A 144,179-nucleotide genomic window follows, 5' to 3' on the forward strand; every position below is an offset into this window, starting at 1 on the left:
TCAAGTACCTCCCCAACAGGAAGAACCCTGTAGCTGATGCCCTCTTGAGGATCGAGCTCAACGCGGTACAGCTCGGGATCGACTATGAGGACCTCGCCCGGGAGCAGACCACCGACCCAGAGGTTCCAGCCTACCGCACCGCCATCACGTTGCTCAGGTGGAAGGACGTGCCCCTCGCTCCTGGAGGGCCATCACTGCTCTGTGACATAAGCACCGGCCACCCCCGCCCTCTGGTACCCGCCTCCCGCCGCCGTCTGGTGTTCGACGTCATCCACGGGCTGTCCCACCCCTCCGGCAGGATGACGGCCAAGCTGCTGGCAGAGAAGTTCGTCTGGCATGGTATGCAGAAGGACACGACAGCCTGGGTGAGACAGTGCATTTGGTGCCAGACCAGCAAACTAGGATGATACACCGAGTCGGGGGTGGGCGAGTTTCCCCAGCCGGGGAGGCGATTCGGACACATCCATGTCGACGTGGTAGGCCCCCTTCCCCCATCAGGCGGGGCCAGGTATCTCCTGACAATTGTCGACCACTCCACCAGGTGGCCCGAAGCGACGCCCATGCAAGAGGCTACCACCAGCGCATGCGCCGAGGCCCTTCTCTCCAGCTGGATCAGCCGGTTCGGTGTCCCAGACCACACAACAACCGACAGAGGTCCAGCCTTCCTGTCCGAGATGTGGACTACCCTAGCACGCCTGCTGGGGACCTCTCACCACAGCACCACCGCCTACAACCCTGCGGCCAACGGATTGGTAGAAAGATTCCACAGGTCCCTGAAGGCATCCCTCATGGCCCGCTGCACCGCCGAGGATTGGAAGTACCAGCTGCCTTGGGTCCTCCTCAGGTTGAGGACTGCCCCCAGAGCCAACAGCGACCCGTCTGCAGCAGAGAAAATCTACAGGGAGCCTCTCGTAGTCCTGGGCGAGCTCATCACGGGGGATCGCCACAACCTGACAGTCCAGAGGCTCCGTGACACAGTCAGAAAGTTCGCCCCTTGCCAGCGGACGTATACCGACAGGACGTTGCCTTTCACGCCTCCTGGCCTGTCCTCCACCACCCAAGTCTTCGTCAGGAACGATGCAGTCCGCCCGCCCTTAACCAGGCCCTACAGGGGACCCTTCCACGTGCTGGAGAGGAACAGTAAAGCATTCCAGTTGGCCATACATGGGAAAGACGACTGGGTGTCTATCGACTGACTCAAGCCCGCCTTGTTGGAGGAGGACGTCGATGATACCACGCAGCGCCCTCTGCAAGACCCGTCGCCCCAGCAGCCAGCCCAGCCCAAAAGGAAGTCACACAGCCGCCCCCGGAAGGCTCCGAACCCGGATAGCGCCACAGCCAACCGCTCCCGCTCACAACGCACCCCCCAGTTGACATCGTGGAGCCACGGCACTCTCCAGCGCCCCAGCAGATACCTACTTTAATCAGACGTTACTTACGTCTTGGGGGGGAGTATTGTAAAGTCCCTGCTCAACAGGTTTTCTATAGTGAACCTCCCATTTTCTACGGTGCCTTTCCCGTGAACTTAGGTCACTCCGGGGTCACCACTGTGAGAGGTGCTAAAGAAGAGAGCAGTACATGCCCTCCTGCTCTCTTCTTTAGCACCTCTCACAACTTGAGTGTCCCAAACCACTGCCATTTCTTGAGGAAGGAGTGCACAGGTTGTACTAGTTGATGCCTTAACACTGACTTGCAATGTTCCCATCATTTTACTATTCTCATAAAGGAAAACTGATGAATGGCTCTATTCTCTGAACTGCTTTCTTTGTAAAATAAGGAAAAGTTGGGAATCTTTGTATTAAAGGCCTGGCATACTTAAGAGACAATTTATTTTCTTACCTATTTCACCGTATGTATGCAGACATGGGCCCATAAAAATTGGAAGGCTACACATTTCTGTTGTTTCTTCAGCCCTGTACACCAGTACATGTGGAAAAAGTGAGTAAAGGAAATATTTGTTTCAGGTGGGGAATAATGATTGTAGTAGTAGATAGATGGTAATTATTGATGGTCCTGTAATGAAAAAAGTCAAGATTCCATTTTATTTTTTTTTACTCATCTGGCATATATTGGGGCTGTTTGCTAGGCTGGCTCACCAAATCTTTTACTTTTGAATATATCTGAGGATAATATTGTCCATAAAATCTAACTTCCAGTGGCCACCAGATGTTTTGGCTGGAATGATGATGGTTCATTTCAGAATCTTCCTTTTGTATGAGCAGGAGCTCTAGAAAAACAACACCACTTCAATCACAAAATCCCAGAAGTGATTTTATTATTTACAAAACATCAAAGTGGCTTGCAAACATGCTAGTACTGTATTTAAGAACCTTCTCATCCCTATCACAAGAAACATGCAGATATTATTAAAAAATACCCCAGCACAATAATAGAAAACTAAAATGGAACACTGTTGCAACTGCAATTGTATTTAAAAACATTACCCCAACAGAAGAGCTCTTTCCAAAGAGATAAATCTCAGACTACAGTAATTATTGCCTTAGGGAGGAATCATATAATTTACTACTCTCCATGAGAAAACTTGAATCAACATTAGTGAATTCTAAAGAACCTGCTCCTGGCCCTGGTGACAGTCCTTACACATAATACCATGACTAGATATGCTCCAAAAACTGCATTTTGTAGTTTCCAGGAGTCATGTTAAGTATACTAGGGACACTACCCTTCTATGTCACAACCATTCTCTTTTACATTGTTTTTTTTTTTTTTCAGAATAAATCTTAGCAAAAAAGAGAGATCAAAAACCTCCATAAAGAATGAGAAATTCATCTCCCAAAATGTTTCTTCTCCTCAAGAGTTACAGTATCTTAAGTATCTACTCACATGTTTTCAGTCCTGGTGGCCACCTTTGGTAATTTTTTTTTAAATTCTATATATCTTGACATAATCTTTCTACCAATGGACAAACGAATGGAAAAGCAAACCAAAAATGTAATCTTGTTGGAGGTACCAAACAAAATCAAAGTCATAACCTCCTTGTTTAAGGTAACAGACAAACTAGGCCAAAGCCCAAACCAAATACTTAACCTCGTTGTCGATAAAAAAAAAAAAAACCAACAAACCAAAACAAAAGCATAACCTCCTCTTCAGAGGTAACAATATATTGTTTTATGAGAACCCCATAGTAGTCTCATCTTCCTATTTACCAGTAGTTGTGTACTATACTGTAAATGTAATACAGAGGAGAGATAATTTAGTGAAAGATTTTTGCAACAGTTTTAGAACATGCTTCTGTTCAAGAGAATTTTGTGCATACCAGTATAAAGACAAGTGACTCCTTATCTGATGTTGGCATTGGATTTAAAACGATTTTTTCCTAATTTTGAACAGATGCTCTTTAAGCATTTTGTCCTTTATATTTTTTGCAGAACTACATTCCATCATATTGGCAATGAAAGAAATTTCAAATTGGCATGAAAAAGGATAATTTTATTGTAATTCTCAAAAGCATTACAGTCCTGGGGAATCTCAGTACCCATAATTCATTGTAATTCAAAAGATATTTTATTCAACCCATCATGATAGTGAAATAACTTTTTAATGGATATCTGCACACACCAATGTGCAAGCAAATGAAAGAGCAAGCTGCTTGGCAAAGAACATGGCAACAATCAACCTGTTATGAAAGATTTATTTGCCATTCAAGTACACCTTCCCAAGCGAAATTATGTTCAATCGAATAACTTTCATTGTCTAAGAATTGGATGCACATGCTTGATTTGTACACTTTAATGACTGGGAAGCCCCAGCCTTTCAGTGATGACTGCTTGGTACTGTTGCTAGTCCAGTGTTCCAGCCTTTGGGACTTGAAATCACACTTCATACTCTGAATTGTTTAGATAATAACTAACCTTTTTCTCCTAGGTTGTAAGGGAAGGTTGTGAGAGATGTGTATACAAATACCATGGCATAAATAGGTTTCATGAAGAAGCTGGCTTACTTGAAACTGTTAAATTCATGTCCAGTGTTTATATTTTACATATACAGTTATCTAATCTATGTATATGATGTCAGAAAATATTTATAAAACATGCATGGACTGAGCAAATGTTTTTCAATTTTGTCAAGATTGTAATCCTGTCTCTTTTGAATCCAAAAATTGTTGCAAAAGTAAGAGTTCTTTCAAGTTTCAGTATCTTTATACAAAGCCTAGACTAGACTTCTTTCTCTCTTGTCTTATTCATTGCTAAGCCGTACAAATCAGTCTGTATATCTTTGTCAAAAGTGAAAATGTTTTAGTTCTCCAGCTAATTTTTCAGTTAATTTTAGTTCCTCAGTTCAATTTCCATGGTGTAGAGCAAATTAAAACAGACAGTTATATAACTTTTTTTTTATAATTTTAGATTTATTTATTTATGGTTACTAAAACTGGCGTGGCAACATCTAGGTTATTGACTATAATTTTACAATGTACAAATCAATGTTACCCAATTAACAACTATGCCAGACTAAAAAAAATATTAAGGATATAATTTTTTTATCATTCAGAATGAATGTTTGTTTGCAAAGCCAAATAATTGATGTTTCTGATTAATTTCATCCTTACAGGATCGTCGAGGTCTCTTACTACCTTACTTATGTCAAGAGGCATTCAATATAATAGTCTTCTTTACCTTGTTCATCTGGATTCTTGTGATCTTTGGTACAGACATCAGGGTAGTTGGTACTGCACTAAGCATTTTAGGAGCAGTATTGCTTCATATTTACTTTGCTCTGGTGGTATTTTCTCAATATCAGGCACTTGGTTTGATCAGAATGCATGAAGAGCATAGCATGAAGTAGAAAACTAAATTGAGAGCCAAAGATGAAAGGCCCTCACATACAGCTTCCTGATAAGATTCATTTCTCATTTTCTTGTAAGTGAGGAAGATGGGGGTCTCCTTGTGTGAGGTTGATCACCCATGAAAATCAAACTGTGGCCATGGTAGTCATTGCTATCAATGGCTTCTTGTGCATAAAGTACTATATTTGTAACTTTCTCATTCATCTGTCAGACACTCAATAGAACAAATATCGTTACTTAGTTTGTGTTACTTGGTACACCAGCACTACAGTATGGAGAGAGTAGAATTTTCAGTTAATGGGTGAAATATCAAGTATATTACAAAGAAAGATTACAAGGGGATGTAAGAGACTATGATTATCAATGAATCGTTGATCTAATATTTGATGTTTTTGGAATCATGATCTGAGCTCTGGACTACTTCAACCTAAATGGAGAATGACTGAACTTTGTCATGTTTTTTACATAATTGTTGATAACCATGCTCTCACTCTATTTTGAAGGAACTCCATAGCATTTAATGTGCCTTGAAACTATTTTTCTGCAACAAGACAGGCATTTCAAAACATCATACTATAAAAAAACTGCATTTAAGTTTTTTTCTCTTAACAGTACCAGATATGTTAGTGTACTAAGTTATATTAGTAAAGTGAATAGTCCTTAGTAATATTTTTCATGAAAAAGTGTACTTTATTCTCGGTAAAATGCACATAAAAACATGTTCCATACATAACATAAAAAGTAATTTTCATTATTTCAGAAACACTTTTACATGTGAAAAGTTTAATAAAGTAAAATTTGCTAATTGAATATTAAGTGAAATTTGCTAATTGAATAAGTTGACTAATTTAAGTAAAACTACTGTTTATGTAAGCTTTACATGTGGTGCATGATTTTCTTAAAGTATCTCTTAGTTTCTTAACCATTTAATGTTTTTGATTTATGTACTGAATTTTCAAATAAATGTATGGTGTTTGGTGAATTTTATTCATGAAAACCTATATTTCTGGTGATTTCATTACATTTGATATTAATAATAATGTCAAGAGAAAAATGCACATTACAATGATTATGAAAAAATTTACATTATAAATTTCCACTAACAAGGTTAATGTACAAGCCATTTGGCAAGTGCACAATGCGGTAAACAAATATTCTTTATCTTTAATAAGCAAAAATAACTTTTGGGTTTCCAAGTACAGTACATATTAAAAATCATCTTGCCTGGACAGATTGAGATGCTTTAAAATTACAAGTACAGGAGTTGTTTAAAGGTTTCCTCCTAATGTAAATACAAACTACAGTAATTTCTAGTTAAAGGGCAAGACACCATACCATGCAAATTTTAGGCTATGTAGGGGAAAATTTTATGGAGAGAGATGAAGATTACACAATTTTCCTTCAATATTTTTTGCTTATGCATGCAATCCATGCTACACAAAAACCCTTCCTTTCCTTTCCTTGGATATCCCCTTAATAACAAATGAACTGTTGCCTGAAAACATGCATCATACAATATGCCTGATAAATGCATCACAACTGCAAAGGGAGTCTACAAAACAAAGTACTCAATTATACTCCTGCAACCTACAACTGACTTTGGGACTATGAAGAGCATATGCAGAACCCTAGCAAAAACCTCTTGACTAAAAGAATGTAGCTGTACAAACCAAGAGAAGCTCACAAGTCTTCCTTGACCACCTGCTTCTCCAACATGCTGGGTCACCTCACTGAGAGCATAGTACTTCATATCAATTAGTATGAATTCCAATTAAAAATACTGAAAAAGGTGGACAGAAAAGTAACTTGTACTCTCTGAGACTTTAAGCTGCCACAAATGACACCTGATACTACCAAATGTTCTTCTGGCCTATATTCAGAATGATAAACTGAAGGGAAATAAAAAAAACATAGTGGAGAAGGAGGGTTACCTCTAATATGGAAGGCTGCAGTTTATACATCTAAGAAAATATATTTGGCATTTGTTTCTATTGGGGTACAAACGCTACACCTTTCCAATGTGGAGACTTGCTACTTAGGTAGGAGGTAGAACCTGCAGTTAGGGCGGATTTCTTTGTGGATGGAGCAGAATGCCACTATGCAAAAAAAAAAAAGGGGGGGGGGCTCTGGTAATGCTCTGCTAACACCACCCTGAGGACAGGGCAGTGTTGCTCTGCTGACTGTTATTGCTCCAGAGAGTGGAGCAGTGCTTTGCTTCATCCCTGCCCCACATGTAATGGACCAGAATCATGTTAGATTAATCCTGATGGGAACCATCATCAGACAACAGCCTTTGTATAGATTATGCAATCAGTGGGTTTGGATAAAAAACTCTACTTTGCCTTTCCCCCTATTATAGAAAGGGGAGACAAGGGCTTGCAGTCTAGATTAGTAACACAAGCTCGCGGTGCCCACTTATCCACTCCCTCAGGGGTCCCACACTCACAAGCCAAAGTACTTGAATGAGCCATAGGACACCCATATGGTCTCCAATAGTTACTTGTTGAGCTACTACCACAGGTCCCAACAGAAAGGTTGAGGGACTTGTGGGCAACATCCCTCAAGTAGAATGAGGTGAAGAGTGTCTAATGAATTGAATACATTTTAAGCCAAAGGCCAAGCACTGGGACCTATGAGGTCACTCAGCGCTGAAACAGAAATTGACAGTTAAAAGGACTGAAAGGTGTAACAGAAGGAAAACCTAGTAGTTTCAATATAAATCAATTGTTAGGAGAGGGTGAAAAGGAAGATGGAAGAAAGAGAATACCGAAGGAGGCACAGTAAAAGGAATGAAAGGGGTTGCAGCTTGGGGCTGAAGGGATGCTGTGAAGAACCTTAACGTAATGCCTACAGTGCACCTCACTGACAGCTCTAGCCCCCCACAGGGAGTTGCACTATGAATCAATTGTTAGGAGAGGGTGGAAAGCAAGATGGAAGATAATATGAAAACAGGTACAGTAAAAGGAAAAAAAAAGGGGTTGCAGCTAGGGGTATAAGGCACGCTGCAAATAACCTTAAGCAATGCCTACAGTGCACCTAACTGACAGCACTAATCCCCCCAAGGGAAAAGTCTAATGTGCCACCCTCATTACCTTTGGACCGGGAAGTTCTTCTGGAAGGTGAGAGAGGGCCAAATGGCCCTAATGTCATGATCTTGTGGATTGGTCAAAAGGTCATCCTCACTATCGCAGAACTTGTAAGCCTTGAAGGTTACCTCTAATAGTCAGAAGATGGTGTTCTTGGGTGACTCCTTGCTATATCCCATACTCATGAAAAGGTGTTTGCACTCTTGTCTGAGGTTCTTTGTCCTTCTCAAGAAAACATTTTAGGGTGTGAACCAACACCATCATCTCCATCAACGAAGTCTAGGAAGGAGGGAGTCAAGAACTTCTCAACCCTTGGACCGAGGGATTTTGCATCTAAGCTGTGAATTCCAGAACAAAAGAGAATGAGAGAGGCTGCCAACCCTCCAAGAATACCCGTTATGTATGATAATCCATGCAACTCTCCCACTCTCTTGGCCAAGGCAAAGGCTAGACGTAAGATCCCTGTCTGATAACTGAGATGGATTTCTATGGGGCTATCCTAAGGCTTCAAAGTACCAGTGTCAGGTCCACTCAGGGATATTCCTACTCAAACCCCATCTCCACCTGTTAACCATCTGATTAAAACTACCTTGTTACCAAGTTTTCCACCAGTTTCCAGCTCCCACTAAAAGATACTCATTTATAAAAGGCAATGGTTTTTATGCCTGTATGAACAGATTGTCGTTTTACATCTGTAGTGTTTTTCCATGATATCCAAAAATTTTTAATATCTGGAAGGGCTTTAGACGAATTAATCCAGATAAGCAAAGGAGTACTGTACATACATCGATTACTCTCCATTCTGACATGCCTAACATGTTGTAACCACATCCACACACTTTTTCTCTAGGTACATTGTCAGCTTACACTTACCCATATGCCTGCATCTATCATGCACAATTTTGCAATCCCCAATCATTTCAAAAAGAAAAAATACAGTTACCTACAAAATGACCATCACCTTGACACAAAACACACTCAGCAAATCTTTGTAAATCTCTCAACATAATCATTAGTCATAGATAGACCCAAATTGCATGTTTGCAATTCACTTATCATCTGACAGGGTAATTATATACAGTAATACCCGGAACTTATGCGATTCGAGTTGTGCAAATTCACAGAAATGCGAACTTTTCGCTGGAACCTAACTAATTGTCATACACGAGTTTTTCACAGACACATGAAAATTTGTGAATACTGAGAAACCCTGCAAAAGTGTTAATGTTTAACTTTTTATGTAATTTATAAGTTTTCAAGCTTCTATGTGTAAATTAAATAACATTAAATAATAGAGGTTATAAATTTCTCTCTCTCTCGCTTTCACTGAGATGAGAGAATTTTTAAGGTACATGTATATGTTTGTTTTGTATGATAAATTTTTTACCTAACAATAAGTACTGTACTAATTTTCAAATAATAATAATAATAATAATATAACTGTAATTACAAAATTCATGTGATACGTATTTTAAACAAACAAATGTCTTTCTCTCATCTTTTGTTCAAAGCTTGAAGGCAAAGCTGTCAGATATGTCGATTTAACATGACAAGAAGGGAGTGTGTTGCTGATTAGCAGTAATAATTCATAAAAAATTTCACTCTCTTAAGTAAGGACAACTGTTCTCTCTCCTTCTCGTTCATAGTTAGCGCAACCTATGTATTACTGTTTCTCTGTAAGTCTTTAACTGTACAGTAGATAATTTTAAATTGATCTAATTTTACCTGTACCATCTACAAACTGTAAATGTGCCATTTTAAAACAGAGACATAGAGCATTTCAGAACAAAGAGAAAGAGACAGAATAAAGAAGTTTTTAAAAATGAGGTTGAGAAACTTCTAAAAACAGATCAGTGGAATGGGGGGAGAGAGAAATAGTACACTAATCTTCACACACTCCTGTATTTTTACGTCAACCATTTATTTCTTTTTTTTTTAATGGTAATGTATTAAGCTAACTTTTAAATGAAATTACAGTAACTTTAATTTCATTTAAAAGTTAGGTTAATACTGAATTTCCTTCTTTTGATATCTTATGTAAGAATAACTTTCTCTCTCTCTCTCTCTCTCGTTATTCTCTCTGTCCCCGTAATAATTCATAAATAATTTCACTCTCTCAAGTAAGGATGACCCTTATCTCTATCTCTCTCTCTCTCTCATAGTTAGCGCTCACACATTTTTACAACTTATTATTTCTCTGTACGTCTTTACTTATTATACAGTAGATAGTTTAAATTGATCTAATTTTACCTGTACCATCTACCAAGTGTAAATGCGCTAGTGTGGCAAATATGTTCTAAAACACAGACACATAATAACTAAGAGTTGTATTAGTCCAAATAAAAAACACTGCCTGTTCATGAAAAAGCATTTCAGAACAAAGAGAAAGAGATGTAGAATAAAGAATTTATTAAAAAGAGGTTGAGAAGACTTCTATAAATAGATCGGTCGGAAGGGGAGAGAGACAGAAATTCTCTTCCAACTCCCTATTTTTATGCCACCCATTTATTTCTTTTTTTAAGGGTAATGTGTTACGCCAACTTTTAAATGAAATTACAGTAACTTTTTTTTCATTTAAAAGTTAGCTTAATAATTTGGGAGCATGGTTAGGGTCATATTTAGTGTTTAAACTTTTAGAAATAAGCATTTATTAGCATATTTAGAGACCGTGCCAAACTTACATGAAAATTCACTTTGTGTGAGGGGTTCTGGAACCAAACCTCGTGTAAGTTCGAGGTATGACTGTATCATGCAAACCCACAGACCAGGCAAACTTTAAGGTTGGCCAATTTAAGAAAAGACATATCAATGGAAAGCAAAAGGTATGTGAATGCACATGGTGTACAAAAAAAAAAAATTCTAAAAAATTCTCCTTACCTTCCATGAGAAATTGACAGTGCCTATCTACAACCATGTGTGGGGCCTCTTTTACAAAACACTCGTAAATTTTACCAAGTTATATATGTTTTTTCTAATAAATTTATTATATTTTGTAAAATTATAATTACAGCTCACACAATATCATAACATAAGAACTAAAATCAGTAACAAATTCTGAGTATTTGTTGTAAAATGTTTACATAAATTTACTGAGATCAGGAGATGCAGTAACTTTTTTGGAGGTATACAGGTTTTTCTAATATTCTTTGCATTTTTATTTGCAAAACTACAATTATAACTTACATCATATCATAAAAGATAAGAACTAAAACCAACAGCAATCCCTGGGTATATTTATGAGTGAATAAATAAAAAAGACGTCATGGGAGAGAGAGGAGCAAGACATCTCCTCATCAAGTCCAGAACAATACTGATCTCCCTGAGATGCCCATTGACTGAGCTGAGCTGTCTCAAGTTGTCACCAGTTGTTTACGGGCCACTGAAGTGATGGAAACTCTTTCCCACTCAATAAAACCAAATCGTATGGCGTGTAATATTAATACTCACGTGAGGATTCCTGTCCATCACCCAAAACCTCTTATAGATACTCATATGAGGATTCCCGTCCATTAAGATTAGGAGGCTCACCTCTCTGAACCCTGTTCACAAAGTTTCCCTGCTCTCTTCTATCATTCATTACACTTATACCATTCACTATGTTCCTCATCCGCTCTAATTTTCTACACACCTCAGCAACATAGCCCAACATGCCACACAACACACTGGGCCCAGGGTACCCTATACATTAGTGCATAAGGGCCCTTATGAGTGCAGTTACCACATACCCCTACAACTCTGCCACACAGATCTTTGCCATGTGCCCTACATTTACACATTTAAAATACGTGATTGGGCTGGCCTTCTTATATTCTCTTATTCTTTGACCAAATTCACCACACGCACAAGTTCCCAAGGCTCATCTACATTCACTTTTCCAGTGACCTTCTCTTCCACCTGTAAAAATTCACATCTCTTTCACTAACAATATTTGTATTCCTAGTTTTCCCTTGAGTGCTTGCAGTCCTTTCCCTTCTGTTACTACTTACTCTTTTGGATGCCCACCTTTTATCCATTCCTATGCTATAATAATCTCCTAAAAATATTTCTTATCACACAACTGTATTATTCATTAGTGCATCTCGTTATGATTTTACATTCTTTCCTGCATATATTCAGCTTTCATTCTCATTCTTTCCATGTAGTACATCCGAAGACTCATAACCTTCAATTACCTCCAACACTTCATCCTATTTTACTTCCACCTATTTACTTCATTTTCTCTCTCTCCTTTTCAAGTTTAAAACCTCTACCATCCAATCTGGAACTATAGTGAGGAATTTCCTTACAAACAGTATCTTCATTGATCAATCTATCATCAAATTTCTTCCTTGCTTAGGTCTCTAACTGATATGCATACATTCGAAAACTTTCGCTTGTTCCCATTCATGCATCCTTGAATTCATTCTTCTTCCAACACCTTACACTCTCTTTTACTCTTTACTTGTTCAATAATAATCTCTTTCACCATTTCATACCTTTGATTCCCCTCTCTCACGATCATCTTGTAAAACTCAGCCAGTCGTCCTTCAAAGTAGTCTCCTAACTCTCTCGCCCAAAAACTTTTATTCTCACCAAACTTTTCCCTACAAAACCTCTCGTATCCCTTGAAAAAGTTTTGATATCTCTTTCTGGCTAGACTAAATTTTGCTAACCTAGGGATTTCTCCTTACTTTGTTTATTCATCGTCACTCATGCTACTGTTCAATCTTTTCTTCACTCACAACTTGGTCCTCTTTACTCATTGTAAACAGAGAATCCCCTCTTCTTTTCAATCTGTACAATTTGTAAGACACTCCTCTTCTTTTCCTTATATCCTAAATCTCATTCACTGAACTTACCACTGTTTGTTCCTTTTATTCCTCTAATTGCACCTTTCGTTCCCCAAAAAGCTGCCTTTACATCCATTGTAAAGGCGTCAAGTGCCTCTTCATTTCTGCTTTAATCACATCATGTATATTACCTGTTATTATTTCATATTTTTATATATCTCTCCATACGTATTATTGTCCATCCTTTCTGCCGGTGTATGTAACCACCTTTGTACATTTATTGTAACACGAATTATTCTCATTATGTTATCTAACAAACACAAATTCTTGCCTGAATGCGTGATATGGGATCTGCAGGTCGGTGACCACCTTTCCGTAAGCATTCCTCGATGTACACCTGCTTCCAAGAAAACAAATCAGTCAAACCCAGACCTGTCGTCTTGAATATCACAACTGGTGACCCCAGAGTGACAGGTAAACATGCGGTTTTGGCCCAGCCATTAATGGACTAAATACAGCCACATTTACCTTCAGAGAGCCTTTAGCGGACTCAAAATGGCGTCCCCGCAAGGGCACGTTTTGGCATTTTGAACGGTTTTGGCCCTCGCCATTCACGACTCACGTCGACCGCTCGAATTCTAACACCATTAGCGGACTAAATATGGCGCGTACTCGCGTTTTGGCGTGTGACAGTAAATATGGCAGAGTCTGAATTACAATGCGAATCCGGAAACATGGAAATCGTCTGTGTGCCCCTTTCACTCACAAAGCCAGGTGCGGTGAAGCTCCCCCCATTTTCGCGCCAGAACACAGTATCTTGGTTTCTGCATGCGGATGCTCGCTTCCGCGTGGCACGCACCACAGATGAGAAGACCAAGGCAGACGTTACCATGACAACACTACCTGAAGAGGTCTTCAACAAAATCTCCCCATGGCTTGACTCACAGCCAGACAAGGTCACGTACTTGGCCTTGCAAGACAAGCTGATACAAACATATTCCAAGCCTGTCCCTGAAAGAGCACAGCGTGCACTAGACCTATTGACCCAGCCCCTAGGGGGAGCATCACCCAGGGAAGCCTGGGACGAACTGTGAGGTCTGGTAACACTACCAGGCGTTCATGCAGATGGGGGCAGGAAGGAAATCAGCCTGACAAAAGCAATATTCCTGCGGTGCCTTCCGCAGGAGGTAAGGGGTCAAATTAAAGACGCAGATGCCCTTCCTATGGATGAGCTGGTCGATGTCACACAGAAAATCCATGAGACCACTAAAGCCTCCAAACACGCTGCCGCCTTCGCAGACTGTAGCCTGACAACGGAGGACGACGACCCAGAAAACATAAATGCAATCTACAGGAGGAAGGCACCGCTGAGGGAGCAGAAGGCTCGGATGTACCCAGTGTGGTGCTACTTCCACAGGAGATTCGGCCCCAGCGCCAAGAACTGCAGATCCCCCTGTTCCTTCAGAAAAAAACCAGAAGGGCGGCCACAAGTAACAGCAGTGGCTGCGAAAGACAACGTCTCCGGCCAGCAGGATTCTTCATCAGGGACAAAATATCAAAGCGGCGCCTGCTGGCTGACACCGGGGCTATGCAGTTAGTGTTCCCACCATCGGAGGAGGACTACACCTGGACAGCTGCCTCCACGCCCTCCCTGTTAGCCACAAACGGGACTGCCATCCGCTGTTATGGAACCACGATCCGCACAATTTCCATCTTGGGCCGCAGGTACCACTGGCCTTTCGCCATCGCGGAGGTCAAGTTCCTCCTCCTGGGCGCCAATTTCCTGGGACACCACAGACTCCTGGTCGACGTCAGCAGGCAATGCCTCCTAGACACTGGAACCTGCCATTCCCGGCCACTCTCCACCGGACCGGGGATGCCCGCTGTCTGCTTCACAGCCTCCAACAATTACGCTGCCCTCCTCCAAGAGTTCCCGGAAGTTTTTAAACCAGAGCTCTGCCAGTTGCTAGGGGCCTGGGCCAAGCACGGTATTTCCACCACATAACTACAACGGGCCCCCCAACTCATGCCAAGTTCCATCGCCTGCCCCCCCAAAAACTACAAGGCGCCAAACGGGCTTTCGCCAAGATGGAACAAATGGGCATCTGTACCAAGGCATCGAGCCTGCGGGCATCTCCCCTACATATGGTAAAGAAATCAGATGGCTCCTGGAGGCCCTGCGGAGACTACTGTTGTCTGAATTTAGTTACCACACCAGACCACTACCCCCTGCCGAACATGCAAGACCTGACGAGCGCCTTACACGGGGCCAAGGTCTTCACTAAGATGGACTTGCTTAAATCATACTTTCAGGTTCCTGTGCATCCTGACAATGTTCCAAAGACAGCCATCATCATGCCGTTCGAGACGTACACCTTCTCCTACTCCATCTTTGGCCTCAGGAACGCGGGGGCTACAGTCCAACGCCTGATGGACACCATCCTGGGGACAGCACTCAAGTGGGAGGACGTGCCCTTGGGAGGTACGGGCGCAATGCCTCTCTGCGACACAAGCACTGACCGCCCCCGCCCCCTGGTCACCGCCTCGGGGAGGAAGAAGACATTCGGCATCATTCACGGCCTCTTCCATCCATCAGGCATACAACGGCGTGCCTGATGACAGAAAAATTTGTGTGGCACAGCATCAGGAAGGATGCCTGCCAGTGGGCGAGGAGCTATATCCAGTGCCAAACCTGCAAGATCACAAGGTACACAGAATCAGGCATTGGTGATTTCCCCCAATCTTGTCGGAACTTCGGCCACATCCACATAGACATCGTTGGGCCTCTACTGCAGTCTGGGGCGCCAGGTGCCTCCTGACGGTCATAGATCGCTTCACTCACTGGCCAGAGGTGACACCTATGGAGGAGGTGTCACCAGCATCCTGTGCAGAAGCCCTCCTCTCCAGTTGGATCAGCCGCTTCGGGGTGCCAGACAGCATTACTACAGACAGGGGCTTAGCATTCCTGTCAGAACTCTGGGCCTCCCTGGCACGCCCGATGGGTATGACACTTCACAGCATGACGGCCTTTAACCCGCAGCAAATGGCATGGTTGAGAGGGCACACTGCTCACTGAAGGCAGCTCTAATGGCACGTTGCACTGACGAAAACTGAAAGGCCCAGCTCCCCTGGGTACTGCTGGGTCTCTGCACCGCACCGAGGGCAGGTGGCAACCTGTTCCCCGCAGAAAAACTCTACGGAGAAACACTACCTGTTCCAGGGGAATTCTTCCCGCCGTCAGCCGACAGCACAGACAACCCCCTCCCAAGGTTGAGGGACCTAGCACAGAAGTTTGCGCATTGCCATAAGACCTTCACAGACAAAACCAATTCAGTACCTACAGCCTGGCCGGCATGGATTCCTGCACTTACGTCTTCATCAGGATAGACGCCTGTTGCCCGCCCTTGACCAGGCCCTACAGGGGCCCTTATCGAGTCATCGAAAGGACCCACAAGGCGTATCTCATCGACATCCACGGCCGGGAGGATTTGGTTTCCATCAACAGGCTGAAACCAGCATTCCTGTTAAACAGCGAAATCCGAGAGGAAACAGGTAGACATCCCAGGATTCCCCCTCAAAACGCGCCAGCAGACATACCTGCAGCCCCACCCAAGGAGGGGCCGTGGGCGCCCCAGAAGCCACACTGTGGAAGATCCAGCAGTCGACGTTGCCCCCCACCCACAGTTCTCGAAGAGAAGGGGTCGCCTCCTGCTCCCCCACCGCCTCTGTGATTATTTTTCATGTCATCCAATAATTATCTCTGTAATCATTGTCTTGTGGGGGGGGGAATACTTGTAAAGGCATCAAGTGCCTCTTCATTTCTGCTTTAATCACGTCTGTATATTACCTGTTATTATTTCATGTTTTTATATATCCCTCCATACATATTATTGTCCGGCCTCTCCACTGGTGTATGTAACCACCTTTGTACGTTTATTGTAACACAAATTATTCTCATTTATATGTCATCTAACAAACACAAATTCTTGCCCAAATGCGTGACATGGGATCCGCAGGTCAGTGACCACCTTTCCATCCGCATTCCTCGATGTATACCTGCTTCCGAGAAAATAAATCAGTCATACCCAGACCTGTCGTCTTGATTCTCACACCATCATTTTCATCATATGCATATCATTTTCTTCATCATATCCATCTTCCATTCTTGTTTTCTTGACCCTTTCACTCACTTTTCCACTCTTTTCCATCCACTTTTAATAAAATTCTCAAATCTCCATCCTTCTTCCTCAACCTTTCACTCCCATTTTCCCTTCTTGCTAACTCTTCATGCAAAGCCTTGGTGCCCTCATGCACCCTGTCCATTTGTCTACTTTTACTCACTCCAGCACTTGACTCCCAACTGATCCATATTCCACATTCCCTTCACTCAAATCTCCAGGAATGCCCCATATTGGGCACCAAAATACATATCTTGTGGGTGGACTGTGGAGATGTTAGAGGTTTACAAATCAAATTACATTCTTAAACCCTATATTTATTAATATATACACACATACAACCACACGCAATCATACAACTATTACTCATACTAGAATTTATACTAAGATTTATTTACATATAACATTCTTTTACAATACTTCCTAATAAATGCCCTAAGTAAGGGTAACATTTGGAAAACCACAGACATTGGAAAATATTAATAGTAAACATGCTTATGACAGTTTTTTAAGTATACTGACTCCACACTCTTCCAGTGAAAACTACATTTGGTTGAGATGACCAACTCAGCTACCCTACAGCAATGTCCTTCAAGTTTAAGTCCCAAAACACTAAACAAGGAATTGAAGTTGATGAATGTTACTGCAGATTGTGGACAAGTTAGCATCCTCCCAAGCTACAGTTTATAAAATGAAACTTGTGATTACAAGAGTGAAATGGGAATCCTAGAACATATGATTTAAAATAAAAATGAACAAAAAGTTTCATTTAAACAAACTACTCCACCATACCCTCTCTGATTTAATCTAACATAGAATGTGCTGATTCCATTCTGAACTGAGCCTGTAACACTAACTTGTTCATAGGAGAGAGATCAATGACAGGTCTTTATCCACCTCCTCCAACAGGAAGAGACCACTATAAAAGGATAGATTATGTCTGTTTACAACTTCTAGCCCATTCATCCCAAAGAACACAGGCTACCCAGGGATCTGAAAAGCTGCCAATGAAGTGTGTTCATGTCATCCCATGAACATGTGCCACTGTCTCACCTGGATAGAGCTCACCACTGTCAAGAGAGCAAAAGCTGGTTGCCTATCTTCACTAACATACTCTGTGAGCATGAGAGAGAGAGAGAGAGAGAGAGAGAGAGAGAGAGAGAGAGAGAGAGAGAGAGAGAGAGAGAGAGAGAGATGAGCCGAAAAGATGTGGCAGTATCAAAGACAGAGTAATCCCCTTAGAAATAACCAGCAAACATCATCAGGCCTTCCTCTGCAGATATGAACCTCTCCACTGTGAAAGAAACTAGCCAGCACACATCTAGCACCCATGGAAAACAAACTAGTTACACTATCACCACAAACATAAAAGGGCCATACACCTAACCAAGGCCTTTGCATTTTTTTTATTATAACAGGAGAGGGGGTGGTTACCCCTCCTCACCCATCTATTCCTAGTTAACTGCCCTGCTACTAAGTTGCAATAACCAATTCCAGCTCAAGCTGAGAAATACTCTGACACAAAAGGCAATAGTTTGCATTCCCTTGGGAACAACTCCCATTTACTTATTACGATGACAGGTTTTAGAGATGCTAGATAGTCATTGCCACAAATGGTTGTTTTTTTATCTGGTCAAAATACAGTAATAGTTGCCTTATCAATATCAAAGTCAAAATATCTAAAAAAAAAAAAAAAAAAATTAAAGCAATTATATTAATTTTTTTATGTAAAGAGTTGCTAGTTCTGTTCCTAATAATCTTTAAAAACAGTCCGCAAATGAAAAATAGCAAAAAAACTTGCGCATCACACAATAAAGTACGGAAGCTTAAATAAGATTCAAAACAGGAGTTAAAAGTCTGCTTTATTTGCACATGGTACCAAATAAGTATCATCACATAAAATGAACAATAATTCTTGTCAATTTTTTTTGCTGTTATTACTTAGTATTGCTTGATAACTTTTTTGAAATACTTTTGTCAAGAATTTTACATGATACCAAACACCTGAAAGTATGACCTGCCAACACTAGCAAAACTATCATAAACTACAAAGTTTTCACTGGAACCTACACTTCAACATTACAGGATCCAAAATGTAAAGAACATTTGTTCGTGCAATTAGTGCAAACCTTCCATTCATTCTTGATAAAACTTTATTCAAAATGTAAAAAAAAAAAAAAGCCTATATTTTACTTTCCTTACGGTATGCTTGAAATAAGGGAGAGGAAGAAATTATGAACACCACCAGAATCAAGGAAACTTTAGCATTCTAATAAAATAAAGAACACAGTTCTGTATACTAAATTTTTTTAATTAAAGTTTCCCATTATTACTAAACACAGAACACTCCCTTATGAATACAACATCGTTTCTTTAACACTCACACAATGGAATGAAGATCTGAGCACATTATTGATCACTAAAATATTATATTTTCTTGAAATTCTTTCTTCTTGTTAAATGATAAAAATAATCAAACCTTGCCAGTTGACTAGATGCTCTACTGTGATGAAAATGATGGGTCACATCTAAAGCTAAGAATGTCCAAGATGAATACTGAAGGATTATCTCATAAGTTCCTTAACATATGCTTTCATTAGGAAAAAATAGAGTTTAGGCAGGTGAAAATGAGGGATGTAAGCCTATCAACTAACATATATATATATACATAAAATATGAAAAGTAAACCAAAACTTACAATATTTCAATTGCTTCTCAATTCTTAATACATCTTTAAATGTTTAAAGTCAGTGTACATAAATATATACTTCTCGTCTATCTAAATAAAGAAAGCTATCGCTTAGTTCATCAATCTCTTCATCTTTCTAAGGCAGTGGTAAAAGCCAAAGATATATGAAACATTCACTTTAAGAAATAGATTACAACCTTTTAGGCTTCCAATTTTGAATTTCAACACCTCAGAAATCCCTACCCTTTTGTTCCCATTAGACAGTTACTCACAGTTGCTTACTAACTCTTAATTCAATTGCAAGCAAACCTCAACTTTTGTCAGAACTGGTCTAACAACAGCTCAATAAACAGCTTAGCAATATTGCAATACAGTACTAGTACACAAGACTAACAATGGATGTCACATAAAATTGATCAAATTTCAACTTTTTCCGAGTAATACATCATACACAGCACTTCAAATAGCTGACTTGAAAAGTATACTGAACAACACTGATGAGCATCTGGCATTACTTATCTATCATAAACATACTAGAGTGACAATTACTGGTACATGTAGTCTATTTTTCTTTGATCTAAACAGCACTTACAGTTCTGTAATTTTAAGTTGTGATTATGTACCTCAAAATATATTCTGTCCTGACAAAAATAAAATGAATATGTAAAGCTCAGTTATATCACAAAATATTTATGGGTAAAAGAAAACAAATGAAAGATGAGTACTACAATAAAACAACTGTTTCATATAAATGAAAGCAAGTGGACAAGAATCTCTCTCTCTCTCTCTCTCTCTCTCTCTCTCTCTCTCTCTCTCTCTCTCCATTTACATTTTAAAATGTACTTGGTTACTCTCATGGTTCAAAACTCAATTTGGCAATAAAAAATCAAATCCAAAATAAACTGTCAGTAACACTCACGCTGTCATTTCTACACTCGCACATGGTTGGCCTATACAGTAAGTAAGGACCGAAAATTAACAAGACAAAGATGAAGTTTAATATCTAGATCAGAAGGGACTTGAGGAAATAGATGAAGGTAAATGAATGAGAGATATGCAACAAATGCTATAAAGAACCTTTCGTACTGCTTAAAGAAAAGATCTATTTAGGAGGAAGAAAAAAAGTTTCCATTTCCACTAAATATGATGAATTACATAACATCTGTAACTCAGATGGCAAATTATGTGTCAACTGATTATTTAAATGATTTTGGTAAAAGATGACATACAACATACACACACATACAGAGAGAGAGAAAATTTTTTCTAAGTACTATGAAAATCTAAAAACTCATCATGAGCTCTAAAAGAGACTTCAAAAATTAAAATAAATTTAAAAAGGACCTACAGGAATTAGAAAAGTTTTAGCAGTACAACCTGTGTGCCCCAAGCTTCTTTATTTCTCTGCCTATCAGTAATTTCCCTGATTGAAAAATGACTATATACAATACAACCACCATCCCATTAACCTTTAAATACTGTCAAAAAATATTATGCAGAACATGTTAATGCGCTCTAAATCCACCTATCAATATTTGTCCATGTTATCAGCAACAAAACCTATGATCCAAAGGGCCATGCAATCTCAGTTAATGAAAGGAAAATGTAAGGCTACCATATTTCACATAAAATCAATATTGTTCTTTAGTTGAGAGTTTATGTAAAGCCTGAGGTAGCACCAACAATAGGCTGTCTGAAATCACAAAATAAATTAGCCTTTTTCTGCAACTAGATACTTAAACCTTGAATGAATATTTACATGAAATCTGAGGAACCTGCAAAATAAATCCCCCAAATCTCATTTTTCTTCTAACTAGGGTGACTGTGCTTTGTGTTGGTTGAAAACATTATCCAAGTGATGGTAAATAACGAAAGGTTAACAGTTTTGGCCACAAGCTTTGATGATGATATTTTGCTCACCTACTCACCATCTAAAATCATTTCAGTACTTTGTCCACATACTTTACACTTTATGTTGTCCCCCTCTAAATGCAGACCCAATACTAAAAGTTTATCTGTACTGCATCCAGATTTTTTCATCAAAATGACAACCCAGTACTTTTTTAAAAATTCAAACATCTTGCAAAGTTCTACATGCTGTTGATCAAAATTTAATCAAACAGCTTTGTATCATGCAAGACAGCATTTCCCCAAAAACAATAAGCATTAAGATAAACAAAACAAGCTGATGTCTACCTTATTATAAAGATTATTTTGATAGGAAAGTTTGCAAATAAACATCTTTAAAACAGTCCTCCTGAATACTGTATAACAACAAAACATGATGAGCTATATTAAAAAAGAATGTCCACTTACTTTTATACTTTGATTGCTTACTTCAATACAGTGATCAGTTCATAAAAACTTTATTAGTGGCTATGTTTACCTTTACAAATTACTGTACTTGGAGATGAAAGACAAAACCCTATTATGACAAAATAGGATTGAAAACACAAAAGGTCCCTTCCTGGTCAGTGAAGTGATCATACACAATAAAATAATTTACTCTTGTTACTTTCTCAGAGTTTTAGTTACCTTTAATTTAAATGACAAAGCAGCGAAGACATTCCTGTAAAATGAAGATTATACGGATGGAAGTGAGCCCCTTCTAGTTTACGTAAAAAAAAAAATCTTCACTTCTCAACAATTTTTGTTAAAATATCAGTTCAAAAACAATTCAACACTAAGAAAATGGAAATTCTATGTAAGGTTTGTGCTTTTCTTAGATCTGATTATAAATCAACCCAGAAAATACCTTCTTAAAATCCTGACAAATCAAATATCAAAGAACATTTACTATTATATCTACACTTCTTCATATATTTAATCAGCTACATACTAAATTTGAATGATCTCATGAAGCTCATCTCTATTTGTATATGTCTTAGCTTCACTGCCAGTGGAAGTAAATGGTTTTTGTATTACAATTGTACAATACTTGTACTCAAGCTACACTTTCAACAGCATTAAACACGTAACTAGTACACAGTACATTAGAAAAGCATAGATATTTTGCATAATGATTTCTATCACTTTTCTCAAATCCTTTTGCCACTTTTTATTAAAGAATCTCATGAATTTGGATGCATATCAAAACTCGCAAAAACACACGTTTGACTGACAACATTTCAACTTAATCAATACAGATAATGCCTACATTGCACCCTGTACCCAGAAAGCAAATGAGAATCAACCATTAATCATTCCAGCTAACAATCCAAATGAAACAGTTGCCTCTTGCAAGTAGTGAACTTAAAAAAACTTCAAATCTATATGCACTGTGACAGCTAATTCTCCTACATTTAAGAGTAAACACATCTCATAACTTGCCCTAAACACATGGCTCTTAAAACCCCATAAAGATAAAAAACTAGTTTAATTTTGCAACTGCTTTACTGCTAAAATTCAACCTTAACAAAAAAATAATAAGCTTTAACATGAAATAAGTGCAAAAGAAGAATGTGGCAAGAACTGTGATGAGCAGGTAACAAAATACAGGTGTCCTAAAACATGTGGCTTTTACCCAACACACCAACAGCTATGAACATTTTATAGGTATATTGTATATATAATATATGTAAGCTTTCCACTACAATTCAACATGCTACAAAATACATAAAGATGGTTTCCTTTAATGAGAAATTTTCAACTGTGCACTGCAATAAATATTCATGTTCAATAATAAACATGACCTAATACAAATATAATACCAATGATTTAAGTCATTCATAGGCTTATCAAAAAATGAATATCAGCCTACAAACTTTTTGTATAGCCTTTATTACTGTACTCTAGTTACCAGACTTATAAGGCCCTACTACAATATTGAAAAGCTCCAATTTCATATGAATGATTGCCAAAGAGCTTGGGTATATGCATAAAAGAAGTATAGCAATGCCATCCATTTCTACTTAACTTACCTCCAAGTATACTTCAACATTCATATGATGATCCAATGTCACCACATTTCATGGAAACATTCTTGGTAACAAGTTAACAGCTGTCTAAAAAGAATATATGGGTGATGATTGACATAAACTCAAATGCTTCAGATGAAGAGGCAAACCCCCAACTTGTTTTTCCATTAACAGACTCAATAAAAGAGGAAAAATCTATGGCGAGAATTATGGGGGACTTGGTGCCACTCTCGCTTAGCATGTACATACTGAAGGATGGCACGCATGCAAATCAGCATACCTGTAAAAGAAAAATAATCATGATAAAACTGATGCAGCACACTGTGCAGAAATTTGCGCAAATGATGCACAATCTTTTGTGAACAAAAGTATTTCATAAGGTTCCAAAAAACTGAAAGGCTGAAAATTTCAAAACAATTTGTCTCACTGCAAACAAATATTACTTCTGCAAAAGCCTTGTCTGAAACACAAGACTATAACAGACTAGTAAAATTACTAGACCTACTAGAAGGATGCCTGTTCTGCTGTCAGTATAACAATCAGCTTATTTTTCTCAACTATGAGATACTGAACATAAAGAAAATGAAGATTTTGAAAAAGAAATGGTTATGGGTAGAGTGGACACATATAAATGGGGAGGTAGAGGAGAGATGATGTTTTTAGCAACTGGAAAACAGACATCTCAAAATACATACTGGGACAGTTTGGACATGTGATGCAAAGTCATGAGGAACAGTTATAAAAGTAGTCAATTTACAAGCATCAAGAAAAAACTTATTGGAAGACCCAGGGAATACTGGAAAAAGGGCACAAACAAAGACCTCAAGCAGTTGGAAAGTATACACAAGACAGACAAAAATGTGAAGAACACATTTCCCATCAAATACCACATCATGTTCATGAAACGCTGAAATAATTTTGGCAATCACATGTGTACTTTCATAAACTTTGTTTCACCACAAACCCCATCAGTGATAAAGAGTATATGCCTTACTTTGTGTCCAAAAATCCAAGGTTCATTAGACTAGTGTCAGCAGACAAACAAAAACTTGTTCTAAAAGCATCCTCTAATCTTGAAAAATACCAGTTTCGAGCCACACTAGCCTCCTTCAGCTGAACATAAAAACAAGAATGAAGATACAAAAGACAAAGAGAGTACGAAGAAAAATAAAAGTAAATATAATAAACAAAAATAAGTATCAACATACTAGCCATTTAATCTTTTAACAACATTAAAGAGGTTGGCTTCCTTCAAACCATGTGAAGTTTCAAGACTGTCAAGTTTGTAACAACCATCGTTCAAATTCATACTGGGGATTACAGCAGATTCAACAATTTTTCATTTCTTCTAAGACTTTTCCTTGTACAGTACAACATTTCAAATTTATTCCCATTAATAGTATGATTATTTTCAGACACATGAATGAATACAGCATTGTTTGCATCACCCTTTCTACCTGATCTCCTATGTTCCGTTTGATGTTGTTATAGAAACATTAGAACAATCTTTGTAAGGAACACAGTAAGCCCCTTAAGTACAGCCAACTCTCTCAGAATTTTTAACTAAAAATTTTCCTACTGTACTTGGAAGTTACATATATTCTTGACTCTTAACCATCCTAATTCTTTCATTTTGTTTATCATCCTTAGCATATGGAATCACTAAAGATGGCTTAGCAAATCCATAGCAGTCTGATGACAAACAGTAAAAGGTCTTAATTGCTTTAAAATGACATTTTTGGATTAACCAAGAGGGTTACCCCAGTCTCATAATATAATCAGTCAGAAAAGAAATTTCTCTCTCAAAAAGATCAGGATTGCAATTTTTGTACACATACAAGAACAAAGAGGAAAGAACAGAGATCTTAATTTTTGGTTATGATACATATTGCCATGTGTAGGTTTTCTGAAAACATTCAATAAAATATCTGTTATCATGGATGAGTAATACATCCAAAAAGGCCATTTCATTATTGGATACCCATTTGTATGTGAAATCAATAGATAATCACAGTTGATTAAGTTGTTGAAAAAATGTATGGAAACTATCTTCTTTTATATTACAATTCAGCCAAAAGTCATCAACATACCTGAACAACTGGGTATCAGTGAAAAGAATACTGCATAATAATTCATTTTCAAAATATTCCATAAACAAATTATTTAAAACTGGGGAAAGACGAGAGCCTATGGCACAACCAAAAGTCTATGGATAAAACTTCCCATGAAAAGTAAAAACATATTGTTAACACACAGCTTAACGAGGTCTCCTAAGACACTGGAGACACATGGCAATAGGTACTGATTCACATCTTCTAATTTTTGCAATGAAAAGTGTAAGGTATAATCACCATCAACTTTTGTAAACAAAAAAACTACATCCTAGTTTATCATCTTTCCTGGGCTGAAACATATTCTTTTAACTTTTTCAATAAAATGCAAATTATTTTTGATATGAGCAATCAAAAACTTACCAAGCAACAGAGAAAAGGGATATGAAGAGGTGTCCCCTGTCTGAAATAACTGCATGTAGTGGAATCTTTGGTTTATGGATTTTAGGAAATTCATACAAATTAGGTAAACACAGAAGACATTTGATGAATCTGTTATAATCAAAATTCAAATTCCCTGTTATTTCCTCAAGTTTTCTGTTAAATTGAGCCCAAACCCTAACTAAGGGATTGCAGCAAAAGTTAATTCTCTGAACATACCTCATCACTCAACAATTCTTGAATCTTGTCATTATAATTAGATCTGTCAATTATCACAATTTTCCCACCTTTATCTACTTTGTTGGTGATAAGATCACTATCCCTTCTAAAGGAATTTAGAGTATTTCTATACCTAGGTGGAATACTATCTCCATCCTTCATACTTTTCATAAAAGCATCATACAAAAGACCAATCAAACTAAGACATCTAATTGATACTGGAAGATAAAATCAAGATTAAAGGATGTTTAAAACAAGTTTTTAATTTATAAACATTAAAGGATATTTAGAACGAGTTTTTTATTTGTAAATGCTTACACATACAGAGCATAATTGATCCATGTTATGCAGATCACTTTTTTGTGAACCTCTAACTGCTGACAGCACTATTTGTCCAGGATTAATCCTGACCAGTAATGCTATCTGTGCCTTTAGTATCTTTTTTGTACTTATTTCATAACCAAGAGCTTGACCAGTTATATTGCTTGCCCAGAAGAGATGTACAGTTGGCTTACACTTAAGGAGAGTTCACTCAAGCATAAGTGAAAACAATGGTCTGAAAGGTATTTTCTTAAAATTTCCAGAAGTTCAAAATACAAAACATTAATTTTCTGCAAGGCAAACTCACCAAGAATGTAACACATACATGATAATTCAGCTTAATAACAAAAGTATCATAATTATACGAGTCACTTTCACCAAGTACTTTCAACATATACAATCTTAAAAATATAACAGTTCTATGAATGCTGAAAAAATGGAAAAAAAAGGCTAAGAAGAGCTTCCTCAACACTAACATCATTCTTATTTATCATGCGTTTAAAGTTCCCTCACAAAAAAAATTTTTTAATAAAATAAAATATTGCAATTTTAGGTTGAGAAGTAAGAAAAGTTTAAAACCCAGGTTTTAAAATAGGAAAAACTTTTTTTGGTAGCTGCTGTTCATCTTGAAAGGAGTTACTTTTATGGTTCCACTGGAGGTTCCATAAAACAGACTAGCCAATATCAAGAATTCTGTCATTGCTGGTCCTGGCCAGAATACAGTAGTGCCTGTTAACATGGTGAAGAGTAGGCCTTTTTCCCATGCAATGACCCAGTATTTCTTATTCAACCTTCTCATATAGATGTAACAACTGTGCATGGTTAAGCCATCACTCTCCTCTACAAGACGGTGAGAGAAAACTCCACCAAAAATTCCTATGCCTTTTTGGTCAGGGAAAGCGGGTGGGTTTGAGGAGTCACAGAGGCCAAAGAAACAGCATTTCCTATGTCAAAACCAATTTTTTTTTTATGTTGGCTAATTTTCAGCCTCAAAGATGCATATAAAAGAAACTGACAGGTGATGAAATGGCCTGGCTCCTGAGTAAGGAGTCCCAACGACCCACGCTAAAAAGTAGTCCATGGTACAAGTAACTTGAGTGATTACCAACCTTCTTTTATTCATAATTTCCATTAGGAATTAATAAATAAGAAGGATGTGGAGAGAGCAAAAACCTACATGTGCCTGTTACATGTATGGCTCTAGGATGACTTACCTATTATAGGTCAGGATGGGCTGCAGAAATATCACTCCTTCACATAATTGTCTCAGAAGTACCAAAGCATCAAGGAGGCCCTTTGCTTTCTGCTAAAGAGCCTATGGGGCAGGGACTTACCATATCATCTATTGACTCACAGTACGATAACACTTATTCAATCTACTGGCAGTAGTGTTTCAAGAATACATTCCCTGACGACCATCGTGTAATCTCGGAGACTTAAAAGGAAATGTTTCTGAGGAAAGCCAGCAATGTACTCACCTTCTGGACAGTAAGTGATTCAAGAAAGAGGAGAGTGTTTGCCTTTTTAATTAGGGAGATTAAGATAATTTTATGTCCTTGCAGGGAGAGTGGCATTTTTGTGATAGGATGCAAAGATCTAGGTAAACCTGGAGTGATCAGGCACCATATGTCTTATGTGAAGTACTAGATTCCCATAGAAGAATAAAGGAATTCCTCTTCAAAGGTTTCTCATTTTTAGCCAGGAATAACAGGTCGGGGACAACAGCAAGTGACAAGACATTGGTGATGAAGCACTGTCCTGGTCAGATAGTCAAAGGCAGTCAAGAAGATTGCCTTTTGGAGCAGACGAGTTATTTTGCTCAGTATTTTCAAAAGAGGAAATGCTCAGAGATTCATCTCCAGAGAATTTACAGTATGAAAAGCATTCCAATTGCAAGATTATATGTAACTTCATCCCATCAGATTAGCATGTGAAACACTAAATTAAAATTCAAGTACTGTATATAATTACACGAGTTCTAGAGTGTTCGATAACTGGCATTTAACTCTTTAAATGTATATGTAAGCATGCACTTTAACTAAAAACTCACATCAGCACTTCTGCTTCTCGTAGCTGTCTTTGGTTAGACAGTTTGGTACTGTTAAATATCCTCCCCCCTGCCCCCCTTTTGTTAGTTGCCTTAACTGGGTGGGAACCATACAACTTGTATTCATAAACACTGAGCTGTGCTCCAGCCTCTCCACTCATGGCTTTCTCTGTAGTGAGTGACCTTGTGCAAGGGTTTACTCAGGTATACTCTAACTTTTTAGTGCTTATTTTACAGTTATTTACCCAAGTACTTATGTATGTTTTAGTCAAGAGTTAACTGCATTAATATTACTAAAGTTTTATCCTTCTATTTTCACGTACTTCCTATTTCTTACTTCCTAATGAACACCATATTCTTTGAAAGGTTGAATTTCAAGTCAATGGCCCCTGTGGACTTGTTCAAATGAAATGGGTTCATCTTCTGAAAAATAATAATAATATAATACTGAACTGAAGAGATTGCATAAGCTGAAGAACCTTACTCAAGGACCAGGTAAAGGCAGCCCTTGCCCCGGCCAATCTTTGCAATGCATAAGGCCTGAGGCGGGAGCTAAAATCTTCTGTATCTGAGTCAACGCCAAACCCACAGAGCAAGGGCTCTCAAAACACAACCTCATATGTCACAACTGTGGTAGAAGCAAGGGGCTTATCCTCAAACAGGTGGATCACAAAATTTAGAAAAGTTTCTACATAAATTTTAACCCGGCTCTAAGTGAGGGGGGAAATCCAACCACACTTTCCATACAGACTGGTACTGAATAGATGAGGTCCAGTTTCTGCACCAGGTACCTAGCAACGTTGGATAAATAATCTTCATGGCAGACTAGAATTTGAATTAGAATGTGAAGGTCACGGCTCAGAAAGAATTCATAAACAACTTTCCATCTTACTGTCTGGCAATGGGATTGAATTTTTCACCCACTGTTGCAAAAGAATAAAACAATGACTGTTTACTCAATTTGGGGCCCACTGAGTAGGCAGTTCTGTTTAAGGCCAACAGTTTGAGTAAATCCTTTGAAATCTGGGACAAAGGAGGAAAGAGGCATATTGTCCTTCAACTGTTTCAGTCCTGTGAGAATGCACATGTTGCACCTGTTGCTATTGCCCGAGTGTTCAGGTTAAGAGAGCTACACACTGGAAGCTCAGTTCTCTTATGTAGCAGAGAAGGTCTACTTCCAGGTGAGGAAGCAGGTTAGCAGTCACTTAAAAGGAGGGTTTGTCCAATATCTGCTCGGTTTAAGCTGCCACTTGCCTCAACAGGGAGTCTGTTATTGCATCAAGCAACCCAGCATGATGGATTGTAGACAAGTGCCACTGCCTTGCCTGAGCCATCTATAACACAGGCAGCATGACTGCACTGAGCAGGGCTGAGCATGAGCCAAACCTCTTGATACACAACACTGCTTTCGTATTGTCAAGGACCAACAAAATGTGGGTTTTCTATGAAGGCTAAAATTTTCTGAAAGAGAGCCCTCAGTTCCAGGAAACTGATGTGGCATTTCCATGTATATAACTACTTGCACAACTGGGGAGTTAGGTTGACATCTTTGGCGACAGCACCATTCCAAGCTCACAGCTGGATTATCTTCCTGACCACTTGTTATCGCAGGTGAAGATTGCAAAGCCTTTTCCAGGCCTATAAGAGCCAGATTCTATTCATGCCCCTGAACTGCAGTTTGAGGACTGGATCTACCAAAGGCTCAAACTATAACAGGCACAGAATCCATTCTTTCATCAGGAACCTGTCCATGTCTTTCCTTATTATGGTTTGAGTCCAGCTTGGAAAAGACAACTGACCACTCAGGGTACCCCAGCAGAGTCCCAGCCATACAAAAAGACCTGTTGAGTGCAAAACAAGACTTGTTCCAGTTTGTCAGGAAACCATTTGACTGCAGTCTGTTGACTAGCACTCTCAGGTTTCATAGGCACTCTCCACTGGTGGTTCCCAGATTAACCAACTGAGTTCCCAAACAACTACTGTTGTCTATTTTGTGAAGTTTCTAAAGCAATGTTTAAGCCAAATGGCTCTTTCTCTCTCTCTCAGTTCAAAACCTAAGAAGAGGCAGAAGGGAACTCTGATAAAGATGTGCCAGTGTCTCTCTTTGGGTAGTATGCAGAGTAGGGAGACAGTGTTACCGGGGAGTCCAGGAGGAGCAAAGCCCCCATACCCAGGTCAGAGTACAGCACTCTAAGTTAGGTTGGGAAGGTAAGGTCTGGTTAGGCAAGGGCACTGAAGGTGGCGAAAGCTTCGACAAGAGAGATTGTACTTTTCCGCAAGTTGTGGTATGGTCTTGTGTGTCTTTCTTATTTACGTAAAGTGGAAATGCACTTTATGTGGCAGAAAGTTATGTTTTGTTGTACATGTTTAGTTGTGAAAAGCGTTGTTTGGTTATTTCATGTATTAGACTCTTGGAAGAAAGATGTTATGTTTTGTTGTATATGTTTAGTTGTGAAAAGCATTGTTTGGTTATTTCATCTATTAGATTGTAAGTATACGTGTAATAGTGCTTAAGTATCGGTCGTCATTTGTTTGTCGAGTCGGTGAAAGTCAGTCTTGTTACAGCTCTGATAGTGTATTTGTAACTAGGAATGATTAGGGAGATTCAGTCATAGTTGTTGGTGCCTTCAAATTCACTTAAGTATTCCCTTTCATTGAGAGACCTTTTAAGGAAACTTCCTTTAGTAAGATATGCATACCGTAGGATAAGGAGAATATATAAGGAGAATTTCTTGGAGTGTTCTTGAAATGAGGGTGACAAAGTTGAGATTGTGCTCATGCCAATCTCAATAACAATTCAGGCTATGGATATTGACTACGTCAACTGACATAATAGTAAGTCTGTACCATTTATGTCTTGGAGAATATACGCAATACAATATGGTTTTGATTACGAGTTAGAATAATGTGGTTCAAGTAACCTGGGAGTCATAGCATAAAACTTAGGTCATGATTAGGTTAGTACATTTCAAACTATTTAGGCTATATGATCACTCACGATTTGAAATGCTATACTTATTCTACAAGCATTGGAACAAATTGGTGCCATGACCAGGATCGTTGTGACTGGTTGTTATAGCACTGATCTGTATAGTTAAGTGTTTGTGAAATTTTAAGAATTGTTGTGTTCCTTGGCGATAAAGATAAAAATGTGACTTGCTGATGGTGGCAACCATTTTAGAATTAGTCACATGTTAGCCTAACCTGGAATGGATAAGTGGTAGGATTAACTTGGACAATCATCGCCTGGCCTAACTGCCTGATCTTTGGATAGTAACTTGGTGGGAATTTTAAAACTTCCTTTCTATTTTGAGATACTTATGTGAAATTTAATTTGAAATAAAACCCTGTATTGTACATTGTACATGTATGTATGTAGTCAAGGGCACATAAATATAATATAATTGGTAGTGACCTACCATTGATTGATCTGAAGAGGTGTGGTCAACTTCTAAATATTACATTTGCCAGTGCAGTATATATATTTGTATGGGGCTGGCAGTCTGCACACTTTTTTAGTATTAAGAACATACCATAAATATTTTGGTGTTGGTAAATTACAGGCTGAGATGTCTGACATGGATGAATAAAAAGAGGAAACAGGGGGGTTGAAGTCTGTGATAACTAACTGGTCAAAAAAGGTTGAAACCACCATTGATACTCTTGATATCAATATTATTTCTTCAATGAGAGACTCCTTGAAGGAATATTTGCAGAAAATCCAGGAACTGGATAGTGAATATTGGATCTATTGGATCCTGGAGGAAAATCTGACCAATTATGAATCAAGCGGAATATAGCCTAAACGTCAGCACTGAAATTCATAGACTTAACTCCTCCATTATGAGTCTTCTAGCTGTAAGGGGTGAACCTAGTGCACCAATATTGCCTGTTAAAGCAAGTGTAAAGGTACCTAAATTAGACCTCAAACATTTCAGTAGTGATGTATTGGAATGGATTTCATTTTGGGCACTTTATGAAGTATCAGTACACCAAAGTACTGATTTTGAGAAAATACAGAAATTTTCCTATCTAAAGGGCCTATTTGAAGGTGAGGCTCTGGAACTGATATCTGGCTTTAAATTAGAAGTTGATAAATATTTGCAAGCAGTAAACTTGTTAAAAGAAATCTACGGCAGAAAAGATGAAATCAAGTTGTGTTTAGTTAGAAAACTCTTTCAAACTGAGACTCCTAACGCAGATGCAGAATCGCTACAAGGTTTCAGAGCGCAATTTGAATGCTGCATAAGATCACTGGAAAGTGAACAGCTGGAATTGAGTGAATTGTACACCATCTTGCTCTACACCAATCTACCTAGTAGTGTAGGTGAAATAATAATGTGGAGAAGATTGGTTTAAATTTGACACCTTTAAAAAATATCTTGAAGAAGAAATACACAATTTGAGGGCTTTTCCACAGACCGAACCAGTGAAAGCTAATATATTAACAGCAGTATCTGCTTTCGCAGTAGAACACTGTCAATCTGTGAGGCCAAAAAAACATCAGTAAGGCCTAAAGAAATACAAACAAAGCCAAGGTAAACCAGGTTAGAGGATGTGCACTTTGAGGAGGCAATCATATATGCACACATTGTAAATCTTATGTAACCAGAGGAGGAAATATAAAACGACTTGAACTCTGGGCCTGTGTTTCATATGTGCATCCAATAAACATTTCAGTTCTGACTGTGACAGGCAAGGTTGTAACAATGGCTGCACTGTTGGGCATCATAGTGCTATATGTAATCGAAACCAACCAAATAAGTCTAAGGTAGGTGGGGTACAAGTTGGAATGCTCTCTCTGACAAATACAGGACAGGAAATAAGAGGACTAAGAAGTCGACCTTACCTACAGCCACAATAACCCTAAAAGGTAAAAGAGACGGTATTATATGAAAGACATGGTTGTTGGATACCTATGTTGAGAGATCATTTATAAAGAAATCTGCTCAAGAGGGACTCCACTATAAGAGCAAGGCAGTTGAAAATATATCACTGAGAGGTTACTTAACCTCTAAACTAGTTAAGGAGTATGAAATGGTGAACATCACTGTACCTCACCAGGGAAGATATATAAATATGGATTGCATAGTGGTAGATGAGCTACCAGAATATGCGAAGAAATTCGACATTAAGACGACCATAAGGTCATTGTGTAGAACAAAAATCAGCTTGGCTGATAAAGATTTTGATCTACCTGTATAGAATTGTTAATAGGGGTTGACATTCTGGGTTTAGGAAATTTGAAAATTTAATATTGCTACCAACCTTATTTGGTTAAGTAATAACTGGAATGGCGCCCCCCCCACCAAGGAGATTCATATTTCCATTTTAAAACTAGCATTGGAAACCGACGACAAACTATGACTCAAGGGGCTACTCATTTAAAGGATCCAAGGGAAGATCTTGACTTTATGGAGTTCACATCATTTTGGCACTGACTGAAGTGAGATAACAGAACAGGAATGGAAAGTATAGGAGAACTTTGAGAGTACTGTAACCTATTCTGAAATAGACAAACAATATGTTGTGGCATTGCCTTGGAAAGGCAATAAAAGGGGTTGGCTTTGAACAGATTAAAACAACAGTGTGTCACGCTTTGGAAGGATATTCAGTTCTAGAACACTACCAGAAAACCCTGAAGGATCAGGAGGATAGAAGATTCATAGAGAGAGTGGAATATTTTAAAACTGAGGAAGACTGTCATTTCTTAGCACATCGTAGTCTTAAAAAAGACAGTGCAACAACCCCTATTAGGATAGTATTTGACTGCTCGGTCAGACAGGGGAAACATGGGTTGAACTTGAACAACTGTTTGTGGATGGGACCACATATAACAACAGCTGACCTACTCAAAGTTCTACTGCAGTTTAAAACAAAATCGTTTGCCTGTATTAGTGACATAGAGAAGGCATTTTTAATGGTGCAACTTAGGGAAGAAGATAGAGAATGTACAGTACTAGAATTTTATGGTTGGAATATCCAACAGACCCTAACCGTAAATTGTTGCCGTAGAGTTGTTTTATTTGGAGCTACATGTTCTCCCTTTCTGCTGAGTGCAACGATTAAGAAACACCTATCTATGATAGAAGGTGACACTAAAAGGATGAAAAGAGGGCTATATGCAGATAACTTACAGTTCACCAGCAATGATGATGATGGACTGGTAAATTTTTTCTTCAACGCATATAAGATACTTGAGCAGACACATTTATATCTGAAGGAATGGACATATGGGATTAGTGCCAGAGAACAAGCAACTCATACGGTCTTGAACAAACAACTCAAAAGGTCTTACGTCTGAATTTGGGACAAAGAGAAAGATACCTTGGCAATACATCCTACTAAGATAAATAAGCCCAGTCAGACTAAGAGAGAAGTGTTAAGAACTGCTGCACAGATTTACAATCCATTAGGAGTAATTCTACCTGTTACTATTAAGGCCAGCATATACCTGCAGAATTTGTGGAAGCAACAAATGGATTGGGATGAACAACTCCCATACCCATTACAGAAACAATGGGCTGAGTAATCCAAAGACTTGGAAAAATGCCTTGATATTCCCTTCCATAGGAATACTAGCCAAGGAGAGGGGGACTCCTTACACATATTCTGTGATATCAGTGAGTTAGCATATGGTTGTGTAGCCTATAGGGTTAAGAACAAAAAAAACCCTTATTTAATGGTGGCAAAGGCAAGAGTAGTGCCCATTAAAGAATTAACTGTTCCAAAACTAGAGTTGATGGCATTGTTGCTAGCAGCAAGAATGGCCAAATTTATTAACCCTTAAACACTGAGTGTCTATTTACAAAAGTGTCTCCCGTATGCTGGCGGGGTTTGAGAGTTAGCGCCGAAGCGGAAAGAAAGTTTTTAAAAAAATCACAGCACGCTTAGTTTTTAAGATTAAGAGTTCACTTTTGGCTCCTTTTTTTGTCACTGCCTGAAGTTTAGTATGTAACCATCAGAAATGAAAAAAAATATCGTTATCATATATAAATATTGGAATATATGACAGCGCGAAAAAAAATTCATATACAGGTAGTGCTCGAGTTACTATAATTCAACTTACGATAATTCGCTTTTATGATGGGGTTAGCAATTACTGTTGATACGACAATATTTTGAAAATAAGTATTTTTAAATTTCACGGGCGACTGGCACAGGCAACAACGTACAATCTGGCAGCGTTCGGTGTACGATATGTTGGCCCGAGAGGCTGGAATAGGTACATTAATTCAATGAGCTGACCTCACTTTCTCTCGTTGTGTCGGAAGTTAATATAGGTCAGTGTTCGTTTGCAATTTTTGTGCGTTTGTAAATACAGGTAGTCTACGAGTCACGATAATTCGGCTTACGATAATTTGAGTTTACGATGGAGTTAGCAATTAATACCAGTACAACAATATTTAGAAAATATTTTTAAATTTCGAGCGGGCACAGGCAACAGCGTACACTACACTTGCGGTAGAATCAGGCAGCAAGACAGACCAACTTACAATAGACCAACTTCTTTTTCTCCATCTCTTTATTCCATCTTCTAGTTAAAAAAGTAAGAGAATGATAAAAGTATTGTTAGTAACCTTATACTCTTGCGAAAATGCGTACAGCCATAAACAACCGAACGAGACTCTGTTGTTTTGCTAATAACCGAATCGGATAACAACTGCTTTGCTTATATTTCAACCATCATACGGTTAAACAATTATCGTAGTTATGTTAAAAATGACGTTAAGTACTGGTATGTTTTTACGCTATAACCTTATCCACTTTGGAGAAAAGATCGGCAAGGAAATATACTGCTACAGTAAATTTAAGCTGCAAGTTGTAGTTGAAGCTGAGAAATGAATGTTCAAGCTGCTAATGACTATAAATTATCGTGCATTGGCAACATGGATAAAACTCAACAGCAAATAAAACTGGAAAGTATTTCAATCAAAACTACTGGGCATGAAAGAACACATATTACTGCTGTTCTCACGCCGATAAAAGATAAATACGAAAAGCTCATAGTATGATGATGAAATCAAGAGAAAATAGCGAACGGAATCTTGATTTTTTTTTTACATAAAACAAACGGCCAGCCGCCAACGTCATCTATTAACGAAAAAAATGGCTAAATTAATTTCACAACGAGACATATTTAAGTTATATTTCGACTTAAAAACACTTCGTATAACGAAAAATATATATATGTCCCTTATAAACAAAGTATCTAGAGATTCATTTACGCTAACTAGAAGCAAGAAATGCCCTCTGAACCGAGTTAAATGCGGAAAAATAAAGACCGCGTGATCGATTCCCAAACCAAAATATTTGATTGCTATGATCGGAATTTATAATGCAAAAGCAATATAAGAATGTTTACGATTGGATACAGTGTAGCAAAGCATAACTTTTTAAAAGATCCATGGAAAAGATGCACATTCGTTATTTTGAGGTTTGTATAATACGGTGTTATGTGAAAATAGAATACAGTATAATGTAGGCTAGGCTACCATATATGATATACGAAAGTGCAGGCTAGGCCTTGTTTGTTATTCAATTTCTCTTTATATGGACTTATCATGTCAATCTGCATTGAACCTGCAGAATTAGCTGACACTAATAATTACTATACCATATATGTATAAAGTATACTGTGTAGTGTAAGCTAGGCTACCATATATGTATAGATGGTACTGATTACCCTAGTGTAGGCTAGGCCATATTCGAGTTACGATTTCTTCAACAAACGATGGGTTTTTTGGAACCTAACCCCATCGTAAGTAGGGGAATACCTGTATAATTCTATACAAATCGCACTGTGAGCAAAACGGTTAGAGCTAATGAGTTAGTTTTTTTTCGTTGTATTGTACACTAAATTGCGATAATTTTGGTATATAACAAATTGTAAATCGATCACAGCAACACAGAAAATATTATCACAAAATGATGCACGAATTCATAACGCGCGGACGTAAAAAAAATTTTTTCAATAATTCACCATAAATCGAAATATTGTGCTAGAGACTTCTCATTTGTTGCAAAATGAAGGTAAATGATTGAATATTACTAGAATATAAGAGCTTTAGCTTAAAATTACAGTTTTCGACCATTTCGGTCGAGTTCAAGTTGACAGAAGGTAGGATTTTTTCTATTTATCGAGATTTATATGAAAATATTTCAAAACTGATAAAATCTACAACCATGAGTTATTTTTTGTTGTATTCTACATGAAATTGCGCACATTTTCATGTATAAAACTTTATGTAACAGCTAATATAAAATGGTGCAAAAATTACGACAAAGTGACTAAAGAATTTCTGAGATTTTCAGCAGAGTTAGTGCGCGCGGACATAAGGAATATTGTGGTAGAGACTTCCCGTTTGTTGCAAAATGAAGGTAAATGATTGAATATTACTAGAATGTAAGAGTTTTAGCTTACAATTGCAGTTTTCGACCATTTCGGTCGAGTCAAAGTTCACCAAAGGTCAAATTTTTTCTATTTATTGTGATTTATATGAAAATATTTCAAAACTGATAAAAGCTACAACCAAGTTATTTTTTGTTGTATTCTACATGAAATTACGCACATTTTCATGTATAATACTTTATGTAACGGTGCAAAAACTACAACAAGGTGACTAAAGAATTTCTGAGATTTTCAGCACAGTCAGCACGCACGGACGTAAGGAAAAAGTTTTATTAAAAAATTCACCATAAATCGAAATATTGTGCTAGACATTTCCAGTTTGTTGCAAAATGAAGTTAATGGTTGAATATTACTAGAATGTAAGAGTTTTAGCTTACAATTGCGTTTTTCGACCATTACAGTCGAGTCAAAGTAGACCGAAGGTGGAAATTTTGGTACTTATCGTGATTTATATGAAAATATTTCAAAACTGATGAAAGCTACAACCATGAGTTATTTTTTGTTGTATTCTACATGAAATTGTGCACATTTTCATATATAAAACTTTATGTAACGGCTGATAGAAAACGGTGCAAAAATTACGACATAGTGACTAAAGAATTTCTGAGATTTTCAGCAGAGTTAGCGCGCGTGAACATAAGGAAAAAGTTTTTTCAAAATTCACCATAAATCGAAATATTATGCTAGACACTTCCCGTTTGTTGCAAAATGAAGGTAAATGATTGTATATTACTAGAATGTAAGAGTTTTAGCTTACAATTGCAGTTTTCGACCATTTCGGTCGAGTTAAAGTTGACCGAAAGTCGAATTTTTTCTATTTATCGTGATTTATATGAAAATATTTCAAAACTGATAAAAGCTACAACCATGAGTCATTTTTTGTTGTATTCTACATGAAATTGTGCACATGTTTTGGCTAACAGAAAACAGTGCAAAAATTACGACAAAGTGACTAAAGAATTTCTGAGATTTTCAGCAGAGTTAGCACGCGCGGATGTAAGGAAAAAGTTTTTTTTTCAAAAATTCACCATAAATCAAAATATTGTGCTAGAGACTTCTCGTTTATTGCAATATGAAGGTAAATGATTGAATATTACTAGAATGTAAGAGTCTTAGCTTACAATTGCATTTTTCGACCATTTCGGTCACGTCAAAGTTGACTGAAGGTTGAAATTTTGGCGGCATCATCAAGGGCGGCGTTGGCAGGAGCAGGACGACCGAGGTTGGCCCTCCTAGCGACATCTGCCCTATCCTCTCGGGGCAGATCTGGAGCTCAGGGCAGGGGGTGGCGTTAGGAGGCCACTCCTCAGGATTGAAGTTTATGAGGGCATTCCCGGCCACCTCTAGAAACTGGATGTGGGACAACCTCCGGGTGTCCGAATTGTACCCACAGTAGAGGATGTAGGCATTCTGGAGGGTCAACTGAAGGAGGTATTTGAGGAGCTTCTGTCTCCACCTCCTGGTTCTCCTGGCAAAGGAATAATACTGAATGAGTTGATCAAAGAGATCAACTCCTCCCATGTGCCTATTGTAGTGCCCGATGACAGTAGGCCGTTGGACACGAAACTCCTCATACGTAACTCAGCCCTGCCGAAGTGTCTTCTTCCCCTAAACGACCTCTTCTTGGATGGGCTCATGACTGGTCGTAATCATGGGCACGAGTCGGACCCCCTTCCAACAGATGACAAAGACATCTCCCTTCCTCTGCCACTCTGTCTCTCCTCTTGCCAGATGTTGCGGGTGGCTAGCGAACCTCTTGAGGACCTTCGGGGCCCCACGCACCAACCGAAGGGTACCACTGACATGCACACCTGCTTCCTACAGTTCCTAGGCCAGGGATACCAAGTTATAATAATTATCCATAAACAGGTGGTATCCCTGGTTACGGAAACGATCCACAAGACCGAAGACAGTGTCTCGCAGCGTGGAGAAGACCCCGGGATACACAGAGAAGTCAACGACATATCCAGCGTTGGATTCCGTAATAAAAAAGAACTTCACACCATATTTCTTTGGCTTCTTGGGGTTGTACACTTTCATGCTTAGACGTCCTTTGTATGGCATCATCCCCTCATCCAAAGAAAGGTTCTTGGAAGGAACCACAAGAAACTGGCACCGTTCACGAATGTACTCCAACACTGGGCGGACTAATATGAGGTGATCTGTGTTATTCTGGGGTATGGCCCTTCGGTTGAAGGCGTTGAAATACCTGTCCAACGCCAGGAAACTATCATGGGGCATAATGCCGGGCACATTGGGCGTACTAAAAAAAAAAAATTCCGCCTCCAATATTGCCTGACGTCGGCAGCAGGCATCATTCCAAAAAAAATGTGGAGCCCCAAAAAATGCGCCATGTCCATGAGGTTGCAGCCCCGCCATCGATACGACAAAGTCATCTGCAGTTCCTCACGGCCGTACCGAGCGTAATCCGCCGTCTCTGCAACGAGGTATTCCAGCAATTCCCATGTAAGAAAGAGTTGAATGAACCCCAGTGCAGTGAGAGGCACAGGGACGGTCAGTCCAGGTACTGCCGTGAATGGGTGCATGTTAGGTGGGGTGGGGTCATCCAACCACCCCTCATCACTTTCGGACGAACGGCCTTCACCTAGGCTGCTGCAACGTTGCAACCTTCTACGGGTACGTGCGCAGGCACGACTTCGCACTCCCCCCACCCTGGCCCATCTCCCTCACTTTCACCATCACTTTCTGTCTCATCCCCACCAGCCACAATCGGTGCCTCCTCCTCCTCAGACTCTCCCTCATAAGCACTGAAACCACTGAACTCAAGTTCACTTTCATGCTCTGGCTCTCGTACGGACATTGGGGGAAAATATTCGTCATCACTGACATTGGGCTGATGTCCTCGTCACTAGATGACCAACTGCCATCAAAATGAGGACTTTCCACCTGCTCTCGATCGAGTTCCAACAAGTATTCATCAATGTCCTTTTGTTGGAGGCCTCCCAAATGTTTACGAATGCCTCTTAGGACACCCAGCTGTTTCCTAGGGGTCGTAAAAGGCACGGGGTACGGCCCTTGGGGCTCACAGTCACTTTCGGCCACACGTGGCCATACAACACGGCGCACATAAGATGGATCACCTTGGGTGCTGGGTCCCTCTCCAGCATCCAAGTCTAAAACACGTCTCACACGCTCACTACCGACAGGCAATACGCGCCTTTCAGAGTCCTGACAACGTTGGGACATCTCTGCGTACGTCCTATTGCGTCACAAACACGCTAACACTTGCACAAGTTCGGCTAAACATGAACGCGTCAAGAAATCGCTCTCTGACGATGCGTCGCTGATGCTTTCTAGTAGGAGGAGAAAGAAACTCGTGCATGCACAGCTGGGTCACGCTTGTAAACAAAACAACAGTGTGATCCGTGAACTCCCAGCATCCCTCAAGGCGCGTGATTTAAAATTTTTCACAAACTAGGCCTATAAGTATTTTTACGCGAATATTTAAAAAAACTTTTTGTAGTCAACGTATTTTACGTTCACTCGGCACCCAACAGACAATTTTTGTCAACGTAAAATACATCCAGTCGGCGTTAAAGGGTTAAAGAATCTTTTGAGAAGGATGAGTTTGTTGAACTGTTCGTTTGGTTGGACAGTAAAGTCACCCTGTTGGCTAGTATCAAAAAGTGTTCTCCCTGTATTTGTGATAAACAGAGTACAGGAAATAAACACTTTAATTCCAGAGGTGGTCTTGTTACATGTGCCAAAGAATGATAATCCCTGTGACTGGCTGACATGTGGGAAAAGGACAAAAATGATCTTGGATAGTTCTTTCTGGTGGGAGGGACCCCCTTGGTTAAAAAATTCCTCTTGGCCAATACATAGGTCATGGGTTGGTGGATCACTTGTGCAGGGTAGGGAAGAGAACATTTTGGTCACTATTGTAGGGGACAACCTGAATGGTGATACTCACTTGCTGAATTGGGAAAGATTCAGCAAGTTTAAAACAGTCTATAAGACCACATCATGGATCCTACGATTTTTGAATAATTGTAGTTCAACCAATATGAAGAGAAATGGTGAACTGACCTTGGAAGAACTCCAAGAGGCAAGGAATAAGACTATTGCCCTCATGCAAAGGGAATTTTTCCAAGAGGAATACTAGAGTTTGATGAAGGGGGTAAGAAAACCAAAACTAGCTCTCATACACCAGTTGAATCTTTACCTGGACAACAGGGCAATAAGGTGTAAGGGTAGACTAGAACACACACAGTTACCCAAACCTGCTAAGTTCTAATACTGCTGCCAAAGAGTTGCTATGTTACTCGGGTAATTATAAAAGAACATCATGATGCTAATGCTTATTTGAGTGTACATGCAACTGTGGTATCAGGCAAGGGTTCTGGATCCCACAGATAAGGCAACCAACTAAGAGTATATTACACCATTGTGTTATTTGTAGGAGAATGCAGGAGAGGCCGTATAGGACCAATAGTTCCTCCATTACCTGAGTTCAGGTTGCAATGTAAGCAACCTTTTAATACCATGGGCATGGACTACGCCAGCGCATTATGGGTTAAAGGAAATGGACAGAGCCCTGAGAAGGGTTATATCATCTTATTTACATGCCCAATAACCAGAGGCATACATGTTGAACTAGTTGATAACCAGTCTGTGACTCGTTCCTCATGAGTTTTAGAAAGTTCATGCTGAGTGACAATGCCACCACATTTGTAGTGGCATCAGAATATCTTAAGACCATGCTGGAGAATCCCAGGGTAAAGGAAAATCTGTTAGATATAAAGCGTAACTGGAAGTTCATTATAGCGAGAACACCGTGGTTTGGTGCTATATGGGAAAGGCTGATAGGACTTCTTAAGTCCTCCCTAAAAAAGATCGTACTCCAAGCCTTACTTAGTTTTGAAGAACTGACCTGTATACTAGCAGAACTAGAAGGAATCATCTATGATAAACAGCTAAGTTACATGCCTGGGGATTTGAATCAATTGGAAATTTTAACTCCTAACCATTTGATTCTTGGAAGAAAGCTTAAGTCCTTCCCAAGAGAGGTAGTAAACTAGGAAGAGATCTCTGGTGCCCTACCTATGGAAGGAGAGAGTTCACTGAGAAAAGATTCCTGTATGTATCCAGGTTGTGCGACAACCTGTGGAAAAGATGGGAGAGGGAGTATTTAACAACGTTAAGAGACCCATCGAGTAGGAACAATGCATGGCTCTTGGCCCAGGATAGGGGAAGTAGTCCTCATTCATGCCGAGGGGCCAAGGAGCAAGTGGAAGTTGGACCAAGTGATCGAGTTACAGATAGGGTGAGACAAGGTCCCAAGAGTGGCTACTCTAAGAACAGCCCATAGCCAACTCATGAGACCTGTAATTAAGTTATACCCTCTACAGCTGTGGCAGGAGAAGGCTGCTCAAATAGCTGCATAAGCCAGAAAGGCATTGCAGAGAACATGACTATTGTAAATAATAATATATGTATACTATTGTAAATGATATATTATTATAACTAACAAGAAGTTGGCGCGTAGCCGACCCTTACTTTGCCCTTAGTTTATCGAGAGTAGAATCGTCGCTGTGTAGCCGACCCCAGTTGACCTAGATACCAACACATAAAAATTATCAACATTCCGATCTGTCCCCTTCCTTTACCTGGGACAGACATTTAGATGGCAAGGTCGAAAGGGGCAAGGATAAGAGGCTGAGTGTCACTCCCATGATCAGCTTAGCCCAACTAAGCTGCTTAAAACAACCATTCTAAAGGCAGATTGAGCTGGCTGAACTGTCTTTCCATAGGATACCGGGGAAGATACAAGCAGATGGTCGGAACACCTGGAAAATGACACATCTTCAGCCCGGTCACCACATAGGCCCGACATTGGGGGCCCTACCCTTGGCTGTTGCCTTAAAAGGAGCTTGGACAGGAAGATCTTTGCAGTTAGCCATACATGCGCAGGAGGATGCTATGAGTTGCTGAGAGGCGCCCCTCCATCCCCTACCCCCCTGTTCACACCAGACTCCAGACTTGAATCCAGTTCTACAGTCATCCTTGAACGGACAGTCCATGTGATTAATGTACAGTGCCACGCATGTGATTGCCCCTCATCATTCTTCGCCAGAGACCTGCTTCCCCTACGGGAAAGTACGAGTAAAGACCTTTCAGTCATGACAGTTTGCCATAAGAAGTGTTTATTGAGTGCCAGTATTACTCTTTATCCTTTGTGCCATTTTATCCAGTGCCATTTCCAGTGTTTTGTGCTCCAGTGTAAAGTGTTCATTCATTCCTCGAGTCCTTGGCACCAACAGTGCAGCCTCGGGTAATTGTATGTGTTATATCTTCCTTTACTGGCGTGTAATGTTTAACTCTCTTGCAGAGGGACCAATTTGCTGTGGACTAATCTTGGACTGCACCTTGCCACCATTCAAGACTCCAGTAGGAAGATCTTCAGGCTTTGCAAGACTCTTAATAATTCATTTAACCATTTTCTTTTGATTCTTTTCTTGTAAATATAATTACTTAATTTAACCAAAGTGTTTACGTAACATTCCCTCATGAAGTAGAGCCCTAAGCTCAGGTGAATCATCCCCTTTTTCTTTTCTTTTTATGATTTCCCTTAACGTAAACTCAGATTTCCAAGGCCAAATAAATAAAGTTCCGTTGCCGGCCTGTAAAAGTATTCTACAAATCTAGAAATCCAGGGAAATACATAAAAATATGTATAAGTTTTTCTTGCAGGGGAGTATGTCAAAACTTCGACACGAGAGATTGTACTTTTCTGCAAGTTGTGGTATGGCTTTGTATGTCTTCCTTATTTACATCTGGAAATGCATATTATGTGGAAGAAAGATATTATGTTTGTTGCATGAGTTTAGTTGTGAAAAGTGTTGTTTGGTTATTTCATGTATTAGATTGTAAGTATAAGTGTAATAGTGTTTAAGTATAGGTCATCGGTTGTTTGTTGGTTCAGTTGTTAGTTGAATGTTTGGTGTTGGTCAACAAAGGTCGTGAAAGTCAGTCTTCTTACAGCTCTGATAGTGTAGTTGTACCTAAGAATGATTCAAGAGATTCAGCCGTTGTTGTTGTTGCCTTCAAATTCACTTAAGTTTTCCCTTTCATTTAAAGACCTTTTAAGGAGATTTCCTTTGGTAAGGTATGCATACTGTAGGATAAGGAGAATTTCTTGGAGTTTTCTTGAAATGAGGGTTAAAAAGTAGAGATTTTGCTCACACCAATCTCAATAATAATTCAGCCTATGGATATTGACTACGTCAACTGAAATAATAGTAAGTTTGTACCATTTGTGTCTTGGAAAATATACACAACACGATATGGTTTTGATTGTGAGTTAGAATAATATAGTTGAAGTAACCTGGGTGTCGTAGTATAAAACTTAAGCTATAATTAGGTTAGTATATTTCAAACCGTTTAGGCTATACAATCACTTATGATTTGAATGGCTATACTTATTCTGAACAAGTTGGAATAGAAGGTTAGTATTTCTCAAGCCTACCCTAGCCTTCCAACTCGGCATCCAATCCATGTCATTCATATCAACAAAGACAGTTCATCTCATGCAGAATGAGAAAACATACTTTGGCAACATTTGTCATCTGGCACACATTGTGCTTGTTCAGTTTTGACAGGTTGAGAATCACTCTTCACTCTCAGGAGTCCTCCTTGAAGATGCTAAAGAGAATTGCTTGGTGATGAATGAACATGTCTTTTTCAATGGCTTCCTTCAGGAAAGCCTTTTATAAATAATTCTCTATGGCGGGGTATGGTTTTTGGGATTGCCACCCCAGCTTAGTGACAACTGAACATGTCTTTCCTCTATGGTTCCTTTTCTGACATCTTTTTGTCAACACTTCTCTACGGATGAGTCTGGTTTTTAGGATTCCCACCCCAGCTAGTTGGAGATGCTGCTGCATCCCCAAGGGGACGACTTCTACTGCAAGCAGTGCTGTAGAATGCAACCCCCAAAACTGGCATTCTTACTGAGCTCCAACTGTTCCTATGCCCTTGATGGGCATTCTGGGAGTTGCCTTTCCTTCCCCTCAAATGGCATGTCTGCATCCTTCTCAAAATTGTTGTTGCTACTGTTGTGGGCAATGCAGCTACTTCTGTTGCCTCTCTTCTGTTGCTGAGGGGATACTCTTAACATTAAGCAAGCAAAGTTAACTGCATTAACTGCTAAGTATTTCAAGCTGTAGTGAACCAACAAAAGTATGCCAATTTACAAGGTCAGCTACCATCTAGAGCTGGAATATGCAAAATTCAATAAGGTACAAAATACTTTAGAATACTTACAAGAAGCTGATAAGACTCTAGATGTAAGTAATAGTTCATTAATTACTCACATGAATGAAAAATCAATGAGAAGGGCTAATGGAAAAGATGTAATAACATTCCCTTACAGCACTCTACTATTTACTATAAGTTCATTTGACAAGACCCCATCACTACTAACTTTGCATTTGCCCAAACAATATTAATTGTGCATCTATTCTGTTCATGAATAATTTCAATTAGCTTTATATATCTCATGGAAATGCCATAGAAATGCAAGACCTTCCATAATGTTTGTTTGATGATGTCAAATGCCTACTCACCAACAGAAAGGGGAGCTTTAAATTTCATACATTGCTGATCTGCAAAACTTTCTTAAACAGCTGGTTCATTTCCATGTACATTAATTCCTTTTTCCAACCTACAGGGAATTAACATGCTGAATATTTTCATAACAGCTAATGCAAGTCCAATGCTTCTATAGTTACCACATTGTCAGGACCTTTGCTATAACTTACAATGCCCAATCATCAGGCTTTGTTTTCTCATTCTATATTCTGCAAAACAGCTCAGTTAGTGTATAAGGTGGCATTTCAGTTTCATTAAAAATCGTCTCTACAGTAATTCCATCCAAATAAAATGTTTTCTATCTTTAAAGTTTCTCCATTATTGATTCCACAGCAAAAACTGAATTCATTCATAATAAAATGAAGTTTCCTTCAGCTTTTGGTGCATCAGTCAAATTATCCCCCTCATATAATTTATTCATGATGTCACAAAAATATTCTACCAAGTGTTGTCATTCTTTTTTCCATGTTATTACTGACCTCTATCATTTTCTGACATATTTTCCTCTTTCTTCCCCCCCCCCCCATGGATATTTCATTGACAATTCTGTTTGCTACTGTCACACCTCTGCCACTTTCTAAATGCATGGCTTTGTCAACATCATCAGCTTGTTTGTCAAAGCATTCTCTCTTATCTCCTCTTGCTCTTCATTTAACTTCACTATCTATACTTGATTACAGTACTTTGCACTCTCCATCTACTCACTGCAATTTGTCTACATATAACTTCTAAATAAAATGCAAAATATCATATAATTGTTTAGTGAAAAGAGAACTCATCTGAACAAGTTGTAAATACAAATTCTGATGTCAGGTAACTTAATGAAGTAAGACATCATGCAGGTCATAAAAGGTTTTTCCATCACTACAGATAGCATACATATACTTGTCTCCCTAATGGGAAACCATGACTTTTTACATGTTCCCTTCTATACTTGGAAGAATACAAAAACCTTAATACATTAAGCACTCGACTTTTGCTGGAGACTTTAAGCAAACCTATAAACCACTTACACCCAAGTAACACTTGAAACAAGATATTGATTTTGCCTTTGTAAAGAAATAGAACTAGGTAATAACATAAACAAAAACACGCAAATTCACATGTTATGTCAGAGATTAAAGCTGTCTCTGAAGAAATGTAGCACAAGCTATCACAAACAAGACAAGGAATATCATATCAATCATATCAAACTTTACAGAAAAAAGGTGAAAAAAGGAATAATGTCTCTAAAGTAAAACAGTAGTTAACTTATCAAAGCCAAAAAAAAGTAAATGTAATAGAACTAGAAAAATCCAGTACTGTATCACCATTAAGATCCCAGAACAGGTACACACTGAAAAGTGAATGGAAAGCATTTGCTACTACTTGCCACAACCAAAAGCATGTGGTAAGAGTGGGCAACCTATCAAGGGCATCTCACATCACTACTTAACTTGTCACTTGTCTATAATGTAATCTGAATATCAGAAATCTCTTCTACCATACACATAAGGCATTACGTGATTGGTAAAATAAAATATTTGTTGTATGGATACAAATGTCTTCATTTCGTTAGTCAATTAACATGGCTTTAATGTCCAAGGATGTAGAAATAATAGTGCAATTTATCACTTTTATGAATACATGAATTTCCAAGGAAAATATGTCTCCAAAATATTTGCTGATTTCATTGTTTAAATAACATATTATCCACTGTCAATTATAACACACCTTTCATTATGGGTTTTATTTTATTATCCTGTTTCTTATCTCCTTCTAACTTTATTCATATTTTGATACCTACTGCAGAGGGATATGTTTCAAATATAAAACTTTTACATGTTATACAAAAAAAAAACTTACCAAGAGCCATAATGAGCCACAGAAGCCAAGTGTTGGAGTCAGCTACCAGGTCTGTGGAATGGCGAACAATAACAGCCCACTTTGCCAAGGAAAGACCAAACCCTGCTAGGGCTCCTGTGCGGCCAGCTACTGTGTGACAGAAACAAAGAAGCAACACGAACCCTACCCAGTTGAAGATAAAAGCAGCTGAAAAAAAAAACAATAATTGAACTATATATTTCAAAACAAACAACAGCTTATCAAACACACAACACGGAATAAATTCCACAAAACAGGAACCTTTAAAGACCAACAATTTAGTACTCTAAATATAAGGGAAATTTTTGATAAAATTAATTATTTGAATACTTACCTACTGTTAAAGGCAATTGCCATTCAAAAAAGAAAAAAAAAAAAACTTGGCTGCTCCACTAGGACTATCTCTGTAATCACAGTTTCCCACTAGGCGTTTACATTCATCAGAATTCTTCATGACCACCCACTAAGATGTGAGGAGGCTGGGTGGGTTTCCACTTTAACAGTGGTTAAGTATCCAAATAATTCATTTTATGTATTATTAAAAATTTTCATTATTTGGAATAAATCTCACCTACTGTTAAAGTTAGCTGACTACCACAATGAATGAGGATGGTGGGTTAGTGCAGCCAAGCAAACTAAAAAACTTTTTTAATGAGGGGGGAAAAAGCTTCTAAACATTCCTGCCTGTTGTGTGATCCTTCCTGTTAAGGATTGTTGCCAGACTATGGAACCACAGCAGGGTGAAAAGCCCTTATATCAAGACTTGTCAGAGGATCCTTACAGGGAAAAAGGACTCTTCATCTTGTAGAGTCTTAGTGACTCCTTTGCCTCAGTTGAAAGCCAATAACCAACTGTCCAAAACTAAAGAAAACTACCTTCAGACATGAGGGTGCACTTCTATACACCAATGTGTACCTTCATGCTACCAAATTTCAATACCAAGATCTCCTAACAACTAATGATAAGAGAGAAAGCAAAGTTACTCTTATATTTGGTTCAGGAGAAAGCATCCCCCTAAGCTAAAGGCTTTACATGTCTCAATATGAAATGAACATCCGCAAATAATGTGAGGCAAAAAACAATTTTATCTCCATTGAGCTGCTTTGACAACCTGCTCTAGCAATTAGTTTTAAAGGAAACAAAAAGACGTGCTTAAGACACGAACTCCACGAGACTTTAGCTTTAAAAATGGTAAAAGCTCAGGAATCAATTCTATGTGCACTGACTTGGTCAAGCATTCTTGGACATAAGAGTATTTTGTCTCCTAACACCACACTATAAATTTTTAACTCCTCCTCTTAAAGATTCAAGTCTATTCACGTATATCCTTTAAGTTTTAACTGGACATAAAACAAAGCCACTTCATTGCCTACCAAAGTTAAATTAGGCACTGACACAGATCTGGGAAGAGCTTACATTTTTGTCTTTTCTCTGAGCAATGACAGAAAAGAGAGTTTTCCACTAGAACAAAGCCCATAAACAAGAAAGGGCTTGAAGTTTGCTAATACTTGCTGTAGCAAGAGCTAAAATAAAAGTGCCTTCAAAATTCTTAACAGATGCCTTATCCAAAGGCCCAAACTGACAAAGATTTGAAATTTCTAGCATAAAAGATTGAAAACCTCTCAAAATTTAAATCTTGAGTGATACTCCAGTTAGCATGAAACAGAACTGAAGGCAAAGTAAACTGACATACTTTGATCACTGGGAGAAAAAACTGCTGTGTAACTGAGATACCAGAAGAACTTTACCTATAGTAGTACATGTGCTGGGTATCTCTCTGGACAAGCACAAAGATCTATAAACTGACCAATGTTATTTTTAGTCTAACAGTGGAGGGAGGCAGGCCTTCCAGACATAGGAATTGCTCCCCTGGCCAATCTAGAAAAGTCTCTAGTTCATTAACAGACAGCTGACAACCTACACGCAGTCAGGAATGTGTGGTTTGATGGGATCTCCTCCAATAAAACTGTAAGAAAAGATCTCTCCTTAACCCTTAAACGCCTACTGGACGTATCATAGGTCGACTAAAATTGTCTGTTGGGTGTCAAGTGGACGTACCATACGTCGACTACAAAAAATTTCAACCTTTGGTCAACTTTGACTCGACCGAAATGGTCGAAAAATGCAATTGTAAGCTAAAACTCTTACATTCTAGTAATATTCAATCATGTACCTTTATTTTGCAACAAATTGGAAGTCTCTAGCACAATATTTCGATTTATGGTGAATTTTTGAAAAAAAACTTTTTCCTTACGCCCGCGCGGTAACTCTGCCGAAAATTTCAGAAATTCTTTTGTCATTTTGTTTTAATTTTTGCACTGTTTTATATTAGCCGTTACATAAAGTTTTATATATGAAAATGTGTGCAATTTCATGTAGAATACAGCAAAATACAACACATGGTTGTAGCTTTTATCAGTTTGGAAATATTTTCATATAAACCACAATAACTGCCAAAATTTCAACCTTCGGTCAACTTTGACTCAGCCGAAATGGTAAAAAAACGCAATTGTAAGCTAAAACCCTTACATTCTAGTAATATTCAATCATTTACCTTCATTTTGCAACAAATTGGAAGTCTCTAGCACAATATTTCAATTTATGGTGAATTTTTGAAAAAAACTTTTTCCTTACGTCCGCGCCAGAAATTCTTTCGTCACGTTGTCGTAATGTTTGCACCGTTTTATATTAGTTGTTACATAAAGTTTTATATATGGAAATGTGCGCAATTTTATGTACAATACAACAGAATATAACTCATGGTTGTAGCTTTTATCAGTTTTGAAATATTTTCATATAAATCACGATAACTGCCAAAATTTCAACCTTCAGTCAACTTTAACTTGACCGAAATGGTCAAAAACGCAATTATAAGCTAAAACTCTTACATTCTAGTAATATTCAATCATGTACCTTCATTTTGCAACAAACTGGAAGTCTCTAGCACAATATTTCGATTTATGGTGAATTTCTGAAAAAAAAACTTTTTCCTTACGTCTGCGCGGTAACTCGGCCGAACATCTCAGAAATTCTTTTGTCACGTTGTCGTAATGTTTGCATCATTTTACATTAGTCGTTACATAAACTTTTATATATGAAAATGTGCACAATTTCATGTAGAATACAACAGAAAATAGCTCATGGTTGTAGCTTTTATCAGTTTTGAAATATTTTCACATAAATCACGATAACTGCCAAAATTTCAACCTTCGGTCAACTTTAATTCGACCGAAATGGTCGAAAAAACGCAATTGTAAGCTAAAACTCTTACATTCTAGTAATATTCAATCATGTACCTTCATTTTGCAATAAATTGGAAGTCTCTAGCACAATATTTCGATTTATGGTGAATTTTTGAAAAAACATTTTCCTTACGTCCGCTCGTAACTTTCGGCCGAACATCTCAGAAATTCTTTTCACACGTTGTCATAATATTTGCACCGTTTTATATTAGTCGTTACATAAAGTTTTATATATAAAAATGTGCGCAGTTTCATGTACAATACAACAGAAAATAACTCATGGTTGTAGCTTTTATCAGTTTTGAAATAATTTCATATAAATCACGATAAATAGAAAAAATTCGACTTTCGGTCAACTTTAACTCGACCGAAATGGTCGAAAACTGCAATTGTAAGCTAAAACACTTACAGTCTAGTAATATTCAATCAATTACCTTCATTTTTCAACAAACGGGAGTCTCTAGAACAATATTTCGATTTATGGTGAATTTCTGAAAAAAACATTTTTTTACGTCCATGCGTTACGAATTCATGCATCACTTTGTGATAATATTTTCTCTGTGTTGCTTTGATCGTTTTACAATTTGTTATATACCAAAATCATCGCAATTTAGTGTACAACACAAAAAACAAAATAACCCGTTAGCTTTAACCGTTTTGCTCACAGCGCGATTTGTATAAAATTATATATGAAAAATTTTTTTGCACTGTCATATATTTCAATATTTATATATGATAATGATATTTTTTCATTTCTGATGGTTGCATACTAAACTTCAGGCAATGACAAAAAGAAGGAGCCAAAAATGAACTCTTAATCTTAAAAACTAAGCGTGCTGTGATTTTTTGAAAAAACTTTTTTTCCGCTTCAGCGCTAACTCCCGAACGCCGCCGGCATACGGGAGGCGTTTTTGTAAATAGAGGCTCGGTGTTTAAGGGTTAACAGCATGCAGAGAGAAACATCTACCACCAAGATAGGAAGTTTGGGAAACCATTCACTTTGCAGCCACCAAGGAGCCAAAATCATCCTTGTGTTCTGCAAAGATTCCAACTTGATGAGCATTTTCCTCCAAGCAGCAAACAGAGGAAAAACAACAAGGTCTAGATTCTAGGACTCTTGAAGAAAGGCAATGATTGCCCATGCCTGAGGATCCTGGTCTGGAGGGCAGTAAACTGGGACTGTTGTGGTTTGGACAGTTGCAAACAGATTGATGTTTGGGTCTCCCCAAATGTTTCACAACTTCTGGCAGGCCTATGGAAGAAGATTCTTTGAGTTTATTTTTTCTTTTTTTACTGGCAGTTTGCTCGAGTGTGTTAGGGTAGACTGAAAGGCTTCCCTTCACCTAAACTGTGGGACAAGAAATCAAAGAAGTGCAAATGTAAGAACAGAGATTTTCCTTCTGAGGACAGTGGAGCAGAACATTATGAAAGGGGTGATGAAACGATAGTGTAAACATTAATCCAAAGAAAGAGACAATTAGAAGAGCAGTTGAAAATAGAGGAAGAGATAAGGCAGAGGTCAGAAAAAACAGGGAGAGAACACGAAGCTGCCAGATTGCAGAAGCAAAAACACTTGGTCAGGCCATCCTTCTCCCGGTTCCTCCATACACGATGATAAATCCTAAAAGGTGCCAATCTCAACACACTTATAGCAAAGAAAGTTCAACAGCAGTTGAAAAGGAACAAAAACTAGGTGTTGATCTCTCCTGTAGGAAGAAAGATATTGACAAAATAATACTGGCTGATGTTGAGCAAGCCAACTCCCAATCTGAAGAAGTCATCTCAGAGACCATAGTTGGGGGAAAAATGGAAAAATGACATTTTCATATTAAAATAAAATTTTAAGTATACTTTGCTGATAATCCGTTATATGGAGGTTTTAATGTATCAATTTTTAATAATAATATATCGTAGTTAGTTTTTGTAAATTTTCTTCTAATATCGGTAATGTTTTCTTTATTTTACTGAGCTTTCTATTCAAATAATCTAATCGTCTTCCAATTTGGTGTTTCATTCTTATTAATTCTGTTAGCTTTTCAGACCACCAAGGGACTTTGTGTTTTGTTGGATGAGATTTCAATTTTGGTATTGCTTTATCGCCAGCATTTTGAATGAAATCAACAAGAAATTTATTACAGTAAACCCCCCATATTCGCAGTCTCACGATTCGTGGACTTGCCTATTCACAGAATTCTCTATGGAACATTTTTACATATTACAGTATTTTTTGAAAATCCGCCCATTCACAGTATTTTTCACTGAGAAATATTCACTAATTACTGTATTTTCATCTAATTTTCATGACTAAATGCACTTTTTGTGATAAAATTATTAAAATACTCAGGTAGTGCTCAAGTTACAACAATTTGCTTTACAATAATTTGATTTTGCAATGGGGTAAGCAATTAATACCCATACAAAAACATTTATCAATGGGGTAAGCAATTAACACCCATACAACAACATTTATAAGATATTTTTAATTTCACACAGGAGCAGGCAGCAGCGTACAATCAGGCAGCGAGAAAGACCAAATTACAATAGACCAACTTCTTTTCATCTCTTTATCCCATCTTCTAGTTCAAAAAGTAAAAGAGAATGACAAATGTATTGTTATACTCTTGCGTAAATGCATACAGCCATAAACAACCGACCGAAAAACTGTTGTTTTGCTTGTCACCGAGTTGAATAACAACAGCCATTTTGCTTATATTTCAACCATCGTATGGTAATACACAATTATTGTAGTTATAGTACAAATGAAGTTAAGTAGAATAGGACTGATATATTTTTACGTTATATAGTAAACCCCCCGTATTCACGGGGATGCATACCACACACCCCGCGAATAGCTAAAACCTGCAAATACTTAGAACCCTTCTAAAAACACTTAGAACTGCCTGTTTTGATAGTTCAAACACAATAAAAAAACTAAAAATGCTTATACAGGTATTACACTACTCACAAGGTTATTTTTCATTATACTGTACGAAGTGTTTTTAAGTCGAAATATAACTTTGATACGCCTCGTTGTGAAATTAATTTGGCTATTTTTTCGTTAACCCTTAAACGCCGAGCCTCTATTTACAAAAGTGTCTACCGTATGCCAGCGGCGTTCGGGAGTTAGCGCTGAAGTGGAAAAAAAGTTTTTTTCAAAAAATCACAGCACGCTTAGTTTTTAAGATTAAGAGTTCATTTTTGGCTCCTTTTTTCGTCATTGCCTGAAGTTTAGTATGCAACCATCGGAAATGAAAAAAAATATCATTATCATATATAAATATTGGAATATACGACAGCGCAAAAAAAAAATTTCATAAATAATTGTACACAAATTGCGCTGTGAGCAAAACGGTTAAAGTTAATGAGTTATTTTTTGTTGTTGTATTGTACACTAAATTGCGATGATTTTGGTATATAACAAATTGTAAAACGATCAAAGCAACACAGAGAAAATATTATCACAAAATGATGCATGAATTTGTAACGTGCGGACTTAAAAAATTTTTTTTTCAAAAATTCACCATAAATCGGAATATTGTGCTAGAGACTTCCCGTTTGTCACAAAATGAAGGTAATTGATTGAATATTACTAGACTGTAAGTGTTTTAGCTTACAATTGCAGTTTTCGACCATTTCGGTAGAGTTAAAGTTGACTGAAGGTTGAATTTTTTCTATTTATTGTGATTTATATGAAAATATTTCAAACCTGATAAAAGCAATAACCATGAGTTATTTTTTGTTGTATTCTACATGAAATTGTGTAAATTTTCATGTATAACACTTTATGTAATGCCTAATAGAAAACGGTGCGAAAATTACGACAAGGTAACTAAAGAAATTCCGAGATTTTCAGCCGAGTTACTGCGCGCAGCAGTAAGGAAAAAGTTTTTTTCAAAAATTCACCATAAATCAAAATATTGTGCTAGAGACTTTCCGTTTGTTGCAAAATGAAGGTAAATGATTGAATACTACTAGAATGTTAGAGTTTTAGCTTACAATAGGTTTTTTCGACTATTTCGTTCGAGTCAAAGTTGACCGTAGGTTGAAATTTTGGCACTTATCGTGATTTATATGAAAATATTTCAAAACTGATAAAAGCTACAACCGTGGGTTATTTTTTGTTGTATTCTACATGAAATTGCACACATTTTCATGTATAACACTTTATGTAACACCTAATAGAAAACTGTGCAAAAATTATGACAGTGACTAAAGAATTACTGAGATTGTAAGAGCCTGACGCCGTCTCTTCCAAACACGTGTGTGTTCGTGTGTTCGTCGTCCATCGGAGTGGCGAGACGTTTGGTGTCTTCACAAACAGAAACATACACACAGTTTGATACAGATGATTCATTGGAACATTATGAGTACATGATTAGAATGCTTGCATGGCAATGCAAGTAGTGGTGATTGTACATACATCAAGACAACAATAGTTAGGGAGAAACAGATGGAAATATTGTATGGTTGAAATCGCGTTCCTTTAAAGAAAGAAAACGAGATGCTCTTGTTGTCCTGTCCACTCCGATGGATGACGAACACACGAACACACACGTGTTTGGAAGAGACGGCGTCAGGCTCTTACAAGATTTTCAGCAGAGTTAGCTCGGATGTAAGGAAAAAGTTTTTTTCAAAAATTCACCATAAATCGAAATATTGTGCTAGAGACTTCTCGTTTGTTGCAAAATGAAGGTAAATGATTGAATATTACTAGAATGTAAGAGTTTTAGCTTACAATTGCATTTTTCGACCATTTCGGTCGAGTCAAAGTTGACTGAAGGTTGAAATTTTGGCACTTATTGTGATTTATATGAAAATATGTCAAAATTGATAAAAGCTACAACCATGAGTTATTTTTGTTGTATTCTACATGAAATTGCGCTCATTTTCATATATAAAACTTTATGTAAAGGCTAATAGAAAATGGTGCAAAAATTACGACAAAGTGACTAAAGAATTTCTGAGAGATTCAGCAGAGTTAGCTGATGCTTTCTTTTAGGATAAGAAAGAAATTTGTGCATGCGCAGCTGGGTCACGCTTGTAAACAAAACAACAGCGTGATCCGTGAACTCCCAGCATCCCTCAAGGCACGTGATTTAAAATTTTTCGCAAACCAGGCCTTTAAGTATTTTTCCACGAATATTTAAAAAAACTTTTTGTAGTCGACGTATTTTATGTCCACTTGGCACCCGACAGACAATTTTTGTCGATGTCAAACTACGTCCAGTCGGCGTTTAAGGGTTAATAGATGACGTTGCCCATTTGGGGGCATTTGTTTTGTGTAAAACACAAAAACTGCATTTATTCATGAAAATGAGATGAAAATACAGTATTTATTGAATATTTCTCAGTGAAAAAACTGTGAATGGGGAGATTTTCTGTGAATGGGGAGATTTTCAGTGAATAATGCGTATATATGTTCCATAGAGAAATCCGCAAACAGGTGAGTCCGCGAATCATGAGACCGTGAATACTGGGGGTTTACTGTACCCTTTTTTGGTATGGATAAAACATCGGCAAGGAAATATACAGCTAAATTTAACCTGCAACTTGTAGCTGAAGCTGACAAAAAGATGTTCAAGCTGATAATGACTGTAAATTATTGTGCATCGACAACATGGATGAAACTTGACCGTAATTCAAATGGGGGAGAAAGTATTTTAATCAAAACTACTGGGCATGAAAGAACACATTACTGCTATTTTACGCCAATAAATGATAAATACATAAAGCTCGCATAATGATGAAAATCAAGCGACAATAGCAAACGGAATCTTGATTTATTTTACACAAAACAAATGCCCCCAAACAGCCAACGTCATCTATTAACGAAAAAAATAGCTAAGTCAATTTCACAATGAGATCTATTTAAGTTATATTTTGACCTAAAAAAACTTCGTACAACGATAAATAACCTTGCCCCATATAAATAAAGTATCTAGAGATTCATTTATGCTAACTAGAAACAAGAAAAGTGCTCTGAACTGAATTAAATAAAGCAAAAAAAACTTACTGTGTGATCGATTTCCAAACCAAAACATTGATCGCTATGATCGCAATTTACAATACAAAAGCAATATAAGAATATATACAATATTATTGGATGCAGTGAATTAAGGCATAATGCTTTAAAAGATCCTTGGAAAAGGTGCATAATCATTATGTTGATGTCTGTACAATGCAATATGTGAATATAGAGTACAGTATAATGTAGGCTAGGCTACATTATACTGTATACGATATACCATAGTGTAAGCTGAGCTAATTCTTTTTTGTTATTCAATTTCTCTTTGTATTGAATTATCATAAGTCACTATGCATGAACCTCCAGAATTAGCTGATATTAATAATTATTATACCATGTATGTGTAGAGTATAATTTATAGTGTAGGCTAGGCTACCATATATGTATACATGGTACTGAATACCCTAGTGTAGGCTAGGCTATATTCGAGATATGTTTTTTCCAACAAACGATGGTTTTTTTTAACCTAACCCCATCGAAAGTAGGATAATACCTGTATAAGCACTTTAAGTTTTTCTGTGTGTGTTTGAACAATCAAAGTAGGCAGTTCTAAGTGTTTTTAGAAGGGTTCTAAGTATTCGCAGGTTTTAGCTATTCGCGGGGGTGCATCCCCATGAATACGGGGGTTTACTGTAGTTTCATTATGGTCTTTTAAATATTCAAATAATGGGATATTCCTAGTGCGGAATTCATATTGCTCCCTATCTGCTTTATAATTGTTATATTGAGGGACATGCTTGGTGGGATTATTTTGTAATAATGAAATAAATACAGGTTGACCATCACTAATCCGGCATCATTGGGACCTAGAGGGTACCGGATTAGCCATTTTGCCGGATTAGCCATTTATTAGGCTAGAATACATGAAACACAGTAGCTAAGCACCTCATCCTAGAACTAAGATATCCCATAAATCAGTACAAGTTGATTAATAAAGAAAAGACAGTTATCAAATACAGGTAGTGCTCGAGTTACGATAATTCGACTTACAATATTTCGAGTTTACGATGGGGTTAGCAATTAATACCGATACGAAAATATTTAGGAAATATTTTTAGATTTCGCACAGGCGCAGGCAGCGAGAGAGACCAACTTACAATAGACCAACTTCTTTTCCTCCATCTCTTTATTCCATCTGCTAGTTAAAAAAGTAAAAGAGAATGATACAAGTACGTTAGTAATGCTTTACTCTTGCGTAAATGTGTACAGCCATAAACAACCGAACGGGAAACTTTTGTTTTGCTAATAATCCTATCGGATAACAACTGTTGTGCTTGTATTTCTACCATCGTACGGTAATACACAATTACTATAGTTATGTTACAAATGACATTAAGTACTGTACAATAGGACTGAAATATTTTTTACACTATACCCTTGTTCGCTTTGGAGAAAAGATCGGCAGGGAAATATACTGCTACAGTAACTTTAAGCTGCAAGTTGTAGCTGAAGCTGAGAAAACAATATTCAAGCTGCTAATGACTATAAATTATCGTGCATCAGCAACATGGATGAAACTCGACCATAAATAAAACTGGAGAGAATGTATTTTAATCAAAACTACTGGGCATGAAAGAATACAAATTACTACTGTTTTCATGCCGATAAAAGATAAATACGTAAAGCTCGTATTATGATGAAATAAAGAGAAAATAACGAACGGAATCTTGATTTTTTTTTGAGTAAAAAAAATAAAAAATCACAATTCCCGCAAACGTCATATATTAACGAAAAAATAGCTAAATTAATTTCACAACGAGACCTATTTGTTATATTTCGACTTAAAAACACTTCGTATAACGAAAAATATCCTTGTCCCAAATAAATAAAGTATCCATATTCATTTACGCTAACTAGAAGCAAGAAAAGCGCTTTGAACTTGGTTAAATGCGGCGATATCGATTCCCAAAACAAAACATTAATTGCGATTTATAACACAAAAGCAATATGAGAATATACGCAATTGGAAACAATGTAGTAAAGCATAAATTTTAAAAGATCCATGAAAAAGATGCACATTCGTTATGTTGATGTTTGTATAATACTGTTAATATGTGAAGCGGCCGGCAAGCGAGTTAGCGCAGCGACCCGGGAAATTTGAAAACTAGTGCGGAAACATTAGAAATTACTCTAGCCGAAATTTGTGCCGGATTACTGATTGTTCCGGACTACTGATTGCCGGATTAGTGATCGTCAACCTGTATTGGGAAATGATCACTTGTATGCAAGTCGTCAACTGTATTCCAGTCCAATTTGTCTACTATGTTTGTTTTACATAAAGTTAAGTTGATTGAGGAAAATGTTCCATGTGTTTTAGAAAAATATGTGCTAATTTCGTTATCATTTATACAGCACGTCATATGAATCTATGAATTCTTCTATTTTACTTCCTGCTCTATTTCAGTCTGTAAAATTACAGTCCCACATCTGGTTGTGAGCATTAAAATCACCTTCTATTAATGAAGGTTCCTTGGCATTATTAAGTAATTTTTTAAGTTTGTCAACGTCGTAATTTTTATTAGGTTGGTTGTATAATACATTATATATTACAGAATTATCGTTTTTTATTTGAATTTTAATACCTGATATTTGCAAGTCAGTAATGTTAACAGGTACTCTGTCATAAGCTACTTTGTTATGTACATATATGGCTGTACCTAAATTTCCTTCTTCTTCTCGTGATGTTGATGCTAAGGTATATTTTGTTAACATGTTGTAAACATATCATTGGTTTATATTCTTTTAGTAATCGTTTTATTTCTCCTAGGTGTAATCCGGTCTGTAGACCACTTACATTCCATTGTATAATATAGCTATTGAAACTATTTTATAATACGGTCGAGTTTTGCTTTCTTTTTTTTTGTATTACTGTATCAACTTGAATTTTTTCTAATAATTTACTCACGACATTCGTTTGTTTTTCTTTATAATATTCTAAGTGCTCAATGCACACAACCTTTTTCATGGGTACTCAAATCTGTGGTTTCTTTTTTTCTATATTTCATAAAATTTCGTATAACATTTGTTAAACCATCTTTTGTTATGTTTTTGTTATTACTGCACAATTCTAAAAATCATTACATCCATGTGTTTTCATGTACATTCCTTGTTTCATTTGCTCTTGTACCAATTATTGGTGATGGAGTAATCTCTTCTCCCTTGACATAATCATTGTTATCTTTAACTTTAGTGTTTTGGATATCTGTATCCATAGGTTTTACTGTTACTTTAGGAGATAAAGATATATTCTTAGTTTGTTTTTGTTCTTTCTTTATATCCTTTGTCTTTGGTTTAACCAATGCTGCTCTAATTATAGTTGTTTTTTTTTTTTTGTTTTGGGTGGTGTTATCTCCAAAGGCCTTTTTTTATCTTTAATTTCCACTCCATCACGACTTTCCTGTTCCTTCTGTAGTAGTATCATCATCTTGTGCTATTTGCATTAACATTTCAAATGAGTTGGATAAAATGTTACCTATATCCTTTGTGCCTGTTTCTTGATTCTTCACCATTTTAGTTTTTTTTGTAAAGCATTATTTTCTTCTTGAGATTTATTTTCCTGCATTTTGTTACTTCTATCTGTATGTATTTTTGTTTCATTATTAGTTCTTGTTGTCGAGGCATATGTAAGTTTCTTAGCAGGATCTTGAATTCCTCTTACTTTCAATTCTAATTTAGCCTCTAACAGACATCCCTGTTCTTTCTTGTAGCATTTTCAATTCTGTATTGTACATGTAATACATGCATTCTTTGGATCTTGCATGATGATTCTGCCCACAGTTAATACATTTTGGTTCGCTGCAATTCCATTGTGTGGCATGTTCTTCAGATCCACAATACGCACATGCAGGTTCGTTTCGACAATATTTTTTTGCATGCCCATATTTACTACAGTTTTGACACTAGTGGTTTAGGGACAAGGGGCCTTATTTCTCTGTTTTGACCTAAAACTTTTATTTTTTGGGGTAGATCTTAACCCTCAAATTTTACTTTTGTGATTTTTAACATTTTATTTTTTTGTTTACTCGGTATATTATATACTTCACAATCTTGGACTCTGGGATATCTTTTTAAGCTAGTCCAAGAGCATATTCTTTTTGATTGGTTCGTCACTGTTTTCAGAAAGCACAATGGTACCCTGAATGCTATTCATAGTGTCATGTTTTTCAATTTTTACATTTATATTATCTATTGCTGTTATAGACATACAGTCCTCAGATTGACTTTGTTGTGGCTTCTATAAGCCTCATCTTTTCTCTTATCTGTCTCAACGACATTTCTGTCGTTGAAAGTCTGTTTAATAGGTAGTTTTCTAACTTTAGGGCTGAAATTTTCCGTTCTGTTTCTAAGGTTAGAAACCTTGACCAACTTCCACTCCCAAAGAGGGAGTCGAAGTGAGTCAAGGTTGGACCAGGACGATATTTACTTCTTTTGGGTTTGTTTTGTGCTGGAGCATAAGGTTCCAGTTTAATTACATTTTGCTTTTGTTTTGATTTTTCTAAAGAAAGGTTGTCAGATGAGGTTCCAGCGGTTGTCAACTGTGCCAAGTTGCTACCATCAAAGGGTCCAGGGGTACTCAAATCCTTATAATGACTTGTCATAAAGATTGAGTAAAAAAAAAAAAAAGTAAACCTGAAAACCTTAAAAAGATATCATCAGCCTTTCATGGAGTTTATTCTTCCACCAATGGCACAAGTGAGAACCGACTCCCAATGTCCGTCCCCACCCTATCCCACAGGGGGATGGCACAACATAATTAGAGTTTCCCAAGTGTAAGTCAAACCCACTTGCTAGGACTGAGAGTATTACAAGAATACAATCATCCCCACCCTAATCATATCATGGGCAAACCGGATAGAATGCCGAAGTCCTATCCCCACCCACTTGCTAGGACTGAGAGTATTACAAGAATACAATCATCCCCACCCAAATCATATTATGGGCAAACTGGATAGAATGCCGAGAGTCCTATCTCCAGAACCAGACCCCACTGGAATCCATGGTCCAGCCCTAATGATAACTCTCAGGTCCAAACATTATCGGGCAGTTGATGGTCCTACCCCGGTTCCCACTATTTAGCTTCGGATGTAAACCCATTCCCAGCTATGATATCTTTTCCTATTTATCAGGTCCAACAGATTTTAACTTAAGTGGAAAATTCCAAAGAATTAATCCATATAAATATATAATGGTATATGGGACTCTTGGACTCAAATCCGGGAACAAATTCCTGGGGTTCAAGAGCCCCCTTACCACATCAAGGTGGTCCCAAGTTGAGGGGGAGAAGGAAGGGGAAAGGAAAAAAGACTAGTCATCTCAGTCACTCTCACTTTCATACCATCATCTTAGATTAGATACAAACTGTCCTATTAAGGGCACTGGGTGAGCTACACAATTTGTTGAGCAGCCACCATCAGCTCCAAGAAAAAGCGTCCAAGAACCTATGGGCAACGTCCTTTAGGTAGAAGAATGTGAAGGTGGTTTGGCAGAGCCAAGAACCAGCCTTCACAATCCTCTGAACAGACCAGTTCTTTTTGAATGCCAAGGAAGGGCCTAAAGCCCTTAACATCATGTGCTCTTGCATACACTGTAGTACTGTATTGGCATTAGATGCTGAAGATGATGTATCAGCATGTCTAATTACCTCACGCAGCCAAAAGGAGATGGTATTCTTGGACACTTCTTTCTTGTTTTAGCCTGTACTTACAAAAAGTCTCCAACACCCCAGTCTGAGGTGACGAATCCTTTTTAGAAATGTATGCAGTGCCCTTGCGGGACAAAGAAGTAATTCATCCGGATTGTTGGCAACAAAATCTCCCAGGGAGGGGACAGAGAACATCCTGAAGCTGGGAGTTCTAGAACAGTTCCTAAACCTTTCAACAAGGCATCTGAGTACAAGAGGAGCTCTTGGGCGGGAGGGGGGCCATAGACAAGCACTCGAACTGTCAAGTTCTTAGTCATTCAACCACCACAGCAGATTTTCCTTCTTTGATGACAGAGGGGAATCGCTTGCCGGGGACCAGAATTTTCATCCTCCATTGCAGGGATCGAAAATATATTCAACAGGTCAGAGGCTTGACCACTTCCTTTGCATCTACCCATCCAGGAAGTGAGACCAAGAGTGCTGAACCTCCAGTGGGTTCAAGACTTTCTTTCCTCCAACCAAAAGTGATTCTATCCTATGTTAAGACCCAGGTTTGTTTCGCATACAAACAAATGACATATTTATAATTAATTTTGTTGCCAACAATCCGGATGAATTACTTCTTTGTCCCGCAAGGGCACTGCATACATTTCTAAAAAGGATTCGTCACCTCAGACTGGGGTGTTGGAGACTTTTTTGTGGTCTTGACATATACTGCCCACCTCTAGCCACCCCTAAAATTTTTGTTCCTGGGCTGGAATAAAACTGACTACTTCAAGAGGTTCACAGCAGGTTGACAACCAAGCCTCACTCGTACAAACAGATGAACCCAAATAACACCGATTCTGTGCATTACAATTTTGATTTTTACCGGTTTCCAGCTGGCACAAGACGATTTATCCTTATGTTAAGACCCACGTTTGTTTCTCATATGAACAACTGTTGTATTGGGATTGATGAATTAGGCTGGGTTCCTTTGATAGTTGTGGAAAGATTGTAGATTAAGATTGATGAATTAGGTCAAGGTTCTTTTTTGGTGGTCGTTGTAGATTAAGACTGATGAATTAGGTCAAGGTTCTTTTTTGATGGTTATTTTAATATTAAGATTCATAAATTAAGTTAAGTTTCAGTTCTGTAGGTTAAAGTAACAAATTAGGTTAAGGAAAGTCAGGGTTTTATTTAGTAACATCTCAATTTGTTCCCATCATCCTGCACCAATTGTGTCAAAGAAAAAAGTCCCTACATGATAATTTGGTGCCCAACATGGGGCCATTGATAGTAAAGTAAGAGTGGGGTACATAACGGGAGATGGCAGAGAGAACAGGTTTGGAAGGTGTTGGGTCAGGTGAAGGGGAGCAAGGTTGGAATAAGGTGGGACAGGCTGACAAGCACCATGATCAGCCTGCAGGACAGGTTGGAGGAAGCCCAAAAAAGAGAAGATAAATTAGTTGCAAGGATGGAGGCAATGGATAAGAAATTATGTGCGTTGGCCAAGGAAGTGAACGAAGCAGCTAAGAGTGGGCCCAGTGTTGGGAAGGGAAGTGAGAACAATGAGGTATAAGGTGCATGGGAAAGGATCCCTGAGAAAGGAAAGGAAGTACCTGCCATGGATGAGGACGGTATGAGTGAGGTGGGTTAAAGTGATGAGGAAGAGAGGTAAAAGAGAGTGAAAAAAGAAGAGAATATGAAAAGGGAGAGATGTGAAGAAAGAGGAGTCGGGTTCCCGGATTAGGAGGGGTAGTAGTAGTTGAGAATGATCGGAAAAGTAGTAGTAGTAGTAGTAGTAGTAGTAGTAGTAGTAGTAGTAGTAGTAGTAGTAGTAGTAGTAGTAGTAGTAGTAGTAGTAGTAGTAGTAGTAGTAGTAGTAGTAGTAGTAGTAGTAGTAGTAGTAGTAGTAGTAGTAGTAGTAGTAGTAGTCTGAGTGAGGCTGAGGAGAATGAGGCCAAAATGGTGTTCCTGAGGGAGGTTCCTCTGATTAAGAAATTTTGCATCGGGAAGGGAAGAGATATATGTGAGTTTTTTTATGAATATGAGAAGTACTGTAGGCAGAAGTATGGGGAGAAGTATGTGGACAAGGCGGTTGCGAGAGTTCTTGGAAGGGCAGCTGAGGATGTGCTACAGAAGTATGTGTGAGGGTGAGCCAGGGTGAAAGTCCATGAAGGCTAGAGTGATTAGGCAGGTGAAGAGAATGAAGGGAAGTGTTGTATACAAGAAAGATGATAGGTTCAATGAGGCGAAGATGAAAGCCAGAGAGGAAGTGGACTTGTATGCCCATAGGTTCAAAGCTTTGGCCAGGAGGAAGTATGGAGAGGAAGGAATTGAGGAAAACAAACACCTCATGCAGAAGTTCTTGGCCACCTTTCCAGAGAAGATTAGGGTAATTTTGAATAAGAAGAAAAAAGATCGGAAGTGGTGGTCTGGGAAGAGCTTAAATTGGGAGGATGTTTTAGAAATCCTTGAAGACCTGAGAGAAGATGATGATGAACCAAAGATGTAAGTTGGGTCTGAGGTGGTAAATGGAAGGACATATGAGGACGCTTTGGTGAGTGAGGAGATAGGTGTGATGTGAGCCATGTTGGAGGAGTGTAGGAGAGAACAGGTGGAAAGAGGAAGAGAGAATGTGCAAGTGAATGTGGGGAATAACAAGAAAAGGAGCTGGAGCAGAACCCGAGAGAGGTTTAGGATTGGAAGTGTGAGTAGAATGAATGTGAATGTGAGGGGATTCACATGAGAGTGAGCAGTAGTGATAAGGAGTGTTACAGGTGTAGAAGGACTGGGCAGGTGAAAGCAGATTGCAGATGGGACAATGGCGAGTGTTTCGGCTGTGGAAAGAGAGGGCATATGTTGGTGAACTGTCCGCAAGTGAAAGAGTTGAAGTGTTTCGGCTGCAGAAAGGTGGGGCATAGAGTGAGAGACTGCCAGAATGGAGAGAGAGTAGGAGTAAGTGGAAGTTGTTGGAAACTGTGGAATGATTGCGCATCTTGCCAGGACATGTACGAACCCTCAGAGTAAGTGTGAAGGATGTGGAATGGAGGGTCACATGCAGGAAGTCTGCTGTACCAAACCCCATCCCCAGGGAAACTAAGTTTGAAGGGGGTTTACTGTGGTGAACCCTCTGGTATGGAAGGGATAGATGTATTGCATGTGAGAGAAGGTTTTGTAAGTGGGAATGTCTGTTTTGGGAATGAGTAGATTGTTGTTTGTGTGTTAGAGTAGAATGTGGTGGAGTGTTATTGAAAGCGTTGAATGGTGCTGGTTGTAGCAGAAAAGTGGTTTTCAGAAAGGCATATGTGGAAATATAAGACAATATTGCACAGAGGGAGGAATGTGCTGGATATGTAACAGGGATTGGAGGATTGGAAGTAAGGTGTGCATGAGGTTTGTTGAATCGGTTACAGTTGCAGGAATGAGGTTGGAGGAGGATGATTTTTACATTGTGGATAAGAGTGAATGAGAGGTATGACATGTTGCTGGGGTATGCATTTTGAAGAAAAACTCGATAAAAGTGTACCCGGAACAAGAAATGATAGATACGAATGGGGAGTGAAACGAGAGTGAAGTTGTATGTGGAGGGGAATGGACAAGTAAGTTTGAAGATGGTTTCTGGAGTGGAGGTGTACACAATGGAGGATGTACAATTGTCAAGAGATTTGGGGAGTGTGTGGAGTGTGAAAGTAGGGTGGAGAACCAATGTTGGAGCTGGTGCAGAAAGTTTGGGTGAAGTATTCACGATGGATGGTAGCTCTGAGTGTTATAAGATAAGGACGGTCACACATGTGTTTGATGGAATTATGGATGTAAAGGATCCAAAGGTGTGTGTACAGGTGCGTGGGGATATGAAAAAGAAAAGGTGGAGAGGCATCCATCTGGATGATAGATTGGGAAGCTAAAGAAGTGTGGTCGATTTGAGTACAGGCAGTCACCAGTTATCGGCGGGGGTTCTGTTCTGACAGTGAAACGATAACCGAAAATCGCGGATAACTGAAAACTGGCACTTATCGGCCCCAAAAATCGACGATTTTCAGTTATCGGCACCTCTGTTAGGTATGCATCGGCGCCAATACCCAATTATCGGCGTCGATAAGTGGAAATCAGTGATTTTCGTCACTAGACGTGCTCTGTAAAACCAGATCACTGATAGCCGGGGACTGCCTGTAATGATAAACACATTAAGGGGTATGATGTGATGGCCGAAGGGGCAAAGTCAGAGGAGTGAAGTAAACAAAACTTAGGGAAAAGGTGAGATTGAATAAGAAGTTGAACGAGAAAGAGAAAGAGCAGGTGTATGAGCTACTGTGGGAAAGAAAGTGTGTGGTGAGTCAAGGTGATGAGGACTTTGGGACAGCTAGGTTGCCGGAGTTCCACATTCAACTGACAGACGATACACCGATTTATCAGAGATCCAGACATTTCCCTGCTCTGGTAACGCGAGAGATTGAAGAGCAGTGTGAGGAATTAGAAAGGATAGGAGTAATTGAACCCAGTAAGAGTGCTTGGAATAGTCCACTTGTGCCAGTAAGAAAGCCTGATGGAGACTGAGAATGTGTATTGATTATCAGAGAGTAAATGAAGTGACAGTGAAAGAAAGATTCCCTATGTGTGTGGTGTCTAACTGAGTGTACAGTATGCATTGGATGAAAGTGTTTCACAAGATAGATCTGGTAAGGGGGTATCATCAGATTCCAGAGGCAGAGGACTGTAGGCCAATAACGGCTTTCTCGACTACAAAAAAACAGTATCAGTTCTGCAGCCTCTGTTTTGGATTGGCTAATGCCCCAGCTGCATTTCAGAGAGCAATGAATGTGGTACTGAGCAGTTTCCCCCTCAAAAATGTGTTGGTGTTTCTTGATGACATTTTGGTGATGAGTACGACTATAGAAGAGCACAAGGGACTGGTGTGAGAGTTGCTGAAGAAGTTAGAGAAAGTGGGGGTGAAGGTCAAGGTGAGTAAGTGTGAGTGGTTCATAGAAGAGTGGAGTTCTTGGGAGTCTGGTTACGAAAGCCAGAAAAGTCTGTGAAGAAAGTGAGAAATTTCCCTCAACCCAAGACCGTGAGAGAGTTATGTGGATTTTTGGCACTGATCGAGTTTGGAAGAAAGTTTGTGGAAGAAAGTTTGTGGAAGATTGTTCAGGGATTGCAAAGCCATTGTCAGAATGGACAGGCTGTAAGAAGGGTACAGTTGTGAGGTGGGTTGAAAGGATGGTGAAAGCACTTGAGAAATTGAAAGAGGAAATGGTGAAGGATGTGGAGTTGGCCTACCATCACTATAGTGTGGATGCCAGTAAGTTAGAAATGTATTATACGGATGTGAGTGGAGTGTCGATGGGTGGATGTTTGATGCAGAAGTAAGTGGTGAGTGGGACTGAAAGGGATACAGTGATAGCATATGTCAGTAAGGTGTTTAGTTAGGCAGAGTGAAAGTATTCTACTGCTGAGAGAGAGTTGGCTGCACTGCAGTTTTGTGTGAAAGCGTTATGACTGTTTCTGTATGGTGTGAGGTTTGTGGTGCGTACAGACCATCAACCTCTGGTGTATCTGCAGAAAATGAAAGGAGTGGATGCTAGAATTGCATTAAGGGTATCGGCGGCCTGTAATTTTGGTGATATTGGCTCAAATTCTTGAAAATGAGTTATCGTCATATTTCAACAGATCTGGGTCCTGGCCATTGCCACGCGTAAGATAATATCGATACGAAGCCTTTTAAATGGTTTAAAGGCCAATTTAAAGGCCACACCCACGTAGAGAATTAAAGGTCTGGTTAGGGGTGGTTTTACTATTTCATTTTGCACTCATTCTTCAAGTATTTGTATTTCTTTTCATTGCGTATTCTTTTGTATGCCGTACAATATGTTTTCCTGATAGAGATGGCAACTCTTCCCATGCCTGAATAATGCCAGCCAGTTGTCCCGAGAGAGAATTCTTGTATTTTTTTTATGTAATCGTATGTTTGTTATTTTCAGTCGATTGCAACACTTCCTCGGACTTTTGGACACCAGTTCTTTATTATATATATTACCAACATGCCAAAAAAGAAGTTTAGTAAGCGAAGGGAAGCAAGCTCTCGCAATATCAAAACTTATCTGGAAGCTAAAAGTATAAACACAGCTAATGTTGTGGCTTCTCACATGTCGCCACCAACCACGTGTGCTGAGGAGATGCCAAGTACTTCCTATTACGAAGCTCCCAGTAAAATCTACTATTCCCTTGAACAAATATATCAAGATGATGATGATGATGGCACCGACGACTTTGTTTTGAAGTTATCTGATGATGAGGATGGGGAGGAGGAAGATAATGAGCATTTTCAAGATGTAATTGCTGTCCCTGACGTAGCAGGTGATGTCGCTGTTTCATCAGGAGCCAACCTAAGAAGTTTTTTATTGAGAAGTTTTTTATTGAGAAGCTATATAACTGAAAAAGAAGATCTTCTAAGGGTAAGCAATGATGGAGAAATAGTTTCATTACCCTTGAGAGTTCTAAAAGACGCTTTTAGTTCGACGTATTGCGGGCAGTGTGACCGCAATATAACACTCGAAATTGATAAAAACAGTTTTGATGTTGACTTGAAACGAAAGTGTCAGTGTAAGGTACCGTCTGTTTTTCAATATACCAAAGTGCAAGCTAGTGAAAGTGTGAAAACAGAACATATCAGTGAAACAACAGCTTCATTTATATATCAAAACATGATAAATGGGGGAGGCTTGGCAGCCTTGAATAACACTCGAATTGCCTTAGGTGCCAAACCTTTAGCAAACAGCACGCATTTAACGTTATAAAGAGTATATTGAACGGATTGCTGACCAGACCTTCAAGGAATCCATGAAAGAAGTTGATAGAGCAATATTTGATTATTATGAAAGCATTGGGGTCAAACCAGATGAACATGGTAATTTACCTATCAAGGTAATATATGATGGCACCTGGATGAAAAGGGGACATCAATCCCCTATTGGCATAGGAGTTGTTACCGAGGCTTACACTGGCTTTGTTCTTGATGGCGAAGTTTTCAGTAAGATATGTAATTCCTGCAGTACTTTGAATAATAAACTGAAAACAAATGAAGTAACAAAAGAACAATATGATGCAGCTTATGAAAAACATATACAGTCTGGAGAATGCAAAAAAAATTTTGACCAAGCTTCTGGAAATATGGAAGCTGCTGGTGCTATCGCATTGTGGCAAAGATCACTAGACAGGAAATTCATATATAAAGTATTTGTTGGTGATGGGGATTCGACAGCATATAAAGGAGTATGCAGTTTGAATGAGGGCACTGGTCCTTATGGCACTCCATACCCAGTGCTCAAGGAAGAATGCATAAACCATGTTCAGAAGAGGATCGTCTTTCGTCTTATGGCCTTGAGAAAGAAATATGTTTCAAATATGTAACAACAACAAACAAAGTTATGTTTAGGAGTGAGCTTGGAGGACTCAATAAATTGAGTGATGGCACGGTGATAAAAATTGGAAAATATTTTGGCATTGCAGTAAGAAATGGAGCTAAAGATCCCACTGACCCTTTAGTTACTATGAAAAAAAATATAATGGCAATCTTTTTACATCTGACTAGTGATGATAAAAATCATGATCATTCTCAGTGTCCTGTTGGCAAAAATAGCTGGTGTTTTTACAATCGTGATTTGGCAATGAATGTATCTCCCAGGAGTCACAAGAAGATGAAAGTAAAACTCCAACTTACAGAGGAGCAAAAGATCCCAGTTCGCCAAATATTTGAAGAGCTTTCCTCTGATGATTTACTGCAAAGATGTGCGAAAGGTCATACTCAAAACCTAAATGAATCGTTCAACAGTAAAATATGGGCAAAGTGTCCAAAGGTCAGACTTCATGGGAAGGATACTGCGACCTTTGCTTTTCATGTTGCTGCAACGGAGCATAATATCGGCTATGCAGCAAGTTCATTGCTGCCTGTTATGAGAAAAATGACAGGAGAAAGCCTGAAAGGCCTTCAAATGAAAGAGAAGAGCAGGAAACGAATGTCTGCTATGCATTCAAGAAAGCAAAAGAAGCAAAGAACATCAAAAGAAGGATATGAAGGAGGAGCTCATTAGCCTCCTAAAAACCAGGCAGAACAAGAGTAGAGTGGCGTTCTATGATAACCCCCCAAAAATAATATAAACTATTTTCTTTAAGTGATAAATGTTTTTTTTTAGAGGGAATAATATCTCTTATAAAAAAGAGGGGAGCAGGTGTCACGTAGGCTTTTCTAAGAAACTTTATATGCTTCTAAAAGCAAAATAAATGGTTAGCAAAACTTTAACTGTGTTTTTCTCAAAACATACTTTTTCTACATTCAAATTCTAAAAACTCCCTTATTTATGAATGGATTTTAAAAATCTAAAAAGCAATTTGAACAAAGATAGTGAGAGAACACATCGGCAAATTTATTTTTCTTTTTTGTCAAAAAAAATTTTTTACTAAGATTTAATATATAATTTTATGGTATTTTTTATTGTATTTTTTAAAATATTTTTTTAAAATAGCATACATCACATATTAGATTTTTGAGTTTGCCGTTTTATTTGATAGGAACTAAACTTTCTGTTATTACTTTTGTTTTTAAATTGAATGATAAATAAAGAAGGAGATGTACTTTAAAAAAAAAAAAAAAGTTATGTTTAAAAGAAAAATATTCGTTAAAAAAAAAGTTTTTATCCAATTCACCTGAAATTTTGTATGCATATTCGGACAAACTAGAGGTAAAACCTGTGGAAGTTTGAACACCGTCACTCAAAATTAATTTCCGACCCCGCCGATACCCTTAAGGTTGAGGATTTGGGTGACTGATTTTGTGACAGAGTACATACTAGGTAAATGGAATATTGTTGTGGACATGATGCTTAGACCACCTGTGGAAGGGAAAGAAGAAAATGAAAGACATAAGACCGATTATCTGCCGAGCGGACTGGTAGTAGCACGTGAGAGTAAGGGAGTGGTGACTCGATGTTTGAATGTGTGGTATGGACTGAATGATTTGGTAAGTGAAGGTTTGAAGGTGCAGATGCCTGGAAGTGTGAATGATCTGAGGACGGAGGAGACTGAGGAAGTCTGCAAAAGGCCTGGATGTTTAAGAGTGTCAAATGTGGAGCAATGTCGGAAGTCTGAGAGCTATGCTGTGTCCTGGAGTAGCCCCATTTCAAGAGGTTTTGATGGCGGTGAGTAAGAAGTATAAGGTGATTGTGAAGACCAGCTGGCATCCTCTCCAGGGTCACAGGTGCCAAGCTAATCTCCAGCGACAGTGGGTGGCACCTCTTTTATCTTGAGGTCCTCATAGCATCCAATGTCAAGGTAAACTATACGCAAACTGTCATGCATTGCAATCTCTTTTAAGCCAAAGTCCACGCTCATCCTCAAGAGTGAGAGAGCTATGATAATGCAGTCAAAAGTCCTCTCCTTCATAGGATCAGTTAACACTACAAAGTGGCTTCTCTGGCTGCATCCACAGGACTGAAGGAGGTAGAAAACTCATGTAGTTGTTGTGACCAGGGTAGGAGGCCAAGTAGCCAGGTCGTTCCACGAGCATTCTTAAGGCCAGCCACTTACTACTACTTTCCTCAAGGTCCATGGTACAGAACTGCTCTCCTTATGCAAAAACAGGGTGGTAAAAGTCACTGGCTCCCACTGTCGCCACTGTGCTATCCCTACCCTTCAGTAGGGTTACAGTTTTAGCTTATAACTCCAAAACTATTACAAATTTTTTAATAAAATTTTCTGAGAATATAGTCAAGAGGTGTAAGAAAAAATATCAAGAAAAATTTGGATTCTTTGATTTTTTCATCAAACGCTCCCCTTAATGCTGGTGGTGATGCGTAGAGGTGGACAACTAAAAATGTGTCTTTTCTGATGGTTACTAAAATGGTGGTCTCAGCTTAATCGTTGGTTGGCATCCAAGGAGGCCTTCCACTTGCTCGAAGGGGCCACCTCTAGTGAAGAATAATTTAGAGTGGCATGTCATTTATTAAGGATCCACAAAGTGGATCTCCATCTGTGTTATCACTAAAGTTTGGACTTCAGGAAAGGATGAATAATAATGACTGGCACCTAAGAGAGGGACATCTACAAACCTAGGTTGCAGCGTGGTTACTGCTGACATTTGCTGACATTGGAAGACGTCGGGCCACTGCTAGATCATCATAACTACTATAGAAGCAGGTGATGCAGGCACTGGGATAGCAGAGATAGTCATATCTATTTACTGTCTCAGTCATGGAAGAGAACTTCTGTGTGATGCAAAAACAAGTACAAATCATCCTCTGTACCAAAAAGCTTGGAGGGGTTATCCATGTGTTGAGTCACTTCTAACTTCAATGATAGAGACTTCAACCTTAGGATAAAAGAGCACTATAAAGTTAACTAAAAACAGATGGCTGTTACCATAAGAAACAAGAGACAAGATGTCAGCACATACTCTACCAACAATCACGTTATTCTCCTAGGTTGGCAACTTGCAGGAAGTATGACCAAGAGTCAACAAAGTCAAGTTCTTATTCACTGACTCTCAAGGTCATTGTTATATTTCCATAGATACCTCCTGTTGACTGAACTGACATTTATCCTTTAAACAATCATTCTTCATATGATCATAAGGAATTCCAGTCACAGGACTCCTTGAAAAGATGCTAGTCCCTGCTAAGGTCCTATGGAAAAGCAGAACAGACATGGTCAGCATTTTTGATGCAACCACCGACCCAACAATCCCAGTCCTCAACAACTCAAAAGCAGCAGCAGTCACGGTCGTGGTCCCGGCCAAAGAACACTCCCCATGGCAATGAATGCCATGGTATCAATGACAACTAGCAACAGAGCTGCAATCTCTTACACAAGTGTGATCCTAAAGAGGAATGCTGAAGTGAAGTGAACATCAGGAACAGAACAAGGAATCTGTTATCATCAAACCTCAACATCTGCAAAGCTGCAAGCAGGGACATGCATGCACAATCAAGAACTGAAAAAGAAAATATGAACATGAAAAAACCATGGCTCATTTCAATGAGTCAAAAACAAGTCTATGCCAGTCACAGTCATATTCAGTGGACAGACAATGGCAAAAGGGAAACAAACAACTAAGACAATCAATCAAGTTGCATGCCCAGGACCATGGCCTAATCAACCTCTTCCAAGTTGCTATGAAACAAACTCTCTCTTGTATTTGACACATTAGTCAAGATATAGGTAGAGCAAACAAAAATCAGTAGAGGACAAATCATGGTAAACATCATCCAGGGGATCAACTTTCCTTACCTGACTTATGACAAAGACAAAATTGCTACTACCCTAAGGATCTAGCTTCCCAAAGTACAGAAGCAGATCCTAACTAGTGGATCCCACTGACCACATTGAATATTCTCCTCTATGTACAGTGAAGCACCAAGCAGGTGACTTTAAGCTGGGACTCTATCACCAGCAGCAAAGCAAGCAGACTCAATCCTCAGCCATAACCAAACAGGAAGTGGTTAAGACCAATGATACAATATACTGTACATAGCCTTTACCTACAAAACACCAAAACTAAAGTTACATAAAACAGAACAGAGTACAATATACTCAACTCTTCGTTGTATTACAGAAAACAAAAAAAGGGAAAAAGAAATGATTAAAGCAAACTGCAACACATTCTTGATCACTAACTGGTCAATTACTTCTGCACTGGTTCACTCAAACAAAACTTTCATGTACACTGTAAAAAATTAACTATACATAAATACTGTACTTACATAAGTCCAGAGAGAGAGAGAGAGAGAGAGAGAGAGAGAGAGAGAGAGAGAGAGAGAGAGAGAGAAAGAGAGAGAGAGACTAAAAAAGTTAAGTATACCTTAGTTTTACCAGACCACTGACCTGATTAACAGCTCTCCTAGGGCTGGCCCGAAGGATCAGACTTATTTTTACATGGCTAAGAACCAATTGGTTACTTAGCAACGGGGACATGCAGCTTATTGTGGAATCCAAACCACATTATAGCAAGAAATGAATTTCTATCACCAGAAATAAATTCCACTAATTCTTCATTAGCCGACCGGAGACTCAAACTCGGGCCTAGCGAGTGCTAGCCGACAACTCTACCGACTCCCCCAACGAGGAACTTACTAATTTCTTCAGTCAGACATACAAAATAGTAGTGCATCATAAAAAAATCACAGACTATGATAAAGGCTTATCTAATTAATGAGGCTATGATGAAACAAATTTTGATGAATGGCATTCATTGTGTCCTCTACACAGAAAACTGACACAACAGGTAAATTAAGAATTATGGGTGAAAAATAGTTACACCAACATTAAAGATTAAACTGAGCAACAGTGACTGTGACTGTCTGGTATAACTAGTACTGTAATATTCTTTTATAAAAATTTATTCAACAAAAATCCTTGGTTTATAGATCTGTACCTGCAAAGGCCACAAAGAACATGATGTCTGTGCCAAGAAGCTGTTCCTCAGCAATCTCTGCTGTCTCTGGGTCTAATCCACCTAGAGAGGATATGCGAAGTACTCGCATTCCACTACCACTACTGCTTGTGTTGCTTGCACCTCCCAAAGAACCACTTCCCTGTGGGAAAAAAGAGTCAAGTCAATTATAAATACAGTAATTCTCTAAGGTAAATTTACTTTTTCTTTGATATACAAACCTGTTTTATATAGGAGCATCCATTGGCAACAGCTGGTTTCCATTAATGAAGCTTGTTAATGAGTGAACAGTGAGGGGAGGAACCCTGTCATCTACCTGGCTGAATCTCACTTTTTCCTTCTGCCACAAGGACAAAAACAGGGAAGGTTAGAGGTGGGATTAAATATTCAGTTTGGTATCTTCCAAAGAATCATGAACACTTGAGTTGTAAGCCTTTTCCATATTTCATACATCTACTCCCACCTTTCCTGGTCATGTCCATGACCAAGGAAGGGTGACTTGTTAACCTCCTAAAAAGTTGGTTTACCCAATACCAGAGTCTAATATGGATCCATGCCACAGTTGGTTCAGACTTTGAACTTCATTCTAGGAAAGGAATATGGTAAGCCTTTCTCTCCTATCTGAAATAAGGCAGACAGTAACTATCGTTATCACGGGGATAAATAAGGCACTATGCCCCCTAAGAAGGCTCTACATCCAATCCCTCCCCTTGTTTAGGGAGGTCGTATGCCACATACTGGTATAACATAGTCTTCAGACAGGTGTTAGGTTGTATAGCACACGGCATCTAGCCAGAACAGCAAAAACAGAGTTGGATTGCCAATGGTCAGAAAGAACAATTATGTGAAACCTTCCATTGTCTGAAAAGGTGATCACGGTAGCCATACAATGGAATGAGTAGCCCCATAGAAAACAGAGAGATAAGTCCAAGGGCTTATGGGTGTTCCTAAATGTGTCTGTCAGGCTCCCATCCTTGATGCCTCATACTGATAGTTCCATCTAGCATGATGGGGGTGCAATTCCAAACTTTATGTACTAAATAAACAGCGATTTTGATCTTACCCCTCGCAAAAAGGCAGAAATCCCTGCGCCAAGGACATAAATTCAGAGGGGGAAGATATCAGAATATTGTCTTCCAGCTGACCTTTACTGGAGAAAAGGGAAGCACTTCTACAATCAAAGAGAGGAGGCTTGAAAAAAAAAGTACTGTGGAAGTCAAGGGAAGGACAAGAGCAGTTCCATACTTGGAGCTGGAACAGCTAGAATGATAGACATTCCCATGGAACTGACTGATTAGGGATAAAGCAGACTATCACACGTGTGTGTCAAGCTAACAGCCAAACAGAAGTCTAAATACATGGATGTCTGTCTGCGACTTCACCGAGATGTTTTAGGAATGTCAAAAGAGAAAAAAGGGTAAGCAAAAAGGTTCAGGATTGGCAGAAACCACCATGATATAGATTCAAATTAAACACCTGAGAAGTCGTCACACATGCACAACCCTTCAGCCTGCAGTGAAAGTGAGACCCGTGTTTCAGGAGATCCCTTGTACAACCTCAAATAACACCAAGATCAAAGAACACAGCACACTTAAAAAAGAGATAGTAAATTAAAAGAACAATGGGCAGAAAAAAGGAGGAATAATGACCTGCGCATTTTAATAAATCCTAGTGTCGAGGATGGTATAGTAGATACCCCTCTAAAGCAGACCCGCTCCCGTCTCCAAAGGAGCGGACCATGATGAAGACAAACCTAATGAGCAGAGACCTGCTTGACACTCAAAGTTTGCAACCATTTTCCTCTCCAAAGAAAGATGAACATCAGCGAGTTACTGGAAGAATGCAGTAACCCTGAAAAAGCAATTATTACAAAGATCGAGAAAACTATATACAGTAAACTGAATACTGCTGATACAGCTATCACTTTCTGCACGATGCTTAAAAGAGGGTCTTCTTCTACATATACTAATCTACGCCTTCATGACGCTTCAGCCTGCAGTGGAAGTGACACCCGGAGCTTCAGGAGATCCCTTCTACAACACCAACTAACCACCAAAATAGAAGAATGCCACACATTTACTAAGGAGATAGTAAAATTAAAAGAACAATGGGCAGAAGTAAGAAGGAAAGCCAATTTACACATTTTAATCAACCCCAATATTGAAGTCCATACAGCAGATGACGACCTTGAAGCAGAGCCCCCTGGTGTTTCCGAAGGAGAGGACCATGATAAAGACAAGCCCAACAAACACTGACATGCTTATCACACTCAAAGTAACCATTTTCCTCTCCAAAGAATAACGAACATCGGTGAGTAACTGGAAGAATGCAGTAATCCTGAATAAGCAATTATAAGAAAGACAGAGAATTCTATATACAGGCAGTCCCCAGTTATCAGTGGGGGTCCCGTTCCGACGGCGTTGCAATAAGCTAAATTTGCAGATTTTCGGTAATAGGCGCCTCTGTTAGGTATGTACTGGCGCCAATATGTGATTATCGGCGTTGATAAGTGAAAATCAGTGCATATCGACGCTGATAAGCAGAAATCGGTGCCGAAAGCTAGACAAGCACCAAAAAACCAGATTGCTGATAACCGAGGACTGCCTACTGAATGCAGCTGTCACTTTCAACACGACATGCTTACAAGAGGATCTTTTACCTACATTATTATTATAATTTTTTTTATTGTTTTTATTATTTTTGTTTTTATCATTTATTATAATAGGGAATGCAACCCAGCACCAAACAGGAAAGTGAAAAGTAAAGAATACACTATGAAAAAATTAACAATAAATCATATAAGTGACAAAGTAAAATATATGGGACAAATAAATAAAATAAGAAGATTGACTCATGATAGCCTATTTGAACTTTTGAAGTTCCCACTATTCAACTACACAATTGGAAAATCATTCCAGAATTTGGTTATAATGGGAATAAAACTTTTATTAAGCTGCGTGGTACTGAAACTCACACAAAAATTACATTTTTATGATAAAATGATGTTTCATTATACTTACCAAAACACTGTAAAAGCTTTTATCTCTTTAAAATTGACACATCCGAGATATAAATTTTCAAACTTTGTTTGGAACGCTGATATAATTGGCGGGAGACCCAACCCCACCGGATGCCGGCGGGGGTGGTGTGGAAGGCGACATACCCATGAACCCAGGTCAGTTTCATTCTCGGGCGTATTGGGAATGCATCTCGCGCGTCCGTCTGCCTCCAACTGTTTGGTTTCCTTTGTCTCCTTGCGCTTTACTTAAATTTCACTACATAACTAGACTATTATTACATGGTGTATGGTATAGTCTGGCAAGATCCAAAAGCACTGGATGATCAAATTTATGAAATATCTGATATGGCATGCACAATGAGCTCATTGAGTGAGGGACATTCATCACCAAATTCAGGGATGAGAAACTTAATAGAACCAAAGATTTTATCCAAAATTTAAGGTGAGGGTCAGCTGCCAAAGACCAAACAGTGGAACAATATTCAAACTACCGAAGAATAAAACATTTCTTCAAGACAGAAAGATTTTTATGCAACTGAAAAAGAGACAGACTTTATAAACTGTATTTCTTGAAAGTGAATTAGCAATAAAAAACGACACCTAGAATTTTAGTTGAATTGCATATAGTTAAAGAAACACTGTCAATGATAAGATTAGGTTGAGAGGGATCCAACGTCCTAGACATGCTAGTAATTGTACTCTTAAAGTTTGATTAGGATTTAACTTTACCCACAATAATTTGCACTATTCACTAATTGTCGCTAAATTCTCTATTAAGAGATTCTGCTTTCTATTCTATACAAACAGTCTTTATACACATTTAGGTCAAAGGTTGAAAATCTTGTAAGAACAATAAGAACTATACTTAAATGAAATGAAGCCTTTGACATACAGAATTACACACTGTATAATAATTATGTTTCTCAAACAAAGTAAATTTTCATGACCACAGAGCAGTAAAGGAGACTTCTGAACTTGCTGGCAGGGCTGCAAAGAAAATGCAGTGTTCACACTGGTTACGATTCTTTCTTCACTAAACTTTCACATCCGAGGTACGTTGTTAACAAGCTTCAATGATAGAAACCAGCTGTTGCCAAAGGATACTTATGATTATGATTAAAGTATTTAATAACATCCACACATGACTAAATAATATTAATTTTACAGTTTCAAACAATATTTTACCTGTCATAAAAACAAACTTCCTAAGATAATATGAGTTCTTATTTCGAGAGAGAGAGAGACCAACTTGATATGGTTAAGTAAATTATAAACTATTCTGACTACTGTACATGTTTTTTAAGTGTTACTGTTGAGGTACACATAGCATGCTATTTAAAAAAATATTTGAACACATACTCCAAAATGTGGTAAGGGAAACTCAGAATCTTGAGCTTCCATTGCTTTCAATCTCTGTACTTCTTCATAACTAGGAGGCTGCAACTCAGAAGATCCAGTGGTCAGTGGAACTGTCATGGATGTAGTGAGTGCCTCTCCACTGTCACACTCCTCATAAGGAGGAGGAGCATGTAAGTCAGGTTTGGGGGGAGGGATTTCATCTCTAGATCTTGTTTCACTGCCTTCAGAAGTGCCTGTTGCCTGCAAGTGATATTCAAATGATAAATAAGAAAATAACAAACAATCCCAAAGAATAAGACCTAACCACCAAGTAGCCAAGTCAATAAATTAAAAATATTTTTTGAGTGTCATGACTTTCAGAAGAATGAAACTCAAAAACTACCAAAACCAATTTTCATACTTCCAAATACTCCCTTGAACCTATATTTAGTAAGGGAAATTTTACCTGGAGCAGAGCATAATAAATATACTGCATAAGGAATAAAATAAAATTTCTTACTTGTAGACAAGCAAATCCATTTTGTAAATAAGTTTCCTTTAAATATTTCCCAAAGTTGAAACATTTAATGAATGTCCATGAAAGCTCCATACCATAAAGATATTGAGCAGGTTACATGAAAATTCTTTGAACTTTAAAAACAATAATGGGGTTAAACGTAATCCTCAAATACCAAACTTACAGAATACGGTGGTGGCGCTGGGCTCATGGCAGCAGCCTCTTCCATTTGTGGAGTGGCTGAATTAGAAGACATGCTCTCACTACTTTCCTCCTCCGATAATGGTATCTGAAAATGAAGCAAAAATTCATCTAACAGCAGTTCTAAACAATGGTGTATACACAAATACTGCTAACAATAATGAATAAAAATACACTTATTCATACATAAATACATAATTTTTACCCTTAAATACCAGTTTGGTGTACAAAACTCCACACATAATTTTTTATATGATAACCATAAAACATGAATATCAAAATCTTAATTCTGTATATTTCAAAATTTTTATAATTTTTACACTCATACTTTACACTGTTTCCTTATCTCCATCACTAGAAAGTCTAGATAAAATTAACTGCGAGATATATGTGATATAACTTAAGTTTCCTCTTATCTCACCTATATTTTCTTTGCAAAAACTCTGATCTACAAAAATATGAGAGAGAGAGAGAGAGAGAGAGAGAGAGAGAGAGAGAGAGAGAGAGAGAGAGAGAGAGAGAGAGAGAGAGAGAGCAAAACTTATATGATTAATAAAATCATATGAACACACCATGTTGCCACCTGGAACCAGGTACATTAACCCTTAAGGGACGGCATAATTTATCAATGTGCGGCACCCCAGACCGGGGAAACTTTGAGGTCGGCAAAATAAAAAAAAAGTCACATCAATGGAAAGAGAATGACACGTACATTCACACTGTATAAATAAAAAATTCTAAAAAATTTTCCCTACCTTCCACGAGAAGTTGAAAATGACTATTTACAACCCCTTGTGGGGCCTCATTTACAAGACAATCGTAAATTTTACCAACTTATATATGTTTTTTCTAATAAATAAATTTATTGTATTTTGTAAAATTATTATTACTGCTCACACAATATCAAAGCAGATAAGAAATAAAAGCAGTAACAAATTTTTGGCATATTTGTTGTAAAATATTCAAGTAAATTTGAGAAGGAAGATTCAGTAACTTTTTTTTTACTTTTACATGTTTTTTCTAATATTTCTTTGCAATTTTCTATATTTCTTTGCAATTTTCTTTGTAAAATTACATTTACAACCAACATACTATCGTAAAAGACAAAAACAAAAAACAACAGCAACCCCTTCGTATATTTACAAGCAAATTTACAAGACTCATGTGAGAGAGAGAGATGCAGTACTTACCCCCTTGAAGTCACAAGCATTACTAATACTGGCCTAACTCTCACATCTGTTTAAATACTGATACTGGCCTAACTCTCACATCTGTTTAAAAGTTGCCATTAGTGAATTTATAGCACATAGAAGTATTGGCACCTTTGTTTCGAACCATTATTACCATAACAGTGGTGCGTAATTCTGCTTCACACTGAAGCTCAATCCGTCCACCTCCCCAAACCTGTTTTACCTCACACTGAGGCTCAATCGGTCCCTTACGGATTAAATAGAGATGGCAAAGAGATCTTGTCACATTTAAAAGAATAAAAGAATTATTTCACTAACACAAACTCCTCAATAAAACTTAAATGCAGTGCTGTCCAGACACATTTAGGATGGTTGTAGTTAGGAGATACCACCAAGATCTACACCAGTGGGGGAAACTGTCTGCCTCTACTGCCAAAGGCTTTCACATCTTGATTGTGAACTATGGACTTGCAACAATCTTAGGAGATGGAAGGGTGTCTTGTCAGCAAAGTAAGAGGATTGTATCCATGGACCAGCAATGCCTCCAGAAATCTTGAATGGTTCCTAGAAGTTTACAACCTTCTTACTTTTACTAAAGAGATATAAATAATTTACTCCAATATTCCTAAGCTACAAAGTTCATCTAACACATATGGGACACTTATTTTCAGGTATGCCATAATCATTAAATGCCTTGATACTAGAGTTCCCTTTAAAAGATAAGAAATAAAAATGACATTTTTATAATAAAATAAAGTTTTATATATGCTTACCAAGTAATTAACATAGCTATTTCTAACTAGTAAGGCAGCTAAAATTTGAAAATTTGTGGCAGTGATTCTTTTGTTTTGGTGTAGGTAGCTAGTCCCGCCCACTTTCGGGAAAGACAGAAACAACTCGGCAAAGAAGTTCAATTTGTTTGTGACTAAATGACCATGCAAGGGGAGGAGGGTGGGCTCCCATTCTGTAATTACTTGGTAAGTACTTTACTGTATTTTACTATAAAAAATATCATTTTTATATAAGTAACTTACCAAGTAATTACATAGCTGACTCCCACGTTGATAGGAGGTGGGATGCATGGACATCTACCCCAAAACATTAGTAGATGTAATGAATTTGAGAATCGAAAATTTGCTAGCATTGATACCATGCTTGTTGTTGCCTTACCTGTTAAAAGAGCTGTTGCAGGAAGATACTACCTCTGGTTGACACTCATCTTAACCGCAGCAGCGCGGCAGTATAACTGAGCGTTGCCTGCTACGTAAGTGGGAGTTTTAAGCGAAGGGCATTCCAATCGCTAATAAAGCATACAAAATTGCCCCTGCCCTGGGCATATTATTACCTACACCAAAAATTAAAACCACCACCACCCATCCATTAACAAACTGATGGGCATCCAAGGCACGAAGTACCCCCGGCCTCCCTGAACACTCAACAACCTACGTCAAGGCGAACAGAATCAGGTTGGAAGGGACACTTTCTACCCTTCCTCCCCCAATACCATGCCAGCCACAGATAACGGACCTAGGGTGCTGCATCTATTAAAAACGGTTTCCACTTTTTTTAAGTAATGGGATGCAAACACTGACTTGCATTTCCAATAAGTCATTTGGAGAGCAGAAGAGAGAGAGAGAGAGAGAGAGATTGTGTTTAAAAGCCAACGACGTAGCTATGGTTCTAATATCATGGGCTCTGACTTTTAAGAACTGGAAGTTGCTCTCCTTCAATCTGAGAATGTGCTTCATGAATGAGATCCCCAAGAAAGAAAGAAAGAAAGGGCATTTTTCGTAAGGGGTCGCGAAGGGTCTTTGACCAAACACCTTACGTTACTGGTGGGTCTCCTTATTTTCTTAGTCCTATGTAGGTAAAACTTCAAAGCCCTTACAGGACAAAGCACTCTCTCTTCATCTTCCGAGCCTAGCACTTCCACTAAGTTCTTGATACTGTACCAAAAGAATGAGGCCAAGGTTTTGATGGAGTCTCGTTTTTTGCAAGAAATCCAAGCATAAAAGAGCAGACTGCATCGCCTTGAGCAAATCTGACTCTTTTGTCAGTTACCTGTATCTAACTGACTCTCTTAACGGTGGCTAAGGCTACCAGGAAGAGAGTCTTCTTCGTAAGATTCCTAAGGGATGTGGAATTAAGAGGTTCAAAAGTAGGGCAAGCGAGCCATTTTAGGACCACATCTAGGTTCCATGATACTGGTTGCAAATCCCTTGTCTTACAGTATCAAGTGATCTAATAAGATTGGAAATATCCTCGCTAGCAGATAGGTCCAGGCCCCTATGCCAAAACACAGGGCTAAGCACAGACCTGTAACCTTTAATTGTAGACGGAGACAAACCTCTGGTGGTTCTCAGATACAACAGATGTTCAGCAATTTCTGTTAAAGACATTTTAGATGAGATGCTGTTACTTCTGCACCAAGTGCAGAATATGGACCACTTATGTTGGCAGACGTTGGCGGATGACTGGTGTCTGCTTTTCGTAATAGAGTCTGCAACTGCCCTTGAAAACCCCTTAGCTTTGAGTAATTTCTTGACAGTCTAACCTGTCAGCAGTGGATTTGACAACCCTCAATGGAACTGTAGGAGGTGGGGTTGTTTGAGCAGATTGCATTTTTGTGGTAAAGCATGGAAAATCTACCAACATATCCAGAAGATCCAGGAACCATTCCCTTAGAGGCTGAAAAGGAACCATTAGTGTCATTGACACATTTTGTTGTGACCGGAACTTGTTCAAGACTTCTCGTATCAACCCAAACGGTGGGAAGGCATACAGGTCTTTGTTTGACCAGTCCTGCAACATGGCATCCATTGCCTGTGTCTGCTACATAAGTGGGAGCTTGCAGCAAAGGAGAAGTCCGATGGTTAGCAAAGCAAAAAGGAAGTTTTGCAGCAGAGTTAACTGAAGGCTAACAAAACTTTAAAAAGTGCCCTTGCCCTGAGTGCAGCACCACAACAAAACAACCAGATAACACTGTCCCTGCACTGAAATAAAGACCACAACCCATCCACTGAGTGTGGTAGGTGCTCTGGGTACATTGTACCCCCCAGCTCTCACAAAACTCGGCACCTTACTACAAGATGAAGAGATAATAGAGAAAATCCTATGCTTCCTTCCGTGATGCCAAGTCAGTTACTAATAATCACAAGGTACTGCAAAAAATTTTGAACAATGTTACTGTTTAAACTTTTCTGAAGGGCGAAGAAGCGAAAATTGATTACACTTCCAGCAGGTTGATTGTAGAATGGACGTAAGGAACGTATATGCAAGAAGGCTAATTGAGGTAGAAGCTGTTCTGACGTCATTAGCTTTCACTTAAAAGTAACCCCAATATTCTCCTGAAACTAAGAATGGTCTCACAGACCAAGTCCTGACATGAAGAAGAACAGTGCATTCTTAGAGGGTAAAAAAAGGGTCCTTGTCAGAACACTATAGGTTATGAATGGCCCCTGCGCTTCCAGTCCTGTTCAGATAATACCTGAAAACTCCAACAGAAAAGAGAGCTTCCTACTCTTCCCCAGAGTCAAGGATGTGGGGAGACATGGCACCAGACGATTGGAAGCTGGCGCTGGGTGTACTGAGCTGGCACCAGGATATAGGTGGCGCCAGCTGAGCAGGACGGCAGAAAACTAATCGGTCGGGAGCTGGCGGGAACTCCTAGGAGGTTGGGGCAGAGCTGGCGCCAGGCGAGCTGGAGGTCAGACAAGGTAAAGGCTCAGGCTGGAGGGAGCTCCTGGGAGCCCGGAGCACTGTCCTCTACTGTCAAGACCGTCTTCTCTTCCATTAAGTTCTTGAGAGGGACAGAATGGTTCCAGGTCATGAAAGGGTCCTAGTTCTCGGTTAAAAATGACATTTTTATAATAAAATAAATTTTTATATATACTTATCAAATAATTACATAGCTATTAGTTTCTATTTACGCGCAGCTCAAAATTCAAAATTCACGGTAGCACTCTTTTGTTTTTGGGTGTAGATAGAATGCCCCGCCCACTTTCGGGGAAAGACAGGTACAACGCAGTTAAAGAGCTCAATTCGTTTATGCTCTATGGCCATGATAGGTGAGGTGGGACAGCTCTGATCATGTAGTTAATTAGTAAGTATATATAAAACTTTATTTTATTATAAAAATGTAATTTTTATATAAGTAACTTACCAAATAATTACAAAGCTGAATCTCACACTGACAGGTGGTGGGATGCATGGACAAAACTACTCAAGAACTCTCCGAGATGGCAATGAATTTGAAATATAAAATTAGCTAGCATTGTGAAATGCTTGTTTGTAACCTTACCTGGTGAGGGAGCTACGGCAGGTAAGTACTGCCTCTGGTCAGAGATCCTCTCGACCTGTAGCAGTGTGGCGGTGGAGCCTAGTCGCCTCTACTTTAGTGGGTGCTTTGCAACACAGCAGTCAATCGCAGGTTGCCAAAGCTAACGATCCAAAAAACACACATCAAATATGTGTGTGTGCCCTTGTCCTGGGTGCAGTACAAAAAATATGACCAAATAAAATTTTAAACCTACACCACAACACGTAGTTCCTCATTGGATGAGTCGGTAGAGTTCTCGACTAGCACTCTGCTAGGCCCGAGTTCGAGTCTCCGGCCGGCCATGAAGAATTAGAGGAATTTATTTCTGGTGATAGAAATTCATTTCTCGCTATAATATGGTTCGGATTCCACAATAAGCTGTAGGTTCTGTTGCTAGGTAACCAATTGGTTCTCAGCCATGTAAAATAAGTCTAATCCTTCGGGCCAGCCCTAGGAGAGCTGTTAATCAGCTCAGTGGTCTGGTTAAACTAAGGTATACTTAACTTTTTAACCACAAACACGTTAAAATTAAAAAAAAACTGATGGCACTCACGACACAGTACCAATCAGGCTTCCCAAGAAAACAACAATCCTTATTCAAGGAGAGTGGATAGAGGAAAAACAAAGACATTCCTCCTATCCCTCATCCCCCAGCACCATGCCAACTGCAAAGTACAGGCCTAGAGTACTGCATCTTTCATGTACAGTGAACCCCCCGTATTCGCAGGGGATGCGTCCCACACCCCCTCCAAATAGCTAAAATCCACGATCCAGAATACTTAAAACCCCTCTAAAAACACTCAGAACTGCCCATTTTGATAGTTTAAACACAGAAAGACCCTGTAAAAATGCATATACCTGAGTATTTTAATAGTTTTATCACAGAAAGTGCATTTATTCATGAAAATTTTATGAAAAAATACAGTATATAGTGAATATTTCTCAGTGAAAAATACCGCGAATGCGTGAGTCTACGAATCATGAGAACGCGAATACGGGGGGTTTACTGTGCTGTTTCAACTTGTCACAGGTGGAACATCGCAAACACTGATTTGCATTTCCAATATGTGGATTGCAGGATAGAAGTCAGAGATATGTTAAGTCTGAAGGCCAGCGAAGTCGTGACTGCCCTAATTTCATGTGCCTTGACCTTACATAAAGGAAGGAAATCCTCCTGAATCTTCGAGTGTGATACAGAAATCACAGTCCTCTAAAAAAATGTTAAGACATTTTTAGATAAAGGATTACTGGGGTCTTTAACTGAACACCACAGGTTCGGAGAATAACCTCTAATTCCCTTGCTTCTCCTTAAGTACTCGTGAAGAGATATAACTGGGCAGAGGACTCTCTCCTGATCCGCTTGACCTAAGATGTTAGACAGGCTCTTGATTGAAAGGAACGTGGCCAAGGTTTAGCAGGGTCTTTGTTCTTTGCCATGAATCCTAAGGTCAAGGAGCAAACAGCATCACCTTGAGCAAAGCCTACCCTCTTATCAGATCCTTTGTGCACTGTTCCCGAGACCAGGAGTGGAGGAGCCAGTCATCTAGGTATTGACTTATGTTGATACCTATGAGGTGAAGCCATCTCACAAGGGGTGACAGGACTCGCGTGAATACTTGTGGGGCAGTGGAGAGACCGAAACAAAGGGCCTGAAACTGAAAGACTTTGTCCCCGAAGACAAATCTCGGGTATTTCCTGGACTCTGGATATATTGGAATGTGGAAATACGCATCCTGCATGTCGAGTGTTATCATCCAGTCTCCTTGCTGGATAGAGGGATGATAGTGTTGACTGATTTGTCTCCATTTTGAACTTTGTCTTCTGTATGAAGAAGTTCAAATCACTGACGTCGAGGACAGGTTTCCATCCCCACGATGACTTGGGGACCATGAACAAGCGGTTGTAAAATCCTCTTGAAGTTTGATCCTCCACTACCTCTATGGTCTTCTTCCTTAGAAAGGAAGACACTTCCTCTGAGAGAGCTACGAACTTCTCGGAGCCCTCAGAGTATGCCGTCAATGCAATTGGCGAATTCACGAGAGAAGGGTTCTCTAAGAACGGGATCGAGTAACCCTCTTTGAGAACTCTGATCGTCCAAGGCTCCGCACCTCTTTCACTTCACCTCTGCCAGAAGGGAGAGAATCTGGCTCACACGGGCAGACGAAGGATAGAGGAGTCAGTTTTTGGAAATGGTTTTGGCTGAAATCCTCTTAAAGTTCTCAAAGAGGGTTACTCGATCCTGTTCTTAGAGTACCCTCCTCTCAAGAATTCGCCAATCGCATTGACGGCATACTCTGCGGGCTCCGAGAAGTTCTTAGCGAAGAAACGTACCTTGGAGTGGGGTCTCAAGAAACCCTGTCTGCCTCCACGAAAGGGATGCTGTTGAAGAGAGGAGACAGACTTGACAGAAAAGGCAGAAAGGTCCTTGGGGAGCTTTGAAAACTGTGCAAGAAGGCCTTGGGTTGATTTTTTTCTACAAATTGGTGGCAATCTCCTTCACCGTTGATTGAGGGAACAAATACTATTTATCCAAGGGAAATATAAAAGCGCAGACTTCTGAACAGACGTCACTCCTCTCATGGTGATGGTGCACCACAACTCCCTCTTCTTCAAAACTCCCGTGGCGAAAAAACCGGCAACTTTGGAGGAGCCATCCCCCAGTGCCTTATCCGCACAGTTTAAAACGGCCAGCCAATCCGCAGCCAAGTCAGGCTCCAAAACACTGAGATCTTATATTTTCCTGGCGAGAGCTCCTACTGACCAGTCCAGAAAACTGAAGACTTCCGGTACTTTCAACAAGTGCTTCACAAGGCGATCAAGCTCCGAAGAAGCAAAGAAAACTTTAGCAGAGGTCACCTTTGGGAAGAGGCAGCACCTCCCAAGGATGGAGCTTCTCCGGTCAAATAAGAGAGATATCTCCTGGCCGTCAATCTAGCAGGAGGAAAGGCAAAAGCGTCTTTCCCTCGTTCCCTCTTGACAGACAACCAGTCCTCTACCTAACCGCCTTTCTCGCAGACGAAGAGAGAACCATGTGAGGTAGGTGCAAACTAGAATCTGCTGGGTTTCTCATAAGGAATGTGGAAGCAGGCAACACTGGAGCAGCTGGCTGGAAGAGAGAGGAGAAGGTTGCCAGAAAATATCTCATCAAGGAAGCATACGCTGTAAGAGAAGGGTCTGGTACTACTACTTCTTCCTCTGAAGAAACAGGAGACAAAGTGAGGTCTTGAGACGGCTTATGTGAAGAAGGAGCCTTATGCAGAAGGCCCAAAACATCTTCCAACTGCTTCCTGATATGCACAAAAGAAGGATCTTCAGGCACACAAGCGGGAGACGATGACGTAGGTCTGCGTTCAATGGAAACTGGGTGGACAGTTGGCGCCGGACGCTTGGTTGGCGCCGAAGCACTTGGTGGGAGCCGAGCTGGCTTGAAGCGGGTGCTTGGGGGAGTGAGGCGGGAGCTCTGGAGTCCGAGACGGGTGCTCAACAACTGGGAGGCAGTCTGGCAAACACTCTAGACGCTCATTTGGGCACCCGGAAGAAGAAGAGCGTTTCTTAGAAGAGCACTTATGAGTCAAGTGACGAAGTTCAGCATGTGAATGCTTGGAAGAAGGGAGAACAAGTGATGAAGTTCAGCATGTGAATGCTCGGAAGAAGGGCAAACAGGGCTGTCCCACTTACTGCAACAAAGTCGAGGACTAGAGGAACAGTCTCTAGCACGCTTCAGAGAAAAGGGAGGGGCGTCTCTATCGTGACATCTCTTCAAGAGACGAGATTCACCTGGGAAGCCCCAAAAACAACTCTTATTAGAGTCACTATCACAGTCAGACAATAACTGGTGAGCACTCACTGTGACGCCTTTCCAACGGCTGTCGGAATTACAAAGCACCGATTCGGATGAGGGGGCGACTGCCCATGGGCAAACCCCGCTGAACTCCTTTGGACCTCCGGTATGTCTGCTCCCAGGTTCAGGGGAGTGTGATAGTGACCTTCATCTGTGAACGTCAGCAGGACGGACAGCCACCTCCTCCACTGACACTGACACTTGTTTAATACTCTGCACTTCGTCCATAAGGACTTTAAGTGATTCACCCAACTTAGACACAGTATTAACTAAGAGATCAAATTTAAGATCAAACTTACTCTTGAGGCTGGCTACAGTACTGGGATCGAAGAACGGAAGCCAGGAATAGGAATTGATGGAGAATTATTAGGAGGACTAAGGATGGGGGATAAAGCAAGGGCAGGAGAAGAAGGAATGTTACAGTCAATAAGTTGAATGTTAGTAACAGGCTCTACACTCTGAGCTCTACTCTCTACACTTTGAGCCCTCCTTTCGGCTCTAACAGCCACTTTCCTTTTCCTAGCTCTATCTAACTTATCCAAATAAGACCTGAGAACCTTCCATGTCTTCTCATCCCATCCAACACATTCATTACAAGTGAGATCTATTGAACACTCTTCTCCTCTACATTTTGCACAGATTGTATGACAATCGTAGGTTACTTTCGTCATTCGGGTCTTGTAACCCTCCCTACAATACCTAATACTTGATGAACTGGAATTAGACATCGTAAATAAACGGCAGAAAAACCACTAGGTTAAATGAAAAGCTACCAAAATAATGGGTACCTCACCAAATCCTTGGGAAAGTTGAAGAAAAACCTCAGATTCAATCACCAAACCATTCAATGTTGATGGTAAAGCCGACAGAAAAGTAGCAACAATCGCTGTTATGTTACACCTATTGTTCCCCGATAGAGGGCAGGGTAGTTACCTACACTATAAACTAAAGAATTGTTACCGTGAACTTAAAATTTTTAACTGCCACGCAAGTGGAAAGTATAGCTACGTACTTACTTGGTAAGTTACGTATGTGAAACCAAAAAACCAGAGCTGTTCAATAATCAAGCATTTAGTCATTGACCAGCAGAAACAAATTGAGCTCTTTAGCTGCGTTGTACTTCATCCTTCCCCAAAAAGTGGGCGTGGCAGTCTACCTGCACCCAAAACGAAAGCATAAGTAGAAACTAATAGCTATGTACTTATTTGGTAAGTTACTTACATAAAACACCAGGGGTAAATGAGTAAAATGTGTTACCAAGTCAGACATAGCTTAATACCCCTAGAAAGAGGAACATTAGAGATCCTATATCCTCTTGAATGAAAAAGGCAATGCTGCCATTGAGTCATAAATGTCTCAGACAAAGAGACTTGGTATGAGACACCCGATTCGGAACATCGTTCACTTAGATTGGTAAGCTGAGCTAGAAGACAACGTCTGCATCTTTCAACTGTCTCTTGTAGCAAGTCTGAAAAAAAGGGCCTCTTTCCTGACAAGCACCCGGACAGCCCAAAGCCTGTCCACGTAAGAACGTACCACCCTTGATGGTGTCTCTTGAAATGAGGTTGTTTAAGAAGAAACAAATAATGGAAGGATTCTTGGAGAATCCACCAATCAACCATAGCAATTTGGGAACCATAAATTATGGTTCAGAACGGGCTATGAGGAACACCGTAATGTTCTGAGGAGCCTGAGAATGTTCAGACTTTCCCTGATCATGTCGAACGGTGGAAGAGCTTAGAGGTCCAGGTTGGAGCGATCTTGCAGTAAGGTGTCTGTTGCCCAGACTAGAAGATTCCTTTAAGGAGGCAGTCAAGATCGGCCTACCCAACAGAGGCACATAACCCGACAGTTCAGGGGATTCAAGGTCCACTCGAGAGTAAGAGTGAGTTTCTGATGGCTCAGTTCAACCGCCAGAAATTCCACTGGACTAGAAAAACCTTGATTTATCGTCCGTAGAAAAACCCTTGTCTCTTAGTGGCGAGAGCTAATGTGAAAAAGTAAGGACTTAGATCTTGCCTAAAGGAATACAGGCAGTCCTCGGTTATTGGCAGGGTTCCGCTCTGGGGGTGTGATGATAACCGAAAATCGCCACTAACCAAAAATCTGCGATTTCCAGCGCTTTTTCTGCGATTTTCGGGTTTATTGGTACCGAAAAGTGCTGATTTTCGGTTATCAGCGCCTCTGTTAGGTATGTATTGGCACCAATACCCAAATACCCAATTATCGGTGCCAATAAGCAGAAATCAGCAATTTTCAGCGCCAAAAAATGCAGATTTTCGTTGCTAGAAAGCACCATAAAACCGGATCGTCATTAACCAAGCCTGCTGATAACCTGGGACTGCCAGTACCGCAGTCTAGAAGTGAGCATGGGTCAAGGAGAACTGAAGTCTTAAGAGAATGGCTCTCAGCTCTCTGGCATAAATGTGAAGGTTCGCTCCCCCGGGAACACGTCCCGGAAATTTCCCAGTTCCCCAAGCAGGCTCCCTCTACTAGTAAAAGGAGTGAGAAGCAGTCTAAGACTTCTACCAAAAGACTAAATTCGGAGAGATACCACCTTAGGTCCGAATTAAAACCAGGTCTTGGGAAAAAAACAGCAGAGTCTGGTTATGATTCTTTGTCCCTATTGGACTTGTGGGACAGGCTGAAGTTCATGGTCAGAAAGGAAGTCAAAAGTAAGCAGAGCGAGGACTTGAGAAAAGTCTTATGCCATAGATACTGAAGCCTAAATTCTTGCACTGGAAGACCCTGTCTCGTACGATGAGTCTGAGATATCTTTTGGAGTTTGTATGTGGACATGAAATGAAATATCCTACATACCCAGGAACTCCACCCAATCACCCTGGAGAATGGACAACAAGACTGTTCGGTTGGTCTCTGCAAGTGAACAAACTTGTAGAACCTCGTGCAGACTAACAGACAACTAAGTGGACTAGTTGTCAACCCTGTCGATACTTGACAGCCAAGGACACATGGCCATCAGGGTGAGATCGACTTTTTAGCCCGATAATGCCTTGCATGGACTCGATGACGCCTCCTACAGACTGACAACATACGCGGGACTGTACTTTGTAAAAAACTAATATCTGACACACTTACAGGAACTTGGACAGTCCATAAGGTACACAAAAGTCTGGCCATGGGTGACAATGGTCTTGAACAAAACCAGGAGTGACAACTTCTGCTGCAGGACTACTTCCGTCGAAGCATCAGAGGGAGGGAAAAACAAAAAACACTTGTCTTGATCCCTTAAAACACCCAAATCAGACTTCCAACTCCCTGTCGAGGTGACAGCCTTCTTCAACAAGCTCATAAATTTGTACACAAAAGTCCCTGTCTGCAAAGGATAGTGCTTTGAGACACTAATTATGTCACAAATGAGAGCAATTCAGCCCGTCTGGAACTCTAGGTGACGATGGAACAGGCTGAAAAGAGACAAAACCACCTGAGAGCAGTTGTATGGTACTCAAAGGAGGGAGTCCGATACAGTACTGAAGGAGGACACCCTACGATCAGAGACTAGAGTCAGCCACTTGAAGACCGGAGCTAGGTGTTAAATTGGAAATTGCGCTCAAAAAGGAACAACAGTCTGTTCTTAGAAGAGACAGGCGCAGAGCTAAAGAGACTGTCAGCCATCAGTAGGCTGGCACCAGATGCATGAGAGCTGGTGCTGGAAGCTCTATTTGAAGATGAGCTTTGGCACTATAGGGTGCTCGGGCACTATTGGAAGCTCAGGCGGTATTAGGTGCTTGGGAGCTTATGATCCACTTGACGCTAATACTGGCATTCCACATGCCTCCACTTAACTTGTAGCGATGTGGCAGTATAGCCAGGAGTGTTTGCTACTTAAGTGGCAGCTTTGCAGCAAGGAGAAATCCAATGGCTAGCAAAGCAAAACTGGAAGTTTTGCAGCGAAGGAGTTAACCGAATGCTAGCAAATCTTCAAAAAGTACATCTCTATGGACACCTTTACACACCTGCAGACAGCAGGCTCAACTGAGGGCAACTACCCAGGGGCAAACCCCTCCGGACTCCCATGGGACTTCAGTATGCCTCCTCCCTGGTGCATGGGAGTCTAACAAGGACTGGGTTTAGGAGATCCAAGGGGCCAGATAGCAACCCCTTCACTAAACATCCAGTAAGACACCTTTCCATTGGCTGTCTGTTGATACATGGGACCAGCAACAGGCTTGACTGAGGGGGCGACTACCCATGTGTAAACCCCCAATCTCCCTTGGACTTCCAGTTTGCCTCACTATTATTACAAGGTTGACATCTGTTAACCATGACACAAGACTGGCAATGGCACGAGAAGAAAGTGACAGAGCCAGGCGTGGGAGCAAGTGGATAAAAAAGGCAAGAGGGCCAGCAGTAGGAGAGAGTTGGCACCAGGATCTTAGTAACTGGTGCTGAGCGCCCAAGAGAGGGCGCCAAAATGCCAGAGAGTTGGCGCCAAACTGCTCAGTAGTGGGTGCTTAGCACTCTGCAGTTAGCGCTAGGCAAGCTAGAAGCTCGGGAGCTGGCAAACGCTACTGGGCGCTCTTAGTATGAGCTAAAAAATGTGAAACTCTTCACAATTTGTGTCATCTTGTTCAGCATATGTACTGCCGAAGCGAGTACCAGAGCACAGTTCTCAGCTGTTGAGAACATCTTCTTGCTAAAGCTCACTGTAAACAAAACAATAAGCACAATTCTCTCCTACTGCATTCCTGCCATTACACATAATTCTAGATTGCAGATATGTATTCATTACCGAAAATATTGGATCAATAGTAAAAGCAATATTTATGTTATATTATACTAATTGGTAAACGAGGCAGCGAACACAATATTAAGTTTTTTTTTAATGCTACTCGGAAAAAGAAAAGTTAACCTTTACCGACCTAGTTTAAAGTACACTGAATACCATCATACAGACATATGCATAACGTCTTGTGTATTATATTGCACATGTCAAAGCTCTGCTTATGACTGATGCATTGTGGGTTGTTGTGGTTTGGGATTGGGGAGGCATAGTCGATTTGTAGCAAGATGTAACAGCATTATAACCATTAAAACTGATGTTTAGCCATCTGTATCTTAACCCTCTTCTTTGCGCCTTCCTGTAACAGAGACTTTCAGATGTGTATTTACCATCAAAAAAGTCAGACATGTACTGAACACAATATTTACGTTATTACGCTATTCGGAAAACGAAAGTTAACCTTTACTGTCAATAGTTGAAGTACACAGAATATCATCATACAGACATGTCTCAAATCCTAACAAACATTAATTGAGACTTGTAGAAAGCAATTCATACCATAAATATTGCTTCGGCAACGAACGCAATGTTTACATTTACCGTATTATGTTAACCAGTAAAGGTGGTAGCGTGGTAAACTAAGCTACCAGTAGTTACCCATTTGACTGCGAAATATTATAAACTTGAATCAGACCTTAATAACAAAACAACAAAATACAGTACTGATCCTGAACGCTGTAGGCTTAAAGGCTACCTGAAATCAGTGATAATACTTCACCAAAATCTGGTTTCCAACCGGCAAATTTAAGAACAAAGCTGCCATTGAGACAGTTTTTGCTTGAGCAATGCAGAAACAGACTGAGGTTGTCTGCTAAGTCATTCCTGCTATTCCCATGAGTAGATGGGACCAGTCATCTGCACTAAGCTTTGAAGCGTTACCTGCGAATTTTTTAATTCAAGCTGCTGTGCAAGATGAATAATTCTAATAATTTCAAATTTTCACATTCAGTCCTCCTCTCACTCATGTGGGGAAGGCATCTAACATAATAAAGAAGGTTCATTTAAAAAATATAGCTTACTTGACCCAGCAGGTACCCTGCCTGAGCTGCAGAGGGAGAGAACCAGTCACTCAACCTTTCATGCCCAAACTTACACTTAATGAGTGCAGGAAACATAATTTCCTGTCTAAAAAGAACTTGGGTGACTACACAAACTGTTGAGCAGCCCCCTTGGTCCCACAACCCTAATTTTGAGAGCTCTCACCTGAACTATATTGTACTGCATTTGCCCTCACTTGAGGGGTCATCAGCTTGTTCAATCACTTCATGAAGCCAGAAAGAAAGCATGTTCCTGAAAACCTTCTTATGCTAGCTGATACCAAGAAAACATCACTGACACTGGCCTACGTTGCATTTTTTTCCAGATAACACTTTGTGACTCCCATCAGGCACAGAGGCATCTTGTCTAGTCCACAAAAAACAAAGTCCCAGAGCGGGAAAAAGGAAGAATTTGTATCTCTCATCAGAGACTGACAGATCCTATGTTTTCACACAAACTCAGGAACAAACAAGGACAAGTGAGACCCCAATCCTCCAAGTGCCAGACCAGATTAGACAAGCTGTGGAACTCACCAATACACTTCATCAACACACTTGCATGTGAGCTCCTGGTCCGAGGCCTCCCCTCCGGCTTGTAAAGTGCCCAACTATGCCTGCGGAAAACAAGAGTCACATCCCACTCAGGAGGACAAAGTCCTGGAAGAGAACAAGACTGTCAAAAACTCCACATGAGCATGGATACAAAGAGAGATTTACAGTATACCCTTCAATCTGAAGACCTGACTTAATACTGAGCAATGGCCTTTCATACTTGGCCAAGAGAAACTTGTCTCAACAAAAGTAGTAGTAGTTTGCAATCTGCTGAACAGAAGCTCTCACCAGAGAGGGGGCCCATCTCAGAAAAATCACAGAAGATGGCCCGCTCTCCTTGGCACACATAGAGAAGGGTCGTCTGAGGTACCCTGCCAACACCTAAGCAGTGCTATGAGAAAAGCATCTCTCAGGAGCTGTTGGCTAACCTCCAAGCATGTAGCTAGAGGGACTGTACTGCCTGATGATACCTCTGCTGAGCAGCTGATGAAGGAGAGTGGACTACACGAGAATCTCTCTGGACCACACAAGAATCTCTCTGGGCCTCAACCAACACAACCAGATCAGGAAACCACCTGGCATGGGCCCAATGAAGTACCACCAAAGTCCCTGGGGAGTTGGAATCCATATTCCATCACTGCCCTAGGATGTGGTATGGGGACACTTGGAGCCTCACTCAGTAGCTGCTTCACCCTCAGACAATAGGGTGTGAGCAAATTTAGAAGGCTTATTACTATCCCTCCTAGCAAGAGTAGCACTGACAGACAGTAGAATAAGAACAGAAGAATGATACAGAAAACAATTTGAAGGATTCAGGTGCGTCACAAGGGGCATATCCCCAACAACAAAGCCAGCATGTGCTTCTTATCCTTCTTTTTTGTCATTCCAAACCTAAACCAACGAGGTGAATCCCAAACTACGCATTCCCTACAAGCAGAAGGCCTAGTTTAGTACTCCCCCCAATAAGGAGCACAATAAGAATAAGGGTCAGTCTTTCCCGGAGACATAAACCACCCACAAGAATAGCCACGCCCCTCAAAATGTTAACATTTTTTCTCTAAAAGGCAAAAAAATGACATTTTTATAATAAAATAAAGTTTTACATATACTTAGCAAATAATTACATAGCTATAGTTTCTACTTTACGTGGCAGCTCAAAATTCAAAATTCGCGGTAGCGCTCTTTTGTTTTGGGTGTAGGTATACTACCCCGCCCACTATCGGGGAAGAATAGGTACAAAGTAGCTAAAGAGCTCAATTCATTTATGCTCTATGTCCATGAGAGGGGAGGAGGGAGGGCTCTGATCATGCAATTATTTGGTAAGTATATACAAAACTTTATACCTGTATTATAAAAACATCATTTTTATAGTAGTAACTTACCAAATAATTACATAGCTGAATCCCACATTGATTGGAGGTGGGATGAATGGACATAAACTACCCCAAAAAAAATTCTGATATGGAGAAGAATTTGGAATAGAACATTAGCTGGTATCTTGAAATACTTGGTGAGGGAGCAACAGCAGACAGGTACTGCCTCTGGTCGTAGCTCCTCTCGACCTGTAGCGGCATGGCAGTAGAGCCAAGGGTCGCCTCTACTTGAGTGGGTGCTTTGTAACATGGGAGGTTAATCGCAGGTTGCCAAAGCTAACAATCCAAAAGAGTCACATAAATAATATGTGGATATGCCCTTGCCCTGGGCGCAGTACAACAGAACAACAAATACCAGAAAAAAATCAATCTACACCACACAAAATTTTAGCCAAAACCATAAAATACAGAGTGGTGACACTCACGACTCAGTGTTCACCAGACTTCCCAAGAAGTACAACTATCCTTGTTCAAGGAGAGGGGATAGAGGAAAAATAAGGAGTTCTTCCTATCCTTCATCCCCCAATACCATGCCAGTTGCGAAGAAAGGACCTAAAGTACATAGAGCCCCAGTCCTCAACGCTAATCCATTCCAGAAGCGTCAAGATTTGATTTAGTTGAATTCTGAATCAATTTTTCCCATAAGAAATACTTGAAAATGGATTACAGTGATCCCTCTCCACTTCGCGCTTCAACTTTGCCAGCTTCACTGCATCGCGGATTTTTCAGAAATATTCATCGAAAAATTAAAATTGAAAAGTACCGCCATATCAGTAGCCATATCGCGGAAAATAGCGATGTTTCATCATATTACGTCAGAAGATCGGCTTGTGAGACCGACGCGTGCAAGGACTGGAAGCTTCGTATATACCCAAGGGCACTCGGACAAGGCACGTGATTGGTTCCCGGTGCGACATCGACCAATGAGAGCACAAGTGGATGTAACCCGTGAGCTGATTGGCTGCGCATCATCGCAGCATCACGCAGCTTCTTCCCCTGCTTGATCCCTCTCGTTGCCACTCTTGTGCTGTAGAAGCTCTCAAGTGTACTGTATCGCGCGCATTTTGTGTTGTGTGTTGAGTTAAAAGTTAACTTGTCGTGCCCTTAGAATGCCTCCTGAACACCGTGCCCCTGCAAAAGGTTCCTCTAGTGAGCCCAAGAGGAAGAGGAATATGATGAACATTAGTGAAAAGGTCAAACTTTTAGACATGTTAAAAGAGGGCAAAAGCTATGCCGAGGTAGCACGCCATTATGGCGTGAATGAATCGACAGTGCGCTATATAAACAAGGAGGAAGTTAACATCCGCAAAAGCAATGAAACAAGCTTCAATAGAGAAGCGAAACGTGTGATAACTGTGCATAATAAGAGAATAGTGAAAATGGAATCTGCAATAGCCTTGTGGGTTGCTGATTGCAGAAAAAAACTGTGAGTTTGGACAGTAATATGATCAGAACAAAGGCCAAATCTCTCTATGATAAAACCTTGCCCGGTGACGACAACGAAGGAGATGCTGAAGAAGGCGCTGAAGAAGATCCTGACGACCCTCAACCCAGTACTAGCGGTGCCACGAGTGATTCCACTGCTCGAAGACCAGACTTTTTAGCCAGCAAAGGCTGGTTTGAAAAATTTCAAAAAGGTTTGGCCTCAAAAGCGTGCCTTTGTATGGTGAGGCTGCCTCTGCTGACACCGAAGGTGCTCGTGGCGTTCGTGGAGGATGTGTTCCCTAAACTCATCAGTGATGGCAGCTACCTCCTGAGCAAGTCTTTAACATGGACAAGACAGGTCTCTTTTGGAAGAGGATGCCTTCTCGAACATTCCTCTTCAAGGATGAAGTGAAGAGGACAGGCTTCAAGGCCCACAAGGACCGTGTCACTCATCATGTGTGGCAATGCTGCAGGCTTTATGATTAAGCCAGGCCTTATTTATAAGTCCAAAAATCCACGGGCCTTAAAAAACAAAAATAAGACTCTGCTCCCCGTATATTGGATGAATAACTCTAAGGCCTGGATAACGAAAGCCCTGACCATCGAATGGTTCCTCCATTGCTTCATTCCCCAGGTGAAGCTCTATCTGGCTGAGAAGGGACTCCCCTTTAAGGTCCTTCTCTTGATGGACTGTGCAGGAGGCCATGCAAAGAACTTGGAATATGATGGGGTTCAGATCGAGTTTCTGTCCCCTAACACCACATCTTTAATCCAGCCGATAGATCAAGGTGTTATTCGTGCCTTTAAGGCACTCTACACGCGTTCAACAATGGAGGGCCTCATCGCTGCACTTGACAATGATACCGAAGACTTCAGTGTGAAAAAGCACTGGCGTAACTACGACTTTGCGTCATGCTTGCGTAATATCCAGCAAGCATTGAAGGACATGAAAACCGAGACCATAAATGCTGCCTGGAAGAAATTATGGCCTGACGTGGTTCATGATTGTAAAGGCTTCACTCCTGACGAAATTCATCACTCGGCGGTGCAGAAGGCGGTGAAGTTGGCTAACATCATCAAGGATGAAGGATTCATCAACATGACGGAAGATGACGTCAACGGTCTTATCGATGCCCACTCGGACCCACTGACAGATGAAGACCTCGTTGAGATGACGAAGTCTGCGAGTGAAGAAGAAAGCCAAGAAGAGGAAGACGAAGACATTGAAGAGCGTGGCCTTACCCTGGAGAACCTGCAACAATTGTGCAACATGGCAAGGGCAATGCAACAATTTGCACAAGAAATCGACGACAACATGGTTCGAGCTGTTGAGTTTAGGAACCGTGTTGACGGGGTTATGTCCTTGTACAAGGGCATTTTACAGCAGAAGAAAAAACAACGACAACAACTACCAATCACCATGTTCTTCACCAAGGTAAAAACCCCAGCTACACCATCAGTGCCTCCGAGTGAACCTGAAGCACCTACGAGTGGAGTGGAAGTCTCTTCACCACCACCACGAGCTTCTTCGCCTCTTTCGGAAGAAGATGGTGACGATCCAGCGCCGATATCTAACGATGAGGCGCTACCTGAACTGACGTAAAGGCCTCATTATACCTGTGCAGTAACACCATCATCGTCATCAATTAATCATCACATTCATCGAACTGCACAGGTATCTCATCATCGTCATCGTCATTTTCATCGTCGTCATCGTCACCTCAAGATATTACGCTACTGTCATTGGTGAGTGTTGAACATACGTGTTAACGTCTCATATGAGAGAGAGTGAGTGAATGTATAATAATTAAGGTTTTATAATTACAGTACAGTAATGTACGTCTCATATGAGAGGGAGAGAGAGAGAGAGAGTGAATGTATGTACAAGGTTTTATAATTATTGTACTGTACAGTACAGTAAATATATTTAAGTAAAATATGGTACTGTAAATAGTATACCTGTACAGTACATTTGTTCACTTTATACTTACCTCACTTATGTAATGTTGCTCATACATGGGTGTTTTATATATATATGCCTCCCTAGGGAGGGGCCAATGCTACTTCGCGGAATTTCACTTATCGCGGGGGGTTCTGGTCCCCATTATCCGCGATAGACGAGGGATCACTGTAATCCATTCCTGACCACCAGCCATTACCCCAACCTTGCCTTTTTATACAAAACATTACACAAATTACAATTAAATAAGTTCAGAGTTAATAACTTACCATATCAGAAGCAATTTTTACATTTTTAAATGCATACCGTATCAAAAAAATTGACCTACGACCAATGCGGCCATATTACCCATGGTAGACCGAGCACCATAGGCTAGGCTAGGTAGCCTATAGGCACACCAGAATGTACTGTAATGGGTACATACAAAAACTGTTATTAATAATAATAATATTGAAAAACAAGCCTGATTATTACAGTAAATTAATAATACAGCACTTACAAGCTGAATTACTGTGTTATCATACAATTAAGAAAAATTTCCTAAGTTACGTCGGCACTCGGCAGCTTGTGGCATGAGCAGATGTAAACAAACCAAAGCGCCACCCTGGTGGTATATCACGGTACTAATTACATAAACATTGTTTACATTCGGTGTTTATGGTAAATTTCATACAGAGTCTACTGGAATAGTGTACAAAATCACTGTAAAACATCTTTCAATAAATATTATGATACCCTAACATACTGGGACCCAGATTGGATAAATATTCAGTGCAGAAAGCCAAAAAAATGATGATACAGTAAACCCCCCGTATTCGCGTTCTCATGATTTGGGGACTCACGCATTCGCGGGTTTCTCTGTAGAACATATCTAGCCATTATTTGTGGAAAATTCGCCCATTCGCTGTATTTTTCACTGAGAAATATTCACTAATTACTGTATTATCATATAATTTTCATGAATAAATGCACTTTTTGTGATAAAACTATTAAAATACTCAGGTATATGCATTTTAACAGGGTTTTTCCGTGTTTAAACTATCAAAATGGGCAGTTCTAAGTGTTTTTAGAGGGGTTTTAAGTATTCGCAGATTTTAGCTATTTGCGGGGGTGTGTGGGACGCATCCCCCGCGAATATGGGGGTTCACTGTATACCTGTACAAGTGTGTATTCTCCAAACAGCAGCAGCAGCATGTGTGGGCTTTAAACGCTTTTAAATACGTGTGGGAAGAGTGCCACCAACAAAGCCAACTAGTGGCGGTCGACCAAAACTCTTTTTTTCACAAACATCACATGATTCATTGGGTTGGATTCCGGTTTGTTGTTCGAGCTCCAAAGCAAAATTTACTTGACATTTCGCATCGAAATCCGATTATGTCAATTCTGGTACGGTCGAGGACTGGGGTTCTATTGTACTGCATTTTTTGTAAACCACTTCAATGTCCCTTAAGTAAAACATGGTAAACACTGACTTGCACCTCCAAAATGTTGTTTGCAAAATTGAAGAGAGAGACAGGTTACGTCTGAAAACCAAAGACATCACCACAGCTCTTATTTCATGAGCCTTTACTTTAGACAAGGGTAGTAAATCATCTTGAACTCCAGAATAAGCTTCCGAAATCATGGATCTTAGAAAGAATGATAATGCTTTCTTGGACAAAGGATGGCTGGGGTTTTTCACAGAACACCAAAGATTAGGGGCCAATCCTCTAAGGTTTTTGGTTCTTTCAAGGTATACTTTCAAAGCTCTTACCGGACAGAGGACTTCCTCTTGATCAGATGGACCTAGTATTTCTGACAGGCTCTTGATTGAAAATGAGCGAGGCCAAGGGTTAGCCGGGTCCTCATTCTTGGCCAAAAAACCCAAAATTAGTGAGTCTACAGCATTGCCTTGTGAGAAACCTATCCTTTTATCGATGGCATGAAACTCGCTGGCTCTCTTGGCTGTAGCCAGTGCCATCGAGAATAATGTCTTCTTCAGATTCCAAAGTGACGATGAATCCAAAGGTTCAAACGGCGACCCTGACAGCCAGTTGAGGACCACATCCAAGTTCCATTCAACTCCCGAGGGTTTTGCTTGCTTACTGGTATTCAAATATTTTATTAAATTGCCGATGTCTTGGTTTGAAGACAGGTCTACTCCTCTATGTTTGAATACTGAACTCAACATCGCTCTGTAACCCTTGATGGTAGATGATGTGAGTTCTTTCCATGTTCTAAGATATAATAGAAAATCTGCGATTTGGGCTACAGATGTTTGAGGAGAGGAGATATTTCGCTCCCGGCACCACTTCCGGAAAATTGCCCACTTAGACTGGTAGACTGCAGAGGAAGATTGTCGCCTGCACTTAGCAATAGCCTCTGCAGCCTTCCTTGAAAATACTTTCGCTCTGACAAGCTCCCTGACAGTCTGAAACCTGTCAGCGCGAGAGTGGATAACCCTTGATGGAATCGGAGGAAGTGCGACTGTTTGAGAAAACTTCTCTTCTGAGGAAGTAGCCTTGGGAAGTCCGTCAAAAGGCTCATGAGATCAGGGAACCACTCCTTGTGTGGCCGAAATGGAGCGACTAAAGTCACTGACATGGAGTTGTGTGCAATGAACTTTTTTATCACTTCCCTCACCATGATGAAGGGAGGGAAGGCATAAAGGTTGAGATTCGACCAGTCCTACAGCATGGCATCCGTTGCCCATGCTTGCGGGTCTGGAGCTGGGGAACAATACAATGGAAGACGATGGTTCCTAGATGTCACAAACAGGTCTATTGACGGCTTTCCCCACAGCTTCCACAGGTTGGTGCACACCTGTGGACTGAGTGCCCATTCCACAGGTAGAACCTGTTTGCCACAACTCAATTCATCCGCAAGGACGTTCATCCTGCCCTGAATGAAACAGGTCACTAATTGGGTCTCGTTGCTCCTCGCCCATAGAAGAAAATCCTTTGTCACTTCGTAGAGCATAAAAGAATGGGTCCCTCCTTGATTCTTGATATAAGCCAGGGCGGTGATGCTGTCCAAATGAACTGCTACTGTCTTGTTGAAGGTCTGAGTTGCAAAGTGTTGAAGTGCCAGATGAATCGCTTTTAATTCCTTTACATTGATGTGGAGGTTTCTTTTGGTGGGCGACCATGTTCCTGAAACCTCCATATTGCTGAGGAGGGCTCCCCAACCCAGATCCGAAGCATCTGAGTATAACGTTAGGTCAGGGTTCGTTGGAGGCAGAGACCTACCAGTTGTAAATCTGTCTTCCGCTAGCCTCCACCGGAGGTCCTTTTTTATTTGGGGAGTGATGTTGAAAACAAATGAATCAGGGAACGACTTCCTTTTTGAATTGGCCTTGAGGTAAAATTGCAGTACTCTTGTATGTAGCCTGCCTAATGGAACGAACTTCTCTATGGAAGAGAGGGTTCCCAAAACTCATCCATGCATTGGCTGAGCAGGAGTGGCGAGTTATGAAGTCCTGGACTTTCCTGCCGCGGCAATTTAGTATCCTCTGTTGGGATGGAAAAGCCTGAAAACTCAGAGAGTCTATCACTATCCACAAATATAGAACAGACTGAGTCGGGACTAGCTGTGACTTCTTGAAGTTTATTAAAAGGCCTAAATCTTGAGCGAGACAAAGAGTTTTCTGCAGGTCCTCCGTGCACTGAGATCTCGAGGGGGAGCGTAGGAGCCAACCATCCAGGTACAGAGAGATGCTTATCCCCATAAGATGTAGCCATTTCGCTAGGGGAGCGAGTACCTGGGTAAAACCTTGAGGGGCCGTGGACAGTCCGAAGCAGAGTGCCTGAAACTGGAAGACTCTGTCCTGGAACACGAATCTCAGATACTTCCTGGAGTCCGGGTGAACTGGAATGTGGAAGTAAGCATCTTGCATGTCGATCGTAACCAACCAGTCTTCCTGATGGATGGCTGACAAAACCGACTGACTCGACTCCATTTTGAACTTCACTGTTTGAACAAAGAGGTTCAGGGCACTGACGTCCAGGACAGGTCTCCATCTTCCTGATAACTTGGGAACCACAAAGAGGCTGTTGTAAAACCCTCCATGTTTACATCCTCGACTACTTCCATGGCTCTCTTTTCCGGTAGGGCTGACACTTTCCAAGATAGGGCCGAAAACCTCTCTCAGTCTACTGAGTAGGCTGTTAAGCTGATGGGAGGTTTCTTTTTCCATTCTGTCCAGACATGGGAAAGTCTTGCTCCCACTGGAACACGGAACACGGAGGACGTACGTCTCATTTTCGAGGTGTTGTTTTGTTTATGGGTTTTCTAGTTGGTCTGGAAGGTCGGAGGTTGGCTCTAGGTTGGGACTGGAAACGACCTCTAGAACCGCAAAAGGGTTGTTGCTGTAAGAGTGACGACATTCCAGTAGCTGTGCTTGTAGTGGCTCATGCGGAGAACTTAGTCCTTTTGATGGATTGAGTGAGGAGGTCCTGAGTCGACTTCTTCTGCAGTTCCACTGAAACCCGTTCCAGGGTTTCCTGCGGGAACAAACTATTCTTGTCCAGGGGGGAAAAAAGAACCAAAGAACGCTGCGATGGGGTGACTCCCTTTGCCGTGAATGAGCAACACAAATCTCATTTCTTGAGGACTCCTTTTGTGAAGATGGTTGCTAGCTCTAGTGCACCATCTCTTATGGCTCTATCAGTGCACCCCAGTACTCCCAGCCAGTCCGATGCGAAGTTCTCTTGAAGGGACGTACAGTCTTCTATTTTCTTGGCTAGGGCCCCCACCGTCCAATCCAAAAAACTAAAGATCTCAAAGACTTTTTTTTATCTTTTATTAGTAAGATCTCAAAGACTTTAAAGATGTCTTTAAGCAGATGGTCTAATTCCAAGGCTGTGAAGAGAATTCTGGCCAGCGAGAAAGCAGAGCGACGAGAAGCATCTATGATACTGGAGAAGTCCCCTTGAGAGGAGGCAGAAACTCCCAAGGACGGAGCTTCTCCAGTTGCTTAAGACATACTTCTGCCTTATCAAACAAGAGAGAGGCGAACAGTACACTGCCTTCCAGACTTCCCTCTTCTCTGCTAGCCAGGCATCCATGCAGCCAAAAACTTTCTTTGACGACGAAGACAACACCATACGTGGCAGTCTGGCGGTACCTAGTGGTTGTTACATCAAGTAGGCCGAACCCGGCAATAAAGGGGCGACTGGAGAGAAGAATGAGGGGTAACAGACCAGGAAAAACCTGAGCAGTGCCGAGTAATGAGAGGAAGGTTGCTCCTCTTCTGCAGGTTCCTCAATGGACAAAGCAGGTGATCCTGGGGGTTCCACGGTGTCTTGCACTACCGGAGTTGGCTTTTGAAGAAGGCTCAATGCTTTATCAAGCCAAAGTTGAAGCGGCACCAATGAAGGATCTTGAGCAACAGACGGAAATTCTCTTGAGGCATCCAATACTGGAAATTCTCCTTGCGGGGTCATGAAGAAATTAGAAGTGGGGTGGACTTTGAGAGAGACGCCCACAGCGACTGGACGCTTGGAGGTTGGGCGCCCACTCCCTGTCAAAGCAGACACCAACTCCTTGGAAGCAGCTGCATTCTCCGCAGACACTTGGCGCCCCAAGGATTGGCACTCAGCACCTGGGCGCGCAGCGATCTGACATTCCCACTCCGAGCGGTCAAACACAGGCTCTTCTAAGTCGGAATCTGGGCGCCCATGAACAGGAAAGGCTGAAACTGCACGCTCATGCGATGGGCGCTCGGACACAGGGCACTCTAGAGATGAAAGCTCAGACACCAAACGATCTTTGAGTTGGTGCTTGCCCACACCACTAATGTACACTGGGTCCTCGTACTCTTGGCGCCCATAAGATGGACTGGCACACACTCGTTTGGGGTCAGAACGCACTTTCACACCAGAATGGGTGCGAAACTCTCTTGCTGGCGACTCCCAAAAACTACAAGGGAGACGATTACGTTCTCTCTCTACAGCTCGCTTACGAGACGGGGGTGAATCTGAATCCAAGGAAGCACCCGGCCTTTTCAATGGCCTAGAAACGTTGGGAAAACGGTCACTGCATTTCTTTGATGCAGGAGAATCTGAATCACTTGAAGATAGGGCATGCACATCCACTCTAACACCTTTCCAACGGCGTTCTTCGGCAGCCTGGGATTAGTGGACAACAGGCTCGGATGAGGCGATGACTGCTCGTGGGCAAACCCCACCAACCTCCCTTGGACTGCCAGTTTGCTTACTCCCATGTTGGCAAGGGGAGTTTGGCAGGGACCTTGGTCTAGGAGCATCGGTGGGACGAACACTGACACTTCACTCAACACTACACTATTAAATTTGTCCATTAGGACCTTCACAGAGTTCCCTATTTGGGAAACAGTATTGACAAGTAAATTAAATTTTTTATCTACCCATGCTTCTAAGCTGGCAATGGCATTGGGTTCAGCAGAATGATAGCTAGGTAATGGAGTGACAGGGAAGGCTGGATGACTGGAAATGGGAGAAAAAGCTGTCACAGGCATTGAAGGGATAGACATAAAATCAATATCAACTCCTGGAGAATAACCTATACTAGCGGAAGCCTTAGCTTCTGCCCTAGCTGTAGCTTTTCTAATTCAGTAACGCTGCAATTTGTCTAAGTGTATCTGTAAAGTCTTCCATTTACCCTTCTCCCAGTCTTTACATTCATCACAATTCAATTCCGGAGAGCTAATTTGTTCCCTAGAAGTACAACAAATGGTTATTTGGGTCATATTTTGCAGAAGTGAGTCTAGTTCTGCAGCCTTTGCTACAGTACCTAATGCTAGACAATCAGACATAATGGAAAAAATTCCAATTAGACAAGTCACAATCGAAGGAAAAATCCAAATTCTAGCTAAGCTAAATAGCTGCACTACCAAAAGCAGAGTACTTCACCAAAGATGATCTCAGACCATCCGGCGAAAACGAAACAAGAGCTGCTAATAACTGGTGTTCAGTCATTAACCAGTAGAAACGAATTGAGCTCTTTAGCTATGTTGTACCTATTCTTCCCCGATAGCGGGCAGGGCAGTATACCTACATCCAAAGCAAAAGAGCACTACCGCAAATTTCGAATTTTGAGCAGCCACATTAAGTAGAAACTATAGCTATGTAATTATTTGATAAGTTAATTATGTAAAAACAACTAGCAAGGCAACACAAGTAACGATGAGAGCAGCATGTCCGAATCATATGGAGGCCGAAAGATAAGAGAGTGTGACAGTTGGTGAGTGACGGGTACTCCCCACTCACCCCCATCTCCACCAATTAACTACATTTTTACCAAGTTTTCAATGACCAACAATTCCAGCTCATGCTGAAAGATACCCTATGTAAAAGGTAAAGGTTTAAATTTCTGTAGAAACCAATTTTTTTTTGGGTGTTAGCCAGAAAATTTTCCTTTCTTATAATGAAAACAGAGAGAGAGAGAGAGAGAGAGAGAGAGAGAGAGAGAGAGAGAGAGAGAGAGAGAGAGAGAGAGAGAGAGAGAGAGAGCTAGCATAATGCACAATAAGTGTATAGTTTACCTTAATGTGACAAATATGTGCCCATGTGTTTGCTTGCCTTTCTCTCCCTCTCAGTACAAAAAAATTATTTTTTATTAAAAAATCTTTGTCTTTCCTTATAAGAATAACCCAGAGAGAGAGAGAGAGAGAGAGAGAGAGAGAGAGAGAGAGAGAGAGAGAGAGAGAGAGAGAGAGAGAGAGAGGCAAGCAAACACAAAATAAATGCATAGTTTACCTTAATGCAATGCATATGGGTACAAAGGTACACAAACAATGAAAAATATATGTAATACTACTATGGTACAATATGGCAACGCATTAAATAATTGTCCACAGTGGTGTTCCTGAGGGGAGGGGGCTGTTTTTGAGGAATCACCCCTGGCCCCAAAGTGAGGGGGAGGGGCCAATATGCAAAATTTAACCATTGCTGCTATGACAGGACAAGCTAAATTTCTGAAATTTGCATTTACAAGTGCCATTTTAAAGGCTCATATTCTAAAAATTTTCCATCCTGAACACCCCAGCTGCTTTGGCTCACTTCACTCGCCTTCCACCCCATAAGAGGGGCCACAAATGGGACTGTGGCCCCCCCCGGCCCCAAAGTGTCTAGGAACGCCCCTAATTGTCAATAAAAATACCAAACTGTAACGTCATTAAACTTATTGAAAATTTTATCCTAAAATGCTGTGCAGACTTTTACATCATTTTATACATTTAACCTTTTATTTTTTTCCAAATTTAAGCACTCACATTCACTATCACTGTCAGTTATCCATTGGGAGCAGAAAAGCTAAGCTTTATATAATATTTTTCACTCTACCTTGGCTGCTTTTGTTTTCTCTTGTAAATTACAGTAGAATTTTTTATTATTAAAAAGATTTACCCTGCTGTCCCAGTTGCAAGCTTTGACAAAGTTTTTTCTGCCATGCTGCAGCTATAAATTTTAATAGCATTAAATGCTTACAAGCAAACACATTTTTTTTTTAAAACTGTACTGTATTCACTTCTGAGCTCCCTTAATGTTTCAGACATTAGGCACATACCAGTTTTGAGCAAGCGGTATCTGGCAACTATTCACCAGGTGGTGCAGGTGCACAGAGACATTACCATTCAATGCATAGATGATCTGCCACAGTGACAGCTTCTCAGTCGCTTGTTAATGGATATTATGTTGGCACTCAGTATCCTGATAGCCAAGTTATAGCATTCCCACTTCAAGGAAATTAAAATTATTATCGTTCTTTCACTTACGTTTGATTTTTATTTTTGGAATTGTGGTCACATTTTCTTATGATAGCCTACTGGCATTTTCTTTCAGTCTGAAGAGGTGTTCAAATTTTTAAAGTTTTGTGTCTAAAGCATTAAAAATAAAATTATTTCTTATGTTCTGTTTCCTTATAAACAAAATATAGAAAGAATGATCCTTGCCTAAGCTATGAAAAGCGGAGTATACTGTAAGATGCATTACAATTTTTGTTAATTGGCATTTATGTGCTATTACTATCCATTTCAGGGCCGCAAGTCATAGTTTTTCTCAAATATCTTTCAAACTAATTATTTGATCGAAATGGTACTTTGACACAGTGTACAAGACACCTTCCACTAATTTTTGGTAATAGTGCAGTGTCAAACGGTTTTAGTTAAGGCGTTTACTCTTGACTTACATGGTGTTGCCAAGCATCGCCAAACTATGCATCGAACATCCTTTATCCCCATCCTGTCCCTCCCTCTCCCTTTCCCTCCTCCCTCAGCCCAGTTCCTGGCCTCCCCATCTCCAGCGCCACTTTCCTGCCTATAGGGGATAGAGGACGTTCAATTGCATAGATTAGTCTTGCTGACTCATGCGACATTTCCTTTAAAAGTCAAGAGTAAACACCTTAACTAAAACCATTTGACAAAGAACAATATTACCAAAAATTAGCATGAGGTGTCTTGTACACTGTGTCAAAGTACCATTTCGATCAAATAATTAGTTTGAAAGATAGAGAAAAATGATATTTTCATAATAAAATAAATTTTTGAACATACTTACCTGGTAGTTATATATATAGCTTAAGTCCCTGACGTCACGGCAGAATTTCAAAAACTCACGGCAATCGCCGATCGGTAGTCAGGTGAACCACCTGTGCGCCCTCTACCCAGGTACCTGGAACCATTCCAACTATTCCTCAGATCTTCCATGCCCCTAGTCTCTAGAGGGGAGGAGGGTGGGAATTTAATTATATATAACTACCAGGTAAGTATGTTCAAAAATTTATTTTATTATGAAAATATCATTTTTAAACATCTAACTTACCTGGTAGTTATATATATAGCTGATTGACACCTTTGGTGGAGGGTCAGAGACAGCCAACATCGTTGGAATTTGCTTAAGGGTTAATAAACCAACTTAAGGTCCTTACCTGGATTAAGGAAGCTGACTTCAATGAACTCCCTCATTTTGTCTGCTTTCCTTAAGAGGTCCAGCGATCCACTCAGGGGCTGAAGACCTCTAGGAGCTGCCAACCGTGTACCAACCTCTATGTGACAGACAACCTATAATACCCTTGTTCCGGGCGCCACCAAGGAACAAAAATGATCATTTGACTAAAATTGATGATTGTGGAAGACTGCATTCAATCTTCACAAACAACCATAAAATTTCAACCATTCCAAGGTAAGAACAAAGGGTATTGTTTTATGGAATTGATTAAGGAAGCTGAGTTCAATGAACTCCGCCTCATTATGTCTGTATTCCTTAAGAGGTCCAGCGATCCACTCAGGGGCTGAAGACCTCTAGGAGCTAGCCAACCGTGTACCAACCTCTATGTGACAGACAACCTATAATACCCTTGTTCGGGGCGTCACCAAGGAACAAAATGATCATCTGACTAAAATCAATGATTGTGGAAGACTGCGTTCAATCTTCACAAACAACCATCAAATTTCAACCATTCCAAGGCAAGAACAAAGGGTATTATTTTATAGGATTGGATTAAAGGAAGCTGACTTCAATGAACTCCCTCTCATTATGTCTGCATTCCTTAAGAGATCCAGCGATCCACCCAGGGGCTGAAAATCTCTAGGGGCTGTCAACCGGTGTATAACCTCTATGTGACTAGACCTCCTCTCAATACCCTTGTTCCGGCTCTACCAAGGAACTTTCATCCCAATGATTGCGGAAGACTGCGTCCAGTCTTCACAAACAACCATAAAAATTCTCAATTCCAAAGTAAGAAAAAGGGTATTGGTTTATGGGATTGTAGGGGTATTCCCCTCTCCCATTACTGAATTAGATGCTATAAACGGGCACAGCGTATAGCAATCTTCGCATAATGTCTTGACTTGTTTTAGATAGTGAGAGGCAAATACTAACTTGCTTCTCCAGAAGGTCGTGTCCAAGATACTCTGCAGGGACCTGTTCTGTTTAAGAGCTACAGAGGTTGCTACTGCCCTGACCTCGTGCGTCTTTACTTTCAGAATCTTGTAGTCTATCTCTACATTCCATATTTGCTTCTTTTATCAACTGTCTGATAAAATAAAACAGAGCATTCTTTCACATCTATACAGAGAGCTTTTTGACTGAGCACCAAAGCCCTTCTGAATTCCTTCTTAAGTCCTTTGTCCTATCCAGGTAGAGCCTTAGAGCCCTTACCGGAATAGGACTCTCTCTCTCTCTCCTCCCCTGTTATGTCCGTTAGGTTCGGAATCTCGAACGTTCTGGGCTAGGGTTGTGACGAGTATTCATTTTTTGCAAGGAAGCCTAGTTGCAGTGAGCAGATTGCCTTGCCTTGTATAAAATCTATATTCTTGCTGAGAGCATGTATCTCACTAACTCTTTTTGCTGCGGCCAAACTGACCAAGAAAAGAGTTTTCATGGTGAGGTCCTTTAAAGATGTCCTCTGCAAGGGATCGAACCTACTCCCCATGAGGAACCTCAGGACCACGTCTAGGTTCCATGCTGGTGAGTTCTCTATATACAAATTTGGGTTACAGAAATATTGGAAGAGGACACATGGTTGTCCTTGCACCATCCTCTAAATACCTCCCACTTGGATTGGTATACCTTAATGGTGGATAACTTCCTTGATTTGCGATAGCGCTAGCTGCCTCCTTCAAAAAACTTCTGGCTCTTGTGAGTTTTCCGATAGTCCGAAAGCAGTTACTAGTAGCGCTTGTAAGTTTTGGTAATATCTTTCCAAGTGGGGTTGTTTGAGTAGATCTACTCTCTGAGGTAGGCTACTCGGGATGTCCACCATCCAATCCAGTACTTCTGGGAACCAATCTCTTGTCGTTTAGTAAGGGGGACACAAGGGTCATTCCGGTCCTCTCATGTGACACAAATTTTTCAGTACCCTGTGTATTATCTTGAAATAGGGGAAATGCATACACGTCCAAGTTGGACCAGTCCACCAGGAACGCGTCTATGTATATAGCCCCGGATCTGGTACTGGAGAGCAGTAAGTGTCCAACCTCTTCGTTTGCGCTGTGGCGAAGAGATCTATGCAAGGACGTCCCCAAAGTCCTGATGTAGCGTTCATTCTTTTGAGAGGACTTTATTTCCTGCTCAGAATGTCCGCCCTCACATTTTCTCTCCCCTTGGATAAAGTGGGTTACTAGTTTTACATTCTCCTCCTTTGCCCAAAGAAGAGAATCTCTTATTGTCTCGTATAGAGACCTGGAGTGAGTGCCCCCTTGTTTGCTGATGTAGGCCAACGCTGCCGTGTTGTCGGTGTTGACCTACACCTCTTTGTTCCCCACTGTGTTCGAACTCCCTGAGAGCTAGAAGGATTGCAGTTAGTTCCTTCTAATTGATGTTTAACTTCTCCTGCTCTCTGGTCCAGGAGCCCGAGACTTTTATTTCCCTCGTGTTGCTCCCCATACTGAGTCCGACGCGTCGGATAACAACACTAGGTCTGGGTTCCTCTAATATAGAGAAGGGACCTCCTGGAGCTTGACGGGGGGCGTTCCACCACTACAAATACGGTCTTATTGGTTCCGAAATGGGGATGCACTTGGTCTCCAGTTCTATTTCCTTGTCCCAGTTCCGATTTAGATGAAACTGTAACGGGCATAGAATTAACCTCTCAAAGGAGACAAACCGTTCCAGCGAGGAAAGGGTTCCCAGCAGACTCATCCATTCCTTTGCCAAGCATGACTGTCTCTTTATAAAGTTCTGAAATTTTCTTGAGGCTTGTCCTGTCTTTGCAATAAACGGAAAAGCCCGAAAATCCTGACTCTGAATCTTCATCCTAAGGCATAGAACCTCTTGGGATGGGATCGGCTGAGATTTCTATCTGTTTATCAGTAGACCTAATTCTTTGTTAGACGCTTGATGCCAGTGCATCTTGCGTCCTGAGCTAACTCCACGTCTTGGCTTCCAATATCTTGAAGCCTGACGTCCAATGCCTTGACGCTTGACGTCTTGGGTTCATTGACGCTTGTCATCATGGTGTTTCACTCCTAGATGCTTGACGCCACTGCATCCAGCGTCTAGAGTTTCATTCACTACGTTCAGCGTCTTAAACTTCTGGACGTCTAGAAGCTTTAGTTGGACGTCTATTATCCTTCTTCTCTTTGCCTGGTTGTCACGCTTGCAGCCGGAAGACAAAGTCTGCTGCATATTTTATAGTAAAGCTATATGCGGGGCTTCCTGCTGTTGGGGACAGGCTGGGAAGCCTCAACTCACGGCAATTATTTCCTTCTCATCGTCAATAATGGACCGTGGAGGGGTTCCGCAGACGAGTACCAATCCGAAGGAGGAAGAGGAGGATGTCTCTGTATCTGAAGGCAGCACAGTGTCCGCCACGCTCTTGCAGCCCGGTATCCTGACTGAATAGAACTGTCTCCACGTTTGTTCTTAGTAGGAGAGCTACCCTTGGGGCTGGAAGGGAAGAGCTCCGGGCTGCTGCTGTGGCTACAATCTGTAGTCTATGAAGTCTTATCATGACGTCCTCAATATTGGGTAACTTGCTCTTGAGAGGTCTCGGCTCCAGAGCCAGACGTCAACCTTGTCTGTTTAGGCCGAAAGAGAGAGACCAAACTATAAAACCTTTCCCGTGGACGAACTTCAGAAAATTCTTGGAGATCGGGTGCATGGGGACGTGAAAAATCGCATCCTGGAGGTCCAGTGAGGCCATCCAGTCATGCTGTCTGACCGCTGCTAGAACCGATTTTGTCGTTTCCATAGCGACCTTTGTTTATTGCACAAAAAAAGTTGAGTGCAATCCCGTCTAGCACCGGTCTCCTAACCCCCAAGCATTTGGGGATCAGGAATAACCGAATGTAGAATCCTGGGGAATTCGGATCCTGAACTCTCTGTCTGGTCTCCTTTGCAACATCATAGACACTTGTTGCTGTAGAACCTTTGCCTTGGTTCTGTCGTTGCATTTGGCAGAAAGGTCGAATTGTCTTGTTACTAGAGGGGGCCTACTCAGGCTGGACAGTCCGGCTCCTACCGAGTCTGCAGGAGAAGAAAGGCAGGTCCTCCTTCTTCCCATGTAGAGCCTCTTCTCATTGTCATTCATCTACCCGCCCTAGAGGAACCTCTATCGGAGGGCCGACCACGAAAGAGCTGAGATACCTGAAACACAGGAACCTCAGCCTTACTCTTTTAGCGATGAAAGTCGTAGGTAGGACTTTTCTTGCTGTTTTAGATCTTAAATCTTACGTGGTTTTCTGGGCCAAAGATGAAAAGGCCTCTATACCAAACCTTGAGAGAAGGGGTGAGAGGAAAAAGAGGTATAAATCAATTCTGATTTTGATTGGACGTGACCCTATTAGCCAGGAAAGAGCAAAGATGGGCCCTTTTCTTCAGGAGTCCCGCTGAGAAAGGTGCAGTTGATTCGTTGGAACTATCTCCGAGTCCTTTATCCATACACGACATCAGATATATGAGTTCTTGGTGTCAGTCGTGTTGAATAATTCCATCTTCCTTCCTAAATCTCCAAATTCTTTTGAGGGGTGGTCCAATTCTGATATCGACCAACAACTTGCGTTTTCCCCATGGCCACTTCGACGAGAAGAGTCAACAAGATTCGAGAAAGTTCCTGGGAAGGGGCAGGTATTTGAGGCCGAACGATTCTCCAGTTTGATACTAAACGCTAGACCTTGAGCTAGTTTGGTTGGAGGAAAAACAAAGGCTGTCTTTCATTGTTTCTCCTTCAAAGTATCCATTCTTACAATCAATGCTGCCCTCTTAGACGCCTTCACAAGAGTAAATTCTGAAGGCGGGGACGAGGAGCAGTCAGGATAAATTTCTCTGGGAAAAATTTCTGAAAATAGCTTCATAAGCCTTTTCAAGTCTGATAAAGCTGATGGCCTTTTATATTGTCTTCGTCAGAAATCTCTACAATAGGATTCACAGGAGAATGCGAGATATTGTCATTCTCTCTTCCGATTTTCTGAAGACGGAAGTAGCGGCGTCTTTCAAAATATCATCTTGACGCCTGGCGTCCTGGCGTCCAGTCTCTTGGCGCCTGGCGTGTTGGCGTCCATTTTCTTGAAGCTTAATGTCTTGGCGTCCAGCTTCGACGCCTGACGCCCTGGCGTCTAACTTTCTGGACACTTGACATCCAGGCGCTCCAGCTTCTCTCGTCCTGACATCCTGGCGTCCAGCTTCTCAACGCTCGACGTCCTGGCGTCCAGCTTCGGCGCCGGCGTCCTGGCGTCCAGCTTCTCGACGCTCGGCGTCCTGGCGTCCAGCTTCTACATCGGCGTCCTGGCGTCCATACTTCTAACTTTCGCTGTCCCGTCAAACCTAGAGGTTACTTTGAGAACTGGCCGCCTGTGCGACATCGGTCAAAAGCTTCCTCCGGTTGACGTGCAGCAACCAATGGACGAAAAAACACTTTAACCTCGCCTTTCCTATGGCGAGGGTGAGCGTCCTGGGAAGCGTCAACAGGTACGCTCGAGGGACGACTGCTCGGTAGCTAAAGCCTCTTGCCTCCCTTCGTCTGTCGACTTTCCTTCTCACAGGGGTTGGTGAGCTTGGAAGAGGTCTAGGACTAGGAGCACAACAGGACCGAGCAACCGCACCCTCCACTGCACTTGCACTAACAACATATTAACACTTGTATTTTTTTTTTTCTCTTATTATCGATCACATATTATCCCTGTCTTCTGAGAGGATTTTACCTGTTGGGCCAGGGTCTGAATGGCAGCCAACAAATCATTAAGTATTGGGTCCTTACCTGTTTCAGTAGGGGTTCAGAGACTACCACTACGGGAGAAGGATCAATAGGATAGTTAGCAAGGGGAAAAGAATTAACTATTCCTGGTTATATCAAGAAGAGTGAGAAACAGTACTCTTGGCTCTTCTGAGCCGGTCTTTCATTCCCGTTCTTCAGACATACTAAGTGGGGATCCAAGGAGACTTTAGCAAGCCGCTTGCATCCCCACACACATCTTCACACTCGATGAAGTCAGATATGTTATAAGAAAAATCCAAAAACAAATCGAACAAGCAAAATAAAGCCAAGCCAAAGTGTACTTCACCAAAATAAGTTGCGAAAAACACAGGCTACGAGCGAAATTCCATCGATGTTACCGACACAGCGGCAGGGAAGATCTGAGGAATAGTTGGAATGGTTCCAGGTACCTGGGTAGAGGCGCGCACAGGTGGTTCACCTGACTACCGATCGGCGATTGCCGCGAAGTTTTTGAAATTCTGCCGTGGCGTCAGGGACTTAAGCTATATATATAACTACCAGTTAAGTTAGATGTTTAAAAATGATGACTAACGGTCCCTGAAATGGATAGCAGGATCAAATAATTTATATATTCTTTTACAATCATTATGTAAATATACAATTGAACATGACAGAATTGTCTACTTTGCCTCACTTCTCTGACTGGGTGCTTGAGGACTAAATTATTCACTTCTTGAGAAAGAAATGTAAAACAGAAAAACATAACACCAATAACAGTTTGGTGGATAATACTGATAGTGAATATGAAGTTGAATTGAAATGTAAGATCAAAAAATTTCATATAGAAAAAAAAAATGAACTTCAATAAATCCTTTCAAATATAAAGCACCACATTAAATGATAATTCATTAGATCCTTCTGAACACAATTAAAGAACAACAACAGTTAATGTTTCTTATTCCATATATGTAATAAAAGTAGTCTCTAACATCACTGGTCTAGCCAATTTCAGTTCAAGAATATTATTCAGATCCTGACATTTAGTATAACCTCCAAAAGCACCAATAAATGAGCTGTTGTCTAAGCACTGACTTCACTAGGACCTCACATATGTTGTTACCATTCCTTCTCACCTATGTGACTCCCTTTAAACCATTCAGTTGTAGAAATAAGTACATATTCCCAATTCCGTGTGTCATACTGTATTTGAATTCTACTTCCTACTGGTAAAAATATTCTACAGTATTTCAGTTCTACATTTCTCAAGATATTAAAAAGAAAATTGGCAATATGTACAATTTACATGTTATTGTGCATCTAAATTGGTCCAGTACTCGGCATTTGGCATTACAGACATGCCAACTGAACCTCATACTCAAATACGTTGTACCACCTAATAGTCAAGCGAACTGTATTTTACTTCAAGTATGGAAGTTTTAATAAATATAACATTTCTGATAGGTATGTCTTATCTGCTAACATGAAATAGTATTCTTTCCTTTAACGCAAGGATTTTCAAACAGATGATACTTTAAAAACAGCCAATATTGTATGACAAATTCTACCTACTTCCTTCATTTTCTTATTTGATAACACATTTGACAGGGTTGTTCATATCTGAACAAAATGAAATATCTCACAATAAATTGGAAAAAATACTTAAAAAACCTGTATGAAACATGGAATTTTCTTATAGTTTTATATTCTTAAATGTTTTACTTGATTATAATATTCATATTATAATATTTTTTCTTAAAATAATTAATAAAGAATATAAGAAAAGAAATAGGTTACAAACAATAAATTTCATATAAGTACAATATTTTATAACTTGATTGTACCAGCCCAATGGGAATGAATTTTGATAAATTAACAAAAGACTAAATTTCTAACAGCAAAATTGATAGATTTTTGTATTATTTTCCTATTTAGCATATTAAGGAGGCTCAAGACCCCAATAGCAATGAGTGGTATGAGAGGTAAATAATACCCTGTTCATATGCCATCCAATAAGGTATGAAAATATGGTAATCTTACAGTTTAGGGGTCCAAATTCACTGCATTACGTAAAGTTAAGATCAGCACACAAATTTATCAAATATTTATTGAATCATGGAAAACAATGAAAAAATTAGCAGTTTATCTGCTTACAGAAGCAGAGATTACAAAAAAAAAGGGAATAAAGGGGAAAGGTAAATAAACAAAAACATTTCTTAGGGGATACGGACCCATAAAATTTTGAGAAAATCATAAATAACTGCTCCTGCAAGCAGATAAACTGCTCATTATTTTTCAAAAATTTATCAGAAAGTGGCTGCTGAGGAGCAAGAGCCTATGCCACGTTCCTGCCTAGTTCCTGGTTCCTAAGCGCTCACTCCACAAACACGGTTGCGGGAACCCTACTACACTATTTGCCACAAACACAGTTATTCCCTTTGTTTTCTTACAATCTCTGCTTCTGTAACTATTTTTTTTAACAAATACACTTCTGTTTGCAGAACTGTTGAAAGATGAAATTAAAAATAGGGAAGAAAACTTAAACAAACAAACACTAGAGATCAGTGAATTTGGACCTCTAAACTGTAGGGTTCCCAAAAAAAGTATACATACAAGGAAGCATACCAAGGTTTAAATTTCCTGTATGCATTACATATAAAAATAAATTCAAACATCAAAAGGCAACATATGCAGGCTATGCCTCCTTGTATGGTATGCTTTTTTAATCCAGTTAAACCTACTGTAGGCTACTGATATCACAAGCCTGCACGAGAGGACCTACATCGATGAGAAGGCCTACATGGGTTAGATGAAACTTGCATTTTACTTACAGCAGCAGAATTTGAATAGGGTCGACGACGTCTTTACTTAAGTGTACTGTGAGCAAGGATATAACTGGCTACCGTAGGCCTCAAGTACCAACAAACGTAGGAGGCCTATGCTAACAGGCTAAGGCTGGTCCTTGACTAGGCTAGTAAACTAGGGTATAATACGATACAGGTAAGGTAGACTGATTTTTGCAGGAATTTCCTGGACCTCTTTCAATGCCATTATACTTGAAATGTATCATTAAAATCCTGTTCCTCGAGTCACATTCCGAAGGATGGCATCAAGGTTATCGTCTTTCAGTTGATTTTGACTTACGTCATCTACTCTGACAGATAGGCAAAATCTACTGCCATTTCTCAAACCACTTCCAAATTCAGCGTTGTTGCTGATTAACCCTTACTTAAATCTAACCAGATACTTGTAAAAACACTTACTGGTTGGTATCGTATGCTGCTGGGCATGATAACTCCACCAAATTTCGGTGAAAGTTGATTTATTAACACAAACGGCAGCTGACCTCTTGTTTGTTGTCGATTTTTGATGTGTGTCGTTGTCAGCTCTTTTGGCATATGAAAGCGATGTATTATGTTATCTATGTCTAAATTTCTCTCAAATATAGGATAATGCTATTTTTCTTGCCCAAAAAATTAATCAAATCACATTAAGATTAAATTTGACAATATGTAAAGACAGAAATAATAAAATCTCGACTGTCCGATTCTTTGTCTGCAAGTATTTTGAAACAGAAAACCTGATATATTTGCTGTTATGACGGCTGATAATAGTACGAACTAATCTGAATAATTATACATGCTTTCTCCTTCACTTTTAATACAACTTTCCAATGATATATATTTAGGATTTATGCCTTACTTTAAGTCACTGTTCCGAACGAGTGAATGGTAAAGAACTGAGCCATCTTGAATGACGTAAAAACCGTAGCAAGGTACCATTCCGATGCTCATGAAAGCATTTATTTAACATTTTTCTTTATTTGACAACTTATACTTACAATTGGAATATGCATAGGTTAAAAATAAAATTCTCATTTAATCTGAATTCTTTACTTACATTTTTTCTAGAAGCAAAATCACATCCTTTACTAATCAATACAATAACATTTAGTTATGAATGAATTCTGATCAACTATAAATCCTTAATGATACAATGTTTTACACGGATTTTTGCGTAGGAAAAGGGTGTGCTTTTAAAATTGGTTTGTGATTTTATCATAATGGAAGTTGTTGACAGCTGATAAGAAAAATCCTAATGTACAAAATGTGGGTTGTAGCCTATACGGAAAACTGTTCCCGTTGTGGATTTCTTTATCGGGCACTACTTCAACAAATGTGCTCTGTATAAGAACTCGGTCTATTTGCTTGGCTCTTTATTGGGAATAAGAATGAACGCAGTCTGAAAGTAAGCAAATGAGAGATTCAGATATCTACTAATTCAAGTATACGTTAAAGATATGAAATAATTGACTCGATATTGTTACTGAATAGACAATAAATGCAGTCACATAATGCATGGAAGTTTCTACGTCAATATCAATTACTTACAATGATAATATGCTTTAAACAGGTATGTGATAAAATTGCCAATATCTAGGTTACAAATGGAAGTTCCTTAATAAGGGAACTAACTCCACAACATAGTTATCAGTATAGACAATAAAGGGAAGTAACCATTCAAGTAACATTGGCCATAATCATATACTCTGCAGCACCGGCACACTCATCTTTCACTTTCACATATTTGTCACGACATCTCATTGAAAATATTATTATCTTCTTTTAACGGGCATCAGCCCTAAGTTTGTACAGTATATAAGGTGGGCCGTCCAACCTGCAGTGGCTTTCCCGAAAAACAAGCTAATTTCCCCATATCCAGAAAGGGCCGTAGATAACATTTTTTTTTTTTTTTTTAACAAATTCAACAACTACATCAACATTATTGGTCACTATATTTTGCTCCAGTTTCGCTATTTTTTTCGGCTACAGCTGCAACATTACAATTAGAGGTGAACCTCGAATTGAAATATGCTTGAGTTCTTTGGTAATCTTACTTTTCTTCTCGACGATTTTACCTGAAGCCTGTGCGGACTTTGTTGTGGATGTGAGCTTTTCTCTACATCAGGGGCGATCATCTTCCTCGCCGCAATTTACTGTCCTAATAGCTTTCGTTGGTGGTTGAGTAGCAGACTACAACATAAAATAGCTGTGCTGGGGAAGAAACTAATTTGTGAGGTACAATATGTGGACAGACAGCTAGCAACTCGTGAATGTGCCCTTTTACCCTGAACCGAAGAATGGCCATCAAAGAAAGATAATTAAATTATTGGAAATTTTTATGAGTAAGATGGCTGCTCTTAGTATAGAGAAGGTGACGTATAAAGATAAATTTAGATAAAACAGTTTATTGGTTAAAAGCAAGTTAAAATTGAGGTTGCCGTTCCACTTAAGGATATTCCAACTGTTGATGTGACCTCATATCATGTTGTTTTTAAATATGCGAATGACAGTAAAAAGTGCTGCAACAAAAATAGATCAGGAAACTGACACCAAAAATGATGATCTGTATTATTTACGATGAGGAGGAAGTTATAATTGATGCATTAGTCGACAACAGCTGTTATCTTTAGTCCTTTTCCGACATAAACTTGTCTTTAACAATAGAACTATTTCAAGTAGAGCTACCCGCTTATGATTCTGAAATTTTGAATGGTATTATTCATAATCATAGTTGTGATAGTTGATGGAGGGGAATGGCCCTGTGTTGCGGTTCCAACAATGGATGGAGGAAACATTCATTGACAATACTTCGTGAAATAAGGACTTGAGATCAGTGAATCCCACTTACTTAATCACCATAGGGGACTCAAGGTAAGGATTTTCTCTTTCCAATTCACACCAATGCTGCATTAAAGTTGCATTAAACAGAAAATAGCATAAAAAAACTTTTTAAAAGTCACCAAGAATAATCAAAAGATTCAGGCACAGCTGAAATAACAAGGGAAATGCTCCGAGGATAAAGTTGATTCATTTGATAAAATAACAGAAATCAGGAAAGAGATAGAAAAAGTTAAAACTTAACCTGCAGGGGAGAAAATGCAATTCGCCGGCATTTAGTGGTGAAAAATATATGAGTAAAAAATGTGAAAAACATTTGCAGGACACTGAATCTGCATAGTATGAAGGTAAGGGAAAAAGGACAAGTTCGTGATGTAGTGTTACATCCACTTCAGCAAAACTGAAAGAATGTTCTTCAGCAGCAAGAGTAGGCCTACCTAGTGAGGCACAGGATAAAGCACGCTTAGGGGGAAATGTGGTATAATTAGGATACACAAGAAACAGCGGAGAATGTAGGAAATTGGATCCTAATTTCAGTGGGTTGTCAGTTCTGATTTTGAATCTGAGAAGTTTCAAAAAGAATTTTATCGATTTACAGCAGTATACCTTCAGACAAACATAGATATCGTTTGCCCATAAGTAGTGACGCCAGTTTTAGTAACTATAAATCAATCAATTTGCCCATAAGAGGCACTATTAGATATTCTTTAAACCCAAGATTCAGTAGTCGAAAAGGATATATTCTTGATTTACTCTTCATCACCGAAACAATATCAGGCAGAAAGGCTCATGAAGTGGGCAGGCGTGGGGTGATCTGCACTATTCATGGGTCTGCCTGATAAAATGAAAGAGAAACTTCGAGCAAAATAACATCCCAGGAAACTTTGCTTCATCAATGTCATCTGTACTGAGGATGACTCCCACTTTGTGAATATGACTGAATTACGAGTGCTTTGACAAATACAGGAAGAAGGTGGTATCAGTCTATGTAATATTACACCAGTTTCGCTGGCTTCCTGTTTCTGAAAAATGTTTGAACTAATCACTGAACTGGCTTTTAGTGAAGGTTGGTAGTTTACTTCATCCAATCCTGAATGGGGTCCTGAAGGGGGAGCACAGCTTCCAGCATAATAACATTTCTTACCAATAGTTCAACAAACTATTTTGCATTTTTGGGCAAAATCAGCTAACAACAATCCTATACAAGTTAACAAAAAGTGGTACGAAAGGTAAACTGTTGGCAAAGATTAAGGACTATCTAACAGTTTGGAAGGGTTACAAACATGTTAACGCAAAAAAAGCCTCTTCTCTATAAGACTTCGAACCTGGCACATCTCAAAGCAATACTTTAAGTCCTACCATAGATAGTAGCAAGATATAACGATTGCAGCAGGAACAAAAGTAAGTCTGCATTACAGTCCTGTGTATTTTTGTTTATCAACAAAGATAAACCAAAACATTCATTTCTTCCTTGGGAGTGAAGGACAATCAAATCAATGTAGACACTAACTTGAACGAAAAAGCAGTTGAACCTTTCTGTTTAGAGCATAAGACAACAATATGAAGAAGTCTAGGGAAAAAATACATTAGGATGCTGCGAGCTGCATTGTGATAGTTCATCGAGTACAGACACACTGCATGCTGATGCTGATGTGACCATAACGATTGATGGAAACTTAACTCACAATGGGACATGAAGGCCAGGTTACAACACTGGATTTCATCGATACGGCTGAAATAATGATGCAGTTCTGTCGACCTTAAAGGGAGATTTCCTCCTCCTCCTCCTCCTCCTCCTCCTCTCAAAGCAGCCTCGCAAGTCTTGACTACCCTCAAGCCATTTGTTTCCACAATTACTCTGCGGAAATCAGACAATCTTCGGTTTTCACATTTTAGTGACGATTGCTTTCCCCTCTTTTAATATGTTTTAAAGTTCTGATTCTGCTTCTGTTTTTCCAGACGCTTGTAACCTTTCATCTTTTAAAAGTCAGTTGTACAGTATTGTTTCCTTAAGTCTTAGTGCCTTCACCCCAGGGTTTGGTGCCTGCTGGTTGCTTTTGAGGATCACCATCGTCCATCCCTGATTCTGTCGGGTGTCAGGGGGAACACTGCTTAGTCACGGAAATCTTTTCTTCCTTTCATAGATGAACCTCGGAGCACTCTTGTTTTTGCGTGCAGTATCAGTGAGGCTGGTGCTCTTGAATGCAGAATTATAATACTTCTTTGAAGCGTCCTGTATATTGCCGTTGTTTTTCTGACTTCAAAATGGCGTTATTTGTTTATTATTTTACCTTTACTAATTAACCATTTCCCTATTCTCTTTTTTTATAAGAATATTTTAGTCTGTGGAAGCTTTGCATGTTAAGGATTTTAAACTTACTTCATATGAATATTTGTTCATATCTCATATAGTATAATAATAATAATAATAATAATAATAATAATAATAATAATAATAATAATAATAATCAATTTTCTCTCTTTCTAAGTATCAAGAATGAAAATCGAAATAACAAGGATATGGAATATGCCAGTGGAAATTGTATCCATAGTCATAGGAACCAAACAAAACTTCTTATCAGTTTTCTTCTGAAGATGGAAAGAGAAAAACAAGATTCTTGTCAAGACTTGTTTACTGGTAAAATCATTAATCAAAGAATATGGAAATATTTACCAGTGGAAATTATACACCATAATCATAGGAACACTAGGTGCGATCCCAAGATCACTGAAAAGGAACCTGGAAAAACTAGATGCCCAAGTAGCTCCAGGACTCGTGCAAAAAAGTGTGCTACTAGAAACAGTGGTCATAGTGAGAAAAGTGATGGACTCCTAAGGAGTCAGGATGCAACCCGGAACCCCACATTATAAAAACCATCCAGTCGAATAGGATGAGTGTTATAGACCAAAAATAAATAAATAAATAAATAAAATAAATAATAATAATAATAATAATAATAAAAATAATAAACAACAATAATATAGCTATTTTATGTTTTCATTGTTCTATAAAAAAGAAGTTTTGAAACCTAACTAGCAGAACTTTCAAAGTACAAACTGAAAATTGTAAGTCTAAATGGAAAATGTTATCAAGGGGAACGTCATAAGTTATTAATCTAGGATCTACATTACTTAGTACATACAGAATCGAACTATCAATGATTATAAAAAAAGCCTGTAGTAAAGTGTACACTGGTTTTGCAGATGTTACATAGGTTTATCTGGTTATAGACAACGCTGAAATGCATAGCAGAGGCCCACTGCATAACGCGGCATTGTAAACAATCACGATGTGATAAGGTGATACTCACCCTAACTATTTAGTGTCTGTAAGTTTTCTCTGGTCACTGATGGTGCCTGACAGGAGTCCCACATTTATTGATCATTATACAGTGCACGTGCGCAGACTTAAGAAGAATCGTGTGGTGTATTCCATGTTAATTTTCAAATCTTCTCTAATAAAACACTCAAAGAATAATGAAGTCCTACTATAACTGATTACTTATTAAAAGAGGAAAGGGATGTAAGATTTTTTACGAATATCACAAGTAGAATTCAAAACCGTAATATTTACGAAGACTCCTATACTAAGGTAATCACCCTGCGGGGAGGTAGTGCCGCCAGTGTACCTCACGCGGTGCACTGTAGGCATTACTTAAGGTTCTTTCCAGCGCCCCTTGCCCCCTAACTGCAACCTCTTTCATTCCTTTTGCTATACCTCCGTTCATGTTCTCTCCCTTCCATCTTACTTACCACCATCTCCTAACAATTATTCCAACATTATTTTCAGTTCTGAATGAACTCCATCGGTCCCAGAGCTTGGCTTTTGGCCTAAATGTTATATTCCACTTCCAATATACTAAAGCAATCAGTGATCCAACACGCAGGCATGCTTTCTGTGGTAATATATATTGCTATAGGTGTTACTGAATCAGAGATTCAACAAAAGCATTGAAAAATCTGACACCAAGATTGGTCTGTAGAAGTTAGGTCTTTTGTTCCTACCAGCTGTTCTCATCGTAAAAATTTTCAGAGAACCATGCTAAGGTAAGCTTCAGATGATTAGATCAGATTCTCTTTTAATGCTGTGTATAGGCTTCGGCGGTCTAATGTCAACGCTTTTGTGGAGGAATCTGATATACAACTAAAAATGGTTTACACGGTAGCGATAAACAAGCATATCTTGTTATTACTAACAATCCTGTCGTCTTTAGTGAGTTACTGGCATCATGTCGATTGGTTAACGATGTCAATTGTGCAACAACTTCGACTGGGCAAATTAAACCACTTCTGTGTGACTTAGTAAATAACTGCATCAGATATTAGAGTTGAGGACTGGTGTACTGTTTCTCCAGTGCATAAGCTTAAAACACTTAGAGTGCTAGCTTTGAGAAACAAGGTGATAAGGTAATGAAATGAAAGAAAATATCGAATTTCTCTCCAGATGTTTTCATTAATGAAATAACTCCAAAAGTAACTGAAAATATAGATATTCCTTATGGTCTTGGCAACTCAGGATCATTAGGTGCTGATGGCTGTCATATAACTGTTTATAATAGGGTGAACAAAAGCGAATAAAATATGTGACCATTGATGGAAAGTGATACAGCAGGTGAGAACAGATCGTTTTGGTTCAGTGGAGAGACTGTGGAACTAAAACGGGAAAAGAGGAGCACAGACGGTAAGTGGCGAAGGCTAAAAGGCTGAGATCCAGGGGAAGAGTCTAAAACAGATATTAACCAACGCAGCTGTTTGAAGAAAAGGAGGAAAACTGAATATCAATATCAGAAAATCTGAAAAAGGCAACGGATATGGTCATATTGCATCGATTTGTTGATAGCTTAGTTGTTAAAAAGGCTCCCTGACTGTTTCAGTTATCAAAAACGGGCTGATAATTTTCTTTAATTTTGTAAAAACAACATTGAACATATAATAGTAACTTTCGTAGAAGCGTCTAATCAGGATAGTTCTAAACCCTATACGAGAGTAAGACTATAGTAATTTAATAATGTAAATAATAATATTTATTGATATTCTGTTGAAGGTTATAAATTCATTACTAGCATTTCTTAGTACCTAAACCAGCTTTGAAAGATGCATTTGATTATCAAAACAGAAGTTCATACAGACCTGCTTCGAATCTATCATCCATTTCCAAAATGCCAGAACAGGTCGTTCTTGAAACTAGTTATTCACCTGGAAACGGTTACTGCTTTAACAGAAACAGACAGTTACCTTATAGACAACTATATTGCACCGGAACTTCTGTATACTTTGGCTTTGTTGTAAATGATCCATTGGATGTGATGGATGAGAGCAAATATAGTATCCTAATTTTACTCCAACCTAGTGCGGGCTTTTTTGTAGTTGTGTGCATAAACTACTCCCATCAGATTCACGATTCTTTTGAATTGGTGTTCCCCTGAGCATTCGGAAGACAGCGTGCATGACATAATACTGTTCTCAGATTGAGAATTCACAGTCTATGAAACTTTAAGAGGAAGTTGAGAACAGCCCTATTTCGTATACTTATAGAATTTGATTGTCAGCTGTAGCCTACAACGGTCATGAGGTGAGGTTCCAGCTACCTGTAGATGACACTCAGTTTTATTTCTCCATTACTGACACCAAAGATGCAAATGGAAACGAATAATATAAATATACAACACACAGCCACGCCACGTGTGTAATAGAAATCAGTTGGTAGCATCCTGGCCTTTCAGTGAGCATGAGCTCGACCCCACTATGAGGTAGAAATTTATTAAAAATGAATAATTTTCTTAGCATTGTTAAAGAGTGGATGCCATTTAAGCAACTAAAGGTAATTGAAAATGAAAATGAATTTATACTGGTAGGAAAAAAATATAGGTTAGGGAGTATCTGTGACACTTAGGTGAATACAATTAGTAATCTGGTTCAAATTATGGTCAATCCTGTGACTCAGGTGCAATGCTGGATTGTAATTTTCACTCGGTGCTTATATCACCTTCAGTAATCCATATCCAATGCAGCACGAAGGAACGGGTGCTTGAGAATATCACTAAATCCACGTCGGAGGGGGAGTGAAAACCGGGACTTTGAACAAGTACTTTCGTAGTTTATTCTACATTTTCAAGTTCGTTCACTCGCCCTCCGACGTGGATTTAGTGACACCTTTAGTAATGTTTAGTACATGTTTTATGACTCATCAGGGCATAAAGTATTTGCTGAACATACCACAAACAACAAATGGTGTCAGCACAAGACTGTCTACCAGTGGTTTCACGGTATCTGAGTCGAGACGTACTTCGAATGCTGATATTAATCTTTCACATATGCAACCCCGTGATTTTATGGCAGTTTCCAGCTAAATTTCAGGATTGTCTTATTTTTTTTTTAGTGCTATGACAGCTTGGTTTTGACAGTTAATGTGGAATCCGTCGTATAATTCTTCAAATGTCTCTGCATACGTGCGTATATGACAAATGAATTTGGAGGAGGGTTTCATTGTGTACCATCGGCATAAGAATCAGATGAGAAGCCTACTGTAATCAAGTAAACCGGAGAGACTCTATTAGGGCTGACTGGAGCTTCCAAAAACCAGAATTATGAGGTTATGTTAAAGGGACGATGCAGCTTTGACTATCAAAGGGATATAATTATCATTAGCTGGCAAACTAGAGTAAAATATTAAATGCCACTGATAACAGTTTTGAATCTTCATTCACGATAAAATGATAAAAAGTAGGGTATCGATCAACACTCATGTTACGGATCAACATTTGGTTATATCCGGTTCCAGTTGGTTTTCTTCTCCACTCTTTCAGTTATTTTTATTTCTTTTTTTTTTTAAACAAAGTTTCATCATATTTTCAGTGTACCCCGCCATCCAACATAGTTTCCCGTGCAGTCATTAAAAAAAAGGTGAAGTACGAAAGAAATTAGGGTAATTAGAATTTCCCGCGTTTCACTTCAATTACGAATAATTGACTGAATTCCTATAAGAGGATCATAAAAAATAATTAAATTTTATTTGTATCATATTTTATAATTATATCTTCAATTATTTAATTTTCTATTAAAATTCTATGAAACTTATATTCCAACTTTAGAAATTTCTGTCGTAAACTAAACGACATCCCGTCCTTCTCGGTGATCGGTCGAGTTTGGTCCCTCTCACTGTCGTACATCGTGGAAGGCGGAACGTCAAGATGACGAGGTGAGCAACATAATTGTTATTATTTCGTTGTTTGTGTGTTCCGTGGTCAGCGACATTCCACGTTATGGAACAAAAAGTATTGTTAAGTTTCGTAGTAAGTGTATCGTAGGCAAGTGTTTTACATGACCTTATATTCTGGGGTATTTTGTTAGTGACACCGTGGCTGACCAACGTGATTCACCATATAACCAAGAACCGTGAAAGTTTCCACATTGTAAATGATTATGGATGTATCGTTTTTGAAGATCACGTAGCCGATTGGTACAATTTGTTTAATGTGCATCCTAGGAAAATTGAATCACTCCAATTTACGTGGCAGGTCTACCGTAAAAGCTAGGGTGCGTGTATAACCTACGGTAGGGTTGATCGGTTTACTATCCTACTGGCGTAGCCGAAGGGAATTTGTCAGGAATTTTATTTTGGTCAACTCGTAAAGTTCTACCATTCTGTTCAGTTCAGTTTTGTAATTTTACGATTTTGAAGAGCTGTGCTAAGCTATAGCCAAACCTAACCTAGAAACATAGGCTAAGTAGTTGCTGGTCACGTTACACGTGGAACACATCGGAACGTTATCCTCTCCGGTGTTTAGCCTAAGGTGTAACTATTGTTGTCACAAACATCTGTGTTCCATCTCTGGTAGGTAGGTTATACGGATGGAGTCAATTTAGTTAATCCAGAAAGCTGCTAGGTTTCTGGGTGAGGCTGTCGCCCTACTGAAGGAATGCTTGGTTTGGCGGGAAGTAGCCTAGCCCATCCTATTGATAACCTAGCTCAGTAATTTTTGGATTTTCGGGAGGATTTTAATGTTTTCTGAAATTTCAAGTTCTTTCTTTGCTGTTTAGCCCCTCTCAAATGTGGGCCAATAGGCTAAGGAAACCAAGATTGAGGTTTTCCACATGGAGTTATCCTAGGCGGACATGAAATGTGTGGTAGCCTAGGCTGTCACAAAATTCATGCATTATGGAAATGCAACATTTTGGGTAAAACTGAAGACTGCTAGCCTACTGCAGCTGGTCCCTGCCAGTCAAAAATCAAAGTTTTTTTGGGAAAACGCAAGGTTCTAAAAAAACCCACTTTCCTATATTTCCCTGAGCTTTTTTGCTAAAAAATATTTATCTTTTGAGCTTTGGCCAGCAGTTGCACAGAATTAAATCAGGTTGGAAGGCAAGGTTATAATTTTCATTTGCTTTCAAGAAAGGGTGCCTTTGTTACCAGTGGTGAGCTTTATCACGCCTACCTGTCTCATTCTGCAACTAATTCCTCCCAAACTGGAAAACTGGTTTAGGACTTGCATGAAAGCTCCAGCACCATTATATGGATCATAAACCATTTATTCTTTTCATCTTTCAGTCTTTCAGTTCTGGTGGGTATGAAGTTTTGAGCTGTTGCTCATTCTCTTTCTTGAAAACACTTCGATCTGACATCATTGTCACTTTCTTTGGCCTCAGCACCTCTGCTGGCTCACCCTGTTATATTTGTAGTATGGGTTGGTAACTTCCTAAACCCCAGCGTGAAGGAACATACTCAGGACTTCAGCTGCACCCTGTATGTAAAATCTGGTATTTGATTACAGTTAATTAATTGAGAAACTGGACTGTTTCAGGCAAATGCTTTTATTTGAAGTCACTGTATTAGTCTAAATCTTGCCCATGGAAAGACTCACTTGGATTCTGATAAATTTTGTTTTTATGCACAGAAAAATCATTGCAAATACTTTTAAGTTCACTGCCTAATGTTTTTTTAAATCTTTTCCATTACAATCTTCCTCTTCATCACCCTTTGGACAGTTTCTTACTTTCTTCATATTGCTGTGGCCATTGGTGTTGTCCTTCAGTTCTTTTGGTTTTAGCCCACCACCTATATCCCCATAAACACTAACAATATGTTTTCCATCACCTGCAATTTGGACAATCAGATGTTTCTTACTTTCATCCTATTCATCCAACAGACACATGGGCTGAATATGGCCATATCTCCTAAATGTTGTCCAATTCAGTTCTAATTGGCATCTTTTCACCAGCAATCATAATAACCAACTTCTAAGAAACAACTGTAAAGTATTTTTTCCCAAGAAATAAAAAGACCATTTTCTGTTAGCTTATATTTTCCAGAAAGCAATTTTTTTTATAATGTTTACCAATTTTCTCTACTCTTATGATCACATTTTCATCGCGTTGCTTGCTTAGTTTCAATTCAAACCTTTTTCCCACATGGTTCACACATTCTTCTTTGATAACTTTGTCATAGGGCCCTTTGTTTCCATTCATAGCACACACTTTTATACACACCCAAATCTCCATCACCAATGAAATGAATATATCTAAATCCATGGCAGTGGATCGACCTCCCCCACAAAACTTTGGCACATTCAGCCTCCATCCCTCCTGCCTTTCCATCATAGTTTTTATTGCAATTACCACTACTTTCAAGATCACACTTTCCTCTATATATATCAACAGTAATCTTTTTACTTAGTAAAGCATACTCCACAATAATTTGAGGCCACATGGAAGTCTATGATGGCACCAGTTCCAGCATGTGATTGGTGACCTCTGGTCATCCAAGAATCATCTAAGGATACATCTATATCCAACACACCAACCCTTCCCAGGGTTTCGTAATGAGCAACAATACACTTATTCACTCTTATTCACTATCTTAGATTTAGATGAAAACTTATCAAAAATTATTAATCCTACATGATTCCGTACTTCATAATACCTCCATTTCAGTAGAGGTATCAGAGAAAGACTTGAACACAATCTTTGGTATCCACTATATCCCCTTCGATCCTCTAGGCTTTCATAAACTAAGTTCATGTCATGTTCAGTATAAACATCATTTACTTCAACACATGGAGGGGAAAAGTTTTGCTTGAAAACACACACTTAGCAGTTCACTTCAACATCTGTATCATCATTATGAAAATTCATCTCTGATTTTGCACCGCATTTGCAAGGAGCAGAAAACTTATCAAAAATATCATTTACCTTCTCCATTATTTTCATGTGAGTTTACATTATTTTCAAGTTCAGTTGCTTTTCTAGAGTTGGTGCTACATATTTGTAAATTCCTTGCTTACATCACTGAAATATTCAGGATCTTCAGGAAGGTCACTGTCACGTGGCAACAAAGCTGATGTAGAAGGTTCAGCCAACGATTGCTCATCTTCATGAACACCGCCACTGCCATCACTCACATCACTTATGATGACAACTATAGGCCTTTTTTAATTTCAGTCTAAGCTTAGATACTTTGGGCATCTTGCCAAATAGCTTTTGTGTCACTCAAAGACTTAAACACGGAAGAAATGTCGAAAGTTAGCTTCTACTGTCTAACTCTGACTTCTACTGTTTACTAGAAAACATTAGAAACAGAAAAGGGATTAGAAACAAACTGTGAAAAACATAACAGAAAACATTAGTTTCTTTCTACATATTCAAGGGGGAACTGTCATAGTTTCTTAATTTTTTTACTTTGATATAAAATGAGAGGTGACAATATACATTGTGATGATTGGTGCCTGACCCGGTGCATTACATTTATAATTATATTTTCGATGTGATAAAGCATGAAAACACTAAAATGACTATCAATGTCTTGAAATAAACACACAAACTATCATAATAAAAGATAAAAAAAAAATTGAAAATTTTTGGCCAGACCAATCTGGTGGTTCCTTTAACCAAACCAACCTTTCGACCTTCACTCGCTAGACACTGCATCTTTTCTAGTTCCTTGCAGATCAAAACCATATCAGCATAATCCAGGTCTAAGTTTCACATTTTCTCCCCAGAGCACCTGCATCCATTTCTCTCTTAACCCTTCTCATAATGTAATCCACGACTAATACAAACAACAAAGGAGACCGAGTGCCACCCTGAATCACACCAGACTTCAAATCAATCACTCAAACACCCATCAACCATCACTTTACAAGATGTGCCCTCATGCATGTTCTTGATAACTATCTGAGTTTTCTAGTATTCCATAGCGCCTCAAGATTTTTCCCATAGTCCTTGAAATACTATCAAAGGCCTTTTTCAAAATCAACAAAACAAAAACTCGGCGGAGTTTTCATTTGCTTGTGCATTAAATGCCTAACTGAAGATCTGATCACTGCAACTCTGCCCATTTCTAAAACCAGGCTGTTCATCCCACAGAATACCATCAACCACTGGCTCCAACCTATGCAACATTACTCTGCAGAAAATTTTCTTGGCTACAGGTGACAAAGTGATTCCCCTCCAGTTACCACACTTACTCAGATCTTTCTTTGGGACTTGATTGATCACCATTTTTCCAACCTAATGGTGGTATTCCCATCACCCATATCTCATTGCATATTATCTTCAAGACAAATACTAATCTGTCGTCCTCCACTGCAAACATTTCTGGGAATAAACCATCCTCTCCTGGTGCCTTATAATTCTTTTAAGTTTTATTGCCTTAACTACTAGTTCTAGCCTGATCTCACCTTCATCAATATTTAAATTTTACTGAGGAAGCAGTATATCCTCCTCTTGTGGGACTGGTCTGTTAAGAACTATCTCAAAGTGCTCTTTCCATTTATTAAATTACTTTCCAAATCCCTGACTGAGGTATCCTTACGCTTACTAGCACTGCCAGTCAGCACTTCAATTGCATTATATGCTATCCTTTGACTCTGACCATCATTTTTATCAAGTAATTTTCAGTTTCCACAACCTTTTCATTAACAACTTTTATCTCTTACTTAGTCTTCTAACTTCAGAATCCAGACTCAAGGGCTTAGTTCTTGCCAGTTCAAATCTTCATCACTAACAAAATGCATCTTACTACTCAATTTTTCTTCACCTCTTTATTTTATCATACCCCATGGTTCCTTGGACATCCACATCTTTTTTCTCAATCTGAATCATCTGATCATACAACCAGCAGCCTCATGGGCAAAGAACCAATTGGTTACCTTGATTCACATCCACCAGAAACATCCCTTCACTGGCCGCCGGAGATTCGAACCTCCAGTGTGTGGGCATCATACAGGCTGTTTGGTAGTTAGTTAGGAACCAATCCATGTGTTTGGACAGTACAATGCCCAGTCTACTCGAGAACAAGGCTCCCATGGTGTTAGTTGTTACTTAAAACAAATGGTTTGTTTGCCATCTCAGAATTGAGTTGGTAACAGTATTAGGAAAATTAACTGGTTATCTGTTAGTCTAACTTGAATGATGTTTTGATACATTGAAAAAGCTATTTGACATAGTTATATATTAAAACTTATTACTCATTTATATTATGTTTTGGGTGTGGCAAAGTAGGGGGCACATGTCAGCCAAGTATTTAATAAGTACAACAGACCGCTGGTTTAAATTCACTGGTAAGACTACAGTAGTTGCGTGGCTTGATTTCTACCAGTCACTAACTGGGACAGGTTACTGCCTTTCTTCCCCCCAGCCAAGTCAGGGCACGTTTCCGTAAGTTAAATTAGGTAAGATCTGGTTAGGTTAGGATCTGGCATTATAGGAAAGGTTATGTCCATTTATGTATGAGGAACCTGTCCCGGCCGACGACTGGGAGAAATCAGGCCGCACAACAAAAGGAAAGTTTTAACGATTTGTTTCTTTAACTGTGGGTAAATTTAAAAGATTTTATTCCAAATGATGTCACGTATTAGCTGCTGATCATGTTGATGAAAGCTTTTCCTGATTTTTGAGAAAGAGGAAGTTTTCTCCAATATTTTTAGAGATTAATTAAATTTATCCTCTTTCAGCAAAGTAACTCGTGACACACTTTATGAGTGTGTCAATGCCGTAATCCAGGGCTCCAAGGATAAGAAGAGGAATTTTAAGGAAACTGTTGAACTACAGATTGGACTGAAGAATTATGATCCTCAAAAGGACAAGCGTTTCAGTGGCACTGTAAAGTAAGTGTTTACCGAACCCCACTTGGACCTGTGATTGCAACATTTGCTGGGATTTTCCTTCCTTAGTCCCTTGGACATTGCTGAATGGCTTTCCCCTTGCAGTTGCAAATCATTGGTGATTGTGGAAGGTGAGGTATTGTCTGACCTCGACCCAGGGTCTTGAAAGAATTGGGGAGGTCTCTTGGCCGATAGCCTTAGGGTGTAAGTGCCTGAAGATTCTCCAATTGGGTCTAGTAGTTGGGGTAAGTTTCTAAATTAATCAGTTTTAAGATTTGACCATGTTGATCACTGAAAAGGGGGCAGTGTGAAATGGAACCTAGTTGTGTAAAGTACTTCTGCATACAGTAGTTTTTACAAAATCTTGTTCTTTTAGGCACTTGTAATATATTAGTGACTTGAAGTACAGTATTTTCGTTCTTTTTATTAATTTAGGTTGAAGCATATCCCCAAGCCAAGCATGAAGGTATGCATTCTTGGGGATCAGATGCACATTGATGAAGCCAAGGAAAATGATTTGCCCTGTATGTCTGCTGATGATCTCAAGAAGTTGAACAAGGATAAGAAATTAGTCAAGAAATTGGGTAAGCCTTTTGAAGTGTATGAGGAGTGTTAGAGGTGAAATATTTTCAGCAATCCAAGTTTATGATGAGTAAATTGACTGATCGAATTTGATGATAAACTCAGCTCACTCTGAGCCAAAATAAATTTGTGTTACTACTAGGGTTTTGAAAGAATGATTAATTTTATTTTTATTTTTATTTGCACAGCCAAGAAGTATGATGCCTTCATTGCCTCTGATGCTCTGATTAAGCAGATTCCTCGTATTTTGGGTCCTGGTCTGAACAAGGCTGGCAAGTTCCCTACAATGTGTACTCACTCTGAGAAACTTGTTGATAAGGTTGATGAAATTAAGGGAACCATCAAGTTCCAGATGAAGAAGGTATTGTACAATTGCCTTAACCATACATTTATATTTGGTGTGCATGGTAAAAGAATTTCTGTTGCTTTTTATGACTTGAAATGATGTTTGATCACGTATTATCTGATAACTTGATGTTAAAATTAACTGATTTTAAAAAACCTGTCAAAGGAATTCAATTATGTGTATGGTTATTAATTATTTCATCTTTGCAGGTATTGTGCCTTTCGGTTGCCATTGGTCATGTTGACATGGGTCCAGATGAGCTTGTCCAAAACATCTTTCTTGCCATGAATTTCTTGGTTTCCTTGTTGAAGAAGCACTGGCAGAATGTCCGGTCCCTTCACATCAAGTCAACAATGGGTAAACCACAGCGGCTTTATTAAATAAAGTCTGAAATACAGTTTGGGTATCTTTATCCTTTGTAGATTTTGTGTAGTGAGGTGTGTCATTTCATTGAACTAATTGGTGCTGCCTTAATTGTGGGAAATTGCTATAACAAATTCAACATGCCTATTGATTTTATGGGTCACAAGCAACTATTCAGTTTTTCGCTAGTACCGGATTCAGTAATAAATTGGAATCATATACTGTGATTTTGTAGATGATTAATCTTGCAATGTCTTTGAACCTTACTGAATATTAACTGTGCCATCATAACCAGATCTTCTCTTACATTTGTTCATAACTGTTCATAATATGGCGACAACCATGTTTTGTCAAGATATGGGAAAAGGAACAACGTACGGTTTTTTTTGTCCACATTCCCTGTATAATTCTTCACTTCAGTTTTGGTGGAAGTGTAGCACAAATGGGAGAAAAGCATGTGTTACTAGTTTACGTACAGCTTAAGGATTATCATACCTACAGTCGATTGTTTTAGATACTTTGAGGAACGGTAAAAAATGGGTACATTAACACGACCAACTCGAAGCTTTGCCTACAACAGTTGTTCAATGTGGCGAGTTGTATCGCAATAAAGCACTTGGAGTATTGAACTTAGTTCCTAGAAAAACTGCACTCATTCCGAGAAATTTTGTTTACAAAGGATTAAGTATTGAGTTGGAATTTTGCTTGAACCCCCAGGCCGTTTTAAAAGCTTGCCGCTTAATGAAACTTTGATTTCTAATCCGTGGTGATGCAAAGTGATTCTGTAAGATCTTGAAGACTTAACAAAAGGTGACTTGGAATGTCCCCGATATCCCTGCATGGCATGGATGTCATCTGACACTACTGAGGCAATGGAGGCAAGAATTAAAGTAATTTGGGCAAACAAATACTAATGTGATGACATTTGTATAGTCAAAAATGTAAATGTTAAAAACTTATTTTTAGTACCGTTGATCGTAAACATGTCAACAGAATATTACAGGTGGCTGTATTTCCTCTTGCAAGTTATGATTTCGGACCAGCACTAGAACGTTTTCTACCAACAGTAACCTGTTGTAATGTGCGCACTAATGGTATGCTGTGATTTAAAGTATACTATACTTGGGCCACAAAAGGTTGAGACACTGATTAGCACTGCTGCCATATTTTCTTGAACCCGTTTGATAGATTTGGCCAATTTTTTTCAGTGGCACTGCCATTTCCTAACAGTAATTAGAGGATTGTCCATTCGTCATTACAAAAAGCAAAAAGATAAAAAAATTACTTGTACCTTGCTGTACATTTTTCATTTTGCTCAATACAAAATTTAAGTATATGTATGTTTTTATATATATATAATACCTTTTATGCATATGTACAGACAATTTATGTATATAAGTGCATACACATCTAATACATTACTTAAAAATGAAGTCACTTTTAAGTAAAAGCAATCAGGTGGACTGTACACTCGAAAATGTCCATTTTCTGGAATAACTTTATCCTCGAGGTCATTCCTGAATGTACCTCTTGGATTAGGATTAAATACCTCCTTCAGCAAAATAGGTAAATGTGTCAACGCTGCTAACTGGGAAATTCCAACCTTTTGTAGCTAGAGCATAGAGTGAAACTGGTATTCCCAAGTATCAGTTGAGTTAACTTTTCAGATTCTATTGAAACTTTCAGCCAAGGCTGTTATCTCCAATGCCTTCATTGTTTTCAGCAGTGAGGGGTGAGCAGCCCCTACTTCAAAATGAATTACCTTAGGCATTACTGAACGTTCTTTGCAGCGTCTCTTCAGCTCCTAGCTGCAACCTTGTTCATTCCTTTTACTGTACCTCCGTTCATATTCTCTATTCCATCTTACTGTCCACCATCTCCTAACAATTGATTCACAGTGCAACTGGGAGGTTTTCCTGTTACACCTTTCAAACTTTTTCACTTGACTTTTGTTTTAGCACTGAATGGCCCTAGTTGCCCAATGCTTGGCATGTATGCCTAAAATCAATCGACCAAATGATTTAGCACTGTGGGATGCTAATGCATAATCATTGTTGAAAGTGTCATCTGTTGCTTTTCTGGCCAATACAGTATTGTTAAAAAGGTTATGAAGTACAGCAGTTTAACCAGACTGCTGAGCTATGTTGTAGGTCTGACCCAAAGGATTTGTCTGTTTTTATTTTATTAAACTAACGCCTTACAAATTAATTCTCACACAAGGGTAGACCCAGCAGAAGTTAGTGTTTTGCTAAACTAGTACAGTAAAGTGGAAAAGTGAGTCGTAAGTTTATGGAACTAAAGGGAGGAAACTAATTGAAACAGAATCTTGTGCTCTTTTTGAGAAGGATTTTGCATAGTTTTAAAGTATGATTCAACTGGATTTTATGCCTCTTTGAACTTGCTTGTTTAGTTTCATTTGTATAGGCTTGCAGGAACTTGGACCCCAATCTTTCAAGGTCACCATCATCTCTCAAGACAGAGATGGGTTACTGGGGCCAGACATATTTCTGCATGAATACCTAAAGCCCAGCTCCTTTTTCAGAGTAAGTTGTTAATCATCAGCATCCATATGCATGCTTGTGACAGCGAGGTTTTAAATATACTACAACATGTTCAGATGTCCATATCTTTTAAATGGTTTGCGTGCAAATATATTTAGTCACATGCAAGCTGGGTCCTACGAGTTCGGGACGATTAGGCTGTATTATTTTTGACCATGAACTTGTTAGGCTGTCACAACTTTGGGCTGTAAAAACATGGTGGAAGCTCCTTCGGACACCGTGTTTAGTACTAACACTAGGGGATCAAAGTATTACATACACCCATTTTGGCTGTTTGCCAGTTTGAATGTTACGGCCTAAATGACTCACGGCCGAAACGACCAGCACCCTGTCCTACATGATTAGTTATATGATCTCATCAGTGACATCTGGTTCCTTATTACAGCAAGTTATGTTGACTTCTGTACATATAGACAGTAGGGAAAATTGAGATGCCAAAGTTACAACTACCCCCTAATGATTAGGTCATTTGATCTCATTAGGTGTTACCTTGGATGCCTGTTTAGCCATGAATATAGTGCTTTTCATTCCATAAAGAATGCCACACTGAAGTAGTATTGCCCTGTCTTTTGATTGGTCAATATTGTTTAATCTATGGGTATTTGGTATTTCACATGACCAAATGAATCCCAGAATGCTTAGAAAGACTTTCATTCTAATAATGTACTCATAATGTTCCACTGAATCTTCTGTATCAAACTGTATGTATGTTTCTGTGAAGACGCCAAATGTCTCGCCATTTCACATATATTACGCTACTGCGTTGTATTCATTAATCTGTCTCGAATCTCATGCAACTGTCCATATGTGGAATTTTCTGGCCTTTCCATTGATATATGTTTTATCATTGTACGTTTATTATGTCTCACAATCGCCATGTTTGTCTGTCAACAAACACAGATGTCCGAAACATAACCTCTGTTTTGCCCTGTCTGTGTGTAGAAACTACTTTGCGGCTTGCACCAGCCAATAACAACTTCGAAGATTCTGTACATTCATTCAGTAAGGAACCGCCAATAAACCAGACAACACCCAGCCAGTATGTCACTTTATACCACCCTTACAATCTTTTCATTTACAGAGATAAATCCACTTCTTCGAGTTGCCATCTGTGGGAAATATATGCAGAATTAGATCTGTATTTCCCTATCCTGTTTGCAGAGCAACTGTTCACTGCAGATTTGTTGGGCATCTTTCTTAAACAGCTGCAGTTTAAACAAAATTATGAACAATACCAGCCTCAAATATTTTTTTGTAAACCGACTGATCATGTAATGCTAAATTTCATAATCAATCATTTCATGTGATGTTACGATCATTACCTGTGCACTAGAAGTCAGTTTTTGACCAGGTTTTTTAAGGCCTCATATTCCCTAGATCTTGGTTCAAGGGAATTCATCTGTGGTGAATGTGCCAATTGGTACTGTTCTCAGAGGAAGAAGTTTAAATCCAAATGAAAGAAGACCAAGAAGATGCCATCAGTGGGTGAGATACCTCCCTTCATCTTTATGGCTCTTTCTGGTGCCACACCTGTAAGAACAACTTCTCTTGCTGTGACCATTCCTTGTAATGATCCCAATGTTGCTCAGGGTAGGCCTTGCGGGGTTGGTATACAACCCTTTGTAATGGATCAGGCTCTGTGCTGTTCAGCATTAACCTCTGTAATGCTAGACCAGGTTGCAAGGTTCTAATCAGTGTCTTGGGAGTTTCTGGTAGCTCACTGACCCTCCCTTTGGCTGGGGAGCCTAAGTTTGCTGCCTTTTTGAAGCATTTGGCTTAGATCAATGCTTACTTTTCAGTAACTAATGCTGTTCTTCCTGCTACAACTTCCAAATCTTCCTTGTCAAACTGAGCCTGGTTGACCGTGTCCTTGGCTGCACAGGAGCTAAAGCAAGAGGTGTAGTGTTGTTAAGGCCAAGAAGTGCATGTCTGTCTTCCACTCCCTCAGGAAGGAGGGATGATGACACATGCTTGCCCAAGCTTCAGAAAATTTATGGTGGTGCAGATGCCTGCTTGCTTGGATCTGGCCCTAGTTCCAGCAAGTCTACTTTTATTGCTGAGTTCTGAAATGAGAGAAGTTGATGATAGTGCCCACATGACACCCACGTCTTCTGACCATGGTTCATTCATCCTTGCTCAGGCTAAGGGCACATAACAACATGGTATTTTGAGCATTCAGTCAGTGGAGGGACCTTCACAGTGTGCTGCCAATCCCATAGGGTAGAAGGGTCCTACGCCTTCCAAGCCACAGAAGTTTGAGTTGTAAATACATTTTTGCAAGGTTATTAGGGTCAATTGTTAGCATAGTGATCTCTGGAAGACTTCCAAGGCAACTCCTCATTACTAGGCTTCATCCATTGTGAAAGAAGATGCCCAATTTCTGACTGCAATGATCCCTATTTGCTCATTGATCTCAGGGTTGAAAAATCATTGACCTCCAGATGTTTGTCAAAGCTTTTCCCTCCTGCACATTTTAGACTTGGAGCTGGCAAAGTGCTTTCCACAAGAGTTGCTTTGTTCAGAAGGGATTTTTTCTAATGTGATGTTGGAGTTTGTTACCTTAAGTTCTCTCTAGGCATCATCTTAGTGCAACCTATGGTTGAACTCGGCAGACTTCACCCTTGCCGCACTATTTTTTGTGGAAGTTATGGTAAACTTAGGAGACTTGGTGCTGGAAGTGGACATGATGCCATTTGTGATTTTTTCATACCAGGTTGCAACAGAGAGCAGTTTCAACTTGTGGAATTAATTCCAGGAGCAAGATCAAAGCACTGTTGGGAAATAGTTGTTCTGACTGTAATACGCTCAATTCCACAGTTCAGAATAATTTAGGACACCTTCGTCACCTCCCAAAGCCACAGCAGTCAGCCTTTAGTGGTGTTTAAAGCAGCACTGGTCTCTTGCATCTAGTCCCCTTAGAAACTGTGCTTCACAGCTGGGTAGTGAGGGACAAATCTTGCCTGGTGGTCAGATGACAGGAACCTTCCAGTGATGCTTCAGTTGTCTGAAGATGCCGATAGAGTTTTTTATACTTCAAGCATTGTAAGACCATTTGATAGATTGCTGTGGTGACGAGTGGCAACACCATCATAATGGCATATATTAAAAGGCAGGGAAGGGTACAATTTCCTTTCCTTTGCTTGCTGGCATAGAAGATGCATGAGTGAGTGAACTGCTGCTCTATTGAGCTTTCAGCCAAGCACATTCTGGGCCAGCAGAATGTCAGTGGAGACCAGCTCAGTCACAGGGCCAGGTTGTAAGGACAGAATGGTTCCTACATTAATGATTGACTTATTTGAAAGTGGCTTAACAGAAAGCCTGCTAGTTCCAGGCCCATGGTCTGCAATGGATCTTGATGCCTTCCAGCATTCATGGGACAACCTGGATGTTTATGCCTTTCCTTTTTAGCTCAATCTATCTGGTGATCAGTATGTATCACCTTGGTATGACCCAGTTGACGCCCTGCTGACTGCAATCCACCAAATCTTCTGGTTCTTGTCAAAGTACTGAGAGAGATTCTCTTTAGCCCACCCTTGACCATCTCCTCTTTGTTGAGGTCCCACCAGACTGTGGAAGTCCTTTACCTTACAGCTGAAGTCTGCCCATATTCTACTACAAGAGAGACTTCATGCAGAAATACAGTATACTGAATATGTCATGGACAATTGAAAGATCCTCTGCCTTGAACCTCAGGGGTTTCATCTTTGTAAGTACACTGTAATTCAGCATTGATGTCCCAGATGTACTTAGGTTTATAGTATTTTCCTTCATGATTAATTGTAAATCCAGCAGCATTGACATTACACTCCCAGGTGATCATAACCTATCTACTTTTCTCAGTGAAATTTGCCCACATGCACATGAATACCCTGATATTTTGCACAGAATATTAAACACAAGAATTAGGATGAAGGTAATACAAGAATAAGTACCTTATATCAAAATAATCTTTATTCAGAATAAAAAGATTATATAATAGGATGTGAGAACAATAAAAGTAAGCAAAATCAAACTGGATGCACAATCTGCAAAGTCAACTACTGTGCTTCTTCCATTTCAGGATGGAATTTGTCAAGGCTGTGCATATTTATTGTATAGGCAAGCAAATTCTAAACCAAACTCATATATGCACAGCTGAGTGATACAGCTATAGGTAACAAGTACTGTACCTGAAACTGACAAGGTCAAATTCCACCATATAGTAATGAATATCATTCTTGAGCCATGCAAGGGTGCCATGAAGTTTCATGTTACCAATCTTCGAGTTTCTTGTAACATCATAATTCCCTATTCTGGTGCATGCTCCTGATTAACTGCGACGATCTCTACATTGGTCAAATAACTTGAGCATTTTCTGTGTCCACCTCCTCAACCTCTACTTAGAGCAGCTACCTGAGAATATTCTTATGGATACTCCTGGCAGAAGGTAATCCTGTAAAACTAAAGCCATATTCAGGCATATCTTTTTCCCGACGTTCTACAATGATGGCTGCAGCTCATCCCAATCAGCTTTAAGTGTCCTGTTTATAGGAACTAAACTATATTCATTGCCGGTGGTATGCCTTAAAAGTAGAGCTAGTGTTAGTCCGTCGGATGAATTACCCCTAAATCTACCATTGTGTCACA

At 39.6% G+C, this 144,179-nt stretch overlaps 3 protein-coding genes across 4 annotated transcripts in view; 2 read left to right on the forward strand and 1 right to left on the reverse strand.

Annotated features, from left to right (window-relative positions):
- LOC136842612 (uncharacterized) overlaps positions 1-5,779 on the forward strand; it is a 106,628-nt gene extending 100,849 nt beyond the window's left edge. The window contains exon 5 of the mRNA XM_067110200.1: positions 4,570-5,779. Coding sequence (XP_066966301.1) covers positions 4,570-4,803 — 234 coding nt within the window. The 3' untranslated portion in view covers positions 4,804-5,779. The remainder of the gene's footprint in view (positions 1-4,569) is intronic.
- A 12,903-nt stretch (positions 5,780-18,682) lies between these two features.
- On the reverse strand, positions 18,683-120,340 carry Ndfip (Nedd4 family interacting protein). Of its 2 annotated transcripts, none has more exons than XM_067110198.1 (6): positions 120,184-120,340; positions 80,798-80,902; positions 80,118-80,357; positions 75,722-75,881; positions 48,393-48,578; positions 18,683-23,723 (listed from the first exon to the last, which is right to left on the reverse strand). In XM_067110198.1, exons 1-6 carry the CDS (start codon positions 120,316-120,318, stop codon positions 23,620-23,622), a joined length of 930 nt encoding a protein of 309 aa, XP_066966299.1. In that variant the 5' UTR covers positions 120,319-120,340; the 3' UTR covers positions 18,683-23,619. The 2 variants fall into 2 exon arrangements, with proteins under 2 accessions (XP_066966299.1, XP_066966300.1); XM_067110199.1 differs by lacking the exon at positions 120,184-120,340 and adding an exon at positions 119,752-120,028.
- Positions 120,341-129,690: 9,350 nt separating this feature from the next.
- On the forward strand, positions 129,691-137,026 carry RpL10Ab (ribosomal protein L10Ab). The gene is made up of 5 exons (XM_067110201.1): positions 129,691-129,799; positions 135,552-135,704; positions 136,137-136,285; positions 136,472-136,644; positions 136,839-137,026. Exons 1-5 carry the CDS (start codon positions 129,792-129,794, stop codon positions 137,007-137,009), a joined length of 654 nt encoding a protein of 217 aa, XP_066966302.1. The 5' UTR covers positions 129,691-129,791; the 3' UTR covers positions 137,010-137,026.
- The last annotated feature ends 7,153 nt before the right edge of the window (positions 137,027-144,179 follow it).

The sequence above is a fragment of the Macrobrachium rosenbergii genome, chromosome 10, assembly GCF_040412425.1.
Source record: "Macrobrachium rosenbergii isolate ZJJX-2024 chromosome 10, ASM4041242v1, whole genome shotgun sequence".
Lineage (NCBI taxonomy): Eukaryota > Metazoa > Arthropoda > Malacostraca > Decapoda > Palaemonidae > Macrobrachium > Macrobrachium rosenbergii.

Excerpts from the sequence above, each read along its gene's own strand:
- Ndfip (XM_067110198.1), bottom strand. The coding sequence starts at position 120,318 with ATGCCAAAAGAGCTGACAACGACACACATCAAAAATCGACAACAAACA. Across the intron at positions 75,882-80,117 it reads TTCCCTTACCACATTTTGGA|GGAAGTGGTTCTTTGGGAGG; the intron begins GTATGTGTTCAA and ends TTTTTCCCACAG. Across the intron at positions 23,724-48,392 it reads GTGGCTCATTATGGCTCTTG|GTATGCTGATTTGCATGCGT; the intron begins GTAAGTTTTTTT and ends TTTCTTTTACAG.
- RpL10Ab (XM_067110201.1), top strand. Across the intron at positions 135,705-136,136 it reads CGTTTCAGTGGCACTGTAAA|GTTGAAGCATATCCCCAAGC; the intron begins GTAAGTGTTTAC and ends TTATTAATTTAG. Across the intron at positions 136,286-136,471 it reads GAAATTAGTCAAGAAATTGG|CCAAGAAGTATGATGCCTTC; the intron begins GTAAGCCTTTTG and ends TTATTTGCACAG.